This window comes from Carcharodon carcharias, chromosome 1 (assembly GCF_017639515.1).
Source record: "Carcharodon carcharias isolate sCarCar2 chromosome 1, sCarCar2.pri, whole genome shotgun sequence".
NCBI classification, from domain to species: domain Eukaryota; kingdom Metazoa; phylum Chordata; class Chondrichthyes; order Lamniformes; family Lamnidae; genus Carcharodon; species Carcharodon carcharias.
This window is the reverse complement of record NC_054467.1, coordinates 6,825,427-6,969,605: the sequence shown is the minus strand read 5'-3', so window position 1 is coordinate 6,969,605 and position 144,179 is coordinate 6,825,427. Positions and strand designations below refer to the sequence as shown.

At 42.7% G+C, this 144,179-nt stretch overlaps 1 protein-coding gene across 1 annotated transcript; it reads right to left on the bottom strand.

Annotated features, from left to right (window-relative positions):
- Positions 1–40,302: 40,302 nt before the first annotated feature.
- Positions 40,303–140,974, bottom strand: stpg2 (sperm-tail PG-rich repeat containing 2). Its single transcript, XM_041201088.1, has 10 exons — positions 140,851–140,974; positions 127,659–127,771; positions 123,738–123,878; positions 121,258–121,407; positions 96,479–96,594; positions 93,623–93,731; positions 60,043–60,150; positions 49,748–49,907; positions 46,714–46,871; positions 40,303–40,329 (listed from the first exon to the last, which is right to left on the bottom strand). The coding sequence occupies exons 1-10, from the start codon at positions 140,972–140,974 to the stop codon at positions 40,303–40,305; spliced, it is 1,206 nt and encodes a 401-aa protein (XP_041057022.1).
- Between the last annotated feature and the right edge of the window lie 3,205 nt (positions 140,975–144,179).

Below are 144,179 nucleotides of genomic sequence, written 5' to 3'. Positions count from 1 at the left end.
TGGTGGTAGTGAGCTGCCTTCTTGAACCGCTGCAGTCCATTTGGTGTAGGTACACCCACAGTGCTGTTAAGGAGGGAGTTCCAGGATTTTGACCCAGTGACAGTGAAGGAACAACGATATATTTCCAAGTCAGGGTGGTGAGTGGCTTGGAGGGGAACTTCCAGATGGTGATGTTCCCATCTATCTGCTCCCTTGTCCTAGATGGTAGTGGTCATGGGTTTGGAAGGTGCCGTTGAAGGAGCCTTGGTGAATTCTTGCAGTGCATCTAACAGATGATACACACTGCTGCTACTGTAAGTTGGTGGTGAAGAGATTGAATATTTGTGGGTGTGGTGCCAATCAAGTGGGTTGCTTTGTCCTGGATGGTGTTAAGCTTCTTGAGTGTTGTGAGAGCTGCAATCATCCAGGCAAGTGGGGAGTACTCCATCACACTCTTGACTTGTGCCTTGTAGATGGTGGGCAGGCTTTGGGGAGTCAGAAGGTGAATTACTTGTCACAGGATTCCTAGCCTCTGACCTGCTCTTGTAGCAACAGTATTTATATGGTTATTCCAGTTCAGTTTCTGGTCAATGGTAACTCCCAGGATGTTGAGAGTGAGGGATTCAGTGATGGTAATGCCATTGAACGTCAGGGGACGATGGTTAGATTTTCTCTTGTTGGAGATGGTCATTACCTGGCACTTGTGTGGTGTGAAAGTTACTTGCCACTTGTCAGCCCAAGCCTGGATATTGTCCAGGTCTTGCTGCATTTAGACTTGGACTGTTTCAGTATCTGAGGAGTCATGAATGGTGCTGAACATTGTGCAATATTGGAGACTTCAGGTACGTGGGCAACACATTCAATAAAGGTTATGAACATTCCCACTGCTGCCGTGGAAATCACAAGGTTCACGTTTGGCAAGTGCAGTTCAATTCACTTACCGAATGAGGTCAGACTACTAAAAAGATGGGAGCCTGTATCCTAGACGTTCACAGTGCTGAGCTCACACTGATTATGCAGTGAAGAAGCACAGACACAACCTATTGGCACTCATAGAACAAGTTCAATACCCTATACAAGTGACAAACAGCAGGTGTCACATCTGAAAGCAATGATCCAGTTTGACAGATCCATGTAGGTGAATAATATTTAATTCACATTATATATTCTTGCAGTCTGCCACTTTACAACAGATCAGAGAAAGAAAAGTTGTCCAAAGTAAGAACACGCTCGCTATTCTGCAAAGACTAAAGCAACCTGAAATTCTGAATTACTGATATGTCTGATGGAAAATCACAATGTTTAATGATCAAGCTCACTGAGAGGATTGGCCAACAAGACCCTTACACAGTAGTCTCCGTACCTGTGGTCAGCAGCTTGTGACTGGACTTGTTTTGGGAGCTGTACTGTCCTCGTCATTTTCCATGTCTTGCAGTAACTCATCACCAGACTCGGTCATGGGGTCTATGTCCATGGCAATAATGTCCAGCATGTTGCTAAAATTTCACAGACCTTGGGCAAGTTCTACCTCAACAAGAACAACAAACTTATATTGATATATCACTTTCACTGTCGTAGGGCAAGGAGGCAGGGCCTGAATCCACCCCAGCTAGAATAGGGATCGAGCCCTGTACTGTTGGCCCCTATCTGACCCATAGCAGCCATCCAGCCAACTGAGTCCACCGACACCCCAAGGGTTTTGAGTTGCTGTGGCAACGTGTACTTTCACAAGCATGTTGTAGTCTGGAGCGATGGATGGGGATGTTGGAGGCTCCAATTATCTTTCCACCACATGGCTGACCAGGAATCTCTCCCCCTCTTACTGCCTGCCATTGGCGCGTGTTGGAAGGATTTACAAACTGATACTCAACCTATTTGACCACATTACGAATGCATCTTCCTTGACCATCAAGTCCTGGGGACGGGAGCATTAGCAAAGAAGATTTGACACTGAGCCACAGAAGGAGATATGAGGGAAGATGACCAAAAGCTTGGTCAAAGAGGTAGGTTTTACGGAGCATCTTAAAGGAGAGAAAGAGACACAGCTGTTCCTAATTACAGGATAGACTCTCTAAATCTTAATTAAGTACAAAGAAATAAAAAATTAACCCAAGAGAAACAGTCTATGCGATACATCACATCAGTAATATTTTGGTATTACTTTCCCTTCATAAGTATGATAGAACACCTGCAGCGAAGTTTGAATTGCTGGTTTCATTTACCTGAAGTTCCAAACAGTTCAATCCTTGTATTCAAGTAGCAACATTGCATAGAATTTTAGCACAGAAACAGATCATTCGTCACAACTAGTCCATGTTGTTGTTTATATTCCATTCGAACCTCCTCTCACCCTATTTCATATCACCCCATCAGCATATCCTTCTTTTTCTCTTTCTCTTATGTGTTTATCTAACTTCCACTTAAATGCATCTTTGCTTTTCAACTCCACATTCTCGCTACCCTCTGGGTAAAGACGTTTCTTTTGAATTCTCTATAGGTTTTATCAGCGATTTATTTATCATATGGATAAAACGCTTGTGATAAAAAGTAAGGGAAATGAATGTGATCTGGAATTTTCTCTGAGCCAGTCCCAAACCTCACTGTGTTATTATAGCGACACACAGTTATTCCCATATAAATGGAGGTTCTGCTGCACTCTGATGAAGCTGTGGAACAGGACAAGCTCCCAGGAAATTTGGTCATTATTTTTCAATTAAAGAAAAAACACAAAGTCAATAAAGAATTCTACAGAACGAACCCTTCTCTCCATTGAATGAAGAGAAAATTCCACTCAGTCAGCACACGGCAAGCAATGACCAACAATATTGGAACTAAAAGGGAAATTTAACTCCAACAGCAATACTTGGGGATCTGAGAGGGTAGTGCTTGAGGTTACACCATCCAATGGATATGGTGAGCATTGATGGACCATTTTATACTTACTAAGTTGTGATATATAATCAAAACAAATATTTGCATGCAGTAGAAAATGTACTCCAAATATGTGTCTGCGTGTATATTTGTGAATAAAAACAACAACTATATATATAGTCAGTAAGTACTAGGATATGTAATCCAAATATATATGTTTGCAAGAATTGATCTATAATATATAATCCAAATATATATGTTTGCAAGGATTAATATATAATATATAATTCAGATATATGTTTGCAAGAATCAATATATAATATATAATCCAAATATATGTTTGCAAGAATCAATATATAATATATAATTCAGATATATATGTTTGCAAGAATCAATATATAATATATAATCCAAATATATGTTTGCAAGAATCAATATATAATATATAATTCAGATATATATGTTTGCAAGAATCAATATATAATATATAATCCAAATATATATGTTTGCAAGAATCGATATATAATATATAATTCAGATATATATGTTTGCAAGAATCAATATATAATATATAATCCAAATATATATGTTTGCAAGAATCGATATATAATATATAATTCAGATATATATGTTTGCAAGAATCAATATATAATATATAATCCAAATATATATGTTTGCAAGAATTGATATATAATATATAATTCAGATATATATGTTTGCAAGAATCAATATATAATATATAATCCAAATATATATGTTTGCAAGAATCGATATATAATATATAATTCAGATATATATGTTTGCAAGAATCGATATATAATATATAATCCAAATATATATGTTTGCAAGAATCGATATATAATATATAATTCAGATATATATGTTTGCAAGAATCAATATATAATATATAATCCAAATATATATGTTTGCAAGAATCGATATATAATATATAATTCAGATATATATGTTTGCAAGAATCGATATATAATATATAATCCAAATATATATGTTTGCAAGAATTGATATATAATATATAATTCAGATATATATGTTTGTAAGAATCGATATATAATATATAATCCAAATATATATGTTTGCAAGAATCGATATATAATATATAATCCAGATATATATGTTTGCTAGAACCAAGATATAATATATAATCCAGATATATATGTTTGCTAGAACCAAGATATAATATATAATCCAGATATATATGTTTGCTAGAACCAAGATATAATATATAATCCAGATATATATGTTTGCTAGAACCAAGATATAATATATAATCCAGATATATATGTTTGCTAGAACCAAGATATAATATATAATCCAGATATATATGTTTGCTAGAACCAAGATATAATATATAATCCAGATATATATGTTTGCTAGAACCAAGATATAATATATAATCCAGATATATATGTTTGCTAGAACCAAGATATAATATATAATTCAGATATATATGTTTGCTAGAACCAAGATATAATATATAATCCAGATATATATGTTTGCTAGAACCAAGATATAATATATAATCCAGATATATATGTTTGCTAGAACCAAGATATAATATATAATCCAGATATATATGTTTGCTAGAACCAAGATATAATATATAATCCAGATATATATGTTTGCTAGAACCAAGATATAATATATAATCCAGATATATATGTTTGCTAGAACCAAGATATAATATATAATCCAGATATATATGTTTGCTAGAACCAAGATATAATATATAATCCAGATATATATGTTTGCTAGAACCAAGATATAATATATAATCCAGATATATATGTTTGCTAGAACCAAGATATAATATATAATCCAGATATATATGTTTGCTAGAACCAAGATATAATATATAATCCAGATATATATGTTTGCTAGAACCAAGATATAATATATAATCCAGATATATATGTTTGCTAGAACCAAGATATAATATATAATCCAGATATATATGTTTGCTAGAACCAAGATATAATATATAATCCAGATATATATGTTTGCTAGAACCAAGATATAATATATAATCCAGATATATATGTTTGCTAGAACCAAGATATAATATATAATCCAGATATATATGTTTGCTAGAACCAAGATATAATATATAATCCAGATATATATGTTTGCTAGAACCAAGATATAATATATAATCCAGATATATATGTTTGCTAGAACCAAGATATAATATATAATCCAGATATATATGTTTGCTAGAACCAAGATATAATATATAATCCAGATATATATGTTTGCTAGAACCAAGATATAATATATAATCCAGATATATATGTTTGCTAGAACCAAGATATAATATATAATCCAGATATATATGTTTGCTAGAACCGAGATATAATATATAATCCAGATATATATGTTTGCTAGAACCGAGATATAATATATAATCCAGATATATATGTTTGCTAGAACCGAGATATAATATATAATCCAGATATATATGTTTGCTAGAACCGAGATATAATATATAATCCAGATATATATGTTTGCTAGAACCGAGATATAATATATAATCCAGATATATATGTTTGCTAGAACCGAGATATAATATGTAATCCAGATATATATGTTTGCTAGAACCGAGATATAATATGTAATCCAGATATATATGTTTGCTAGAACCGAGATATAATATGTAATCCAGATATATATGTTTGCTAGAACCGAGATATAATATATAATCCAGATATATATGTTTGCTAGAACCGAGATATAATATATAATCCAGATATATATGTTTGCTAGAACCGAGATATAATATGTAATCCAGATATATATGTTTGCTAGAACCGAGATATAATATATAATCCAGATATATATGTTTGCTAGAACCGAGATATAATATGTAATCCAGATATATATGTTTGCTAGAACCGAGATATAATATATAATCCAGATATATATGTTTGCTAGAACCGAGATATAACATGTAATCCAGGTATATATGTTTGCTAGAACCAAGATATAACATGTAATCCAGGTATATATGTTTGCTAGAACCAAGATATAACATGTAATCCAGATATATATGTTTGCTAGAACCAAGATATAACATGTAATCCAGATATATATGTTTGCTAGAACCAAGATATAACATGTAATCCAGGTATATATGTTTGCTAGAACCAAGATATAATATGTAATCCAGGTATATATGTTTGCTAGAACCAAGATATAATATGTAATTCAGATATATATGTTTGCTAGAACCGAGATATAATATGTAATCCAGATATATATGTTTGCTAGAACCAAGATATAATATGTAATCCAGATATATATGTTTGCTAGAACCAAGATATAATATGTAATCCAGATATATATGTTTGCTAGAACCAAGATATAATATGTAATCCAGATATATATGTTTGCTAGAACCGAGATATAATATGTAATCCAGATATATATGTTTGCTAGAACCGAGATATAATATGTAATCCAGATATATATGTTTGCTAGAACCGAGATATAATATATAATCCAGATATATATGTTTGCTAGAACCGAGATATAATATATAATCCAGATATATATGTTTGCTAGAACCGAGATATAATATATAATCCAGATATATATGTTTGCTAGAACCGAGATATAATATATAATCCAGATATATATGTTTGCTAGAACCGAGATATAATATATAATCCAGATATATATGTTTGCTAGAACCGAGATATAATATATAATCCAGATATATATGTTTGCTAGAACCGAGATATAATATATAATCCAGATATATATGTTTGCTAGAACCGAGATATAATATATAATCCAGATATATATGTTTGCTAGAACCGAGATATAATATATAATCCAGATATATATGTTTGCTAGAACCGAGATATAATATATAATCCAGATATATATGTTTGCTAGAACCGAGATATAATATATAATCCAGATATATATGTTTGCTAGAACCGAGATATAATATATAATCCAGATATATATGTTTGCTAGAACCGAGATATAATATATAATCCAGATATATATGTTTGCTAGAACCGAGATATAATATATAATCCAGATATATATGTTTGCTAGAACCGAGATATAATATATAATCCAGATATATATGTTTGCTAGAACCGAGATATAATATATAATCCAGATATATATGTTTGCTAGAACCGAGATATAATATATAATCCAGATATATATGTTTGCTAGAACCGAGATATAATATATAATCCAGATATATATGTTTGCTAGAACCGAGATATAATATATAATCCAGATATATATGTTTGCTAGAACCGAGATATAATATATAATCCAGATATATATGTTTGCTAGAACCGAGATATAATATATAATCCAGATATATATGTTTGCTAGAACCGAGATATAATATATAATCCAGATATATATGTTTGCTAGAACCGAGATATAATATATAATCCAGATATATATGTTTGCTAGAACCGAGATATAATATATAATCCAGATATATATGTTTGCTAGAACCGAGATATAACATGTAATCCAGATACATATGTTTGCTAGAACCGAGATATAACATGTAATCCAGATACATATGTTTGCTAGAACCGAGATATAACATGTAATCCAGATACATATGTTTGCTAGAACCGAGATATAACATGTAATCCAGATACATATGTTTGCTAGAACCGAGATATAACATGTAATCCAGATACATATGTTTGCTAGAACCGAGATATAACATGTAATCCAGATACATATGTTTGCTAGAACCGAGATATAACATGTAATCCAGATACATATGTTTGCTAGAACCGAGATATAACATGTATCCAGATACATATGTTTGCTAGAACCGAGATATAACATGTAATCCAGATACATATGTTTGCTAGAACCGAGATATAACATGTAATCCAGATACATATGTTTGCTAGAACCGAGATATAACATGTAATCCAGATACATATGTTTGCTAGAACCGAGATATAACATGTAATCCAGATACATATGTTTGCTAGAACCGAGATATAACATATAATCCAGATACATATGTTTGCTAGAACCGAGATATAATATATAATCCAGATACATATGTTTGCTAGAACCGAGATATAATATATAATCCAGATACATATGTTTGCTAGAACCGAGATATAATATATAATCCAGATACATATGTTTGCTAGAACCGAGATATAATATGTAATCCAGATACATATGTTTGCTAGAACCGAGATATAATATATAATCCAGATATATATGTTTGCTAGAACCGAGATATAATATGTAATCCAGATATATATGTTTGCTAGAACCGAGATATAATATGTAATCCAGATATATATGTTTGCTAGAACCGAGATATAATATGTAATCCAGATATATATGTTTGCTAGAACCGAGATATAATATATAATCCAGATATATATGTTTGCTAGAACCGAGATATAATATGTAATCCAGATATATATGTTTGCTAGAACCGAGATATAATATGTAATCCAGATATATATGTTTGCTAGAACCGAGATATAATATGTAATCCAGATATATATGTTTGCTAGAACCGAGATATAATATGTAATCCAGATATATATGTTTGCTAGAACCGAGATATAATATGTAATCCAGATATATATGTTTGCTAGAACCGAGATATAATATGTAATCCAGATATATATGTTTGCTAGAACCGAGATATAATATGTAATCCAGATATATATGTTTGCTAGAACCGAGATATAATATGTAATCCAGATATATATGTTTGCTAGAACCGAGATATAATATGTAATCCAGATATATATGTTTGCTAGAACCGAGATATAATATGTAATCCAGATATATATGTTTGCTAGAACCGAGATATAATATGTAATCCAGATATATATGTTTGCTAGAACCGAGATATAATATGTAATCCAGATATATATGTTTGCTAGAACCGAGATATAATATGTAATCCAGATATATATGTTTGCTAGAACCGAGATATAATATATAATCCAGATATATATGTTTGCTAGAACCGAGATATAATATATAATCCAGATATATATGTTTGCTAGAACCGAGATATAATATATAATCCAGATATATATGTTTGCTAGAACCGAGATATAATATATAATCCAGATATATATGTTTGCTAGAACCGAGATATAATATATAATCCAGATATATATGTTTGCTAGAACCGAGATATAATATATAATCCAGATATATATGTTTGCTAGAACCGAGATATAATATATAATCCAGATATATATGTTTGCTAGAACCGAGATATAATATATAATCCAGATATATATGTTTGCTAGAACCGAGATATAATATATAATCCAGATATATATGTTTGCTAGAACCGAGATATAATATATAATCCAGATATATATGTTTGCTAGAACCGAGATATAATATATAATCCAGATATATATGTTTGCTAGAACCGAGATATAATATATAATCCAGATATATATGTTTGCTAGAACCGAGATATAATATATAATCCAGATATATATGTTTGCTAGAACCGAGATATAATATGTAATCAGATATATATGTTTGCTAGAACCGAGATATAATATGTAATCCAGATATATATGTTTGCTAGAACCGAGATATAATATGTAATCCAGATATATATGTTTGCTAGAACCGAGATATAATATGTAATCCAGATATATATGTTTGCTAGAACCGAGATATAATATGTAATCCAGATATATATGTTTGCTAGAACCGAGATATAATATATAATCCAGATATATATGTTTGCTAGAACCGAGATATAATATGTAATCCAGATATATATGTTTGCTAGAACCGAGATATAATATATAATCCAGATATATATGTTTGCTAGAACCGAGATATAATATATAATCCAGATATATATGTTTGCTAGAACCGAGATATAATATGTAATCCAGATATATATGTTTGCTAGAACCGAGATATAATATATAATCCAGATATATATGTTTGCTAGAACCGAGATATAATATGTAATCCAGATATATATGTTTGCTAGAACCGAGATATAATATATAATCCAGATATATATGTTTGCTAGAACCGAGATATAATATGTAATCCAGATATATATGTTTGCTAGAACCGAGATATAATATATAATCCAGATATATATGTTTGCTAGAACCGAGATATAATATATAATCCAGATATATATGTTTGCTAGAACCGAGATATAATATATAATCCAGATATATATGTTTGCTAGAACCGAGATATAATATATAATCAGATATATATGTTTGCTAGAACCGAGATATAATATATAATCCAGATATATATGTTTGCTAGAACCGAGATATAATATATAATCCAGATATATATGTTTGCTAGAACCGAGATATAATATATAATCCAGATATATATGTTTGCTAGAACCGAGATATAATATGTAATCCAGATATATATGTTTGCTAGAACCGAGATATAATATATAATCCAGATATATATGTTTGCTAGAACCGAGATATAATATATAATCCAGATATATATGTTTGCTAGAACCGAGATATAATATGTAATCCAGATATATATGTTTGCTAGAACCGAGATATAATATATAATCCAGATATATATGTTTGCTAGAACCGAGATATAATATGTAATCCAGATATATATGTTTGCTAGAACCGAGATATAATATGTAATCCAGATATATATGTTTGCTAGAACCGAGATATAATATATAATCCAGATATATATGTTTGCTAGAACCGAGATATAATATGTAATCCAGATATATATGTTTGCTAGAACCGAGATATAATATATAATCCAGATATATATGTTTGCTAGAACCGAGATATAATATGTAATCCAGATATATATGTTTGCTAGAACCGAGATATAATATGTAATCCAGATATATATGTTTGCTAGAACCGAGATATAATATATAATCAGATATATATGTTTGCTAGAACCGAGATATAATATGTAATCCAGATATATATGTTTGCTAGAACCGAGATATAATATATAATCCAGATATATATGTTTGCTAGAACCGAGATATAATATATAATCCAGATATATATGTTTGCTAGAACCGAGATATAATATATAATCCAGATATATATGTTTGCTAGAACCGAGATATAATATATAATCCAGATATATATGTTTGCTAGAACCGAGATATAATATATAATTCAGATATATATGTTTGCTAGAACCGAGATATAATATATAATCCAGATATATATGTTTGCTAGAACCGAGATATAATATATAATCCAGATATATATGTTTGCTAGAACCGAGATATAATATATAATCCAGATATATATGTTTGCTAGAACCGAGATATAATATATAATCCAGATATATATGTTTGCTAGAACCGAGATATAATATATAATCAGATATATATGTTTGCTAGAACCGAGATATAATATATAATCCAGATATATATGTTTGCTAGAACCGAGATATAATATATAATCCAGATATATATGTTTGCTAGAACCGAGATATAATATATAATCCAGATATATATGTTTGCTAGAACCGAGATATAATATATAATCCAGATATATATGTTTGCTAGAACCGAGATATAATATGTAATCCAGATATATATGTTTGCTAGAACCGAGATATAATATATAATCCAGATATATATGTTTGCTAGAACCGAGATATAATATATAATCCAGATATATATGTTTGCTAGAACCGAGATATAATATATAATCCAGATATATATGTTTGCTAGAACCGAGATATAATATATAATTCAGATATATATGTTTGCTAGAACCGAGATATAATATATAATTCAGATATATATGTTTGCTAGAACCGAGATATAATATATAATCCAGATATATATGTTTGCTAGAACCGAGATATAATATATAATCCAGATATATATGTTTGCTAGAACCGAGATATAATATATAATCCAGATATATATGTTTGCTAGAACCGAGATATAATATGTAATCCAGATATATATGTTTGCTAGAACCGAGATATAATATGTAATTCAGATATATATGTTTGCTAGAACCGAGATATAATATATAATCCAGATATATATGTTTGCTAGAACCGAGATATAATATATAATCCAGATATATATGTTTGCTAGAACCGAGATATAATATATAATCCAGATATATATGTTTGCTAGAACCGAGATATAATATATAATCCAGATATATATGTTTGCTAGAACCGAGATATAATATGTAATTCAGATATATATGTTTGCTAGAACCGAGATATAATATGTAATCAGATATATATGTTTGCTAGAACCGAGATATAATATATAATCCAGATATATATGTTTGCTAGAACCGAGATATAATATATAATCCAGATATATATGTTTGCTAGAACCGAGATATAATATTAATCCAGATATATATGTTTGCTAGAACCGAGATATAATATATAATCCAGATATATATGTTTGCTAGAACCGAGATATAATATATAATCCAGATATATATGTTTGCTAGAACCGAGATATAATATGTAATCCAGATATATATGTTTGCTAGAACCGAGATATAATATATAATCCAGATATATATGTTTGCTAGAACCGAGATATAATATGTAATCCAGATATATATGTTTGCTAGAACCGAGATATAATATATAATCCAGATATATATGTTTGCTAGAACCGAGATATAATATATAATCCAGATATATATGTTTGCTAGAACCGAGATATAATATGTAATCCAGATATATATGTTTGCTAGAACCGAGATATAATATGTAATCCAGATATATATGTTTGCTAGAACCGAGATATAATATATAATCCAGATATATATGTTTGCTAGAACCGAGATATAATATATAATCCAGATATATATGTTTGCTAGAACCGAGATATAATATATAATCCAGATATATATGTTTGCTAGAACCGAGATATAATATATAATTCCAGATATATATGTTTGCTAGAACCGAGATATAATATATAATCCAGATATATATGTTTGCTAGAACCGAGATATAATATATAATCCAGATATATATGTTTGCTAGAACCGAGATATAATATATAATCCAGATATATATGTTTGCTAGAACCGAGATATAATATATAATCCAGATATATATGTTTGCTAGAACCGAGATATAATATATAATCCAGATATATATGTTTGCTAGAACCGAGATATAATATATAATCCAGATATATATGTTTGCTAGAACCGAGATATAATATATAATCCAGATATATATGTTTGCTAGAACCGAGATATAATATATAATCCAGATATATATGTTTGCTAGAACCGAGATATAATATATAATCCAGATATATATGTTTGCTAGAACCGAGATATAATATATAATCCAGATATATATGTTTGCTAGAACCGAGATATAATATATAATCCAGATATATATGTTTGCTAGAACCGAGATATAATATATAATCCAGATATATATGTTTGCTAGAACCGAGATATAATATATAATCCAGATATATATGTTTGCTAGAACCGAGATATAATATATAATCCAGATATATATGTTTGCTAGAACCGAGATATAATATATAATCCAGATATATATGTTTGCTAGAACCGAGATATAATATATAATCCAGATATATATGTTTGCTAGAACCGAGATATAATATATAATCCAGATATATATGTTTGCTAGAACCGAGATATAATATATAATCCAGATATATATGTTTGCTAGAACCGAGATATAATATATAATCCAGATATATATGTTTGCTAGAACCGAGATATAATATATAATCCAGATATATATGTTTGCTAGAACCGAGATATAATATATAATCCAGATATATATGTTTGCTAGAACCGAGATATAATATATAATCCAGATATATATGTTTGCTAGAACCGAGATATAATATATAATCCAGATATATATGTTTGCTAGAACCGAGATATAATATATAATCCAGATATATATGTTTGCTAGAACCGAGATATAATATATAATCCAGATATATATGTTTGCTAGAACCGAGATATAATATATAATCCAGATATATATGTTTGCTAGAACCGAGATATAATATATAATTCAGATATATATGTTTGCTAGAACCGAGATATAATATATAATTCAGATATATATGTTTGCTAGAACCGAGATATAATATATAATTCAGATATATATGTTTGCTAGAACCGAGATATAATATATAATTCAGATATATATGTTTGCTAGAACCGAGATATAATATATAATTCAGATATATATGTTTGCTAGAACCGAGATATAATATATAATCCAGATATATATGTTTGCTAGAACCGAGATATAATATGTAATCCAGATATATATGTTTGCTAGAACCGAGATATAATATATAATCCAGATATATATGTTTGCTAGAACCAAGATATAATATGTAACCCAATTCTAGGTTCTTATATACTTAGCCATGACATATGCTCCAAATATCTATTTCTGTCCCATTGCGAATATAGGAAAAAACTGATGTTGACAAATATATGTCTCCATCTCTAGTAGCATCCAACATAAGTAAACTAATAACTGAATAAAATCTAAGAATCACTGATATGTAATCCACATTTCTATTAGGCTACCTCTATTGGTTTAACACACAGTATTGACCACGTCCATTTTCACATTTTGGGAATAAGCAAACTGCCCCATACATCAAAAGCAGCCAACCTATATTTTTGTTGTTTTGCACACTGGTCTGAGCCATCTGTCTCACAATGAGCCTTTCAAGTTAAAAGAATCACAGTAGCTATACCTGGGCAATGATCCAGGTCCTTTGGCACCATGACTCCCTGATAGACGCAGCGGACCATTAAGAGGGTGAGGAAGCCTCGCTTCCAGCCATTCGTCAGCGCCAGCCATCAAGCTAAGCCACCCCAAAGTTCTTATCAACCTGATGGTGTTTGCAGGGTGCCTTCTTAGACTGTTCCAGAAAACCGGATTCATAGCTTCAGAATTAATTAGGCAGCTGGTGTGGAAAACGTTGCTCATGGATCAATTAAATTAGCAGCAGAGCCCTCTGCAGGCCAACTGATTTAATTCAACTAAAATTCTGTATCGTATAATAAACGGAGAAGCTGTACACTTGTTGTCAACAGACAAATTAAAATCCTGAAGAAAAGCTTCCCTCTTTGTCTTTTTTACATGGAATTACACAGAAAATTACAGCACAGAAATAGGCCCTTCAGACCAACCGGTCCAAGCCAGTGTTATGCTCCACACAAGCCTCTTCCCACTAGGTTTACTTTATCTTACCCTCTCAGTATGTACTACTATTCCTTACTCCCCTTTGCTTCCCCCTAAATGTATCTGTACTATTCATCTCAACTACTCCGTGTGGTGGCGAGTTCCAAACTCAGAGTAAAGAATTTTTTCCTGGATTCCTCGGTGTCTCAGCAGCCTCTTCATTTTAGAATTATCTTTGTTTTTGAATCCCTCCGTGGCCTTGACCCTCCCTGTCTCTGGAATCTCCTCTGGGCCCACAACTCTGTGAGATATCTGCACTCCTCTACTTCTAGCCTCCCCAATTTTCATTGTTCCACCATTGATGGCCATGCCTTCAGTTGCCTAGGCCCCAAGCCTTGGAATACCCTCCCAAGCCTCTCCACTTCACTTTCCTCCTTTAAGATGCTCCTTAAAACCTACCCTTTTAAATAAGCTTTTGCCCATTTGACCTAATATCTCCTTAGGTAGCTCGGTGCCATACTTTGTTTTATAAGGCTCCTGTGAAGGACATTGGGGCATTTTATTAAAGACACTTTCTAAATATAAGTTGTTGTTGTGGCTGTCTTATATTTTTGCCCCTCTACTTTTGCCACCAGCGGAATACTGACTTTTAACCAGAGCTAAGGATCTTAAACAAAATTTGTTGCTGTCCTGCATCATTGTTCACAGGCAATATAAAGAAGTGTTGCCTCCAGCTTTTTCTCCCCTTTTTTTTATAAATCTTTCTTTCCCTCTGTCTCCGCCCTCTTCAGTTTGTTTCACTCACTCTCCGCAATGGTCCCCACATTGTCAGCAGCGGTTCAGTCATTAGCACTCCTGCCTCAGGGTCAGATGGTTCTGGGCCTAGGCATCAATATAGACTTTAGCACATAACCCAGCCTGACACTTCAGCAAGTTGATGTGATCTGGAACGTACTGCCTGAAAAGGGTGATGTGGAAGGAGATTCAATAGTAACTTTCAAAAGGAAGTTGGATAAATACCAGAAAGGGAAGAATTTACAGGACCATCAGGAAAGAGCCAGGGGCGATTGCGGGAAGTGAGACTAATTGGATAACTCTTTCAAAGAGCTGGCCCAGGCACAATGGGGGCTGAATGACCTACTTCCCTACTGTATCAATCCACAATTCAATAATTCCACACTAGCTACTTTGGAAGCCAAGAAAAAGCTGACAGAGGATTCATTCCTTTTGAAACTAGGATTTATTTTGTAATTGTACCGGTAATACGCTTGTGTTAGATGTCTGAGCTGGAAGTGATGAATGCATGCAAAAAATTTTTTAAAATACTGCCCAACATTATGATTCTTCACTTTTGGAAACTCAAATAGACTCATCTACTCGATCGAGTATCACAGCGCCTAGGTAATGAGGTTAGATGACGATTTAGCAGAATTCCATAGTGCCAACTATTCCAAGAAAGGATGACAGTATAAATGGCTCAGGGTCAGTCACCTACTCTGCAAATTACTAAATGCTTCTATCATTATAATCATCTTTTACATTCAAGTAAAAATATTTCATTAGAAGCTATCTACTCGATTTGCTTTCTGCTGCTTCAACCAGGGTCATTACAACTGTAGCAATTTATTACATGATTAGTTATTTTACATAATATGAAAGATTCAGATGGCATGTTTTGACATCTTTGCGTGAAATGCTGCCTGTCTAAGTGTAACTTGCAATTATTTTATAGGTTGTCTTTTGTCTATTTTATTGCTAATTAATAGCATCCAAAGCCCCGCTGCCTGAATTCTCTCCCATTCACCCATCAACCATATCGTCAAGTTTAAAATTCTCAGGCTCATGTTTAAATCACTCCAGAATTTGGCCCTTACTATCACCCTGTAACCTCTTCCAGCCCTACATTCCCCTTTCCCTGAAGTCTGTGTTCCTTTCCCAGACTCATATGTCCCACTATTGATGCCATGCCTTCAGCTGCCTAGACCCATGCTCTGAAATTTCATCCCTAAACCATGGGACAGCAAGGCTATCTGAATGACCCCCAGGATGTGAGTCATTTGCAAGCCCCAGGTCCAGCTGGTAGTACCTGGAAGGAACCTGTGCTCAGGGTCACGAGTGATGGCCAATGGTGGGTCCTACGGATTCTACAGCAGTGAAGGTGGAGGGGCTAGTACCTTGGAGGACAACAGCGGGCTGGTGCCAGGCAGAGGACGATCCTCTGGGGAGAGGGTTTGTGTTCCCTTCAAACACAGGTGAGGAGGACAAGGGGATACCATCTTATTCTTTCCTTTTCCAAGTCAAATACGGTCAGTACAAACGATTCTTATCAACACACCAGTGTGAATGGGGTTGGCACCACTCGTGTCAACACCTCGTTCAGTACAGACGTTCACGATCTGCAGGTGGACCTGGAACATCAGCATGCGAACATTAACCAGAAGTCCAACAATGAGGTCATCCACTGTTGCTATGATCGTAGAGTTTGGAAGATTATGATTGCTCACACCACTTGACATGGCACCTAGACTGTGCCCTGCGCCTCTTCATCTACTTCCCATCCCTAAAACCCTCTGGCCAAGCTTTTGGTGAACCCCTGCCGTCCTATTACCAAGACCCCCCCCACCCCCACTCCAACGTTATTATCTCCTCCTCTGGTACCCATTTTATTTTTTCAGCTCAATGAAGCAGTTTTGAGTGCTAAGATTTTCTATGTTAAGGTACGAGTTGTTGTAATTGTTCATGGGAAGCTAATAAGATCCTGAAGCTGTGCGGAGGTCAGTGTGGAGTGTTCTGTCAGTGCTGATGGGTCATTAGGCTCCGACACTCTCAGCATGTTGCAGCAAATTAGTTCAGCCATGTCTGCTTACATTCTAATCAATGACGCATTATTAATTAGCAGTAAAATAGACAAAAGACAACTCAGAAAATAATTGTAAGCTATACTTAGACAGGCAGCACTCATGCAAAGATGTTAAAACATGCTATCTGATTATGTCAAATTTCTAGCCATATAATAAATTGCTTTGTTTGTAATGACAGAGCAGAGAGGATAACAGAATGGCCAACAGAGCCACAGAATAACCCAGGCTGTCAGTGACAAGGGAATGGATGAAGTCTCAAGCAGCAGATTGATTAAGCTAGGGTGAGGGCATGGGTGAAGGCAAGTGTGTTACAGAGATGGACATAGACAGTTGCTCTCAGCGAGTCCGGAAGAAAAGATTTATATAGCGCCTTTCACCACCTCAGGACATCTCAAAGCCCCTTACAGCCAATGATGGACTTTCTGAAGCACAGTCACTGCTGTAATGTAGGAAAAACAGCAGCAAATTTGCACACAGCAAGCTCCCACAAACAACATGATAAAGGTCATACAAACATATGAATTAAGAGTAGGCCACTCAGCCCCTCGAGCCTGTTCTGCCAGTCAATAAGATCATGCTGATCTGATTGCAACCTCAACTCCACACTCCCACCTACCCTTGATAACGTTTCACCCCCTTATTAATCATGAATCTATCTACCTCTGCCTTAAAAATATTCAAAGACTCTGCTTCCTTTTCAGGAAAAGGAGTTCCAAAGACTCATGTAAATGTCTTAGAAGCAGTTCAGATAAGATTTACCAGACTAATACCTGGGAATGGGTGGGTTGTCTTATGAGGAAAGGTTGGACTGACTAGGCATGAGTAAAGACTAAGCGCAGAATTTTCTGCCTGTCAGTCGGGTGGGTCCGACCCAATCTCCGGCGGGCAGGGTGCCGATCCCTGCCGGAGAAGCAGGCCTTGCCGCCATTTTGCGTGGGTGGGCCAATTAAGGTCCGCCGGGAAGCGCTTTGCGCTTCCTGTGCGGGTGGGGGGATTCCCCAAAAGCGAGAATGCGCTCTTTCACGCATGCGTGTGATAGAGCGCACACCTCCCTGAGGCTAAGTGCTGCCTCAGGGACATCGCTGACACTTTTTTTTCTATTTTTAATATTTTTTAAATGTCCTAACATGTCCCCCTCACATGAGATGGGACATGTTCATAATTAGCATAATAACTTTATTAAAAATTTTAAAACCCTGCATGAAACCTCATCCCGCCCGTGGATGAGGTTTCATGTTTTATCTGTTTACCACCAAGGCTCCTGGCCTGCCCTCTGACCTTAAGGTTGGATGGGCAGGTACACTAAGTGCTTTAATTGATCTGTCAATGGCCTCAATTGGCCATTGACAGGTCGGCGGGCAGTCACAGCTGATCTTGCTGTGGGCCCGCCTTCCTGAAAATTTAAATGGACCAGGATGACGTCGGGGGTTCCGTCCGACATCATCCCGCATCATTTTATGCATCGGCGAGTGGGCCCCGCCCCCTGCTCGCCAACGGCAAAATTCTACCCTAAGTGAAAAGATTTCGCCTCATTTCTGTCTTAAATGGGCAACCCCTTATTTTTAAACAGTGACCCCTAGTTCTAAATTCTCCCACAAGAGGAAACATCCTCTCCACATCCACCCTGTCAAGAATCCTCAGGATCTTATATGTTTCAGTCAAGTCGCCTCTTACACTCTAAACCCCAGCAGATACAAGTCTAGTCTGTCCAACCTTTCCTCATAAGACAACCCACCCATTCCAGGTATTAGTCTGGTAAACCTTATCTGAACTGCTTCTAACACATTTGCATCCTTCCTTAAATAAGGTGACCAATACTGTACACAGTACTCCAAATGTGATCTCACTAGTGCCCTATACAACTGAAGCATAACCTCCCTACTGTTGTATTCAATTCCCCTCACAATAAATTATAACATTCCATTAGCTTTCCTAATTACTTGCTGTACCTACATTATAGCCTTTTGTTATTCATGCACTAGGACACCCAGATCCCGCTGCACCTCAGAGCTCTGCAATCTCTTACCATTTAGATAATATGCTTCTCTTTTATTCTTCCTGCCAAAATGGACAATTTCACATTTTCCCACATTATTCTTCATTTGCCAGACCTTTGCCCACTCACTTAACCTATCTATGTCTTTTTGTAGCCTCCTTATGTCCTCATCACAACTTACTTTCCTACCTGTCTTTGTGTCATCAGCAAATTTTGTAATCATGCCTTCTGTCCCTTCATCCAAAACATTTATATAAATCGTAAAGAGTTGAGGCCTCAGCACTGATCCACTCATTACATCTTGCCAACCAGATAAAGACCCATTTATGCCTATTCTCTGTTTCCAGTGAGGTAGCCAATCTTCTATCCATGCCAATATGTTATCTGCTACACCATGAGCTTTTATTTTCCAAAATAACCTTTGATGTGGCACCTTATCAAATACCTTCTAAAAATCTAAGTACAGTACATCCACTTGTTCCCCTTTATCCACATATTACTCCTTCAAAGAATTCCAGTAAATTGGTTAAACACAATTTCTCTTTCTCAAAACCATGTTGACTCTGCCTGATTACCGTTATTTAAGTGCCCTGTTGTAACATCTTTAATAATAGCTTCTAACATTTTCCTTATGACAGATGTTAATCTAACTGGCCTATAGTTTCCTGCTTTCTGTCTCCCTCCCTTTTTAAATTAAGAAGTTACATTTGCTATTTTCTAATCTAATAGAACCCTCCCCGAATCTAGGGAACTTTGGAAGATTAAAACAAATACATCAACTATCTCACTCGCCACTTTTTCTAAGACACTATGATGACATCTATTAGGACCTGAGGACTTGTGAACCCTCAGTTCCGACAATTTGCTAAGTACCACTTCCATGGTGATTATAATTTTCCTGAGTTCCTCCCTCCCTTCCAATTCCTGATTTACAGCTATTTCTGGGGTGTTAATAGTATCCTCTATAATGAAGGCCTATGCAAAGTATCTCTTCAATTCATCTGCCATCTCCTTATTTTCCATTATTAATTCCCCAGGCCAATTTTCTATAAGACCAATGCTCAATTTGTTAACATTTTTCTTTTGTAAACATTTATAGAAACTCTTACTATCCATCCTTATATCTCTAGCGAACTTTCTTTTGTACTGTAATTTTTCCCTCCTTATTAATCTTTTTTGTCTTCTTTGCTATTCTTTATAATCTGTCCAATCTTCTGACCTGCCACCCATCTTGGTGGAATGATATGTTTTTTCTTTAAATTTGATTCTATCTTTAACTTTTTTAGTTAACCATGAATGGTTGTGGGCCCTCCCTTTGGAAATATTCTTTCTCATTGATGTATCTATTCTGTGTATTCTGAAATATTCCCTTGAATGCCCACCACTGCATCTCTATTGACCCATCCCTTAGCCTAAATTGCCAGATTACTTTCGCTAGCCCTGCTTTCATGCCCTCATAATTGTCCTTAAGTTTGAAATATTAGTCTTAGACCCACTCTTCTCTCTGTCAAACTGAATGTAAAATTCAATCATATTATGATCACAGCTACTTAGGGATGCCTTCACAATGAGGTCATTAATTAATCCTATCTCATTGCACAATACCAGGTCTAGTATAGCTTGCTCTCTGGTTGGTGCTTGAACATGCTGTTCAAAGAAACTATCCTGAAAATATTCTATGAGTTCCTCATCTAGCAACCTTTGCCCATCTGAACTTTCGAGTCAATTAAAATTCCCCTATGATAATCGCTGTACATTTCTGACAAGCTCCCATTATTTCTTCTTTGATATCCCATCCTACCATGCAGTTAGTTAGGGGGCCTGTACACCACTCACACAAGTGACTTCTTGTCTTTATCATTCCTCATCTGTACCCAAACCACTTCTATATCCTGGTTTCCTGAGCTTAGGTCATCCCTCTCTATAGTGTTAATATCATTTTTAATTAAAAGAGCCACCTCTCCACCTTTTCCTAGCTACCTGTCCTTCCTAAATGTCACATAACCTTCAACATTCAGGTGCCAACCTATGTCATCCTGCAGTCATGTCTCTGTAATGTCTGTTAGATTATACTTGTTTATCTCAATTTGCATTATCAGTTCATCTGTTTTGTTTTGAATGCTGCATACATTCAGATACAGAAGCTTCAGTTTCATCCTTTTATTATTTTTGTAACGTCTAGCTTTATCTGCTTATTTACACTTAGATTTGTACTCTCTGTCCCATTCTGTCATGGTCTGCTTATCATTTCCCACATTAATACTTTCCTCTCTTGCTTTGTCTCTGCTCTTTGGTTTACCACATCTTCCCAAATTTTACAGAATCACAGAATTGTTACAGCGCAGAAGGAGGCCATTCAGACCATCGTGTCTGCACCAGCTCTCCAAATGAGCATCATGACTCAGTGCCATTCTCCCGCTTTTTCCCTGTACCCTTGTACATTGTTTCTATTCAAATGATCATTAACTGCCCTCTTGAATGCTTCAGTTGAACATGCCTCCACATTTCCAGGCTGTGTATTCCAGGTTCGAACCGCTCGCTGTGTGAAAAAGCTTTCTCTCACATCACATTTGCTTCTTTTGCAAATCACTTTAAATCTGTACCCACTCATTCTTGATCCCTTGATGAGCAGGAACAGTTTCTCCCTATCTACTCTATCCAGCCCCCTCACAATTTTGAACCCCTCTATCAAATCTCCTCTTAGCCTTCTCCTCTCCAAGGAGAACAGTTCCAACCTCTCCAATCTCTCTTCATAACACAAATTTCTCATCCCTGGAACCATTCTTGTAAACCTCTTCTGCACTATGTCCAATGTGATCACATAATTCCTGTAGTGTGGCACCCAGAACTCTACACAATATTCCAGCTGAGATCTAACCAGTCTCTTATAAAAGCTCAGCATAACCTCCCTGCTCTTGTAAAAAAAGGTGCCCTTATTAATAAAGCCCAGGATACTGAATGCTTTATTAACTGTTCTCTGCACCTGTCCTGCCACCTTCAATGATCTAATTTTCCCCCACTATTTAGTTTAAAACCCTCTCTACTTCAGTAGTTATGTGGCTCACACAAACACTGGTTCCAGCACAGTTCAGGTGTAGACTGTCCCAAGGTAAAGCTCTCACTTTCCCCAGTACTGGTGCCTGATCCCCATAAACCTGAATCTACTTCTCCCACAGCAATCTTTAAGCCATGCATTCATCTTTTGAATCTTATTTGCCCTATGCCAATTTGCACGTGGCTCAGGTAATAATCTGGAGATTACCTTTGAAGTTCTGTTTCTTAGTTTTGTGCCTAGATCCTCATACTGACTATTCGAAAATCTTTTTTTGTCCTACCTATGTCGCTGGTAGCTACATGGACGACAACCGTTGGATCCTCCCCCTTCCACTCCAAGTTCTGCTCCAGCTCTGAGCAGACATCCCAAACCCTGGCACCAGGCAGGCAACACAGCCCTCTGGATTCTCGCTCTTTGCTGCAGAGAACAGTGTCAAACTCCCTCACTACACTGTCTCTTGCTACCGCTACATTCCTTTTTGGTCCCCCCGCTTGAATGGCTTCCTGTCCCATGGCGCCATGGCCAGCCTGCTCACCAATCTGCAGACCTCGCTTTCATCCATACAGGCAGCAAGCACCTTGTACCTGTTCGACACTTGCAAAGAGTGTGGCTCCTCCGCTACTGTCTGCTCGATCCCTTTACCTGCTTCACTCATGGTCACATCCTCCTGTCCCTCACAGCTACCCAAAACAGATTACCCTATTCTAAGAGACATGACTGTCTCCTGGAACAAAGAGTCCAAATATTTTTTCCCCTCCCTTGTGTTGCACATTGTCTGCTGTTTGGCTTCCAGATCAATACTCCTGGTCCGGAATTCCTCTAGATGCTTACACTTTCTGCTGCCATGTTTGTCCTGGATCGTCTTAGTGTCCAAGGGTACCCACATTCCACAGCTGCAACATAACACCCGTCCTGCCATTGTTTCTTATGTTATTTAGTTAATTTAATTACTTTCTTAATTAACTTAAAATAATTCCTATGTATACTAGAATTTACTGTGCTTATTAAATGCGAGTAACACCTACAACTAACAGTTATACTTTTCTTAATCATACATGCATGTTTTTTTTAGGTATTTATTTAAATTATTTTTTTAAATTTACTTTATTTTAGTTCTTTTAATTATAGATCTACCTTAACTCCAATGTCCTAAGCTAGCTATTAACACACTGTCATTTACAGCAAGCACTTATTGACCAATTGACTTACTGGTTTCCTGTGACGCCATGCTTGGCTTTTTCACTCAGTTTCTTCAACAGTTGAAATGGTCCCAACTGCCACTTTCTCTGCTCCACTCCCAGGTAGGAAAGCCCATGCTCCAATCCCCAGGCTGTATTTATGGTACTCCCAAATCCCAACTGTCTCCGCTCCCAGGTAGGAAAAGACGCGCTCCAAACCCCGGGCTGTATTTATGGCACTCCCGGCTCCATCTGTTCAGCTCCCAGGTAGGAAAGCCTTTCAGATTTAAAGGATGTGGGCTAGGGATCCCACAGCTCAGGAAACCCAACAAGTAAAGAGAGGAAAGTGGAACTGGATTCAGTATAGGTAAGTGCTTTTCCAGCACTGCCTGTAGGTCAGGAGGATCAGGAATGCTTCCCCCACCGAGCTCCCCCACCCCCGACAATTCCTCAAGGTTTTCCTCCCCACAAGCTAATCTCTCCACACCCACAAGCCACAGTTTCTCCCTTCACCCCCTGACCTCCCATGGATCAACCTCCACATCCCCCACTCCAACTTGATTAACTTCTTGCCCAACTTTCACCTGTAATCACAGTATTTATATGACTAGTCCAGTTTAGCTCCTGGTCAATGGTAACCCCCGGGATGTTGATAGTGGGGGATTCAACAATGATAATGCCATTGAATATTAAGGAGAGGTGGTTAGATTCTCTCTTGTTGGAGATGGTCATTACCTGACACTTGTGCGACATAAATGTTACTTGCTACTTACCAGCCCAAGTCTGAATGTTGTCCGGGTCTTGCTGCATATGGGCACAGGCTGGTTCAGTATCTGAGGAGTCATGAACGGTGCTGAACATTGTGCAATCATCAGCAAATGTCCCCAATTCTGTCCTTATGATGGAGGGAAGGTCATTGATGAAGCAACTGAAGATGGTTGGGCCTGGGTTTTAAGGAGCTTACCATAAAACACACCAGTGGTGGAGCAATTAAAATCAAGGATGCACAAGACGCCAGAGTTGGAGGAGCCCAGGGATCTCGAAAGATGCGGGGTTGAAGGAAATTGCAGAGTTGGGGAGGGACAAGGCCATGGGGGAATTTGAAAACAAAGATTACAAATTTAGAATTCGCCCCACATCAACACCCTTGCAGCATACCTAAATAGCAACGATCATTAATCCATCAGAGTGCAAATGATGTACAACCGCCATCAGAAAATAATACACCTCAGTTTTACTCCCATAGCAAATGCATGATACTTTCATTATGAGGCAGCCAAATTTGACACAGTTCATTGCAAAGGAATTAATGATGAATGACTGGATTATTGGAGGTTTGCACAGGGTGCAGCAAGTCTGTTTAACCCTTGTATCTCAGCAAATCACAGATAAAATAACAGGCAAGCTGGGGCCTTCAAGGATAAGTAATCTAGATAGTCAAGAAATACTTTAGATGGTACGGCCTTATTTGGCTCAATATCTCCCGGATTATTTGAGGGAACCTTAAAAAGACCCCTTAGCAACATTTGGTGAAGGGGGGGAATTCTCCTCATGCCTGGATAATACTGGATTAACTGGTCGTTTGTCACACGTTTATGGAATCTCGCTGTGTGCAAAATGACGATTCAATTCCTTTCTAAAATCCGATCCACTCCTAAGGAATTTGAGATTCATCTGGGACACAACAAGGCACAACATAAATATCACTCCCAGTTTTCTTTTTATGACACATACCAATATATATCAAGGATCCTACTTTCATTTCACTGCAGATCCCGCTGCATACCGTGGGCGCCTGCTTCCGTTTGCTGTATAACACGACTGGGGTAGGTGGGTTGATAAACGCGGAATACTAGACAAGTTATCTTCGTTCGCCCTGAAAGGAACCTTTGGTTTGACACATTCGATGCTTTTCAGACCAGGAGGTTCGCCTCTGGGCGTTTGATTGTCCTCTTGATGGTATTAGTTTTTTTATTCGTTCATCCACGGGAGGGATGGGATCAGCAGTGCCAGTCATCCATCCAGGTGACCCCGGGAGTGTCCGGCCTATCCAAATCCCCTCTTCCTGTGACCCCAGCAGCTCCAGCATCACAGGCCGAGGAGGGTGCCACTACCACACAGCAGGTCCCTGAAAGCCAGCAGGTCTCACCTCTAGGTCTCAGCCCACCAGAGGATGCCCGCCAAGGTCATCACAGACAGGGCGTCACTGTCAGCAGGCTGCCTCCACCTTAGCTGTGTATATCTGTGGAGCACCAAGACATAGCGGCAGAGTTAGAAAAGTTAAGAAAATGTAGTTGCGCAGCCTGGGCATGGGTGTTAATCACTTGTGAATAATGTTCACTATTGTCAATAAACTCCCAAGAATGTCTCCCTGCCTATGGCTCCTTGTTATGATGAACAGTGTTCGTGTCACTCAGATGTGAAACCTTGGTTCCTGCACAAGATAAAGGCAGGTGTCTCAGTCCAGGGCCTCTTCCAATGGGCTCTGTGCAGCCTTCAGACCAAAGTGATGGGCCAGCCTCACACTCCCCAGACACATTACTGATGCCTGCACCATGGTGGTGCTGGTCATTGCTGCCAGAATGTCGTGGGCAGGCATCACAGAGCTCCATCATTCTCTCTGTGTGGCTCTCAGCAACTTTGAGGTGGGGCTGGCCCCCATCTCTTCAGCATCTGTGACCAATGATGCTGAAGGGGTCCTGAAGGGCTCAGGTGCTGAAGGCTGACAAATGATCAGATGCTTCTAAAGTTTCATGGCTGCATCTCCATGATATGACCCTGTTCACAAAGCACAAGAGAGTTGCTCTTGGCCAGACCAGTCCAGGCACTGGAACCTCATTTTCAGCATCCCGATGGTTTGCTCCACCAGGTTGCAGCTTGAGACTCACACAGTCGCTCTGTTGCACTCTGACACCGCCACACGGGTGTCATCAGCCATGTCCTCTGTGGGCAGCCCCTGTCCCCGAGGAGCCCTGTAGCTTCAGTGAACCCTAGAATACGTCAGGGATCTGAGACCGACTGAGAATGTAGAAGTCACGCACACCCCCTGGAAAACATGCGCACACCTGCAGGATGCGTTTGTGGTGGTCGCACACCAGCTGCATATTCAGCGATTGGAAGCCCTTGTGGTTTATGTGGTTCACTGTGTGTTGCGATGGAGAGCTGAGCACCACAAGAGTGCAGTCGGTTGCACCCTGCACCTGTGAGAAACCCGAGATTTGGGCGAATCCAATCGCTCTTGCATCCTGGCTGTCCTGGTCCCGGGCGAAAGTTGTGTTGCCTTCGCAAAGATGATATCCGTGACCTCCTGGATGCATTTGTGGGTGGAGGCTTGTGATATCCCACAGAGGTCACCTGTGGAGCCCTGAAAGGAGCCACTGTCATAGATATTGAGCGCTGCTCTCACTTTCATGGCCACTGGCCTTGGATGCCCTCCATGTCCCCTGCCGAATCCTGCAGCAGGTGGCAGGTGTGACTGACCAGTTCCCAAGACATGCTCAGTCTTCGGTAACACTGGTTCTCGGTCATCTGCAGGAATGAAAGGCGATGTCCATAGATCCTGGATGTTGCTAAGCACCAATCAGCAATGACTCACTCTGGCTCTTTGGCGGTGTATACGGAAACCCCAGTCACCCCTTCTTCCTGAGGGTCCTGTTCCTCCCTCTGCATAGCCAGGAGCCTCAACTGCTCTCTCCTCAGATGTCTTCACTCTCTGTAGGCCATCAGGCATACAGCTAATTCACCAGGCTCCATGCTCCTGATGTACTCCTCCTGCAGGGTGAAAGAGAGAGACACATGGGTTAGCATGGGTCTGCTTCCCGGAGAGTGCTGGCCACCACTTGGATGGCCAGAGTTTAGTGCGCTGCCTAGCTGCCCGAAACCCCACCCAACTCCACCCGACCGATTGGCAGCAGCTTTGCCCATTGGACCGCAGGCTATGCTCTCAGCTCAGCTCAGGTGCAGGCATTCTCCTAACCTGCACTGCAAGGCTGTATTGTTAGCTTGAACCATGGGGGAGACTGGTCCAAACCGGGATGCTGACATTGCAAGGGACTCCATCAGTGACAGCTCCATGGTCAGCTTTCGCAAGGAGATTGTACAACGTGCCCAGTCATCTAACTGTTCTGCAGTCCACTAAAATGATCATTAGTTTGCAGTCTGAGCCCGAGGGGTGAAAAAGCTCTGGAGCACTTGGTGGCATTTTGATGCCTCTGCGCTGTTTGAATGGGCAGATAAGCTTGAGGCCCGACTCCAATCATATCAATGGCTGCACCCGAACTGTCTCAGTTGTAGAGGAATAGTCACTTTATTAAAGGTGCCCCTAATGCGTGGCCACTTCCCTCACCCTCCCTACCCCCCCAACCTCAAAGCGCAGCCCACCAAGTGCACACCTTTTATATGCTGTTGTGTAACACGTCGAAGTGCTTTCCCGCCGATGTGGGTGGACAATCCAGCGGTGGGGGGGGGGGGTAGGGTGGTAGGGATAGTTCCGTGGGTGGACGATCCAGCAAGTGGTGGGGGGGGGGGACAGTTCCGGCGGGCAGGCCTAATAATGATATGCAGATGTATTACAGCGAGGTTCCCATTGTCCGATGGCAGGAAACACGCGGACGATTGCAAACTGGTTTGACCCCGTTGTGGAACCGATCGCGCCATATTGTCCGCCCATGCCACCAAACACGCCCTATGCCGGCGGACACAGAAAATCCCGGCCTATGTAAGTGGCCATAAAGCTGCCCAGAGTAAAGCCTAAATACTGGTATTATTCTGAGCGTTTAGTGCCAGCAGTGGTTTATCGGGTGGAGAGGCTGATGCGTGTTTACAAATGTATGGACAGACCAACAGTTTCCAGTTTGCAATTTGAGGAAAGGAAGTCATTCATCAAGTTATGGTGCAATAAATCACTGCTTGAAGTCATTTACATAAAAAGCTGGTATTCATTAAAAAAACGAACTGCACCTATTTAACAAAGAATGTTTGCATTGCTAACCCATATCTCTGCTCAGTATCACAAACCACCAGAGACAATGTGGCAAAAGCCCATTTACAACACTGCAATTTCTCAGCCAGAACACGTACAACATTCTCTCCTTTTCCTGCAATGTTCGCTGATTCAATAAGTTTTTTTTGTTGGGGGGGGTTGGTGGGGTTGGGTGTGGTTGGGGGATGTGGGGAATGAAAAGTCCCAGGTGGGACGCATTTTCTGCTATTTTGTTGTAAATTAATGGATTGCAGAAAAATTGGCTCCCCCATCAACCAGGACCCCCTTAAATCATCATTTTTTTTTGTATGTTGAAGAAAGAAACCTGTCCATTGTCTGGCAAGCTCTTTGTAATTCAGGCACAGACAGCACATTTACTTTGTAGTGGGGAGAATAAATGCAATGTTACTAAAGTTTAACTGCCTCCTGCAATTAATCAGCAAAACAATGCACGGTGAGAGACGCAATACAAACTGGGCACAGTTCCAAATAGACACCGAGGGCTGTACCCTGGAGGGCGCAGAGTACAAAGATGTGGGCCCATGATTAAGCAATGTCACACGTAGTATTACATGGAATATACTGCACAAAAACTGGCCATTTGGCCCAACTAGTCAGTGCTGGTGTTTATACTCCACACAAGTCTCCTCCCATTCCATCACACTCATCTCAGCCTGTCAGCATATCTTTCTATTCCCTTCACTCGCATGTACTCTTCTAGTTTCCCTTTGAAAGCGCCTGAGCTTCCTGCTCCAAGAAATAAATCCTGGTAACAAAGGCAGAAAATGCAGCAAATACTTGGCAGGTCCGGCGATAACTGTGGGGAATAGAAAGCAATGAAGGTGAGCAAGCTAAAAGAGGCAAATGGAAATGGCGTTGGAGAGAAAAGCAGCATTTCTTCAAGGTGGGAATCCCTGGAAGAAAATGGGAATGAATTAAATGCTAACGGAAGAGCAAAAGCACTGCAGATGCTGGAAATACGAAATAATTACAGAAAATGCTGGAAATACTCAGCAGGTCTGGCAATGTCTGTGCATTTCTCGCATTTTCTGTCTTTATTTCAGATTTCCAACATCGGCAGTATTTTGCTGAAATAAATCCCACCTCTAATTGCTTTGTTGATTTGTGGTGCTACTTTTAATGATCTGTTCACATGTATACCAAAATCACTTTAGAAAAGCAATCTATTTCTGATGCCCACTTAACCCCTACAGAGTACAGTTTCTACTAGGTTTTAATTAGCATTCCATGTTTGTGTGGGGTGGGGGGGGGAAAATAGGGAAATCAACACCCTGTAATTGTGATGAAAAACGTTAGGACTGATTTTCTTCCTTAAGAAGCTATTACGAACTCACCAGCTCACCAGCCGCAGGATGTCCCAAAACGCTTTACAGCCAATGAAGTGCTTTTGATGATGGTTGTGTAGGAAACACAGCTTTTTTGCACATAGCAAGTTCCCACAAGATGTCAATTCTAATGTACTTCCCAACAAAAAACCACTCTAACCACTGCAAGATTTGTTTACTGAGCTGTCACTCCACAGGTACAAGGTCATCGAAACTCCCTCTGATATAAGGCTGGCTGTTCTCCAAATTTAGGCTACAACTACATAACCGGTACTTAGTAAAACCACTTTGCACTACTGTAGTGTAAATGCACACTCAAGTACCTTAAAATAATTGAGGCCAGATTTATCTCCTTTGCTTATCTGGTCAAATTTAGGTTTAGTTTATTCACTATGTGTCTACTTTTTAAATTGATTGGTATGTGTAAATGTATTAATGTAAGGATGATGATGGTCCATCGCTGAATCCCCCCTGAACTGCATTAACCATATAAATACTGTAGTCACAAGAGCACGTCAGAGGCTACGAATCCTACAGTGAGTAACTCACCTCCTGACTCCCCAAAGTCTCTCCCCAAGGCACAAGTCAGGAGTGTGATGGAATACTCTCCACTTGCATGGATAAGTGCAGCTCCAACAACACACAAGAAGCTTGACAACATCCAGGACAAAGCAGCCTGCTTGGTTGGCACCCCATCCACAAGCATTCACTCCCTCCACCACTGGCACACTGCAGCAGTAGGGTGTACTATCTACAAGATGCACTGCAGGAATTCACCAAGACCCCTTAGACAGCAGCTTCCAAACTCATGACTGCTACCGTCTAGAAGGACAAGGGCAGCAGCACATGGGAACGCATGGAAGTTCCCCTCCAAGTCACTCGCAATGCTGACTTGGAAACATATCACCGTTCCTTCACTGTCACTGGGTCAAAATCCTGGAACTCCCTCCCTAACAGCACTGTGGGTGTAGCTACATGGACTGCAGGGGTTAAAGAAGGTAGCCTACCACCCCCCTTCTCAAGGACAGTTAGGGATGGGCAATAAATGCTGGCCTAGCCAGTGATGCCCACATCCCATGAATGAATAAAAAAAATCATTCCTCGCCACCAGAGTGTCAGTTCTTTCTGCAATTTTCAAATTTTGTTCTGATGAAAGGTCATCAATCTGAAACATTAACTCTGTTTCTCTCTCCATAGATGCAGCTTGACCTGCTGAGTGTTTCCAAAGTTTTCTGTTTTATTAGCACAGTTTGTAAACTCTGTTTTGTTGCAGCATTACTAAAGGTAGAAAGAGAAATATGGAAAGGGGGAAGTTTTGGAGCGAGTCAGCTTCATATCCAAGTCCCATTGCAGAGTTACGTTTTACGGTGTTAACCATGACTTGGTGAGTAGCACCCTCCCCTGTGAAACAGAAAGTTGGGACTTGAACACAAAATCTAAACTGATACTTCAGTGCAGTTTTAAGGGAGCACTGTCAGAGGAGCTGGCCTGAATTGCAGGGTTGGACCAATTCTGGGCTCTGCAAACCCAATCCGGGAAAGTGCCACTTGGGATTTTCATTCTGTGGCTGGGGGTGGGGGGGGGGGGCGCGGTTTGCACAGGTTTTCCCGGAGTCCTGATGGGCGACCCTGGGAACAGGTGCAGAGGCAGGCTGGGCAGAAGGCTTATAGGTTCGAAGGTTTAAAAACAAAAGTAAAACATAAAACATCCCTCCACACGCTCTCTATGCACCATCCATGCCAACCCACGTTCCACACCCGTCCCCCTGTAATCCCACATACCCTCCATATTAACTCATGCCCCCCCCACGAATCCCCAGGCCCTCATACCTTCCATGCAAATGTATGTCCCTCTTTCCACACTACCCATGGCCCATTATAGCCCCCATGCCAACTTAGTGCCAACTCATCACCCACCTACCATTCGTTTCCCTTACACCCTCCATGCCAACTCACCCAATATCTACCATAGGCAGACCTCAGGACCTACGCTGAGATTAAATGAAATTAAATTCTAAGTGTTTATTACAGACTTTATTTTTATAAAAATAATTCTCATTCATAAAAACCCATACACTACACTTACATTCCTTCAACTATGTAATCTATTATGAAACAAACATTTCATTCCAGTGCTTAATCCCTTATTAAATCAAGTATGTGCATTCATAATCCCACTTCAAAGAGTTTAGAACCACTTGGAGCTGTCAAGATAACTGTGAACTGAGAGGCACCAACAGTGATAACGGAAGGTTGTGAAATCAGTCATGCAGCATTAATCCAGTAATGATAACTCTCAGAATCATGTGAATAGACAGGGTGAAATAGTAAGCACTGATTTTTTAAAAATACTGTAGACAGATTTTTTTTCAAATATTTAAAAGGCAGAAGTTTTCAATGCTTGACAGTTTGACAGATCCTTTTGACAGCTCCTTTCGATAGTTGCTTTTGACAGCTCTGTTGACAGTTCCAATTGTCTTAACAGCTCCAGTGAGTTTCTGCACTTTTTATGCACATTCATGTCTACTTTAACAACCCCAAAGGGCACCTTACTGGTCCCAAAAGGGACGTTATCTGTCCTAAAGGGCACCTGACCTCCCCCATAGTGTACCGGGACCATATCAAAAAGTGTACCTGACCTATACAAGCAACTCTAGAAATTTTAGACCTGCTCCTGCCAGGTCCATTCTGCACATGTCGTGCTTCCCACTCCTGGCCAATGAAAATCAGACAAGACAAGACAGCAGGCAGCTGCTCTTTATTATGGGCACCGGTCTCCATGAACCATAGTTGTGCAATTTAGAACCCACCACCATTCGCCCCCCCCTCCTGGGAAAATGGTGGGGGCCAAGTTCTGGGGAGGAAGGGGGTGCCAGGGGTGCGGGGTGGGCCTTCTGGATTTCAGCTTCTAGAGCCATTTTTGCAATGATGGGGAGGCTCTCTACCACTGTGAAAATTCTAAACGCTATCTTCCAGCTGAGATGTTAAACTGAGGCATGATCTACCCTCTCGGGTGTATATAAAAGATCCCCCTGTCACTAAAGAAGAGCCTGGTGTCCATAAAGTCATTCTAATCAGCTTCGGTATCGAAGTTGTGAACCCAATAATCACTCATTTAGCCAACATTTTGATTGCCAGTGAAGAGATGATTTTCAGCTAGCTTCTGACAATTGTTTCCAAGTGATGCCTTGACTCAGTTGCAACCTATGACAAACTACTTATGGCTCAAAGACATTATTATTTTAATTTTTCTTGATCTTCTTTTTCTTTTAAAAAGCCAAAATGGTTCAACGCCAGCAGAAACCTGAGAGTCATTTTCCTTTCTGCGAAAATTTAAGGTTAGAACCTGTGGTTGAGGTGAGATTTTTGAAATGAACAGACTGAGAAAGCTTTCAAGGTTGAAATGCTTTTACCAATTAACAGTGACGGTGTGTGAAGATCTCTTTACCTGAGGCCCTGTAACAGGGATTCTTTCCATCATCGATGCAAAGGATGAAGTTTTCTGATTCCTATGGAAGTGGTGACTATTTTCCTGAATCTGCACAAGTAAGCAGAGGGATGGAAGCATGTTTAAAAGATTCTTTCTGCACGCATTGTAAAAGTCAGTTATTTTGACACGGTACAATCGTCACATTGGGCTGGATTCTACGGCCCTCCACCAGTGGGTAAAATGCTGCCCACTTCCTTCCCATCCGCACCCGACCTGTCTCCCATTTTACCGGGGAGAAATGGCAGCATTGGATGGCCCTCTCACCCTTGGGCCTACTGAGACCCTTAAGTGGCCATTTAACGACCACTTAAGTGCCACATTCTGCCCCCGCTCCTATTTTACTCGCAGCAAGGTAGGCCTAGGCCAAGAGGGAAACCAGCAGGTTTTACTGGGCAAGGGGGGGGGCCTCTCCCAGCCAACCTGCCAGCCTCTCAAATCCGGCCTCCACCCTTGCCCTCGGTGAGCCCTGCCGGCCAGGCCCTGCTTATTCTCCAGACTTACCTCAAGTCCGGCTTCCACAACCTCCTCTTCTTTGGGGACTGGCTGTAGTCCCAGCAGTGGGCACCAAGCAAACCTGGTGTTGCTGGGACAACAGAACTACTGACCAATCCAATTGCTCTCTAAGTTGGGACTTCCTCCCCAAATGGCCCTTAGCCAATTATCTCCCCATCAAGTGTAATATGGCTGTGGAGGAGCCACTTTTTCACACTGGAAGAACAATCAACATAGATTCAATTGTAGCTTTCAAAAGAGAATTGAATAAATACCCAAAGGAGAAAAAAAAATGGAGGGATAGGGTGAAAGACCAGGGGAGTAGCACTAACTTAATTTCTCTTTGAAAGAGCCAGTGTAGACCTATGAGCCAAATGGCCTCCTTCTGTGCTGTACTAGTCTATGATTCTATTAATCTTCAAATTGGAATTGAGGTAGGAACTTAAACATCCCAAATTGACTACCTTGTCTTCAATTGTTTAATTTCTTCAAGTTCAGTTGGCTTTACTTCACAAACTTTCAGATAGATCGAACCTGAACATAGGGAACACCAATAGTGCTCACAGTCAGGAGGAGGAATCCTCTCCGTCCGGGACTCCGTAATGGGTAAACACCAAAATCAGACTGAAGGCCCAAGTGAGAGAAAAAGGAACTGCTGAGCTGTACAAGTTGCTTTATGTAGCACCTTTCTTGAGCTCAGGTCACCCTCAAGTACATTACAATGAAGGACTTTTTGAAGTGTAGTCACTATTGTAATGCAAGAAACACTGTGGCCAATTGACACACACCAAGATCCCACAAGCAGCAACAACATAAATGAAAGATCATTTTGTTTTTCTAATGATGTTACCTGAGGGATAAATATAAGCCAGGACACCAGAGGGAACTCCCCTGCTCTTCTTTGAATAATGTCATGGGATCATTTACACATTCTGGAAAGAACAGCCAGACCCTTGGTTTAACGTCTTATCAGTAAGACAGTGCCTCAGCCGTGCAACACTCCCTCAGTACTGCATTGGAGCGTCAGCTCAAGTTTCTGGAATGTGGCTTCAACCACAGCCTTCTGACTCAGGGGCGAGAGTAGGGGAAGGCAGGAAAACCAGCCCTTAAAAATTAACAAATTGTTGAGAGTGTACTTGGCACTGTAAGATAGGTACTTAAAGGCAGGAAACAGCTGGTGACAGGGAAATTGATTTCAAGTGAATGAAATGAATGTACTAAACTTGGGATTGTAATGGCAGGGGGAGGTGGGAGGGGGAACATTGTTAATGGTAAAAACTTAACTGCTTCCTCCAAGGAAGGGAACCTGTCACCCGAACCCTGTCTAGTCTACACATGACTCCAGGTTCACACTGTTGGTTGGTAATGTTCCAAATGCTGTGACAATTGAGTGCGTGCTCCAGTTTTGATTAAGAGCAACTGATACTAATTGGGGAAAGGTTAGGGCACAGATATAAGAATCAGTTTCCAGCTTTGGTGGGGTGGGCAGACTATGTGGAAGCGATAAATAGTCTCATTTATGTGATACCGCGTTTTGGGAATAAACCTATGTTGAAGACAGGCTGGTTCCAGCTTCTTCCTTTGCCAGATGTTCAGCACGTTAACATTGTTGACTCATAATGCTCTCTCAAATGGACGGAACACAAGCTACTCAGTTTTGGGACAAGGGGAAATGGGCAAAAAAATGTGATCAGGAATTTTTTTAAAAACCTGACCCCCACCCCAGACAACTCCCAAACCCTCAGTCCCCCTGAATCCCAGATGATTCAGGAGCACAGTAGCCTTACCAAATGTGGCCATGCTGCTTAGTGCCATGCTTAATGCTTTATCCTTCCTCTTGGGGAATAATAGACTTTCATTAAGCTGATTTTGTTAGATTTTGAAAATAAAAACTTTGCTAATAAAGACGGAGGTTGTGCAAGCGTGTGCTATAAGCTGAGGTTACTGATATAGGCAAATCACATTTCCATCATTCCATAATGAGCTCAATAGTCAACACAGTATCCATCCAGTCACATTTATCAATATTATGATGACCAATAACTTTCTCCACTATGGTGCATTAGGACACTTAAGGGTGAATTACGACTTTATTTCCATAAAAAGTGCATTAGCCTAAAGTACCTTGTGTTAAATGTAGATGTCGATCCACAGCAGTAACATTACATCCTCCAGAATTTTTGGAGGGCATTGCACACTATTACCTCTTTGACTACAGTGTACTTTTTCTTCATTGATTAGTTTTCCCACAAGTGTGTCATAGATCAACCACCAGTCAACTGCAACCATTAATTGTCTGTTAAAATATTGTCTCACATCTGTCCTGCCATTGATTCTCCATACCCACAAATCTGTTTTTGTCACTGAATCACTTAAGCCCCCTTTCTTTTTTAAATCAACATTACCTTGTCTTACTTTTGGTTCAACATCTCAATAGTGCAAACTAATATAGATAGGCTCACACTCAATCGTTTCCAGGCTGACGAAGGTCTGTGAGCGAAATAGTTCATTAATTTACTCTGTTAGAAACACTGCAGAACCACTGTCGATACTCAATGGATGAATAATGGAGCTAAAACCAGAATTTCCATCCCCTTCTCGTTGGCCTCCTTTCTGCAGCCCAGGGTGTGAGTTACAGCTACAAGAAGATTATGGGTGATGCCTTCAGTTGTCCAACAGCAAAGAGTGATACGCTAAAACAGGACTCTCACTGGTCACATTATAGCCCAACGTTCTGTGGCATTGGGCAAACAACACTGACAAAAGCTACATTACAAATTGACATGGATTTCTAATCTCTGAAGGCCAAAAAAATGTAGTTTCTTAGCTGCTATTAAATACTAGTCTGTTCGGAGTTATTTCCCCAAATATAAAAGCATCTAATGACTAGTTACAATTGGCACTTCACAGAGTCTTAGCACCAAGAGGCTGTCATAAAATACAAAATAACCAGCAGATGTTAATTCACTCCAAAAATGATGACATACTTGGTTTTTGCAACTTCTTGATAATAAAGGAAAATAAAATGTATGCCCTTCATTTTTCATAACATTCCAATCATCTAGCAGTAACTTGATGTAGCTGAAGAAATTTAATAGCTCCGTTTGACAACTATTGCATTTTAGATGTAACTTTTTGCAGGTAAAAATCCAAGTGAAATCAGTTATCAAGTTAGTAAAAAAACTGACTCCATAAAAAGAAAAATTTGCATTTGCATAATGCCTTTCACAACCTCAGGACTCCCCAAAGCACTTTACAACCAATGAAGTACTTTTGAAGTATAGTCACTATTCTACGGTAGGAAAAGCAGCAGCCAATTCGCAGGAAGCTAACTCCCACGAGCAGCAATGTGATAATGAGCTAAATATGTGTTGCTGAAATTGTGATTAAGGGATAAATATCAGCTAGGGTACCAGGAAGAACTCTTGTACTTTTCTTCAAAAAATCACCATGGAATCTTCTTTGCCTACCTGACAGGACCTCAGTTTGACATTTTATCCAAGAGACTGGACCTCCAATAGTGCAACACTGCCTCAGTTCAATATATGCTGCTTTCAATCCTAAACCAAAATCACTCCAATCTCAGTCACAGAGCTTCAGTGTGCCGACGTTTGTGTGCGCGATCACTCAGAAAATGTGCTCGGGGTCATTGCCAACTCCTTCTCGAAGCATGTGGGAAAATGGGCCTTTCGTTAAACATCCAGAAAACTAAGGTCCTCTACCAACCAGTTCCCACAATATGACACATCCCACCGTTGATCAAGATCAATGGCGAGCTCCCAGAAAATGTGGACCATTTTCCATATCTTGGGAGATTCCTCTCAACAAAGGCAGACATGGACAACAAAATTCATCATCACCTCCAACGTGCCAGCTCAGTCTTTAGTCAACTGAGGAAAAGAGTATTTGAGGACCACGATCTCAAACCCAAGAATAATGTAATGGCTTACTGGGCGGCAGCGATATATGCTTTGGAGAGTTGGACAACCCACAGCTAGTACCTCAAAACACTTTAGAAGTACTACCGGTGGTGTTCACAAGATGTCCAAACCCAGGTGGCAGGAAAGTGAGTACAACACAGCGTCTTCCCCCAAGCCAACATGCCCAGCATTGAGGCATTAATGATTCAAAACCAGCTCCACTGGACAAGAAATGTCATTCATAAGCCTGACACTGGACTCCCAAAGAAACTGTTCTACCCAGAACTCAGTGGCAGAAGGAGGCTCCCAAGAGGACAGTGGAAATGCTTTAGGGGATGTCCTCAAAGCATCCCTGAAGAGTCAAACACCCCCACCAACTCATGAGAGCTTGTGACTGACCAAAATGAAGAAGTTTTATTTGGGCAGGCACCAAACCCATTGAGAGACTTTGTTTGGAACATGAGGAGGCAAAGCTGAGGCATTGGAGACACCAAACAAACCTCCAAACAACTCATCTACCCAACCCTTCAAGCACCATCTGCCTCACATGTGTGGCAGAGACTGAATATCACAAATTGGACTCATCATCCATCTCAGAACCAATCAAACTGGAGTGGAAGCGAGTCACCCTTGATCCAGAGGGCCTGCATAGGAAGAAAGCTCCTTCAGCACAGTGCTAGGGGCATCAGGTCTTAGATTGGGACTTGAAGCCACAATCTCTGACACAGAGGCAGAAGCGCTACCTATCGAACCATGCTGAGAATGCTGCCCTGGAGAATGGTGAACCATCTACTTGGGCCACTGTTGTTATTGTGATGAAGGTGCTTAGTTTTCTTTGGTGATGGAGGAATGGAGTTTAAGGGTTGAACGGTTGCCAGGGCACTACAGCTACTCTCTTTTAGTACAATGCACCAGTTGGTAAATGCAATGTGCAAGCCCAGAAGTAATTTGCTTCGATTTCTGTGTTTGTGGTGAATTAGGTGAATTCCGCTGGGATGATAAGGGTTTTACACTTAACCCCGTGCCCCTGAAGGAAGGTGTACATCTTTCAGGTGTGTTTGCGACACTGGATATTGATCCTGAAACTGGCCCTCATTGCACTTGTTTTATACCAGCAAAATCCAACTTCTACCTCCATGAAGTATGATGTGAAAACTTTAGAGATGGTGCAGAAAAGGTTGATAAGATTGGTTCCATAGGTGAGGGACTTCAGTTACGGGGGTAGATTGGAGAAACTGGGGTCCTTAGAGCAGAGAAATATGGAGGTGATGTTAATGGAGGCGTTCAAAATCACCAGGGGTCTAGACAATATATAAAGACAAACTATTTCCATTGATGAAAGGTCCCCGATTCAGGATGCAGTAATTAGCAAAAGAACCAAGGGTGACATGAAATTAGGGGTTTTTTTTTATACTCAGGGATTGGTTATAATCTGGAATGCACAATCTGAGAGGATGGTGGAGGTAGATTCCACCCTGGCATTCCAAAGGGAATAGGATAAGCACCTGTAGGGAAAGAATTTGCAGGGCCATGGGAAAAGAGGAAAGGTGTGGGACTAGTTAAATTGCTCTTTCAGTGACCCAGCATTGTCAATGTCTTTCATGTATTAAAATGCTCTCTATATAAAGTTAGCTTTGAAAGAATTAATCCGTGGCCTGGGTAATAATTCCACTTTTTAACGTGGGTGCACTTAATGTTCTTTAGTGTTTACACATTGTTCACGCTTTGTATTTTTAATCATCTCTTCAAGAGGGAATTGTGATCCACCTCTCCTAATTCTTCACCAGCACTGTTGCCAAACTGGCGTTAGTTTGATTTTTAAGTTCATTCCATGTACATTGTTCTCCATTAATCCTGCCTTTCATGATTTCTGGTTAAATTGAGGGTGCACAGACTGGGCTGCTTGCTTCACCAAGTGTGCATCTGAATTTCAGGCAAACTCTTTAGCAATAAAGACCTTTAGAGGAAAAGAAAGACTAACATTTATATAGCACCTATCATGACCTCAGCATATCCCAAGGCATTTCACAGCCAATGAAATACTTTTGATGCATAGTCACTGTTATAATTTTGGAATTGCAGAACCAACTTGCGCACAGCAAGCTCCAACCAACAGCAATGTGATCATTATTGGCCAGGACACAAAGGAGAACTCCCCCACTCTTCTTTGAGATACTGCCATGGGATCTTTTATACCCTTCTGAGAGGGTTCATACAAAATACATCACCTTCAACAGCGCAGCACTCCCTCAGTATTTTACTGGGCTGTTTGCTGTAGGAGTTGAGCCCAGAGCCTTCTTATTTAGAGTTGAGAGTGCTACCAGCTGAGTCACAGTCTGAGGTGCAGGGTGATAGGCACTAAACCACGAGCTTCTGGATGTGGGTTTACGCTTGCTTATGTGAGCAGAATGCGGTTTGGAGAGGAAATATGGAGCTACCCCATAGGAAGAAGGGGAGCTGAAAATGGAAAGGATTAGGAGAGTCACTGCTGAGCAGTTTTGAAGTGCTACTGACAGAAACTTGGGAACAAGTAACTTTGTAATTGAAGACCCTGTGACCATGAAAAAACCAAAATGAATGAGGGAGACAATACCTTGAGAAAACGTAACTCAAAATTCACAATTGTCAGAAGATCTATATTAATCTCACAGAGCTATTATTATAAGGATCTTTAATGAAAGAAGGATCTTGCATTTATGTAGCACATTTCACCATCTCAAGACATCCCAAAACGCTTTACAATTAATTAAGTACTCTTTGAATTGTAGCCACTTTTGTAACGTAGGAAACGTAGCAGCGAATTTGCGCATAGCAAGCTCCCATGAACAACAATGAGATAATGGCCAAATGATCTGTTTTAGTTACTGACATTGTTCAAGTGATAAGTGATGGTCAGCACACCAGGGGAAATTGATTATAAAAACAAAAATTGCTGGAAAAACTCAGCAGGTCTGACAGCATCTGTGGAGAGGAAGACAGAGTTAATGTATCGAGTCTGTATGACTCTTCATCAGAACTAAATAAAAATAGAAATATGGTGAAATATAAGCTGTTTAAGGGGGGGGGGGAGGTGGGACAGATGGAGCTGGATAGAGGGCCAGTGATAGGTGGAGGCAAAGGAGAGATTGCCAAAGATGTCATAGACAAAAGGACAAAGTGGAGTTGACAGTGGTGAAATTAGCTAAAGGAAGTGCTAACGGTGACATTAAGAGTAGAAAGCAGGACAAGCAAGTGACAGATAGCCCTAGTGGGGGTGGGGTGGGGAATGGATTGAAATAGGCTAAAAGCTGGAGATAAAACAATGGATGGAAATACATTTAAAAATAATGATAGAAATAGGTGGGAAAAGAAAAATATATTTTTTTAAATATATAAATTATTAGAAAAAAGGGAGATTGGAAAGGAGTTCCGGATGGAGGAGAGAGTTCATGATCTGAAGTTGTTGAACTCAGTGTTAAGTCCAGAAGGCTGTAAAGTGCCTAGTCGGAAGATGAGGTGCTGTTCCTCCAGTTTGTGTTGAGCTTCACTGGAACAATGCAGCAGGCCAAGGACGGACATGTGGGCATGAGACCATGGTGATGTGTTGAAATGGCAAGCGACAGGGAGGTCTGGGTCATGCTTGCGGACAGACCGAAGGTGTTCCGCAAAGCGGTCACCCAGACTGCGTTTGGTCTCTCTAATGTAGAGGAGACTGCATTGGGAGCAGCAAATGCAGTAGACTAAATTGAGGGAAATGCAAGAGAAACGCTGCTTCACTTGAAGGGAGTGTTTGGACCCTTGGACAGTGGGGGGGGTGGGAAGTAAAGGGGTAGGTGTTGCACCCTCTGCGGGTGCATGGGAAGGTGCCATGGGAGGGGGTTGAGGTGTAAGGGGTGATGGAGGAGTGGACCAGGGTGTCCCGGAGGGAACGATCCCTGCAGAAAGCTGCCAGCGGGGTGAAGGGAAGATGTGTTTGGTGGTGGCATCATGCTGGAGTTGGCAGAAATGGCGGAGGATGATCCTTTGAATGCGGAGGCTGGTGGGGTGATAAGTGCAGACAAGGGGGGCCCTATCATGTTTCTGGGATGGAGAGGAAGTTGTGAGGGCGGATGCGCGGGAGATGGGCCGGACACGCTCAATTTCTGGTGATAGACTGTCCACCAGTATCCATTACAAGCCTACCGACTCCCACGGCTACCTCGACTACAGCTCCTCACACCCCGCTTCCTGTAAGGACTCCATCCCATTCCCTCAGTTCCTTCGTCTCCGTCACATCTGTTCTGAAGATGCCACTTTCCAAAACGGTTCTTCTGACATGTCTACCTTCTTTCTTAACCAAGGTTTTCTACCCACAGTGGTTGACAGGGCCTTCAACCGTGTCCGGCCCATCTCCCGCGCAACTCCAGCATGATGCCACTACCAAACACATCTTTCCCTTCACCCCCTTGTTGGCATTCCATAGGGCCCGTTCCCTCTGGAACACCCCGGGTCCACTCCTCCATCACCCCCTACACATCAACCCCTCCCACGGCACCTTCCCATGCAACCGCAGAGGGTACAACACCTACCCCTTTGCTTACCCCCCTCCTCACCCTCAATTTAGTCTACTGCATTCGCTGCTCCCAATGCGGTTTCCTCTATATTGGAGATCAAACGCAGACTGGGTGACCGCTTTGCAGAACACCTTCGGTCTGTCCACAAGCATGACCCAGACCTTCCTGTCACTTACCATTTCAACACTCCACCCTGCTCTCATGCCCACATGTCCGTCCTTGGCCTGCTGCAATGTTCCAGTGAAGTTCAACGCAAACTGGAAGAACAGCACCTCATCTTCCGACTAGGCACTTTACAGCCTTCCGGACTGAATATTGAGTTCAACAACTTCAGACCATGAACTCTCTCCTCCATCCCCACCCCCTTTCTGACCTCCCTTTTTTCTAATAATTTATATATTTTTTAATATATTTTTCTTTGCCCACCTATTTCTATCATTATTTTTAAATGTATTTCCAGCTATTGTTTTATCTCCACCTTTTAGCCTATTTCAATCCATTCCCCCCACCCCACCCCCACTAGGGCTATCTGTACCTTGCTCGTCCTGCTTTCCACTCTTAATGTCACCATTAGCACATCCTTTAGCTAATTTCACCACTGTCAACACCACGTTGTCCTTTTTGTCTATGACATCTTTGGCAATCTCTCCTTTGCCTCCACCTATCACTGGCCCTCTATCCAGCTCCACCCCCCTTAAACAGCTTATATTTCACCACATTTCTATTTTTATTTAGTTCTGATGAAGAGTCATACGGACTCGGTACATTAACTCTGTCTTCCTCTCCACAGGTGCTGTCAAACCTGCTGAGCTTTTCCAGCTATTTTTGTTTTTATTTCAGATTTCCAGCATCCGCAATATTTTGCTTTTAGGCTCAGGAGGAAGTATGACCCACACCTGCTCCTATTTCTTAACCAAGCTGAAACTTTCCAAACAGTGGTGGGGTGGGGTGGTCCTTGCAGATGACAGACAAATAAACTTTAATCCTTAATCTGGGATGGATTTGGCCCCAGGTCTCAGAAGTATAAGAACAGTGCAACAACCCACCCTGTGCCACTGTGTGTTGCATGTTGATTCAGAGTACCTCAGATAAGGAGGACTTTAATCCGTTAACGAGATGATCACCTCATCCAAAGCAATTTTCCAACCCTGAGGTCACTTGAATGCTGCAGCACTGTTCCCTGAAAAGCTTTGCCAGAATGCAAGCACAGTGTCCCTGCAAGCAAGCTTGTGGGGAACAAAATGGCAGGTTCCATTGTGGCCTGATACAACTGCCTCAAAGTCAAAATTATTCCAATGTCAATGGTTTGAAGGGCATTCAAGAGTGGAGTATAGAATCATCAACAAATGTAAATTAGATAATGTTGTGAAGCGGAAGAAGAATGGGAGAGAAGGCAGAATGCTAGCGGACCATTAAGTTAATGGAAAAGGAGGTGGGTGGGGGTGTGAACCATCAACCACAATACAGGCAGAGCAATTCAAAAGGGCTGAGACAATTTTGAAGATAGCTTTTGTGAGAGGCCAAGTGTTGATAACTTGTTTACAAATGCATGCTGTCAGACTTTGCTGAAGGTTTTGAAGATTTCCATGATAAAGTGTTCAGGAGCCAGAATTCAAGAGGGAAGCAATACAAGCAACAAGATCAAGACTGCGGTGTCTCAAGGAGCCCCGAGAAGCCATGAAGAGTGAATAAGTCATCCCATAATGGGAAATCAATTTCTCATAATGTTTTAATTTTTATATATATTTTCCCACCTATTTCTATTATTTTTTTAATTTATTTCCATTCATTGTTTTACCCCCACCTTTCAGCCTATTTCATCTTTTCACCATCCCCTCCCCCAACCCCACCACCACTAGGGTCATCCTGTCACTTGCTCATCCTACTTTCTACTCTTAATGTCACCATTAGTACCTCCTTTAGCCAGTATCACCACCGTCAACACCCCTTAAACCTTATCTTTATGACATCTATCGCAATCTCTCCTTTGCCTTCACCTATTGCTGGCCCGCTATCCAGCTTCATCTGTCCCACCCTCCCCTTAAACAGTTTATATTTCACCACATTTTTACTTCTCTTTCATTCTGAAGAAGAGTCATACAGACTCGAAACGTTAACGACTCACAATAAATGTATGTAGTGAATACTAAATGTATTATAATTGTATTGAAGCACCTCAGAGTGCAACATGATGTATGTCGATAACTCCAATACCATTGCACTGTCTGACTCTGTAACGACCACATTGAAATGACTGTAATGTTCATTGATTGTATTGAAGCACCTCGTGATCCATGTGTAAAAGTTGAATATGATTGCATTTTTTGAAATGTTTTGTAATGTCCTTTCAGGTATTTTATTAGTAAAGTATATTTTTCCAAAAAAAAAACTGTCTTCCTCTCCACAGATGCTGTCAGACCTGCTGAGTTTTTCCAGAAATTTTTGTTTTTATAATCAATTTCTCCTGGTGTGCTGACCATCACTTATCACTTGAACAATGTCAGTAAATAAAACAGTTCATTTGGCCATTATCTCATTGTTGTTCATGGGAGCTTGCTATGCGCAAATTTGCTGCTACATTTCCTACGTTACAAAAGTGGCTACAATTCAAAGAGTACTTAATTAATTGTAAAGCGTTTTGGGATGTCTTGAGGTGGTGAAATGTGTTACATAAATGCAAGATCCTTCTTTCATTAAAGATCCTTATAATAATGGCTCTGTGACATTAGCATAGTTCTTCTGACAACTGTAAATTTTGAGTTACGTTTTCTCAAGGTATTGTCTCCCTCATTCATTTTGGTTTTTTCATGGTCACAGGGTCTTCAATTACAAAGTTACTTGTTCCCAAGTTTCTGTCAGTAGCACTTCAAAACTGCTCAGCAGTGACTCTCCTAATCCTTTCCATTTTCAGCTCCCCTTCTCTCCATGGGGTAGCTCCATATTTCCTCTCCAAACCGCATTCTGCTCACATAAGCAAGCGTAAACCCACATCCAGAAGCCCTGCACCTCAGACTGTGACTCAGCTGGTAGCACTCTCAACTCTAAATAAGAAGGCTCTGGGCTCAACTCCTACAGCATACAACCCAGTAAAATACTGAGGGAGTGCTGCGCTGTTGAAGGTGATGTATTTTGTATGAACCCTCTCAGAAGGATGTAAAAGATCCCATGGCAGTATCTCAAAGAAGAGTGGGGGAGTTCTCCTTTGTGTCCTGGCCAATAATGATCACATTGCTGTTGGTTGGAGCTTGCTGTGCGCAAGTTGGTTCTGCAATTCCAAAATTATAACAGTGACTATACATCAAAAGTATTTCATTGGCTGTGAAATGCCTTGGGATATGCTGAGGTCATGATAGGTGCTATATAAATGTTAGTCTTTCTTTTCCTCTAAAGATCTTTATTGCTAAAGAGTTTGCCTGAAATTCAGATGCACACTTGGTGAAGCAAGCAGCCCAGTCTGTGCACCCTCAATTTAACCAGAAATCATGAAAGGCAGGATTAATGGAGAACAATGTACATGGAATGAACTTAAAAATCAAACTAATGCCAATTTGGCAACAGCGCTGGTGAAGAATTAGGAGAGGTGGATCATAATTCCCTCTTGAAGAGATGATTAAAAATACAAAGTGTGAACAATGTGTAAACACTAAAGAACATTAAGTGCACCCACGTTAAAAAGTGGAATTATTACCCAGGCCACAATTAATTCTTTCAAAGCCAACTTTATGTGGAGAGCATTTTAATACATGAAAGACATTGACAAATTGTGAAAACCAAGTGTTTCAACATGTTATTCTATGGGGAAACAATACCTTATAGTCAGCGGGACCCGGCATGTTTTGTTTCGTGCTGGCCAATTGCAAACGTGGAACTGTTGATCCAAACCCTCCTCTGATTGGGTTGTCAAAGTTGGTTTTCCTTTGGCTTTCTCGAGCCAGAGTGTGGTGAGTGATGTTGTAGGTTCCTGGACCTGTTGAAATCAGAAACACTTTGCAGTCCACGTACTTGAGAAACCCCTGTTTGCAACCCAAGAAATAAAGTTAATCTTCAAGTATCCTTCACCACCCTGGCACCAATTCTCAACTTTTCAAAATTACTTCTTGCGCCCCTGTTGATGGCATTAATTAAGACATTGTCGTCATTACTGATTTAAAACCAATGAGCAACCCATGCCATTTTTGTCTTGTAGTTGAAATAAAAATTTTCATGTAAGTCGTGACTTTTGGCACTTTCAAAGTTTGCCAACTCATCAAAATACAAAAAAGTAAACTATAGTTATGAGGCATAAGACATCGGTTTTCTCACACTATTTCTTGGAGTTGAATTTGGCGAAATATCAACTGATTAGTCTACGGGCTCAAAATAGGAGAGACAACAGGGATTGAAATATATACACATTGCCTTTGAATTCAAAGTGCAAATCATTGAATAATTCAGGTGAAGCTACTTTGAATTAACAGCAGTAGACTGAAAACATAGTCTTCTTACCATGGCCTTCATAGTTCCTTGTTTTTTTGATCAGGCAACAATGAAACTAATCCTAGTATTTAGCTGACAACTCAATATTCCCCTTCCTCAATCAAAGAAATCATGTAAGTGCCTTGAGTGCAGCACTTTGGAAACGAAGAAGGCATTTAACAAAAACAAAATCAATGACTGATAATCATAGGCTCTAATAATCTTTTTATCACTTCTGCTGTCAGAGCTTTTTCTAAAATCCATTTTTATTGTATGACACATCACAGAGAAAAGATGGTGTCAATGAAAGAATGACAGCATAACGTAATGTATCCCTTTCATTTGCAGCAACGACATACCTGGGAAGTTTCCAATGCTTTGGCAATGGTTAAGTATCTTCATTCAAGTGCGACTGACTTCAGTTTTTGTTCTCCAGGTTAGTCAATAAAATGCAATGAGCATTCATCACGGATAGATTTTTAAATAATTTTTTAAAAAGTCATGGCATAAGTTTTCGGAAACTCGGCTCCTGACAAAGACATTTGCTTGACAGGAAATCAGATCAGGGAATCAAGTGCAGAGCCAAATGCGGCCAATTTGCAGTGCTCCCAAGACTCCAACCAGAAAATCAGGAGCATCATAAGTCAGCCATATAGATTCCCCAACCCCAGTTCACCAACCTGCGTTCACACTCAGTGAGATTTCATACCAAGAGTGCCATCTTCAAATGAGTACCTCTTAATCACTGAGCATAAATTGGAGCAGTAGGTTAGTTGATTGTTGGATAATGTACTGTTTAACAATCCAAGGACTGATGATACTTATCCCATTCAAGCTGGCTGACTGAAGTGACAGGCAGCTCTGTTTTCAGGCTTCACATTTCCCAACTTGCTGGCTAGTTGATAGTTGATCCAAAGGATGACAGTGATAGCTGTTACAGTTATTTATCATGAGAAGGGTCCTTAACGAATTACATATGGGAAATGTTTTGCATCCAGTATGCTGGATCTCCCTCTGTTTCCCTGATTGGGATTGCTGAAGGTTCACTTGCCCATGAGATTTGATATCAATGATCACTTAGCTGGCATTCTGAAGGGAACCCCACACAACTGAACCTCAGCAAGGTTTCAAAAGCCAACAAGACAAGGAGCAGCGCAAAATGAGCAGGATTTGGAAAGCCTACACAGTGACTCTTAGATTAGACCAAGGAAACTAATCTACTTTTTTTGTATATAACTTGTCAAGCTGCGAAAGGGAAAGTCGGACCGGAATTTTCTCGGGCATTCTGCCTCTCTGCCACCATAACTTCCCCCAAAATAGAGCAGAAATCCTGTTTGCACCCAGTAACTCCCTACCCCTGTGACCTACTCCAGCCCTACAGCTCTATGGGATATCTGTTTTCTTTCCATTTTGGCCTCTTGCACAAGTGCCACTTCCTTTACTCCATTGACGGCTATGCTTTCAACTATCTAAACCCCACAAGCTCTGGAACTCCAACCCCCTCCCCACTACAAACCTCCCTGCCCGTCCATCCTTCTCTCCACCTTTAAAATGCACCTGAAAATCTACCTCTGACAAAGCTTTTGGTCACTTGCCCCAATATCTCCTTAAGTGCCAGAGTTGCAGCCAAACCCCACATGTTCATACCCACCCCCATCATATGATCAGACTTACCCTGAGCAGCGCCCTAGCATAACTTTTAATAATATATTAAAAGTCTTTTCATTTAAGAAGCACCTTCTGCCAGTCACACCTACTCCCTGCAGCATGTTCCTCCACTAACACTTCATAACATCCTTAGTATAATAAAAAGACATAGCCCCAAAGCATGACTTGCTCATGATCTTCTGATATTACACAGAACAACATACTTGGGAGGGCTTTGAAGGCTGTCACTTAACTCTGTGACCTGCTGATAATCACAAGCCAGCAAACTGGAAGCAGTGGGACATACAAAATTTTTCAGACATCACAAGCACTGAGTTTGCACATTTTCAATGTTATAATTACATCTCTCCTCCAGAGCCCGTGGACACCCATTCTTGCTGAAAACCAAACAAAATAAGAATTTGTAACCATCGTGCAATTCAGTTCTGTGCACAGTAGAGTGGAAACTCAAGCAATCTTCAATATCATCTGAACCCTGTGATTCAACTGTGACCTCCTAATTCCTTCACAAGCATCATTGCTGCACACAAAATCCCCATGGAATCAAATGCTAAATTAGATCAGTTACGTTAAATTATCTGTGTTTTGAAAGCACAATTATCCAAAGGTTTAACTGGTTCCTGGGAGAGTTTTATTTCAACTAACTTATCCTCAAGTCACTGAAGAACGGAGTGATAATCTTATGGAGTGCATTCGTTCTTTCTATATGGAACTACAAACCTGGTTCTTCTGCTGCCCGCCAATCTTCCACAAACCTTGCTGCATTCTGACCAAAAGGGCTTTTGCCTTTTGTTGATATCCTCTTCAAGGACTGTAAAGCAGTCCGTGGATCATCGTACCATCCAGGAGCTGGGGTGATGGATTTCACAGGCAAAAACCTCTGGTGCAACAAAGAAAAAAGACTGATTACAGGTGTTGCAGTCTTCACCATATTAAAAAACATAGGAACATTGGAGCAGGAGTAGGCCATTCAGCCCCTCAAGCTTGCTCTGCCATTCAATAAGATCGTGGCTGATCTTCTACTTCAATGTCATTTTCCCGTGCTATCCCAGATCTCTTGGTGTCAGTAGTATCCAGAAATCTATCGATCTCTGTCTTGAATATACTCAATTACTGAACCTCCACAGCCCTCTGGGGTAGAGAATGCCAAAGATTCACCACCCTTCAAATGAATAAATTGCTCCTCATCTCAGTCCTAAATGACCTAACTCCTTATTCTGAGACTGTGTCCCCTGGTTCTAGACTCCTCAGCCAGGGGAAACATCCTTCCTGCAACTACCCTGTCTAGCCCCTTAAGAATTTTGTAAATTTCAGTGAGATCACCTCTCATTCTTCTAAACTCTAGAGAATACAGGCCCAAATTCCTCACTCTCTCCTCATAGGACAGTGCCGTTATCCCAGGAATTAGTCTGGTACACTTCCTCTATGGAAAGTTTATCCTTCCTTAGGTAAGGAGACCAAAATTGTACACAATACTCCAGGTGTGGTCTAACCAAAGGTTCTATACAAATGAAGCAAGACATCTTTACTCCAGTAGTTTTAAATCCTTTTTGTAATAAAATACAATATACCATTTGCCTTCCTAATTGCTTGCTACACCTCCATGCTAGCTTTAACATAACCTCAAGACCAAACAGGAATAATTGTTATTTGCTGACATACTGAAGGAGGGAAAGTCACGAAAATTGAGAAATTCCCAGCAAAAACCCGTCAACAAAATGGTGACGAAGATGGAGGAGAACACATGATAAGTAATGTAACCATTTAGAAGTCAATTCTGAACAGCAGAGATTGTTTCACAACAGTGCTAGATAATTTCAGGGCCATGACGTTCGAATTCAAGACTGAATGCAAGTTGTTCTTCCCACTGAAGAACGTAGCTTCCAGAAAAATGATGCGGTTAGCTTTAGGCCACATCTGGAGTACTGTGTTCAGTTCTGGGCACTGCATCGCAGGGAGGATAAACTGGCCTTGGAGAAGGTGCAGTGCAGATTCATGAGAATGATATCAGGACTAAAAGGGTTAAATCACGAGGAGAGGTTTCATAGGCTGGACTTGTAATCCCTCGAGTATTGAAGATCAAGGGGTGACATAATTGTGGCGTTTAAGATGATTAAAAGCTTACATACAAACATATGAATTGGGGGCAGGAGTAGGCCATTCAGCCCATTGAGCCTGCTCTGCCATTCATTAAGAATATGGATGATCTGATTGTGGCCTCAACTCCACATTCCCACCCACCCCTGATACCCTATGACTCCCTTGTTGTCCAAGAATCTATCTACCTCTGCCTTAAAAATATTCAATGACCCTGCCTCCACAGCTCTTTGGGGAAGAGTGTTCCACAGACTCACAAGCCTCTCTGAGAGAAAAAAATTGCTCCAAATCTCCATCTTAAATGGGAGATCCCTTATTCTTAAACAGTGGCCCCTAGTTCTAGGCTCTCCCACAAGGGAAACATACTTTCAGCATCCACCCTGTCAAGTCCCCTCAGGATCTTATTTGTTTCAATAACATGCAATTATGTCCTTAAGGAGACTAAAACTGTACACAGTACTCTAGATGTGGTTTTACCAACACCCTGTGCAATTATAGCAAAATATCCCTACTTTTATATTCCATTCTCCTTGCAATTAACATATTCCATTTGCCTTCCTAATCACTTGCTGTACCTGTATATTAACTTTTTTTGATTCATATACCAGGACGCCCAGATCCCTCTGTGCCTTAGTGTTCTGTAATCTCTCTCCATTTAGATAATATGCTGCTTTTCTACTCTATCGGCCAAAATGGACAAGTTCACATTTTCTCACATTATATTCCATCTGCCAAATTTTTGTTACTCACTTAACCTATCAATATCCCTTTGCAAATCCCTTATGTCTTCTTCACAACTTACTTTCCTACCTATCTTTGTGTCATCAGAAAATTTAGCAACTATACCTTTAGTGCCTTCATCCAAATCATTGATATAAATTGTAAATAGCTGAGGCCCAGAACTGATTCCTGTGGCACTCCATACATTACAACTTGACAACCAGAAAATTACCCATTTTTGCCTACCCTCTGTTTCCTGTTTATCCCCGCCATTATCTTCTCCTCCCATGCACCACAGTGAGTGGAATACATAGAGGGATATGGCGGAGAGGAGGAAGAAGGACAGTGACACGCCTATCTCGATGTGACAGTAAAGAGGGAAAGGATGATGGTGAAAGAGATTACATCAAACTGAAGCCTACCCATGAGTTCTCTCAGAGGTCTACTTCTCAGTGCTCTCCCACACCAGCTCCTCCACTTGCACCCACTGCGCCACTCGTTTCTTCACCCCCATGAACCAGCACAGATATTTTTACCCAGGGGTGATTTAGAAAGCGTCAGTGAGGATGTGATTCACAGAGTACAAGAGAGCTGAAGGTGTGGGAGGTAGGAGAAGAAATGCCAGCTACACAGCAGAGAACAAGAGACTGCTGCCTGTGGCTTTGGAGACAAGAACTCACCTGAAACGATGGACATTCAAGAAACATCACAACTCTGTGCAGGCTCGGAGGTCAGTCTCCAGCGATTCATGGCAAGTGACAAATGTTTCAAGTCAACAATTCTCATTTGGAGTGACATTGGGGAATTTTTTCTTCATTGCAGGAACCAATGGAGTGTGTGACAATTTATGTTGTCCCAAGGACTTTGAGTGTATAAAGGTAGGGAATTCTAAGCTGCAACTAGCCCTCACTGTCACGCATTTAAATAAGGTCGCCCAGCAGATAGATCTCCGGAAGAATGAAAAAGAACACGTAGAATCCGGGGTTCGCGGAGCCGATTTGGTGAGGGGTGGGAGTCATCAGTGGCTTCTGACGCCATTATCAGGTTATTTGTCTGAGCAACAAAATGATGGTGAAAATTATCCCCCAGCCCCCACAATAGTATCTAACCTTCATCACTAGACATTGGTGAATCTTGTTGAGGCATCGGGGATCTTGCTTGCCGGCTGGAAAGCCAGCAAGGGAGCCTGTGCTGCCCCTTTCTGTCCAGGCTCACAGGACCACAAACCAATCAGGCAGTTGCAAGGCCAGCAGGCAACCTTCCCTGGAATTAAGACCCTAGGGGCAGAAGTCTCGCCTACCAAGAGCTGCCAGCCAATCAGAGGCTGGCAGCCCTCGTGCTCAGTGGTGCCACTGTGGAGGTGGTGGCTGCTGCAGGAGAAAAACCCAGCAGAGTCCCAGGATCGCAGAGCAAACCTAGGCCACAGGTTAGTAATGTGGGGGGTGGGGGGTGGTGGGGGCCGCGGGGAGAGGGGGCAGGTGATTCTCAGCACGCCCCCCCACCTCCTCTTCCCAATGCCGAGTCCCCCAATTGGGCATTGCGCGCTTTTAATTGAGGGACGCCCCTGGAGGTGACAAGCTGGCCGCACGGTTTTAGCTGCCGTACATGCCGCATGGCAACAAGCCCACCTGTGGTTGGGTTAATACCAGCATCGGCAGGGTGAAGCCCTTAAGTGATCATTAATTAGCCTCAATAGACGGCGAAGCAGGAAGGTCAACCATGGCCCTTGCCACCCAGAACTTAAAACCGGCAGAGGTGGAAGGGTTCCAGTAGGCCAACATCACACCAAATTAAATACCCTTCCCACCTCCAAGCTCACCACAGCGGGAGCAGAAGATTCACCAATAGAGGGTAATTCTGCTGTGCTTCCACATTAGCAGGGAGGACGGTCTGTTACTGACAGGTAGAAACAAGTGTGCAGGTGAAGAATAAATACTACTGCAAACGAGAATATGCCCCATGAGGAGGAACTACATCTTTAACTTGCTGGTGAACTTCCTTTTAACTCCAATCAATCAGTTGGCTGGATTTCATTAATTGGACTGTTAGAGAAGAAATTAAGGAATTACAGTCAGGCCGCAGGACATTCATGTTACTAACTGGGTTGTTAGAAAGACCTAAATGAATCTAAGACTTCAAACAGCCTTCTCTGTCCTGCCAAACATATGCCGGAGCAAAACCAGAACACAGCAAAGACGAGATGCAAAGAACGAGACAACCATTTGCTTCATTTCTAAACCTGCCTTTTTACCTCTGCTCTTCCCACCATCCAAGGACTCAAGCACTGCTTCCAGGTGAAGCAGCAACTTACGTGTTCTCTCAGATTAGCATAGCGTAATCTCTGCTCGTGATGCAGTCTCCTCTACATTGGAGAGACCAAACGCAGACTGGGTGACCTCTGTGTGGAATGCCCTGAGATTCTGGCCGCCCTGTCATTTTAATTCTGCACCCATCTCACTCTGAACCCCCCCTGGCCTCAGTCTCCAACACCGTTCTAATAAAGCTCAATATCAGCTTAAGGAACAACCCTTCATCTTTTGGTTAGGCACTCACAGGCTTCTGGACTCAAAAAGAAAGAACACAGGAAAAAGGGAGAGGCTACTTGGCCCCTCAAACGTGTTCCACCATTCAATGATCTGTGACTAACTGCTCACACTTGTCTTTGCCCTATATACCTTCATTTGTACCTTTGGATTAGAAAAATATATGCAACTCAGATTTAAAATTTACAATTGATCGAGCATCAATTGCTAGTGATTTCAACAATTTCAATTATAACCACGGCTTCCACTTTTCCAGTCGGCAGCCGTTGGTGATGATTCTGCTGTTGTCGTTTTCACCTCCTCTCAACCCTCGTGCCATTATCATCTCCTTTTTGCCTTGCGCCGTCACCCCTTTTGCCATTTAAACCTCTCCTGCCCTCCGCCCTATCACAGGCCTTCCCTTCTGTTCTGTCCTCCCATCCCCCCACCCCCGCCGCCCTTTTCCCTGCCTCTGCACTTGCTTAAAGCTCGCTACATCTCAGACTTCCTTCAGTTCTGATGAAAGGTCATTGACCTGAAATGTTGGGCAGGAATTTTGGTTCAGCGGACACCAGGGAGCAGCCGGAGAACGGGGCCCCAAACCGCGATTTGACGCTGCCCGGCAAATTAACAGCCAGCATGCCAGCCTGAAAGGCGCGCTGAGAGGCTTAGCGCTGCCGGGGTGGGTGGGGGGGTTCGTGAGGAGGGTGAGCGCCGAAGTGCAGTGCTGGGTAGCGCACACAGAAAGCTTCCTGAGGGCAGAGAGCCGCGTCAGGGGGCTGAAGAATTCAGATGCCAAAAATACAAGATTGTAAAAACCGGGGGGAAAAAAAAGGGCCCGCATCAGAATCAAGAACATACAACAGATGAAAGTTCTGTGCAGACATTTTTATTTTTTAAATTAATACCGGAAACCTCATCCCGCCCTTGGGTGGGGTTTCCTCAAAAGGGCAAAGGCCGATTCACCCACCCGCCAACCGTAACGTTAGACAGGCAGCGAAAAATCACGGTTAATACATTAATAGCCTTAATAGAAACAGAATTACCTGGAAAAACTCAGCAGCTCTGGCAGCATCGGCGGAGAAGAAAAGAGTTGACGTTTCGAGTCCTCATGACCCTTCAACAGAGTTCTGTTTTTGTTTTGGATTTCCAGCATCCGCAGTTTTTTTTTGTTTTTATAGCCTTAACAGGCCTCTTATTCGTCGGCTGGGGTGCTGCCGAATCTCACACGCGCCTGCCGAACGAAAGATCACGTGAGCGCGCGACGACTTCGGGACGCTCGCCCGACGTCAACGCGCGCTATTGCACGCTCGAGCGTGTCAGGCGCGCGCCCACACGCCAAGTGGAAAATGTTGCCCATTAACTCTGCTCCTCTCTCCACCTGATGCCCTCTGACCTGCTGAGTATTTCCAGCATTTCCTGTGTGTGCATTTCTTTAAAGTTCTACCAGTTGCCATCTAGAAACAAAATACCACTTTTCGGGTGCACACGCTAAAGAGCTTTATAAGTCACTTAGACATTCAGAATTTTTTAATCATTATCATATCCACAAAAGCACTGCCATAACTCTCCAGCATCTGTGAGAAATCCAGAAACCTCATCAACAGAAGCAAATGATAATATCAATGTTTGATGGAAATATGATTCCGCTCAGTAAAAACAAAGTAAAAAAAAGGATATATATATCACATTGCAGAATTAATTTATAGCACCACATATGACTTGTACTGGGCTTGGAGACTGAACAAAATACCTCACCAGTGAGTTATAGCGGTGAAGCCCATCATAAGTTACCTGTGAAAGGGCACCCAGTAATTGTCTGTCACTGGTGAATTAGTCTCAAACAAAATCTCATGGTGACCCATCAAGGAAATTGAAATTGGAGAATGGACAAACTTTTAGAGACATCACAAGCATCAAGACTGACAATTTTCAAAATGATAGAACATCTTATCTTCCAGGTTACTCAGTCATTAGAGCTCACTTCACTTGAAACAAAACAAGGATTTACAGCCATTATAGAATTAATTTCTGTGCACTGTCACTATTGCAAAAATTGTATTTTTATATATCTAATTTACACTATATGTTTCATTTCTTTTCAGAAGTACCAAACAGTAATTCCTCCCTTTCTCTGTCAGCTCCTCGATCCAGCCCTACAGCCCTCCAGGATCCTACTTTCCTCCAGTTCTGGCCTCTTGAGCATTGCCAATTTTAATTGCTTCAATGCTGGTGGCTGCCCTTCAGCTGCCTGGATGCTAAGCTCTGGAATTCTCTCCCCAAATGACTCCACCTCTCTTTGTTCCTTTAAGACACACTTTAAAACCTACCTCTTTGATCAAGTTTCTACCTAATATCTCCTTAGGTAGCCTGGTGTTGGATTTTGGTTTATAACTTGTGACATTTTACTGCCAAGACAGTGCTCAACAACTTGAGCACCTTTAACATAGTAACAGGCACCTCACAGGAATGTTAATTAGCAGACAAAATTTGACAACGAGCCACTTAAGGTGATATTGGTGTTGTAATATGCTTTTAAGGGATATCAGTATGACATCACTAGAAGGGAAGTGTGTCATGTGATACAGTTTTAGTGTCACTTTTCCTTTGAGCAGAACACACACATACAGCTCTGATGTCTTCAAGTTTTATACCTATCTATAACTGTTCTCATCTGCCTGGTCTTAATAAATGAACTCACAACCTGTTTACCCAATCCCTTATAAGTGATTGGTACCCTGTGTCTTGTACAGTAAATAAGCCCAAGCTATTGTATCATTATAAGAACATGACAATTGGGAAACACCTATCTCTTTGCCCAAGCTTTTCCTCATCTGCCTTAATTATCCTGAGAATGTGCATAGCTGGAGTTACAACTTCCATTTATATAGCGCTTTTAACATAGGAAAACGTTCCAAGCTGCTTCACAGGAGCGATTATCAAACAAAACTTAGCACTGAGCTACATGAGCATGTATCATGACAGGTGATCAAAAGCTTGGTCAAAGAGGTAGGATTAAAGGAGCCTCTTAAAGGAGGGAAGAGAGAGAGAGAGTGAAGAGGTTTATGGAGGGAATTCCAGATCTAAAGGCCCAGGTAGCTAAAGTCATGGCCACCAATGGTGGAGTGAAGGAAATCGGAGATGCTCAAGATGGCACCCCTTAAATGGGAGTCCAGTGATGCAGGTTCTTTTGCTGTGTTGCTAAGGCTTACCTTACCCAACAAGAGGTGTTACACTAGCTGCAGTGTGAAAATGAAAAAATGCACAGCATGCATCAAAGCACCATGGGCACCTCAAAATAGATATTTTAAGCATTGATATTACGCCTGATACTTCATGTTTATCTTCTGTTATCCTCCCCCTCCTGTATAGGAACTCTCTTACATCCCCATTTCCAGGACTGTCAAAATGTTTATGACTGACTGACTGAAACATTATCCTTTACTTTTTCTATTTAACAGTTAAGTACATTGTCAGCTATGGCTCATTGGTAGCATTTTTACCTCTAAGATAGAAGGTCTGGGTTCAAGTCCCACTGCAGGGGCTGGATTTTACACGCCCCCACCTGACATGTTTTCGGCAGGTGGGGTGGCGGGAGTTATGTAAAATAGGTCGGGTGGCTAGCCTACCACCTTCACTCCCACCCTAAGCTGACCCCCATAATACACCAGGTGGGCGGGTGCCATATGTAAATAAATAAGTAAAGATCTATTTGGCTTGCTAGCAAGCCTATTGACCTGAATAATATGTGCCCACACCATAATATGGCTTCGGTGGGAGTGGGCAGGCCATTTTTCATGGCCTACATGAAAAAAGCCAGGGCGCAGCACTTCATTCTAGGGGTGCCCCCTGTGCATCGGAGGGAACTGCCACCCAACCCCCACTCTTTCTGCTCCAACTGTCCTCCAAAACCCAGCACCCACCACCCCCCCTCCCCCCCGCCCCCCACCACCACCCTCTCCACCCTCCCTAGGCTCCAGGACCCCTCCCCACCCTAAAACCCCGAGATGTTCCTTCCTGGGGCAGCCATCCTTCTCTTCATGCTCCTTCTTGCAGTCCCGGCAGTGCCCACCACCGAGCTCTGGCGCCCCTCGGCGCCACTGGATCTGCCGGCCAATCAGATTAGCCAGCAACTCCCGAGGGCGGGACTTTCTCCCAATGAGGGGTAGAAGTCCCACTTTCAACCACTTTAGCCCCACAGCCCATGATGTGTTATGGTTACAGGGCCATGATTGAATGGTGGAGCAGACTCGATGAGCTGAATGGCCTAATTTATGCTCCTATGTCTTATGGTCTAATGGGGCGGGATCCGTCCTAGTGTGTCGGCTTCCGGCCCATTTTCCTACTGGTGTTGGGGGTGGGGGGGTGGGGTGGGTCAGAATGGGGCGGTGAGCAGTAAAATGCAGTCCTAAGACTTGAACGCAAAATCCTGGCTGATACTCCAGTGCAGTATTGATGGAATGTTGCACTATTGGAGGTGCTGCCTTTTGGATCAAACATTAAAGCCTGGCCCCATCTGTTCTCTCAGATGAACATAAAAAAATCCCATGGCACAATTTCAAAGAAGTGCAAAGGAGCTACCCCAAATGTCCTGGCCAATAGCTTATGCCTTAACATCACAAAAACAGATAATCTGGTCATTATCACATTGCTGTTTGTGGGAGCTTGCTGTGCAAGAATTGGCTGCTTTGTTTCTTACATTTCAACAGTGACTGTATTTCAAAAAGTACTTCATTGGCTATAAGGTGTTTTGGGATGTCCAGTCGTCATGAAAGGTGCTATATAAATGCTGGTCTCACTTTCATGGGCTCATCCATCATCCTTCCTTTATATCAATTGCAAACAAAAAAAGCTAGAAACAGGAGAAGGCACTCAGCCCCTCGAACCTGTTCTGACCTTCAATTAGATTATGGCTGGCCTGTAAATTAATTCCCATCTACCTGTCTCGTTTCCATAACCCTTAATACACTTACCTAACAAAATTTACTAACCTCAGACTTGAAATTTTTAATTGACTCCTGGCCTCACTAGCATTTTGGGCAGTGGGGAGAGAAGGTGGGTGCGGTGCCGTGGGGGAGAGAGAGTTCCAGATTTCCACTGCCCTTTGTGTGAGGAAGTGTTTCCTGACATCCCTCCTGAATGACCTGGTTCTCATTTTAACATTCTACCCCCTGCTTCGGGACTCACTGTCAACCTCATCAAATCCTTTACTCGTCTTAAACACCCCAGTTAGATCACCACTTAATCTTCTATGCTAACAGGATTTATATAGCACCTTTCACATCCCTTGTGCATTGTAAAGACTTTCCCAGCCAATGGTTCACTTTCAAGGTATCTTTGCCATTGATGTACAAACAAAGTATGGATTAATGCACAAAACAGCGGAGAAAGGGTTTCTTTGGCTGCAGCTTCACACTGAGTTAGCGTGAAGAAAACCAACAATTCAGCAAACGTGTGCACTTTTTTAAAGAACGTTTTTGGTTTATAGCACTATAAAACGTATTAGCACCTTCTTAATTAATATAAACTAACCTATATGACACATATAACAAGGATAAGTAGCAATCCAAGCTAAGCAGGCGACACGAGGCAATTAAACAAGTTAATAAGCCATGCTCGTGTTAAAGGAATTAATCGCGAGAATGTGGGAAGCGAGCAGCAGTGATGCTTTTTTACCTTGGTCTGAGACAGGAATGGAGGGTGTGAAGGACCCAGTTTATCGAACAGGCTGGTCTTTTCGTCGAACAGGCCTTTTATTTCATATTTCGCAGGCCCAGGGAAGCCCTTAAACAACATTGATGAGAAAGCCAAGTTCAATTCTCGAGTACAACAACAACTTGTACTTTTATAGACAAAAGCCAAATACTGCGGTTACTGGAAATCTGGAACAAAAACATTTTTTATCGTATCTTTAACGTAGTAAAGCACCCCTAAAATGCCTCACAGGAGCGAACATCAAACAAAGTTATTATAACAGGGAACCACACGAGGAGATACTAGGAGCTCGATCAACGAATGAGGTAGGTTTTAAGAAAAGAGGGAGGTAGAGACATGGAGAGGTTTAGGCAGGGCTTTCCAGAACTCAGAGCCCCAAGAGCTGAAAACACAGCCGCTAATGGTGGAGGGACGAAAATCAGGCGCGCACAAGAGGCCAGAATTGGAGCAGTTCAGAGATCCCGGAAGGATATAGAATAAGAACGTTTGAAATCAAGGCATTACCTAACTTTGAATCCACTGTAAGTCAGTGCGCCCAGGGGTAATACATGAACAGGACAAGGAAATCACTTTGCTGATTTCTTCAATGAAAGTGGAATAAGGAAAACAACGATTAGTGCTTTTCATTCAAGTAATTGAAAGGGCATATTTAATGTCAGCATTTTAAGGCACGTCACAGTTTAGGATTTTCTCATTCTGACAGGATTAGATGATGAGAGGTGAGAGGAGGCTAGAATGGAGCATGAATTCCAGCAAAGACTGATTGTGGCCGAACAGCCTGATCCTGTGGTCATTAAGGGCTGAACTTTGCTGACCCTATTGAGGGTGGCAGCAACCACCCCGCCCCCCCGAGAGCTGGCGACCCAATCAGAGGACCCGTCAGTGCAGGAGCCTCAGCCACACTACCAGGAGCAGAGGCCATTGCTGAAGCAGGTAGGGGCTGTGCAGCCCAGTGCAGGTGGGCAAGAAAATGGTTTTAAGAAATTCCACCACTGAGTACTGGAAGGGGGTAGGTAACCTGCCCAATTCCAGTCCCACCATCAGTAAAATTCCCTGGCGGGACATGGTTGGGGAGTCAATCTGCCAGGGTTCCCAGTGATTTTATAGTTCCCCTCGCCTCCCCCACCCCTGCACTTCCATTCCCACCTGCTGGGGGCAGATAAAATTCTGCCCTAAGTAACCATTTAAAAATGTTGTGCTGGCAGATAAATGAAGTTGGATGGGAGAAGGCTCATGTGTAGCATAAACTAGCATAGATCGGCTGGGCCAAATAGACTTTTTCTGTGTTTTAAATCTCCATTTAAAATATATATATATATATATTAAAACAATTGATACAGAAAAACTCTGCAGTATGTGTTCATGGAAAAGAAAGCGGTCAGAAATATGATAAAGGCAAAGTCAGAGAGGTGAAAAAGATGTGTTACAATGAGCATTGGAAGGTCTGGAAAGTTGTAATTTGGGCTGACATCCCTTGGGTGATGATGAGCAGTGGCCCCTGGTGTGACATAATGTATGTCATTTGGGTCATGACAGGTATCATTAAACTACACGGGACATCACCTCACTCAGGTCATTGAGAGAACAATCAATGATGATAAGTGAGGCGTTGTGTTCTTTGGGGCAACATTCACGTGTCAACAATTGACCTGACGGGGTTAACCAAGCATCGTTTTTGACACACTGAATACGTATGGATTACTAAAAGAACACAAGACAGACTGTGTCTTTGTGCACTGTGTACATGTGGCTATTTAGTGCCATTGGTCATATTCATTGACACTCCAGTGTATATCTTACTGAAAACAATGAAGTTTGGGAAATGATAATAAATCCACAGACTGTCCAATTCACAGGGACTGGCTCATGTCATTATCATTCATGAAAGTCACACATCCAACTGAACAAATACCAGCAAACAAATCAGTAACAAAAGGAATGCTTGGGCTCAGCATTAAGGTGAAGAGCACACATACTTGCTTTAGCATCATGAACCCAATCCTTTACTAAAAGAAAAGGATGAGTTCTGTTAATTCTTAAAACACTTTGTAAAGCCAAGCATTTCACTTGTTCTATGGGTCTGTTCCCCAATAGAAAAAGGAGGGAAATTAAAAGGATTTGTAATACAGACTAGGGGAAAGAACAAAATAGTCTTTTTTTTAAATCAAAGATTAGACATAATATATAAATGTGCTACTTACAGAGTGTCTGGAGCAGATTGTTGGCCTCCAGGAACATGTGAGTATAGGAACAGGAGGAGGCCTTCGATCCCCTCGAGTCTGTCCCAACATTCAATGAGCTCATGGCTGATCTGGGACTGAACTCCATATGCTCACATTTGCCCCTTTACACAATAAGTGAGAACTGTCGGGTCTGAAGTCCTCCTATACAATTTGACCTCAGCTTTAAATGCCCATAATCTTTGTCTTAGACAGTCCCTTGGGGCCAAGGATGACCTGCTCCCGCACTAAAAGTGAGTTCTCAGCTGACTGAAGAGTCCAATGCGCGACCTACGGTCTCTGTCACAGGTGGAGCGATGGTAGCCGGTGGTTGGGGGAACGAGTGGGTGGGGTGCCCGGGTTGCCACGCGCTCCTTTCACTGTCGACGCTTGGCTTCAGCTAGCCCTTGGCGATGACTCTCCAGGTGCTTTCCCCTGCCCGCCAGGTTTCATTTAGGGCGACGGTGTCAATGTCGAAATGTCTGAGCTCCTGGTCAACGATGGCAATACGCTGTTCCGGTCTGTCTGTTGGGGGTTGTCCATGAGGGTCTTTACATACCAGGTCGGAACTTCATTTTAAGGGGGTGGAAGATGCCTGTGTGTGAGTTCTTCTAACATGGGGTGGCCTTGCACACCAGCTACCACACGGGCTTGACAGAGCAAGGCCTTTGATCCAGTGGCAAGCGAGTCCGAGATGACTGGAGACCAGGCTCCCCTGTGTGGGCCTAGGACATACAGACACACATACTCCTACTGTCCTCTTTTCTCCTTCCCACAGGACCTCTCTCCCTGGGATTGATAAAGAGCAGTGGAGGCCTCACAATCTCACTGTTGGCCTGTACTGCACCGCTCTGGGCAGTTACCCCCAGGCAGTGATTCCAGCCAAAGAGTTAGCAACATACAGCGGTCAAAAATATTAGCTTGCGGAAGGATGGCAGTTAAGAAAAGGGAAAACAATAATGTATTCTTTTAGAAATATTTACATTTTCTGGCATGTATTAAAGCTACAGCTTAGAAGGCATACAAGCGATACTTTAATTCAAAATCATTCAAAAAGCATGAATAAATACTGAACAATGGGTGTGCATTTACTCATGTCAACACTGGGGCCAATTCCAATTGTAACAGAGTCCAACTTACGCCTTTAATAATTATAATAGAAGGATATGCCAATTGGGTGAGTTGAAGAGGGGAGGGAGGAGGCTCATGTGGAGCATAAACATCAGCATGATCCCTTTGTGCCAAATGGCCTGCTTCTGTGCTGTAAATTCAGTGATTCTATTCAATAATAAACCATAACTGTACATCTATATTACAATACTCCAACCCACAGCAAGACACAGCACAAAAGCTGTGTGCAATTTACACATGATTCCCGTGTTTACCGTTCTAATGTATCTACACTAAAAGTTAATGATTTCAAAAACTTTGGTAGTCCTTACTCAGCACCTCACAAACAAGTCTTTCCTTGCTCTACAAGCTTCAGCCTTCAAAATCTTAGCGTCATCTAATCACTGCTTAATGATTTACCTCATATTCACTTTTTGATGGCACTATGCATTATGGACCCTGTTAGGAAACAAGATACTTACCTTGCTTTTAAATCAGGAGTTTTGAGGCCAGGAACTCCAGTTCCCAGTAGGCCTGGGGCCTCCTACGCGTTGTGCCAGTCGGGAAAGGACCACACATGTGCAGTTAGCATTTATTAACGTTCCTTAGGCTGGCAACCAGCCCTGCACAGAATAAAAAAAGAGAAACAGCGTGAAACTGCAGCTCAGGTGACCTGAACCAGGCTGCCATTGTGCTGAAGGCATCCCAGGGAGCAGGACACGGGGAGGATGACAAGGAAAAGGTCCTAAACCAAGAAGAAGGTCCTGAACCAGGGAGTGGAACAGAAGGAGGTTCCAGAAGAAAGTCCTAGGCAGGGACAGAGACAGGGATCAGAGATAGATTCTCCTGAGTCAAGGTGAACAACAGGAGCAGAGAAAAAGGCTCTAAATTAAAGAAAGAGCCGCAAGGAGCAGACTTAAAGCAAAGTGGGCTTGAGAGAAGCCCTGAAGATCCGAGAGGGCAGCTGAAGGTTGGTGACTCCATGCTGTGGGCCGGAAGGGCAAAGGGTACCACTTGGAGCAGTGGTGTTCTGCTTGGCACGGCCAAAGATGGGAAAGTGTTAGGATCTCTCAAGTCAGGTTTCACTTTGGGATCTGAATTGTCCAGTATAAACATCAGCTGGGATCGTAACAATTCCTGATTTCAAAAATTACTTCATGTGCGTTACATTTATCAGCTTTGTATAGCTCAATTTAATGCTGCAATATTAAATTTTGGTAGGAAGAGTGAGGAGAAACAATTTGTGCTAAATTTTAATGGATGTTGTTGTGTACCTTTAAGTGGGTGTGGTTATATTTTCCTTCTACATCTCGAGAGGGGAAAGAGACAATTTATCATGTGACTAAGACTTGGGCCTGAATTTTGGTAAAGACGGGGCAGGTCTCCAAAATGGCGCCAGAGACCCGATTCCAGAAGTCCCACCCTGAACCTGACATCCATCATTTTCGATGGGGGTGGGAGGGGGTAGTGGGAACAGGGACAGGTTTCAGTTTGCACACCCGTGGTCCACAGATCCAATTTTCACCCCTGTGTTGTCCAAAATGCAACTTGTGAACTTTTAACTTTTCAGGGACATGTCTAAAGCTGCTGGATTTCTTTGGAGATCAAGGGTACACTTTAGGAGAGGAAAGAACACATTAGGAGCGGTAAAGTACCCTTTTGAAAAGGTCCAGGGAAATCTTTGGGAGAGGTAAAAGTGCTCTTTGGGATTGTTAAAAGTAAACATGAATGTGCATAAAATGTGGATAAAATCATTGGAACTGCCAAGCTGATTGGAATGTCAACATGTCAAGGGAACTGTCAAGCTGACAAAGGAACTGGCAAGTGGCAAGTCGTCAAGAGAACTGTAAAGTTGTTAAGCCATTTATATCTTATGACCCTTAAATTAAAAAAAAAACATGCAGCAGTTTTTTAAAAAAACATTGCTTGCTATTTCACTCTATAAGTCTGAGGGTTATAATTATAGGATTTGTGCTGCATGGCTGATTTCACAACCTATCATTATCATAGTGGGATGCTTGCCAGTTCACAGTTTAATTAACAGCTCCAAGTGGTTACGAAGTCTTTGCTGTAGTGCTATGAATACAAATACTTGTTTTCTTGAGGCAGTAAGCACTTGAATGAAATATTTGTTTTTCTCAGGGATTAAATACTTGAATGAAATGTTTTAATAAGGGATTGTATAGTTGAAGGAATGTAAATGTAGTGAATAGGTTTTTATGAATGAGAGTGGATTTTTATTAAAATATAAAGTCTATAATAGACAGAACTTTATTTCATCTCAGTATAGGTTCTCCTGTCTGCCCATGGAGGATACTGGGAGTTCGCATGGAGTGTGTAAGGGAAAAGGGTGGTGGATGAGGGCATGTGTTGGCATAAGTTAGTACTAAGTTGGCATAGGGGCTCTAAAGGGCCAAGGGAGTGGGTAAAGAGGCACAGATTGGTGTAGGGGCTATAGAAGGCCATGGCCTTTAGGCAGAGGGACATAGGTTGGTATGGAGGATATGAGCGGCCATGGAGTGAGTGGGGGAGTTGAGGTAGCATGGGTTGGCAGGGATGGGGCATAGAGATTGAGGGAGGTGAGGGGGTGTGAGGGGTGAGGGCTGGACAGTGTTTTTTGGTTAATTGTTTCTTTAACTGCTGCAACAAAGGCACAGGTCATCAAGACGGGCCTTTCACACAGATCGCCCAGGCAGCCCCTGTGGTTGCCTGCAAACTATTACTGGAGGTGGCGGGCCTGATTTCAGTTATCACTCATCCCCCACACTGCCCAGGACTGTCTGGAATTTCCCTGACTCTGCACTCCTGACTCGGGAGGGAAATTTCAGGCCTAGCTCTCAGTTTGTTCTGAGGAAGTTACCAACTCCAACACATGTACAAGTTCTCCAATTGTGCAATACAGCTACCAACTTTCAAATCCTTAATAAATGAGGGAGTACAGCGTAGATTTGATATGGAATGACACCAGACTTCAAGGGTTAAGTTACAAGGAGAGATTCCATGAATAGGGTTGTATTCCCTAGAATTTAGAAAGTTAAAGAGTGATTTAATCAAAGTTTTCAAGGAAACATTTAGGGTGGATAGAGAGAAATTATTTCATCTGGTTGGGAAATCTCAGACCAGGGGTCGTAGCCTAAAATTAAGGGCCAAAACTTTCAAGGGTGAGATTTAAAAACGCTTCTACACATAAAGGGTGATAGAAGTTTGGAATTCTCTTTACCATTGATGCTGGATCAATTGTTAATTTGAGATCCAAGATTGACTGATTTTTGTTAACCAAAGGTTTTAAGGGTCAAATGGGCTGATAAGTGGCAGATGGAATTTAACCCTGAAAAGTGTGAGGCGATACACTTTGGAAGGAGTAATTTGACAAGTAAGTATTCAATGAACAGCATGACACTAGGAAGTTCTGAGGAACAAAGGGACCATGGTGTGTGTGTCCATAGATCTCTGAAGGCAGAGGGGAACGTTAGTGGGGTGGTGAAAAAGGCATATGGGACACTTGCCTTTATCAATTGAGGCATAGATTACAAAAGTAGGGAGGTCATGTTGGAGTTGTATAGAACCTTGGTGAGGCCACAGCTGGAGTACTGTGTGCAGTTCTGGTCGCCACATTATAGGAAGGATGTGATTGCACTGGAGGGGGTGTAGAGGAGATTCACCAGGATTTGCCTGGGATGAAACATTTAAGTTATGAAGAGAGGTTGGATAGACTTGGGTTCTTTTCGTTGGAGCAGAGAAGACTGAGGGGCGACCTGATCGAGGTGTACAAGATTATGAGGGACATGGACAGGGTGGATAGGGAGCAGCTGTTCCCCTTAGTTGAAGGGTCAGTCACAAGGAGAAATAAGTTCAAGGTGAGGGGCAGGAGGTTTAGGGGGGATGTGAGGAGAAACTTTTTTACCCAGAGGGTGGTGACGGTCTGGAATGCGCTGCCTGGGAGGGTGGTGGAGGCGGGTTGCCTCACATCCTTTAAAAAGTACCTGGATGAGCATTTGGCACGTCATAACATTCAAGGCTATGGGCCAAGTGCTGGGTAAATGGGATTAGGTAGGTAGGTCAGGTGTTTCTCACGTGTCGGTGCAGACTCGATGGGCCGAAGGGCCTCTTCTGCACTGTGTGATTCTGTGATTCCGTGAGGTTATGAAACCCAAACTTACCTTAATGTTGAGAGCAGAGGCCAGGAGCTTCTGCACATGCGCGGACTGGGAGCGGGCTGCACATGCGCGGACTGGGAGCGGGCTGCACGTGCGCGGACTGGGAGCGCACGGCAAATGCGCGGGCTGCACATGCGCGGACGGGGAGCGGGCTGCACGTGCGCGGACAGGGAGTGGGCTGCACATGCGCAGATCAACATTTTTATGCTTTTTTTAGGCTTAGTGCACTAAGGCGCAAAACCCAGGTCAGGTAAGAGGGAGCGGAGCACCGCTGAGAGCAAGCGGACAAGGCAGGGGACAAGGAGAGGTCCCAAAGAGGCGAAAGTGGACATGGAGAGGTCCCAAGAGGAAGTCCCGGGTAAGGGGCAGAGCGAGGGAGACAGAAACAGGTCCCAGCTAAGGGGAAAAAAAGGAACAGAGAAACTGGCTTCAAAATAAAGAAAGGGCTGCAGAACGCAGACTTTAAGAGGGCTCAGGAAATGGTGGTGCAGAGTAATGTTGTTGGACTAATAATCCAGTAACCCGGGCCAATGCTCTGGGGGCCTGAGTTCAAATCCCACCAGAGCAACCGGTGGAATTCGAATCCAGTTTATAAATCTGGAATTAAAAGCTGGTCTCAGTAATGTCAATTGTTTTATCTTTCTGACCTTGTTGATTGTCGTAAAAACCCATCTGGTTCACTAATGCCCTTTAGGGAAGGAAATCTGCTGTCCTTACCTGGTCTGGCCTACACGTGACTCCAGACCCATTGCAACATGATTGATTCTTAACTGCCCTCTGAAATGACCTAGCAAGGCTCAAGGTCAGTTCAAGGGCAATTAGGGATGGAGCAACAAATGTTGGCCTTGCTAGCGACACCCATATCCAATGAAAGTATATTAAAAAAATGACCTGAAGATTCCAGAAGGCAGCGGAAGGTTGGTGAGTCCGTGTTGCAGGCCGCTGGGGTGTGGGTCTCCCTTTGGAGCAGTTGCGTTCTGCTCTGCGTAGCCAAAGAGCTGAAGCTGTGCTGTGAGTTGGTGCTGGAGTGCAGACTCCACATTCCAGAGGAATTAAAGCTCAGAAGTTGAGATTGAAACCCTGTGAGGTGGGCTGTCATTGAGGAATTCCGAGTTGGAGTGGCTTTTGGAGAGAATTCTAAGGTGAGATCTTTAAGGTGAAGACCTGAATTCCTCATGAGAGAAACAGAGTTTTAGTGCGATTGGTTGACTCACCATGTCACTTACGTTTGGATGGGTTGTTGAGAAATCCATGGACTCTGTTTTGGTTGCTTTTGGCATTTATTGCGCAGTGCAATGTGTGCAAACACAGTTGGCTTGTTAATTCATATGTACCACATAGTAACCCTGAAAGTTAGAGTATAAGATAGATACCGTAAATTGTTTTAGCTTTCTGACCTTGTATAGGAAAGTTTATTTTTGTTTGTTCAAAACCAATGGAATATTGTGGCTTTGTTCACTAAGCAAGTGTCTTAAAACTCAAACTTTTGTCTACTTTAAACAAATCATTATTGGTCCCTAACTGGATTCTACCACAACTTGGGGATCTGGCCTAGGATCATAACATGAAGATACATATTTTTGTGTTAACCACTCCATTATGGTGGTTTGATGTTTATCTACTAAATAAACACAGGGAGAAGAAAAACACAACAATGGGGGGAAAGGAACAGAGAGGACTGGAGATATTTGTGCACATATCTTTGAAGGTGACAGGAGAGGTTGATAAGGAAAAAGGACCAGAGAGGAAAAGCTTTTTCGACATAACAAATGGTTAGGATTTGGAAAGTTCTGTATGATCGGTTGGTGGATACAGATTCAATAAACCCCTTCAGCAGGAAATTGGATGGAGAAAAGGTTTGTAGGGATATGGGGAAAGGGCAAGGGATTGGAGTACAAGAATAAGAAAATCTTGCTACAGTTGTACAGGGTTTTGGTGAGACCACATCTGGAATACTGTGCGCAGTTTTAGTCCCCACATTTAAGGACGCAGATACTTGCGTTGGAGGTGGTACAGTGAAGGTTCACGAGATTGGTCCCTGGGATGAGAGGTTTGTCCTGTAATGAGGTGCTGAGTAAACTGAGCTTATATTCTTTAGAGTTTAGAAGAATGAGAGGCGATCTCATTGAATCAGAGGGCAGAATTTTTCACTGAGCGGATGAGTGCGTGTCCGACCCACTTGAGTGTAAAATAGTGTGCGATGACATCAGGCGAGCGTCCCAACCTCATTGCGCACTCGTGCGATATTTCGTTCATCGGGTGCGCGCTGGTACTGGAGCTGCACCCGCCATTAATTAAAAGGCCAGTTAAAGTCATGGGCAAAAATGGGCAAAGGTAGCCAGCCGACAATTTCAAAAACCTCATCCACAGGCGGGATAAAAAGAGTCAGCAACATTGTCAGTGTGAGTAGTGAGGAATTGGGTAGATAGTTTGCTATACAGCAGCTTCATCTCTGTTCAGGGCTTCATTGTTAGCATTTCCAGTCTTCACTTCAGGACTCCATGGTGTTTGCAAGGACCCCAGAGAATCCCGGCCGTGTGTATACTTCCAAGTATCAGACAGCCTTCTGCTATCCTGGTAATGAGGATTGTGGTCTCCACTGGTAGCACCTCCTCTGAGGAGGAGGAAGAGAGGGGCAGAAGGGAGAGGAGGCCAGGTGTCCCAATGCAGCTTCCAGGGAAGAGAGGTGCAGGTCCACTCCATGACTGTCCAGATAGCATATGATCATAGGATGCATATTCTGCAAGTCTGTGCAAGGTCCCCTCCCTGGCAGCTCCCATGACGCTTACATCCTCAGACACTTCCAGGTGCCGAGGCTCTTCAGTGCTCTAGCCCAGCTGGATGGATGGCTGCTGGGTGACATGGGCTATCCCTTGAAAAGGCGGCTTATGATGCTTCTCTGTCACCCAAGAACAGAGGCAGAGCTGCATTACAATAGAAGCCACGCCTCCACAGGGGCAGTGATAGAGAGAGAACCATAGGTCTTCTGAAGATTCGTTTCCGATGTCTAGACTGTTCGGGGTGAGCACTACAATACCCCCCAGAGTGGGCGTCACTGTTCGTGGTCGCATGCTGCACTCTCCACAATCTGGCACTGGGTAGGGGGACCCACTGGAGGAAGAGGATGTTGACGCAGCTCCACAGGCCACAGAGGATGAATCCAGCAGTGTGTCAGGAAAGGAGCACCATGAGGAGAACGCTGAGGGTGTGGAGGCAGACCTCAGTAACCTTCAGGGAAGGAGGGACACCAAGGATCCTCCAATGCTTCTTCAGCTAGGCTGCCAAATAAGCACTACCACCTCAGGCCAGAGCTGCTGCCTCCATCCCTGGTGTCTGAAATGACCCTTTCCTTTGACCCCAAAGTCCACTCAGTGCCTGTGCAATAATGTTTCAAGCCATCCACATCCAGCATTACACACTGGCGTACCCTGCACCACATTAAATAAAAAAGGTGAAGCATACTCAGGCCATTACAACAAAAGAAAACTTATCTCATGTTGACAGTCAAAACAAATTAACAGAACTTTCTTCGGTCTTCAACCCCAGACCAGTAAACATAAACAAAATATTGCATAACAGAAGATCACCCGTGACCAGTCCCTTTTGTGCTCATGGTGCCTTAAACTTAAGTTTGTCAGTGCTACATCTTGGTACTCCCCCCTCACTGGCACCGGCATTGGAGACAGCCTGCTGACCCTGCTGTACTATTGGCCCTGATGACCTTGGAAGTCATCCTCTGGCCAGTGAAGCCTGTGCTCCCCAGTCACCACAACCTCATCAGATGCCACGATCACTGGCATAGGGACAGAGGAGCTGCTGCCATCTTCCAGAATGCCCTGAGAGGAGAGCACAGAGACGACAAGGAGGTTGTGTGCCAATGTGAGGTCGCTCTGGACCTCCCTGCTCACCAATGATGGAGGGGCACCGAGCTCGGATACTGGGTGCCTCATCTATCTCCCACACTGACACTAACTTCCTGATGTCAGTGCCTGTGTGAGGGCTGCAGGTCTGAACACAACCCCAGGAACCCCTGATTCTGTTCCTGTAGCTGCGTCTCCATAAAAATTACCACACTCTCAACGGAGGAGGCAATGCGCTTGGCCATGTAGGTCAACGCAGTGTTACACTCCGCATGGACTCCTCCATAATGGATACCATTGCATGCAGATCCTCATGGATCTCCGCAAGATCCTCCCACACATCTGACTAGACATCCAGCATCTGCCGCCTCATGGACGACACCAGAAGCTCATCATCTGCCTTTGATTCAGCATCATCCTGGTCCCCAGCCATCTTCCAACTGCCGGCGCCATAGGCACTTTCTGCCTCTGCCTACACCTCAAACAAGTGTGAAGTGCCCTCACCGCTGTGCACCAACATTCTAGCCAAAGATCTAATGCCCACCGAGGTGCTGGTATCAGTGCTGGTGCCTGGTTCAGAGAGCGGGTTTGATGCAGGTACATGTGAAGCCTGGCGATCCTCCAGCATCAGGGGTGGCCCTTCAAGGCCCTGCGATTGGGTGCGTGGTGGCGAAGCTAAGGGAGAACAATAAGTCATCACACTGTCACTGTGCATGCCAGGCACCCTGCTGAGACCATGGAGATCTGCATCATGGTGCCCTCGTCTTTCAATGATCAATGGGGAATCCACTTTTGAGGCTCCCATCAATAATGAGACTACATAAGAATGTGTGCACCATCTGAAACTCTCACCTCTGTGCACTGCACTCTTACCTCCGTCTGACACCCCAGCCTCTCCACAGCTGGTTGACTGAGGTACGTGGCACCTCTCTAGCTCCAAGGTGTCCTGTGGAGCTTGGAGTTTGCGAGGCCTCCGCTGGTCCCCAATCTTTCAACGTTGTTATGGCTGCTCTTCTCCTGAAAGGACGGAGGAGCATTGATTAGTCTGCTCTCTACCTGCAGCGCCATTGCAGCCTGGCCAACCCCATCTGAGGAGCACCTTGCAGGGGACATCCGAGTCATTGCCCCTCGAGATACAAGGCACTCAGTCCAAGCAGCCAGGGCTCAGCCCCTTGGCCAGCTCCAGTGTCATTGACAGTTGGCACTCGGACTCCTGCGCTCCTGAGGTCCATGGTTGGGGGAGGGGGTGGGGGCAACCCTTAACACTGAACTCCAACTGCTGTTTAGCCTGAGATCAGTTAACGGTGTGGTCTGAGAATTTAACCTGCGCCATTCAGGTCTTTACAGCTTAGATTTACACTAAATAGCCAATTGATCCATGCCAACACAGTACTCACCCTTGCCAAGCACAGCAGGTCATTAAACCTCTTGCGGCCCTGCACCCATGTGCGCCGCACAACATCGCGGCTGCTGACCAGCTCTGCAGCCTGCTCCCAAGCTCTTTTTGTGAGGTCCAGCGGCCTCCTCCTTCCACCCCTGGGGACAAGGGTGTCCCTCCTGGCAGCCAGCTCCTCCAGGAGGACCTCGGGGCACTCATCAGAAAACCAGGGGGCCGAGTGCCCACCCGACCTGCCCTTCCGCCTGGCGTCTGCAGCCTCATTGGAATCCATCATTTATCATCTGCTGTTGACAATACCGAAGGTGTCTTCATCACTGGCAGCGCTCCAGGGCCGGACTGCACCGGTTTTCAACCTGTCACTGGGTCGCCATTGGGCCCGGCGGCCGACAGGCCCCCTCCCCCGCCCGCCTCTTCCCGACCACTGGGGAGACCCCGTTCACGCTCGGCGAGTCTTGATTGGCCCATTAGCGTGAAATCGTAGTCGGGGTCCGAGCGTGGGCGGCAACACCTTTCCCAGCTGTTCCCGGGCCTGCCGATCGCGTCCACCCACCCGCCAAACTCAAACTTCTGCCGATAGATTCTGAAGGCGCTTGATAGGGTGGAAACTGATGGATTATTTTCATTGGTCAGGGGAATCTAAAACACGAGGACACAGTCTCAGGATAAGGGGGCGATCATTTAGGACTGAGATGAGGAGATATTACTTCACTCAAAGGGTTGTGAATCTTTAGAATGCTCTACCCAAGAGGGGTTGTGGATGGTTCATAGTAGAGTATAGGCTGGTCTTTGATCTCTCAGGGAATCAAGCGATATGGGGAGCGTGCAGAGAGATGGAGTTGAAGCTCACAATCAGTCATGGTCATGTTGAATGGCGGAGCAGGCTCGATGGACCGTGTGGTCTACTCCCACTTCTATTTCTTGTGGTTCCTGAGTAGAACTAACTGCACTGCTCTTCAAAGAGCTGGCATAGAGTTAATGGGCTGAATAGCCTCCTTCCGCACCATTCTATAAATTCGGAATTTAAAAACGCTTGCAAAATAATTGTGCGCTGAAAGATTTTGCTAACAAAATGAAGAGGGTCAAATGAAACTGAAGAGTAATTTTAGAAGTTCTGGCAACAGCCTATTGGGTCAATTGGCTATTTAGTGTAAATCTAAGCTGTAAAGACCTGAATGGCGCAGGTTAAATTCTCAGACCACACCGTTAACTGATCTCAGGCTAAACAGCAGTTGGAGTTCAGCCCTCACGACATATATTCGTGGCATCAGTAAACACAATACACAAGCTAGCAGGAATGTACTCTCTCCATTTTAAAACAAGTTTACCGAGGTAGTACATTAGTCATAAACACTACAACAACAGCTTGTATTTACACATTGCCTTTAGGATAGTAAAACATCCCGAGGCATTTCATGGGAACTTCTGTAGACAAAGTTCAACACCAAGCCACGTCATAGGACCAAAAGTTTGAGGTAGGTTTTAAGGAACATCTTGAGGAGAGAGAGGGATCAGGGCAGAGAAAAAGGATTCATGTGCGATCCAAGGAAAGTAGCCTCAAAAGCACCAACCAATTTCAGAAAAGTGGCCCATGGAAAGGCAGAACAACGGAGTATTACCATCGTAATTACACAGCACTAACAGGACTCAATGAAGCAAAACCATTTCATTTTAACAAATGTTGTTTTTCCACAAGTAATGCGGCTGTTAGAAGCGACTGGGATTTGAACCATTTCTGAAACCCTACCAGCAAAACACTAGGTGGGCTCAAAAAATGCAGCTATTAAGTGTTCAATATTTTCCATGGAATGGGGAATTGATGCTGAGACAGGGTAGCCTCAGGCAAATTCTCAGCATTTTTGCTTGCTCTGCGTGAGCTAACTAGCTGTATGTCCCTAGGCAGGACAACTTTGCCAGGTTCTCAGCCAGGCCTGGAGGGCAGCGCTGCCAATAATGACCCATCTGCTAACCACTAGCAAGCAGCTAGCAATCTCTAATGAAGACAGATGGGGAGTAACCTGGACCGCCAGTCTGCAGGGTACTAATGAAACCATCTAATGGTCACTACCTGCCTCTTTTGACTGATTGATGACCACAGTGTGAACTTGAAGGCAATGCCCATGACATTATGCGGTCATTAGTCATGGGCGGGACAACTGTACCCTTCACACTGTCCTTTTCCATTTCTAAAAAATGCCACATTTACTTTTGTCCTTCGGTCATTTGCAATAACCTTGCTCAGGCTGCTTGCAACTGAACCTTTGCAAAGGTTTCATTCCTCAGAAATACTGATGTCTTAAACAAGTGGAAAAGACTTGGAGAAAGGCTTGGAGGTTACAACAGCAAGAACTAGTTATTTTGTGATGAAACTATTTGATATCCTTATTTGTGCTGCCATAATCCATAGCAATGAAATCATGAAATCATTCAGCAGAGAAGGCCATTCAGCCTACTGTGCTTGTGCTGGCTCTTTGAAAGACCTATCCAAACAGTCCTACTTCCATACTCTTTTACTACAGCCTACAACGTTTTTCCCCTTCATACCCAACTCACTTTTGAAACTCACTACTGAATCTGCTTCTGCTGCCCTATTAAACAGCACATGGCATGTGCATGAATGTATTGAGAAAGTCAAACGGTTAGTTGAGTTTCTCACTGCTTTGACTGGATCTGTATCTACTAAGACCCAACAATGAATTCCAGATCCTAACCACTCATTGCATAAAAAGTATTTCCTCATGTTGACTCTGGTTCTATTGCCAATCACAATAAACCTGTGCCCTCTGGTTCTCTGCCCTTCCGCCATTGGGAGCAGGTTTCTCTTTATTTATTCTAAAACTTCATGATTTTAAACAACTCCTTCAAATCTCCCCTTAACCTGTCTCTACTGTGACAGAAGGCTGCAGGTCCCAGATCCACTCTGGACTTGAACACAATAAGCTATGCTGAGCCTCGAATGCAGCAATGAGGGAGTGCTACACTATCAGAGGTTCCGTCTTTTGGGCGGGACATTACACTGAGCCTCGATTTGCCTTCACAGGTGGATGTACAAGAACATAAAACCATAAGACATAGGAGCAGAAATTAGGCCATTCGGCCCATCGAGTCTGCTCTGCCATTCAATCATGGCTGATAAGTTTCTGAACCTCATTCTCCCGCCTTCGCCCCGTAAACTTTGATCCCCTTACCAATCAAGAACCTATCTATCTCGGTCTTAAATACACTCAGTGACCTGGCCTCCAAACCCTTCTGTGACAATGAATTCCTTAGATTCGCCACTCTCTGGCTAAAGAAGTTTCTCCTCATCTCTGTTCTAAAAGATCTTCCCTTTACTCTGAGACTGTGCCCTCGGGTCCTAGTCTCTCCTACTAATAGAAACATCTTCCCCACGTCCACTCTATCCAGGCCTTTCAGTATTCTGTAAGTTTCAATCAGATCCCCCCCTCATCCTTCTAAACTCCATCAAGTACTATGCTTCTTGAGTCTATCCATATTACTGTGAATCTTCATCCCTGGTCAGGCATCCATAAAGAGGAAGGATTATGTTGGAGTACTTTGCGTACAAGGAATTTACCAACGTTGCTTAGAAATGAAGATGTACAACTACCCTTCATTCCACAAATACAACTCCCGAATCCTCTGCCATTTCTTTTCCCCAAAATATTTTACAATGCTTTAATTGCCAAGCAATTAAGAAGGCAAATGGCACGTTGGCCTTTATTGCAAGGGGATTGGAATACAAGAATAAAGAAATCTTGCTAAGAGTTCTGCAGGGTTTTATTGAGACCACATCTGGAGTACTTTCTCATTGAATGGGGGAGCAGACTCAATGGGCCGAATGGCCTACTACTGCTCCTACGTCTTATGGTCAGTTTTGGTCTCCAGAATTAAGAAAAGATATACTTGCATTGGAGGCAGTTACAGCGAAGTTTCACTAAATTAGTCCCTGGGATGAGGTAGTTGTCCTATGATGACAGGGTGAGCAAATTGGACCTATTTTCTCGAGGATTTAGCAGAATGAGAGGTGATCTCATTGAAACATACAAGATTCTAAAGGGGCTTGATAGGGTGGACACTGAGAGGTTTTTTTCCCACTGGTAAGGCAATCTAGACAAGAGGGCACAATATCAGGATAAGGGCCAATCATTTAGAACTGAGATGAGGAGAAATTTCTTCACTCAAAGGGTTGTGAATCTTTGGAATTCTCTTCCCCAGAGTGTTGTGGATGCTCCATCGTTGAATATACTTAAGGCTGGGACAGACAGATTTTTGGTCTCTCAGGGAATCAAGGGATATGGGGAGCGGGTGGTAAAGTGGAGTTAAAGCCCAAGATCAGCCACGATCATATTGAATGTCAGAGCAGGTTTGATGAGCCATATGGTCTACTCCTGCTCCTACTTCTTGTGTATTTGTGTAATGCAAATTAACAATTTTACATTCAATTGATTTGGGGCAGTGAACAGCAATAATTTTGCTAAAAAGAAAATCTTGTATTTATATAAAGTTTTTCAGAACCTCAGAACGTCCCAAAGCATCTTACAGCCAACGAAGCACTATTTGAAGTGCGTCCACTGTTGTAGGAAACGCAGCAGTCAATTCTCGCACAGCCAGCTCCCACAAACAGCAATATGATTTGTGAGCAGATGATCTGTTTTGGCGATGCTGATTGAGGGATAAATGTCGGCCAGGCCAGGACCATCGGGGAGAACTCTCCCGCTCTTCTTCAAAATGCTTTGACGAAATCGTTTATACCTACCTGAGAGGGTATACGGTGCCTCGATTTAACATCCCATCCGAAAGACGGAACCTCCAACAATACAGCACTCCCTCAGCACTGCACTAGGTGTGTCAGCCTAGATTTTTACGCTCAAGTCTCTGGAGTGTGGCATAAGCCCAGCACCTTCTGGCTGAGGTGCACAAGTGCCAGTCACTAAAGCCACAGCTGAGACTGTTAAACACTGCCTGAAAGGGTGGTAGAGGCAGAAACCCTCATAACATTTAAGAAGTATCTGGATGTGCACTTGCGATGCTGCGGCATAGAAGGCTATGGGCCTAGTGCTGGAAAATGGGATTAGAATAATTGGGTACTTGTTTGACCGGCACAGACTCGATGGGCTGAAGGGCTTTTTTCTGTGCTGTAGACGTCCATGACTCTATGCACTGTGACAATTTAAATCAAATACTGCTGGTGTGGCACTTAAGTGTTCTGAAATCTGGAGACAATTTTGCTGAGATCAACCAGTTTATAATGAAGCTTTGTCATCAGCTTGGGCTTGACAGATAATAGACTACAAGGTTATGATAAAATATCCCGAACCAGGGATAAATGGGAATAAATGCTACAGAATAGATTGAAAAAATTATAAAGTGTCACTAAACTTGCATTTGATCAATAGAAAATGGCCACAGATAAACCCTTTAGTATACTGATGAGGCGGAAGGGTTGTAACAATAAACAGTGGTTTACATAGCAAAACAGAAAGACTGATTTGCCTATTTCAGTTATATGCAGAGCCAGCTTTAGGCACTCTATGAAACCTAAGGCTACACAGATTTTCTGATTTTTGTCAGCCATGGCTCAGTTAGTGAGACTTTCACCTCTGAGACAGAAGGTTGTGGGTTCAAGATCCACTCCAGATGTGAGCACAATAATCTATGCTGACCCTCCAACGAAGTAATGAAGGAGTGCGACACTGTCATGGGTTCCGTCTTTTGGATGGAACGTTAAACTGAGGCTCAATTTGCCTTCTCAGGTGGACATAGAGGATCATATGGCACCTATTTTGAAGAAGACTAGGGGAATTATCCCCAATTTCCAGGACAATAGTCATCCCTGAATCACAATCACAAAAAACAGATTAACTGGTCATTGTTACATTTGTGGGAGTTTGTGGTGTGCAAACAAGCTACCTCACATCCAATGTTGCAACAGTGACTACACTTCAAAAAGAGCTTCAGTGACTGTAACTTCGCAATGTCTGGTGGCCATGAAAGATGCTAGAGAAATGCAAATCTTCCTTTTCTCTTTTTTGTTGAAAGATGAGGAATGCAATGTGGGGTTGGGAGGTTGGTGGGGGTGGGGTTGGAGAGAGAGAGCGAGAGAGAGAGATGAGTGACTGCTGTTGCTAAACACAGAAACCAAATTGCTTGTCCCAAACGCAGCCACAAAAAAAAAATCAGGTATTCTAAATGAAAAGCTGATGATTTGTGATGTTGATGTCAGATACAGATAAGATTCTCCTGTTGTCAACACTGGTCCCAGAAAACAGCTATCATTATTCAGCGCCTGCCAATCAGTGTTCTCACGAAGAATATTTCACTCCTATTAGTCCAGGGAAAATCAGCTAAGTGGCTCAGTTTTTTGCTATGTGTTCATCAACCCCCAGAATCCTAACTAAAAAGGTTAAGTTAGGAGGACAGGTTGCACAGATTAGACTTGTACTGCCTCTTGTATGAAGATTACAGTGTTTAAGATGATTAAAGGGGTTGATAACATAGATAGAGAGAAACTATTTCCTCGGATGGGAGAGCCCAGAACAAGGGCTTAAAATTAGAGCCACGGTATTCAGGGCGATGTCAAAAGCACTTCTTCAAGAAAGAGTAGCGGAAATCTGGAACTCTCTCCTCAAAAACTGTTGAGGCTGAGGGTCAATTGAAAACTTCAAAACTGACATTGACAGGTTTTTGTTAGCCAAGAGCATTAAGAGTCATGGAATTAAGACGGGTGGATGGAGTTAAGATAAAGATCAGCGATGATCTCATTGAATGGTGGAACAAGATCGAGCGGAATAACTATTGTTCCCATGTTCCTAACTGGCCTTGTCCTGTTATTGTGCGTCTCCAGTCTTTAGAGGAAAGCCCACATGGCATTGGGTGGAACGCAATTTTTTTCACACTCCATTTGATATTGTCCCCTGTTGACCTGATTGGAGTGTAAAGTCCAGGTGGGGTGTAAAAATCATTGGGGGTTGTGTGAAAAGCTAGAGTCACAGTCAGTCCCACCAGTTTTCTGTCAGGCAAGTTTGACTAAAATTGCCCTCTTGCTAAGGTTTAGCTAGGGTGAGGGAAGGTCGTCCTGTAAGGAAGCAGTGCATCCACACCGAACGCAGAAAAATGGTGACAGTGCATAAAGAAGCATGCTCTGCCTTTCACATACTCATTCAAGGTTATGACAGCAACAACTATCATTTATATAGAACCTTTAACATGGTTAAAAAAAAACTATCATCCAAAATATAAAAGCAAAATATAGCAGATGCTGGAAATCTGAAATAAAATGCTGGAAAAACTCAGCAGGTCTGGCAGCATCTGTGGAAAGAGAAACAGAGTTAACGTTTTGAGTCCACATGGCTCTTCTTCTGTATATATGGATTATATACTGCTTGAGAGGAGATGGAGCAGGTGGAACGAGATAGAAGGTCAGGGATAGGTGACAGCAAAGGAGAGATTGACAGAGATGTCATGGACACAAGACAAAGGGAGTGTTAAGGTAGTGGTGAAGAGTAGAGACGGTGCTGAGAGTGGCATAAAGGTAAGATAGCAAAAAACTCATCCAAAAAACTTTGAGACTGAGCCAGAAAAGGAAGTATTAGGACAGGTGACCAAATGATTGGTCAAAGTAGGTGTTATTATGTAGCATCTTAAAGGAGGAGCAAGGTCAAGAGGTTTAGGGAGGTATTTCCAGAATGTAGGGCCTAAATAGCAGAATGAACACCAATGGTGGAGCGATGAAGATCAAGGACACACAAGGGACGAGGATTGAAGGAGCGCAGAGATCTTGGGGGGCTGTTGGGCTGGTGGAGGTTACAGAGATAGAGAAGGGATAGGCCTTGCAGTGATTTGAAAATGAGGATGAAAATTTTAAACTGACCTTAACTGATCCAAGTTCTAGACTTAGAACCAAAAATTAAGTTGAATAGTCATCCTGATAAAGAGCATAAAAACATGACAATAAATGAGAGATCCTTTTTACATTGGAAAGTGCCAAATCCCCAATTATATTGGTTTTACTTTTCTGTACAGCAGCTAATCAGGATTTGGGACTGTTACTAATGCACAAATCTAAATATAAGGCAGCCGATTTTGCCCAGGAAAATGGTAGTAATCTCTGGTTTAATTCCTCAGCCACACACTGAATAGTGAGGCCAGGAAGCTTAGGAAACTCAAGGCATGGCTAGATGGGTAGGTTCAGGAAGAGGGTTTCAGTTTTAAGAAGGATTAGCATCAGTTCTGGAGAAGATGAGAGCGATTCCATAAGGACATTACTGTTATTTTTGCAGCACAGGCCCTTCTACTTGTGGGAGTGACAGAGAAGAAGAAATAGAAGAGGTTAAAGAGATAACAAGAATGTAGAAAAAATTATTATTCTAGGAGTTTTATTACACACCAACTGGTTGGGATAGAGAGGTAGTAAATGGGAAAGAAGGGGAACACATTTCCTAAAATATATGCAGTTCTCCTTCCTCAAGTGGTATATTTGTCTATGTACAAGGGGATAGGTATTGGCCAATCTGGTTATAAAAGTGATGAAATAGATCAGGACGATGAGTTAAATGTGGGAGATCACCTCCAGAACAGTGATCGTATTAAGATAAAGTTTAAGGTTTAAGAAAGGATAATTTATTCCTAAAAGCCCTGACTTGTGAGCAAACAAACTTCCATAATCTTTGCAAAGTTGCTGCTGAACTGTATTCCAGCACATAATAAAGTTTGCCCAGGTCCTCCAAAGAGGTATCATCATCTAAATATGAGGATCAAGACTGGGTTATCAAAGAAATTCAAAAGAACATGTTGAAATTATATTGGACAATATTCTCGCCTAGGTTACAATCCCAGTTGATGTTACAACTGGACGAGTGAGATCCCAGAGTGAAACCTGGCTTGATAGATCCTAACTTTGTTTCTTTAAGAAACCGTGGAGGAGAGTTACTGAACAAATTCACAGGAGTCTGCTGACGATCCTTTAACGCAAAAAATAAAACATTTATTAAACAAGAAAAATGAACTATATTACGTCAGACAAAAAGGTTGGAAAGATCTCAATACAAACACAAGAAGATGATTCAAATATTCACTATTCTTTCACTCCAGCTATATCTTACAGTCACAGGTTAATTCAGAGAGATAAAACAATTTATCAAATCTATCTTACGCTCTAATATTCAGGTAAGTATGCAGTACATGTGAATTAACAGGCAAACTGTGGTCGGACACACCACACTCCAAAGTAAATGACAGGTGTGGCTCAAGCAGATTCCATGGATTCCTCAACAACCCACCCAGACGTTCATCACACTCTGAGCCAACTAGTCTCAATAAAACTCTGTCTTTCTCACAAGGGTTTCCAATCTCCACATTTGAAGAGCTCGCCTTGGAATTCTCTCCAAATGTCACTCGCACTGAAACAGCTTCATCAAGAATCCACTTCCAGGGTTTAATCTCGCCTTTTCAGATTCCTTTCCACTGGATCTCTGTGTACAATCAAGCTTCACCTTCCAGACACACTTTCGGATCTTCAGCCATGCCAAGCAGAACAGCACTGCTCCAAAAAAGTAGCTTTGCCCTTATGGTCTGCAGCAGGGAATCACCAACCTTTGGCTGCCTTCTCGGATCTTCTGGACTTCTCTCAAGCCCGCTTTGCTTCAAGTCTGCTGCCCGCAGCTCCCTCTTTAAATCACAGCCCATCTCTCTGCTCCTTCCACTCGACTTTACTTAACAGGATCTGTTTCTAATCTCTGCCTTCGTCCCTTACCCGGGACTATCTTCTGGGACCCCTTTCTGTCCCACTCCATAGTTTGGGCCCCTCTTCTTGGTTTGGAACCTTCTCCCTGTCCTCCTCCCTGTGTCCTGCTCCCTGGGACATCATTGCCCTAACGGTGCTCCAGTTCAGCTCGTCTGACCTGCCGTTTCACTTCTTTGCTTCCTTCTCTTCATGTGCATTTAAGCAGGGCCGGTTCCCGGCCTGAAGGCGTGAAAATGGACAAACTGCATATGTGCAGCCATTTCCCAGCCAGCGCATGCGCAGGAGGCCCAACAGGGATTGTAGTTCCTGGCCTCCCAACTCCCGATCTCCGACGGCCGATTAAGTTAAGTATCAGAGTTTGATACGCCTAGTACAAATTCGGCATAATATTGGCATAACACCTTCAATGGAATGTGTGGCCTAAAATACCTCAGAAAGGAGAAACAAGCACTGACCAGTTATAAATGAATGAAAGGAGAGCACAGTCGGAATGATGTAATTTAAAAAAAGGTTTCGGAAGTGGAACGATGTATCAAGGCACAGAGAAATCTCGGGAGCACGGCCACACAATGGAGAGTTTCCCCCCGATTCCCATTGACATCTGTTTTGTTACGGTTCCTTAGTGCCACATTCAGTCAAATGCCGCTTTGATGTCAGGAGCAGTCAGGCTCACCTCAGCTCTGGAGTTAAGTTCTTTTGTCGATATTTGGACCAAGGCTACATATCTTGCTTGAATGAAGTAGGAATTATGAATCCCAGTTGTGCGTCAAGCTAGGTCCTTCAGCAGTGCTAAAGCAGTCCTCTTTTAAACTAATCTTGTTGCAGGGTGGTCTAGATGCAGGATGGTTTCCTTCTGACAATGCTAACAAACTATTGATTGGACAGAAACTTTGGAAAACATCAAGGCTCAGACCTGGAATTTTGAATTGTGTTGCTTGTTTGCCATTTTAATCTGACATTTTATGTGAAACCAAACTTAATTGAGAAAGAAGTGAAATAAACATTCTCATTCTGAAAAGTTCAAGGAAGCCAAAACCATGGCTAAACAATTTACTGGAGATTTCATTTTTTTAAAAAGATGCTAATATGCCATTTTTTATGCAAAGGATATCACATTAATTCTGTGGGATATTTCTTGTTGTTTTAATAATTAATATTGTAATTCCGAATCTGTACTTGGTGTCATTGTAACAGCTGGGGATTGAAGCAAAACAGTAACACTGAAAAAATAGGTTTGTCATTTTATCTGTAATTAGATTGGCATATCCATGATATTGAAATTGGTTTGTAAATGGAGGAGATGGATTTGGAAGACTTTAGAACAAGCCAAAATAAATTATGTATGACATTAAGCCTGCTATTGCAATAAAGCAATTAACATCATATATTTCAAAAATCAAAGTGACAAAGAATGAACTAATTAAAACCTTTGGGATTGCTTTTGTAACTGAACTCGACTGGAAAAGAAAAGTTAGCATTTCATTGCTCCTGTCTTTCCAGTAATGACAGGTAGAGTGCATGAATTCTTAAAATTAAACTGAGATGCCCATTGCAACACACAGGTAAGTGGTTAACTCATTCATAAACATTCTGGATTAGGATCTGTGGAATTGGCAAACTGTTACATCTATACACATTCAATCACATTCTTCATAAACACTCATTGTATTGAAAGGGCAGCACAGAAACAGACCATTTGACTTTTTTGATGTAGGTGCTTATGTTAGAAATGTGAGTATATTATCACAGGCAGAATTAATTTCTTTTCTTACTGCCCATGTTCAGTGTGTTTTATATGCGAGGGATGTGTGTTTCCTTTTTCTCAGAGTGATTGTCCAAATTTAAATGATTCGAGCAGCAAGCTTTTTGTGAATTTAAAAATAATGAAGGTTATTTATTATCACACATTTGTCTCAGAGGTTTAAAAAATGCAATGGCTCACTCACTTGACTCACCCACACTACCACTCACACAAAGATTAGATACAGCTGAAAGAAAAATAACACAGTTACAACTTCTGATTGTCTCAGTCTCTTTCATTGAAGGCCTGTGGTTTCTGAGAGGAGTTGATGTTTTGGCTGGAGTGAAGGTCTTATAAAGCAGATGATTTTCAGTAAGTTGTGAAGCTTCCTGTAGTCGAATATCAAGGAGATTGGTTCTCAGGTGAACTTGAAGTTGGAACAGGTTAAAGGAAGTTCTTTCCCCACTTTCAAGGTATTACTGTTTATTACCTTGGTAGCTTGGATGACTGTGCAACTAATTCAATGGCAGTCAGATGGAACCCTGTCCAGAACAGCTTCTTGCTGTTTTAAAAGCAGACAACAAATATGGCTAACTTACCATGTGACCTGTTACAAAGTCCAAAGTACTTTTTCAAATAAGGTGGATGTCTAGATCAATTGTATGTCCTGTGTGATGACCTTCACGCCTTGAGAGCTCCAGACAGCTAGTGTCTTTGTATCTGAATGACCCGTTCAATTTGAAATTACTCTTTTGAATTAGTTTCAGGAAAAGGCATTGAGTCAACATCAGTCTGGAAAATTCCTTTTGTTCCCTCTTGAGACAGGTGAGTGTTTCAATGCACAAGAGAAGTCATGAGATCCTCAGGTGGCCATCTTTTTGCAACCTTTCATGGTTTTTAAAAACATAAAGTATTTGACTAAAAGTTCATAACATACTGGGACATGACAATATTTAATTTACAATGAGCAAGGACCTTAGAATATTGTACTCTAGCCTTATTTCACACAGTTTACAGTGTTGATTGCTAAGTGTCTCTTCTTGTATTAGACTTTTTAAAATTTATTCATTCGGAGAATGTAGGTGTCACTGATGAGGCCAGCATTAACTGCCCTTCCATAATTGCCCTTGGGAAGGTGGTGATGAGCTGCCTCCTTGAACCGCTGCAGTCCATGTGGTGTAGGTACACCCACAGTGCTGTTAGGGAGGGAGTTCCAGGATTTTGACACTGCAGTGAAGGAACAGCGATATATTTCCAAGTCAGGATGTGTGTAGCTTGGAGGGGAACTTCCAGGTGGTAGTGGTCATGGGTTTGGAAGGTGCTGTCAAAGGAGCCTTGGTGAATTGCTACAGTGCATCTTACAGATGGGTATACACTCCTGCCTCTGTGTGTAGGTGGTGGAGGGAGTGAATGTCTAAGGTGGCAGATGAGGTGCCAATCAAGGGGGTTGCTTTGTCCTGGATGGTGTTGAGCTTCTTGAAGCTGCACTCATCTAGGCAGGCGGAGAGTATTTCATCACACTCCTGAATTGAGCCTTGTAGATGGTGGACAGACTTTGGGGAGACAAGCATTGAGTTACTCTCTGCAGAATTCCCAACCTTTGACCTGCTCTTGTAGCCACAGCATTCATATGGCTAGTCCGGATCAGTTTCTAGTCAAAATATGCGTTTTTCTATGAATTTCTCATCAGCTTACACATCACCATTTAAAAAAATCATTGGCATATACACCGCGATACTATTGCAATTCATCAATCAGATCCCACCTCCTTAAACTCACGCATGTAAATTATTTTCAAGTACAATGCCTTTATAATAGGAGTGAAACATAGAAGGAAATCATAATCGTTCTTTTATCCAATTGTCATGGTTTAATACTGTGCAGATCTTAAACTGAAACTGCCACCTATTGAAATATTACCATATTATGGTTGACTTACTTTAATTATACTAGAAAACACACAGCTATTTCATGCTGCCAAAGATTACAACCCTGTGCCAGATTGATTAAAGTTCATCAAATGATAGTCAGCAAGATACATATAACACATGGATCACTTTGTCTTATCTTTCTCGGTTCTGTGCTGTGCAGTATGAATTTTATAGCTTCACACCTCCTCTTGGCTTTAATGTTAACCATTTTGACAAGGAGAATAGCATTTTCACAAAACATCAATCCATCATACATCAAAGGCTTGGAGAGAGTGCAAAGGAGATTTGCTACAATGGCGCCAGGGATGAGGGACTTAAATTATGTGGGGCGACTCGAGAAACTGAGTTGTTCTTTTTGGACCAGAGAAGGTTACAGGGAGATTTAATGGAGGCGTTCAAATTCTGAAGGGTTTTGCTTAGGTAAATGATTTCAGTGGCAGGGAGTTTGGTAGCCAGGTGGACACAGATTTGAGAAAATTGGCAAAAGAGCCTGACAGGAGAAGAGGGGACAACTTTTTTCAGTTGTTATAAGCCAGACTGTGCTGCCTGTAAGGGTAGAGGAAGCAGTCTCAACAGTAACTTTAGAAAGTGAATTGTATAAATACTTGAAGGGGAAATAATTGTAGAGCTATGGGAAAGAGCGGAGGAGTGGGACTAATTGATAGCTTTTTCAAAGAGCAGGTACAGGCACAATGAGCCGAATGGTGTCCTGTGCTGTATGACAGTATAAGGTCTAGGTCCGCTTCGGGTTCCATTGGTAAGTCCACTGCCCAATGTGTAATTTAACAACATGGACGCCTGGTCAGGCGTAGAGTGTTAGCGAATGATTAGACCTATAAAATGTTCCAATGATCTGTACACGTCAATCCAACTGTGATATCACCTCCTCGTAACTATGAGCAGAATTTTTACCTCGGTGGGCGAGAGGACCCCAGTCCGCTCGAGCGTGAAATGACGCGTGTTGACGTCGGGCGAGCATCCCGACATCAACGCACAGTCACAGGAATTAGCTGTTAAAAGGCCCGTTAAGGCCACTGAAGAATCAATTAAGTTAAACTTTTCGCTGCCTGTCCAACCTTACGGTTGGCACACAGGCAAAAAGGCCAAGCGGCCTTTGCAATTTTTTTTGGGAAATCTCATCCACGGGCGGGGTGAGGTTTCCAACATCAAACAAAAATAAGTTTTTTTTTAAATTTCACTTATAACATGTCCCGACTCATGTGACAAAGTAACACGAGGGGACGTGTTTCATAACGTTCTTCACGCATTTATTACTTTTCTTAAAAACTCTTCATCTCCCCGAGGCAGCTCTGTGCCTCAGGGAGATTCTCAAGCGTGGACTCGCCCTCGCCCCGCACAGCCCTCCTTCCCCCTTAAGTGGCCCGCCAGCGTGGAATTGCGGTCCGGCCCCGATTGCAGGCGGCGGTCAGCTTCCCGGCTGCACCCCCCACACCCCCCCCGCCGAGTCCGCCCAACAAGGGCTAAATCCTACCCCATTAGGTAAAATAGATCCATACAGCACAGAAAGAGACCATTCAGCCCACTGCGCCTGTGAAAGAGGTTGCCCTTTTCTCACGGCCTTGCAGGTTTTTCTCGATATAAGCCGGGATTTTTCCGGCCCCAACGCGAGTGGGACCCGCCGTGGGTGAGGCGGTGCCCCAGCCAGAAGCCCATTGACTTGCAGCGGGGGGTGGGGGGTGGTGGTGGTGGCGGGGGGGGGGGTGGGGTGGGGCGGGGGCAGATTGTGGCAGCTGGTGGGTGTGGAAAATCCCGCCCATAAATTTTGCAGACGTGTGAACCGGGGAATTTTCTTATATGCTTTGAAATTTCGGAAGGATGTTCAGTACTGACGCAAGTTGCAGTACAGCAACAAGTTGCATTCATATAGCACCTTTAGCTTGGTAAAACATCTCAAGGTACTTTACAGGAACGATAACAAAATGATTTGGAAACCAAGCCATACAATGAGATATCAGGACAGGTAACCAAAAGCTTTATCAAAGAGATAGATTTTAAGGAGCATCTTCAAGGAAGAGAGAGACGCAAAGGCAGAGAGGTTTAGGAAGGAAATTCTAGAGCTTAATGCTGACACAGACCTTTCAATGCAAAATCAGCTTGTGTGTGGATAAAATTAATTTACAAAGTTAAAAGGGGTGGAGGAGGGAGGGTTATCAAGACCCCCTTAACAGGGTGATATCTCATTAGGAGATATTGGACTGAATCTTACGCTGTGGGGAGGGGGTTCCCCGTCCAGACCCTAAAGTTAGTTGTGGGCCCGCATCTACTCGGCCAGCTCGCTCCACAGCCATTCAAAGCCCAGTTGGACCTTTAATTGGCTTGAGGCGGGCCTTCCGCCCCTCCAAGAGCATGTCCCGCCTCCGGAGGCTGCTGGCCAATCAGAGGGCGGACAACTCTCTTGTTCCAGCGGCGTCACCGGGAGTGGTGGCCACTGCCGGGACTGCAGGCGGTCCTGAAGATGCGTGTCAATGGAGCCTGGACTTAAAGGGAAGTCAGAGGCCTCACTGTGTGTGGGGCGGCGGGGGGGGGGGCGGTGGGAGAATCCAGGTGAAGGGGGAGAGGGGGAACCCTGGTGTGGGGGGGCATTACCTTGGGATGGGGAAGGGGGACCTCCAATGAGTACAAGATGCCCAAAGAGGTGGCACCCATCCTTGCCTGGTCGCCAGTGCACCAGGTTTCTTGACACTTGGCACCAGCCTGCCCAGCGGAGGCTGTAGGAGGCCCATAAGTGGCCATTATTTTGGCCACTTAATGGTCCCAATTGGCACATGAACGACTGGGCAACTTGACGGTTCCCCGGCCGCTGCTAAAACCACAGCACAGGTCGGACTAGGACAGGTAGGCATACCGCCATGGCACCTAGTTTTATGCCCCCACCCCATCAGCCAAACCCATACTGGAGGGAATGTAGCGCTCACACCACCTACTATCCCACCCTGGGGGGGAGGAATGTAAAATTCTGACCATCCCGCTTTAACTGTGCTGAATTGTACGGTCCCCCAGTGCCTTACTTCATACTGTTGCGTGACCTATTAAAACCATTTTCAAATGGGCTCTCAGCTCCTGGCGTTACTACTGACCGACTGTTCTTTTTCCTGGCTAAGCCCAACCACAGCTCAATAAATCACTGACACCATCAACTTTTAATTGAATCATTTAAAGTTGGCATTGCTCAGCAGAAAGGAATTGCAATATAGAAAAGAAATCCTCCGTCCAAAAACTCCCACCAACGAAAACACAGAACATTGATATAAACCAGTTCCTATCTGGAAGGTCCTGTGGTGCAGTGGATATGGCCCTAAATCTGAGTCAGAAGCTCTGGGTTCAAGTACCACTCCAGGACTTGATGACCAAGGAAGGTGAGTTCATAACAGGGCCAAACAGGTTGGGTATCAACTTGTAAATCCTTCTAACACACGCCAATGGCAGGCAGTAGGAGTGGGAGAGGTTCCTGATCAGCCATGTGATGGAAAGAAATTGGAACCTCTACCGTCATTACCCACAGCTCCAGGCACTGTGGGTCCCACTAACTTGTGGGATGTTCTGCCCCATGTGTCCAAAGATCTGTGGGCTGAGAATCAGCCTGAAGACCCAGGGCAGAAACTCATGACCCTGAGCGGGACATCATCATTGAATCAAAGGTAAATGAAAAGTTCCACATTCTGGCAGGAAGTCAATGTGCAAATCTTTATCTTCAGTGTTCAAATCACAGAATCCCTTCCATTAGCAGCGCACCTCAGGAATTTTTATAACCAGAGCAAAAAAGTATAGTTTTAAGAAACTTTTAGATAATATTTTCCTATCCACATCTTTTCTCAAATAACTGCAAATACATTTAGTGGGAACTGTGGGAGGTTGACTGGTGACTATGGGAGGTCAGGTGGGGGTGTGGGAGGTTGAATGGTGACTATGGGAGGTCGGGTGGGGGTGTGGGAGGTCAGGTGGGGGTGTGGGAGGTTGAGTGGTGACTATGGGAGGTCGGGTGGGGGTGTGGGAGGTCGGGTGGGGGTGTGGGAGGTCGGGTGGGAGTGTGGGAGGTCGGGTAGGGGTGTGGGAGGTCGGGTAGGGGTGTGGGAGGTCGGGTAGGGGTGTGGGAGGTCGGGTGGGGCGTGTGGGAGGTCGGGTGGGGGTGTGGGAGGTTGAGTGGTGACTATGGGAGATCAGGTGGGGGTGTGGGAGGTCGGGTAGGGGTGTGGGAGGTCGGGTGGGGGTGTGGGAGGTCGGGTGGGGGTGTGGGAGGTCGGGTGGGGGTGTGGGAGGTCGGGTGGGGGTGTGGGAGGTCGGGTGGGGGTGTGGGAGGTCAGGTGGGGCGTGAGGGAGGTCAGGTGGGGCGTGTGGGAGGTCAGGTGGGGGTGTGGGAGGTTGGGTGGTGACTATGGGAGGTCGGGTGGGGGTGTGGGAGGTTGAGTGGTGACTATGGGAGGTCAGGTGGGGGTGTGGGAGGTCGGGTAGGGGTGTGGGAGGTCGGGTGGGGGTGTGGGAGGTCAGGTGGGGCGTGTGGGAGGTCGGGTGGGGGTGTGGGAGGTTGAGTGGTGACTATGGGAGGTCAGGTGGGGGTGTGGGAGGTCGGGTAGGGGTGTGGGAGGTCGGGTAGGGGTGTGGGAGGTCGGGTGGGGGTGTGGGAGGTCGGGTGGGGGTGTGGGAGGTCGGGTGGGGGTGTGGGAGGTCGGGTGGGGGTGTGGGAGGTCGGGTGGGGCGTGTGGGAGGTCGAGTGGGGATGTGGGAGGTCGGTGGTGGTGGGGGGGGGGGGTGGGTAGCAGAGTGGGGATCTGTGAAATTCCTAGTGTGGCCTTCTCACTGCCCTCCTGTCTGCCCCAATCCGTCCACAATTTTACAGGGGGCAGGCGAGACCTATAGGTGCAACCAGAAATAGAAATACAATTGTCCAATCCATTGGGACCACTACTTTTTGCCAGTATGATATATTACAGATGTATGCATGGAAGCGTGGTAGCTGGTAGTGCAACATCCCTCATCCCAATTGAAGCCCTTTAAGGGGCCAATTGTTGGCCGCTTAAGGGCCACTTCCTGCTTGGCCTCAATTTTGAGGCTGGCAGGAGGGGTTTAGAAATGGTGTGGTGGGGTGGGTTGGGAGGGTGGAGGGGGGAAGCCCAGCAGATTACCCTGCTCTCAAGCCTCGGGTGGAAAGGGGGTGGGTGCCTCCCTCAAGGCCCCCCCTTTCCATATCGGGACCCTCCCCGCCTCCAGTCTGCTCCCTGAGAGTGTTCCCTCCCCCATTGGCCCTCTCCACCTTGACCCCCAATGCCCCTGGGCCTCACCTCCCCACCCCGCCATGAGACCTCCTTTATTTACCTCGCCTGGACTCCGTGATATAGTATAGAGTGATGGGCTAATGAATAGGCTAATGAGACCATGATGACATTAGCAATGTAACCGTGACATTAGTAGTCAGATGACCAAGAGGCTCTAAGAGAGCTAGATGCAGCACAGACTTGTCCTGATTATCAAGTGCTTCTATGAGGTCTTGGTAAATAGTTTGTCACAAAAGATTTGAAGTTAAAACATACTTACTATGTCAAGTCTATCCAAAAAGAGCATAACCTCATCAATGTTAGGTAAGCCAAGACAGCATGGTATCAGTGAAACATCTCTAAAACTCGGCAGCAACACTAAAAGACCTCAAGGCAGGGTGGCAGAAGCGGAGGTAAATCCATACCAAAACAGTAGAATCTGGGGGCTGCTTGTAATCCCAGACCTGGCCACTGCTGCTGCTGGCGCTACTGGGACTACAGCGCCCTCCAAGGCAGGACTTCCTCCTGAGTAAGGTTTGAAGATCCATCTCCAGCCAATCAATGCTCCTCAGCATGTTAAATGGTCGTGGGGCTGCCGTGATTGGCGGGGATGTGACCCTCGCTGACTCTTCGGGTGGTGGGATGGGAAACCCAAGCATCTGAAAAATCCTGCCCCTGGTGTTTTGGCCAATATATATATCCCCCAGTCAACATCATTAAGAAACAGGTCAGCTGTTCATTACCACATCGCTCTTCGCAAATTGGTTACTGCTATTCCGATATGGTACAGCAGTTAGTACACTTCAAAAGTACTCCATTGGTCATGAAGTGTCCTGGGACATCCTGAGGTGCTACATAAATGCAATCTTTCTATTGTCCATTCACCTTGGAGTCCAGGATCATTTCACATCCAGATAGCTGTAAATCAGGTCCCACTTGCTGTAAAGATCTTTTGTCAAATGACAGCGTAGACATAGCCCAGTTCTTAGTAAGTACAAGTTGCTCCAGTTCAGGAGCTATCACCAGCTCGAGTACAGTGGGGTGGATGATCTCCTTCTGTGCTACAATTTTGATGAATCTATGATAAGCTTACAAAATGAAAGTTCCCCCAATTCATATTTTTTACTCAGAGGGAGCACACATCTAAATGAGGTCCACAACAGTAACATTCTTCGCAATACAAAAGAGGTTTCTCATTTAATGTTCAGGTTTTACCAGGCACCAGGTGAGACGTGTTTTACATTCTATCTATGTCAAATTAATCCGGGAGAACTCGATGCTGAGATCAAAGGGGGTCAGGCAGGATTGCAATTTTAAGCAAAACCCTCCCATCAGAAAACAGAGGCAATTGGATGTAACATTGGTTTTACACCCCACATGACTTTTACTCTTCCTTGATGTTGAGGGAGATTAGTTTCGACGAGGGTATAAAAATGGGCATTCCTTTTGATACCCACCCACTAGGTTAAAACTTCTCCTGAGCTCTGAATGTCTGGAAAAAGGAATCAGTGTGATGTGAGGAAATTATTTTTCATCCAGAGGGTGGTTGGAGTCTGGAACAAACTGCCTGAGAGGGTGCTGGAGGCAGGTTCAATCAAGGTATTCAAAAGGGAATTGGATTGCTACCTGAAAAGAGAGAATGCGCAGGGTTACGGGGATAAAGCAGGAGAGTGAGACTAGGTAGAATGCTCTTTCAGAGAGCCAGTGCAGAGTCGATGGGCCGAATAGCCTCCTTCTGCACTGTAAAGATTCTGTGATGCTGTGACATGGGACGAGCAATCCCTTGCTCTGAAACTGACATTATCCCCCACCTCAACCAATTCTCAATGGTCCCACTGCACAGCACCTAGATTTATTGCTATTATTACATGTCACAAGGAGACTGGCTTCTACATTTTGACAAAAGAGGCTATTGGAATTTGTGACATGGCTGACATTTGTGAAATAAATGGGCACAGTGATATAACAAATTGTCATTGGTTATTGTGTGACAGACAGAATCATGTAACTGATTCAAGCTATTCCACTGAGGAGTTAACAGTGTAACAGAAGCTGGATAACATTTTTTTAAAAATGAAGAAAGCAACACCAGCTTCTCCAATAATCTTCTTTTACCTTCTTTTCCTCCTCTTGTACAACTGCTTCAAGATATCGAGGAACGTAAGACTCGTATTTTTGATCTTTATTCTTCATGTTCAGGTTTTCATATTGAACACTATGGTCCCTAAAGCACAAAATTGACTCATATTTAGTTAATGTCTTTGCATATATTGTGCTTTTATTTATATTACATAGAAGATTTAGCACAGAAACCGACTATTTGGCCTTACTGGTCCATAATTATGCTTCACACAAGCCTCCTCCCATCCCTCTCAGATAGCCTTCAACTCCTTTCTCCCACTTATTTAGCTTGCTCTCAAATATATCACTACTCACCTCAATTACTCCCCGTGATAGCGAATTCCATATTCTCACCACTCTCTGCATGTTTCTCCTGAATTCCCTAGTGGATTTTATTACTTACTATCTTATATTTAAGATCCCTAGTTCTGGTCTCCCCCACAAGCGGTTACATCTTCTCCACATCTACCCTGACAAACCTATTTATAATTTTGAAAACTTCCATCAGTTCACCCCTCAGGCATTTGTAGAGAAAGGAGCTCCAGTTTGTTTGCAACCTTTCCTGAAAAGTGTAACTGGGTACTTCTGTATCATACGTTGATGTCTTTTTTGTACCTTTTCTGCCATCTCCATGTCTTATTCTTAATAAAGTGGAAACCAGAATTGCTAACAATAATCCAAGTGTGGTCTAGCCAAGGTTCTCTACAAGCTTAACATAACTTCTCTACTACAAAAGCAAAATACTGCAAATGCTGGGAATGTGAAACAAAACCAGAAAATGCTGGAAATGCTCAGCAGGTTGGGCAGCATCTGTGGAGAGAGAAACAAGAGTTAATGTTTCAGGACTGTGTTCTGATGAAAGGTCATTGACCTGAAACGTTAACTCTGTTTCCCTTTCCACAGAGGCTGCCTGACCTGCAGGGTATTCCCAGCACTTTTTGTGTCCCTCCTATCAACATTATTCAATCAAAAAATCAGCCGCAGTGCTTTGGTTCCTTTTATTAGTGGCTTTATTAACCTGCATCATACTTTTAGTGATTTGTACATTTGCCTATAAATTAATGTCCTTAAGTAAACATTTTTACAGGAGTTCCACCATCCACAATTACCTATTAGACTCACTTATTGTCTTCCTTTTAATGCTAATGGATAGTGCAGTGACAGGAATGTTAATATTAAGATCATCACGAACTTGTCAATAGTTCCCTGGAACACTATCAGATGATGTGCAAAATCTGATGGGTCCCTAACGCAGCCTGTGCAGTTGAGTGAAATACTTATATCTTTTTTTAACAGCTAAAATGTACTTAAAAGTTACTATACTCACTTTAGTATTATTGAAAAATGAGACTTGCTATCAAAGCTTTTTGTGGCAATGCCTCCGCCAATCAGAGTCCACTTGCCAACCAATCAGCATTCTCTTCTCATGCAGTATAAATTGTTGTTCCTCCATTACTGTTGATAATTTCTTGCGAGCTTTCCTGATGAGTGCAAGACGAAAAACTTTGACAGCATGTCTCTTTTTTTCAGCAAAACTCAAGTTCTGTACTACCAAATGACTATTTGTATAATAAAGGCAAAATATAGCCGAAAAAAAAGAGATATTTTTTGTTAAAGCTTTTCGCCCGGCACTCTTCAGGACAATTCCCAATGAAATACCAATGTCAGGGGGAACAACATATTTATACTGTATGAGAAGAAAGCACTGATTGGTTGGAAAGTGGATTCTGATTGATAGAGGCATTGCAAGATGAAAAGCCCTGATAAAAAATGTCTCTTTTTAGAACAATATTCAAATTCTGTACTACAAAAGCAAAATACTGCAGATGCTGGAAATCTGAAATAAAAACAGGAAATTCTGGAAAAATCCAGCTGGTTTGGCAACATCTGTAAATGGAGAAACAGAGTTAACATTTCGAGCCCTTCTTCAGAGCTGAGGAGCTCTGTATTTATATACTGACTTTGTGAGGGAACTTTTGCAACACTTGATGCGCTGTCCCTCATGGCTCAGCTGCTGTTTCAACCTATGCCCAACTGAGACACCTCAGTTAAACATTTCATTTGAAAGACAACGCCTCAGACAGTGTAGCATACCTCAGTACTGACACTGGCAGAGTCAGCCAAGATTATGTGATCAGGACTCTGGGGTGTGGGCCTTAAACCTGCAACTTTTTCATACAAAGGCTTGAATGCTTCCTGCTCAACAACAGCAGGTAGGGGGGTTTAGAAGTGGATTTTATGTTCTGTCACCACCAGTTATAACGGGAACAACTGTATGATATACGATGGCTAATATAACAGGGTAGTTCAATTACAGTGTTCATGTATATTACAAGAGTGTGGTACATTACAAAGAATGCATTATTTAATTATTTAAACTCAGTATCATTGCCAAGTACAAACTGTAACTCCAAATCATATAGAGGGATTTAGGAGGCTGAAGTATTTAAGAGGTAATTGAACATTAATGAGGTGTTATTTACTAATCCTTATTCTTGTGCAGTGCAATAAGGTGTAAATTACTGAGTCAGCACAGCTGTTTCTGCCCACGATGACAGTGCATTTAAGATGCTGTAACCAGCAACTTTGAAATTGACATCAGCCCAAATGGCTAATGATTACGAGAGGATCGCTTTCTGGCCAAGAAAGAAAGCTGCCCATTTTAACCTCAGGTGTTTTAAGTGTAGGGAAACTGTACTGTACAACAATCAAAATGTAGTTTAATTGTGCTATAATTCCAATTAAGAGGGATTTCAAGCCTACAGGTAATTGTAATAAATATCCTGCAAATTATAAGCCACGAGCATGACAAATGCCATTTGATAGCTGTGAGAGTAAAATCATACTGACTTCAGGAGATCATACGTCCCTGGTCCAGGGCCCTCAAGAACTTTAAAGTCAGTACGTTTCGACGTCCGGTTACCAAAATGCACCCCCTTATATTGTCGAGTAGGGTACGGCTCATTCTGAAACAAAAGAATTGCAAAATTCTGACTTAATTTCCTTACACCAAGATAAATCTCATTGATGCTAATGATAGATTAGGCATTTTGAAAAGTCTTACGCCAATATTATTTCACAGCCAATATGACAAAAACACTAAAATAAAGGCAAAATACTGCGGATGCTGGAAATCTGAAACGAAAACAAAAAATGCTGGAAAAACTCAGCAGGTCTGACAGGATCTGTGGAGAGAGAGACAGAGATAACGTTTCGAGTCCGGATGATTCTTCTTCAGATCTGAAGGGAAGTAGAGATGTGGTGAAATATATACTTATTAGGTGGGGCGGAACCGGTGAAGCTGGATAGAATGCCAGCGATAGGTGGAGGCAATGGAGAGATGGCAAAAGATGTCATAAACAAAAGGTCAAAGAGTTGTTAATGGTGGTGGTATTGGCTAAAGGAGGTGCTAATGGTGACATTAAGAAAGCAAAATGACATAATGGCCAGACCCGGGTAAGCACTCTGGAAAGTGACAGATGGCCCTAGTGGGGTTGGAGAGGGGAAGAAAGATCAAAAATAGACTAAAAGCTGGGGATAAAACAATGAATGAAAATGGAAATAATTTTTTAAAATGATAATGAAAATAAGTGGGAAAAACTCAATGAAAATTAAAAAAAATAAATAAATGATTAAAAATGAATATGGAAAAAAGGAGGGAGGATGAAAGAGAGGGGAGATGGAGGAGAGATTTCATGGTCTGAAGTTGTTGAAACCAATGTTAGGTCTGGAAGGCTGTAGAGTTCCTAATCGGAAAGTGAGGTGCTGTTCCTCCAGTTTGTGTTGAGCTTCACTGGAACATTGCAGCAAGCCAAGGATGGACATGTGGGCATGAGAGCAGGGTGGAGTGTTGAAATGGCAAGCGACAGGGAGGTCTGGGTCATGGGTCATGCTTGTGGACAGACCAAAGGTGTTCCACAAAGCGGTCACCCAGTCTGTGTTTGGTCTCTCCAATGTAGAGGAGATTGCACTGGGAGCAGTGAATGCAGTAGATCAAATTGAGGGAAGTGTAAGTGAACTTGAAAGGAGTGTTTGGGCCCCTGAACACCTTGGGTCTGTCCGCAAGCATGACAAACCACTGCAGTGCTTTGCCAAACATAATCATGGACTAATCCAATGGAAGGCCATAGTCACTGCTGTCCTCTTAGGGAATGGGACCTGAAGGAGGAGGAGATAGAGAGAAATTATCCTGTCTGGTGGCGGGGCCAAGACCAAGGGGGCAGAACCTTAAAATTGGAGCCAGGTCATTCAAGGGTAATGTTAGGAAGCAGATCTTCACATAAAGGGGAGTGGAAATCTAGAAATTTCTTCCCCAAAATGTCCTTGATGCTGGAACCGAATTGAAAATTTCAAATTTGAGATCTTTGTTAGATAAGGGTGGTACAGAGCGAAGGTGGATAAATGAGGACAAATACAAGATCATCTGGGATTTAACTGAATGGCAGATTGGACAAGGTTCTTAATGGCCTTCTTCTGTCCCTGTAATCCTCACTGGGATTCTGGGTTTTATCTGTGGGAGCATTAAATAGACAAGCAAGGGAGTGCTGCTAACTTTCCAAATAGATGGTGTTTTGTCCACAGCTGTAATATTGTGCACTATCCTGGGCATCCTACTCTAGGAAGGATATTTGGAATTGTGGCAGGGGCACAGAGAAGATTCATTAAGATGAAACTGTAGATGAGAGGTTGTAATTATGATGAAAGGCTGAAAAAAATGTTCTTTCACACCGATAGATACAGATCAGCTCTCATCTCACTCAATGGTGACAGATGGAGCTCCAGAGGCTCAAAGGTCTCCTCCTTTTTCAATCTTCCTAAGCATTTTTTGTGGAATTGCCACCATTAAGAGCACAGAAACCCCCTGCTTCAGACTACAAAGCCAGAATGACTTTTGCACCTCCAAATAGGTGACTAGTTCAGACTTGCCTGGCAAAGTGAAAAAAACACACCGGGAGTATGAACAAATCTCCAGAGGATACCAGGAGTCAAGCAATGTGTTTTTGGCTTCTTGGCTCAAGGGTTATTTATTTATGCCCACCATTCTTCCAGTAACCATTATTGTATCTAATTTCAAACAGAGGCATATTTGTAAGCTTGCTCCTTAGATAACACAATATTAATAAGGGATATATCTTCAAGACCCACTGTCTGCAGCTCAAAGTATTGATTGCCACACTGGAAACTGAAATCGCTGAATTATAAATGATGCAAATTGGCCACTACTTTAGAGACCTTACTGACACTCAGGTAAGAATTCCCCATTTATCACTGGATTAAACGCCTGTTAGAAAAACAAACATGGCATAAGATAATTAATGTTGGCCTAATAATCTTAAATCACCAAATTCTTTCTTGTCTCAGAATGCCATTTCAAGGTCAGCCTGGGCTATAATTACTCATTTAGCTGATAAAATATGATTTAATTGGAGCAAATTCATCTAGGTCCTGCCTCTCGTCTCTGGCAAAAGCTGCAACATAATTTGCGGAAGAATTACTGATCTTGGCCCAGTCTGACAGCCAAATGGATGGGGAAGGTGATCTGAAACTTTTTTTAAAATGATCTTGCACATAAATAAATGCAAAATGGAATACAGAATTAGAGTACCCCCACGCTTTAATTCACCTGTTAATGGGTTTCTCTCTCATTATTTCTCTCAGGTAACTCGGCTGGGTAGGGTGAAAAGGAACCAATATTTCAGGGCCGTCACTATTCTGGTGAAAGGATATTGACAACGAAGTTGACTTTTAGGATAACCTTTGAAGTGAGCTTTTTTAATGCAGTCTGTGAGCTTAAATCCAATTATGAAGTTGCATGATTACAGAAACAGAAAATGCAAAAAAAAACTAACTTTAGCGTTAAGTTCTGAAAATAGAGGTTTATGGTAAATATATGGGCAATGGCTTTACAAATCTACCCACCCATTGTAGACCAGGATATGAAATTACCACATCTAGAGATCCCAGTCACTCTTAGTGGTCTTATCCGTGTGAATTATTAAAAATAGTACGATGGCTTAAAATTAAGGTCAGGCCAAGGTTGTATTCCATAAACATTTAACGTTGCTTCACATTCTTCTTTTTGGAATGAAACAATTTAATATTTTAGACGAAAATTGATAGTTGCAAAGTTTTCACTGTGTTTCTAAAAATCAATACCCTTTTACATCGAGTGGTACCAGGGGGTGAGGGACTTCAGTTACCTGGAGAGTCTGGAAAAACTGGGATTGTTCTCCTTGGAGAAGAGCAGGTCAATGGGAGAATCAGCAGAGGCATTCAAAACCATAAAAAGTGTTGAAAGAGTAAATTAGGAAAAACTGATTGTGTTGGCGGGAAGCTCAGTAAACAGAGAACACAAAAAGAGCCAAAGGTGATGTGAGGAGTTTTTTTTTAAACACAGCTTTTTGTTGCAATTTGGAATTTGCTACTTGACTGACCAGTAGAAGCTGACTCAATGGTAACTTTCAAAAGGAAATTGGATAAATACTTGAAAAGGAAAAATTTGCAGGGCTACGTATGGTGAAAGAGTAGGGGCGTGGGACGAATCGGATAGCTCTTTCAAAGAGCCAGTACTGATGGGATGGGCCAAATGGCCTCCTTCTATGTAAGTCTCATTCAATAATATTCCTAATCATCAGCTCGACATAAATCCTCAGCTAGTAGCACTCTTGTTTACCGAGTCAGAAGGCTGCTGGTTGAAGCCATGGTCCAAGGTTTGTGCACTTAGGATGACACCTCACTGCTGTACTGACAAGGTAAGGCATTGTTGAGCTGCCATTGTTTTGAACGAGACATTCATTGAGGTCCACCTACCTGTTCAGGTGGATGTAAAAGACCCCATAGGACTTTCAAAGGAGGGTGCTACAGTAGGCCAACATTTATAGAATGCAACAGTTCAGAAGGAGGCCATTTGGTCATCGAGTCAGCAACACCTCTTTCAAAGAGCATTCTGGATAGTCCCACTCTTTTGGTCTTTCCACATATCGCTACAATTTTTTTGAAATGTTCATCCAATTTCCTTTTGAAAGCTACTATTCAATCTGTAACCATCGCCCTATTAGGCAGTGCATTCCAAATCCTAACCACACATCGCGTAAAAGGGTTTTTCCTCATATCTCTGAATCTTTTGACAATCACTTAAATCATCCCTCAATAAATACCAAAAACCAAATGCCCACGCTGCAAGCATTTGACATGGTTGGCCACATCCTCCACCTCCTCTAAGGCCTTTCCTCCATTGGCCAGCTCAGTTGCTGTTGCTTTTGATTGGTTCCATTCTCATGTACTGACTGATCAGATACATCTCTAGCAGTGACTCCTCTTCTCTCCCTGTCATTACCCCTGGAGACTCCCATGGATCTAGAAGCCCTCCTCTTTCACCTCCAAATACTGCTCCTTTGCAACATCACCTGCAGAGATTAGGACACCGGCTTCTCTTTTCCATTTCTCTCACCCACCCCCACTGCCTCTGTGGAATCTCTGCTTGTTTATGATCTGGTCTTAACTATGCCACAATATTTTCTGGTTAAACGTTTTTGTAACCTATCCTGAAGCTTCAAACCCCAATGTGCTCTTCACTAAGTCAGTCTGCTTAACTGGACCAGCCATATAAATGCTGTGGCTTCAAGACCAGGTCAGAGACTGGGGATTCTGCAGTGAGTAACTCATCTTGTCCCTCACCAAAGCCTGTCTACCATCTGCATGGCACAAGTCAGGAGTGTGATGGAATACTCTCGACTTGCCTGGATGAGTGCAGCTCTAAAACATTCAAGAAACTTGACACTATCCAGGACAAAGCAGCCCGCCTGCTTGGCACCCCATCCCACCACGTTAAACATTCACTCCCTCCACCACCAAAACACACTTGCAGTAATGTGTAGCATCTACAAGATGCGCTGCAGCAACTCGTCCAGTCTCCTTCGACAGCACCTTCCAAACCCATGACTTCTACTACCTAAAGGACAAGGGCAGTAGACACATGACAGACTCACCACCGCCTGCAAGTTCCACTCCAAGCCACACACCATCCTGACTTGGAAATATATCGCTGTTCCTTCACTGTCGCTGGGTGAAAATCCTGGAACTCCCTCCCTAATAGCACTGTAGGTGTACCTACAGCACATGGACTGCAGCAGTTCAAGGTGGCGGCTCACCATCATCTTCTCAAGGGCAATTAGCAATAAATGCTGGTCTAGCCAGCGATGCAGACATCCCATAAATGAATAAAGAAAAACTTGTAATATTTGGAATCTGTGTCCCCGACCTCAGCCCTCTCTCAGCCACTGAAAACCCATCCATTCCTCTGTCTCTGCCAGGCTCCATTTTAGGTCATATACAAACCACGTCACTATACTCAGAACGTACATAGTGTATTGTCTTTTTAAAAGATCACAGTCTGCAAGATCACTCTCGTGTTCAAGAAAATAAACTGTTAAGCTCAAGGTCTGCATTCTGGGAGGTCTGTTAAGAGTTTACAACTTATAAATGTCAGGCCCAACTAAAAGCAACAAGACTGCTCACTGAGCATAGGGCTGCTCACAGTAACTAGGATTTTTATTTACGGGTGCATGTTTTATTTACGTTTTCTCAAGTGCAACAATGAAGTAGAGGGAGAAACCTATTTCTTTGACATATATATTTGAATGGTTCACTTTCAAGCACGACAGTGAAGGTTAACAAACTCCCAAAACATATGTTTTCCTGAAGGCTACAAATGATGCCCATTAATAACAGACCTTATAAGCCACCCCACTGCAAAGCAGGTCCCTTCCCAAGGGTAGGGAGGGGGGGGGGGGGTTCCTTCATAAATCATGTAACTTCATATCATGCTTAAGCTTCTCTCAAGGTCATTTCATACACACACAACGCACACACATGACAATACCTTTTATAGGGAAGCACATTTTTAAACTATATTCTGATTATTTTCATTACACGGTAAGTTACAGTTCACAACAACAATTTGCATTTAATTGTTGTCTTTAACTGCCCTAGGTGCTTCACAGGAGTGCTTATCAAACACCAAGCCATATAAAGAAATAATAGGACAGGTGGCCAAAAACTTGGTCAAGAGATAGGCTTTAAGAAGTGCCTTTAAAGCAGGATGTTAAAACTCAGCTAGCTGGATGGTGAGGGATGGAACTGCAGTGTAGCTTTATACATCTCTTCTTCTTCAGTTCTCTGCCAAAGGCAGGTCTGACCCACAGTGCTACAACCTCCACCATGAGTAGGGCCCAAATCCATCCTAGCCAGAACAGGAATCAAGCTCCTTGCTGTTGGCACCAATTTGATCCACATCAGCTATCCAGTCAAGGAGTCTGAGTTGCTGTGGCAACATATGTTTTTATATGCATGTTGTAGCCTGGAGCTATGAGTAGTGATGGTAGAGGCTCCAATTTCTTGCCACTCTTTGGCTACCAAGAATCTCTCCTGCTCTTAACCCCTGCCACATATTGGAAGTATTGACCAAGTTGATACGCAACCTGTTTAGCCACATTCTCAATGGCCCTTGGTCCTCGAGTGAGACTTGAACCTGAAGCTTCTCAGCTCAGAGACAGGGATGCTACCCACTGCACCACAGGACCTCCTTCTATACGTTTATAAACTTTTATTACAGAGACATACCCTATCATCCACCTCCAATCCAACTACAAAAGTTTCAGTTTGTTCCTATATATAATCTTTTGAAATAAACCAATTTAATTGTTCCTTTATATAGGAGCCCAGTTCATACCCACAATCTGAATGCAATTAAACAGCCAATTAATATACAAGTGGCAGAGAGGTGTAGGAAGGGAATTCCGGAGCTTAGGGCCCAGGGAGCTGAAGGCACAGCTGCCAATGGTAGAGCTTTGAAAATTAGGAAGTATAAGAAGTCAGAATTCTTTGATGGCAGAAGACAGATCTTGGATGGTTGTAGGGATGGAAGGGATTACAGAGATGAAGAGGGGTGACGCCATGGGATAAACGAGCTTACATTTATAATGCACCTTTCGCAACCTCAGGCACGAACCCGCAAAGCGCTTTATGGCCAATGAAACACTTTAGAAGTGTAGTATTGTTATAACGTAGAAAAGATGGCAGCAAATTTGAGCACCGCAAGGACTCACAGAAACTGCGATGAAATGGAGGGATTTGAAAACAAGGGTGAGAATTTTAAAATCGAGACATTGTCAGGCCGTGTGCCAATGCAGGTCAGCAAGCACAGGTGTAATGGGTGAGTTGGGTAACTGGTCCTTTTAGCGGGTGATTATGAAAACCATGACTGGATTGTAGCAAAAGTACGGGGAAAAAAAAGTAAAAAAGAGAAAATGCTGTAAAAGTTAACATTCCCAATTTTACAAGAATCCCAACAACAGCAAGTTCATTAGGTTGCACAATTTATGGCGCTGCATCATATAGTTAAAAGAAACAGCTGTGGAAAATGACAATGAGTGGAGGTATCCTGTACTGTTTTTCATGCTAGTTTGGAGGTAGAAGTCCATGAAAATTTTAGTCAACCTCAACCAAATAGAGGCCTACAGTGTGCCCGAGCTGTCTGACCACCTTAATGTAACCAGCCAGCAAGTTATATGCAGCAACCCTATGGACAAACATTGCAAGAAGCTCCACAAGGAAAGGAAAATTAAATAAATCACAGAGGAGGGATTGTGGAGGCTGGGGTTGCTGTCCCTGGAGCTGAGAAGGTTAAGAGGAGCTCCAGAGAAGAGTCGTATTGGACTCGAAACATTAACTCTTGTTTCTCTCTCCGCAGATGCTGCCAGACACACTGAGTATTTCCAGGATTTTCTATTTTTATGTCAGATTTCCAGAATCCCCAGTATTTTGCTTTTATTGAAGGTTAAGAGGAGATTTGATAGAGGTGTTCAAAATCATGATCGGTTTTGATAGCGTAAATAAAGAGAAACCGTTTCCAGGGGCAGAAAGGTTAGTAACCAGGGGACACTGATCTGAGGTGATTGGCAAACGAACCAGAGGCAACATAAGGAAACATTTTTTTTTCACAGCGAGTTGTTGTGATCTGGAATGCACTGTAAGAAATAGGGACCTTTAAGAAATGGTGTTTTTTTAGAAGTGTATAGAACTGTAATGGAACTAGCTGCCACAGCATTTAAATCCCTCTCTCTGTGAAAAAAACATAAACAATTCTAAGGGGTCAGGGACCAAGGCAAGGTAGAAATAAAGATCACAGAGACTGAACTCCCTGCATTGAGGCCAATAGATTCTACAAATATTCCTGAACCGATGGCAGCAAACCTTCTGGCACCCTGCCTACCCCAATGGCTTCAAGCCAGGGTGAAGAACAGTGGGGAGAGAGTTGAGCACGCTGATTTCTTGGGTACCTTTCCTGACCTGTATTCAGTGCATCAGAAGAGTTTGAACAGGTGATTGACACTGGGGGAGCTCCCAGCCCCTAGAAATAAAGTATATTAACGAGTGCTCAGAGACAGGGTGGTGGGGGGGGGTGGGGGCAGTCCTTGTCAGGCAGCTGCCTTCTACAGGTGGAGAATGGAACTTTGTGCAATATATGTAAACAACTTGGATGAGGGGACAGATGGTATGGTGGCTAAACTTGCTGATGACACAAAGATAGGTAGGAAAGTAAGTTGTGAAGAGGACATAAGGAGGTTACAAAGGAACATGGATGGGTTAAGTGAGTGGGCAGAGATCTGGCAAATGGAGTACAATGTGGGCAAATGTGAAAATTGTCCATTTTGGCAGGAAGAATAAAAAAGGAAGCTTAGTATCTAAATGGTGAGAGATTGCAGCGTTCTGAGATTCAGAGGGACCTGGGTGTCCTAGTGCATGAATCACAAAAGGTTATTATGCAGGTACAGCAAGTAATTAGAAAAGCTAATAGAATGTTATCGTTTATTGTGAGGGGAATTGAATACAAAAAGTAGGGAGGTTATGTTTCAGTTGTACATGGCATTGGTGAGACAAATCTGGAGTATTGTGTACAATATTGGCCTCCTTATTTAAGGAAGGATGTAAATGCATTAGAAGCAGTTCAGAGAAGGTTTACTAAACTGATACCAGGAATGGGTGGGTTGTCTTTTGAGGAAAAGTTGAACAGGTTAGGCTTGTATCCACTGGAATTTAGAAGAGTAAGGAACAACTTGATTGAGGCCTTTAAGATCCTAGGGGTCTTGACAGAGTGGATATGGAGAGAATGCTTCCTCTTGTGGGAGAATCTGGAACTCAGGGTCAGGGTTCAAAAATAAGGGGCCACTTATTTAAGAAAAAGATGAGGAGAAATCTTTTTCCCAGAGGTTAGAGAGTCTCTGGAACGCTTTTCCTCAAAAGGCAGTGGAAGCAGAGTCTTTGAATACTTTAAAAGCAAAGCTAGATAGATTCTTAATTAACAAGGGGGTGAAAGATTATCTGGGGTGGACAGGAACGGTGAATGGAGGTTACAATGAGATCAGCCATGATTGCGGAACAGGATCGAGGGGCCATGTGGCCTACTCCTGCTCCTAGTTTGTATGTTTGTATGTATGTACGATCGACCAGGAAAGGGCAAGGAAGACAGAAGAGTTCCCTAACACTTCGTCTAGTGAGCAGAATGTTGCTATCACAAGTTGCTGAGATCAACACACTCTATGCCAACTATCCGTTCATCCTCTGGGATCAGTGAACTACTCTCAATTGTCACGGGCCATATATTTTTCTTGTAATGCATCATACCTAAACTATTACTTCTTTATAAACTTAATGAACTACCTTAAAATTACTTATGAGTACTCGACTGCTGATCTCAGGTATCCATGGCTCCCGAGTCCAAAATCTTACAGTATTGAATACGATTCAATAGTAACTTTCAAAAAAAGATTGGACAGATGGTAGAAGTGGAAATGTTTGCAGAGCAATGGGGAAGGGATAGGGGAGTGAGACAAATTGGATAGCTCTTTCAAAGAGCCAGCACAGGCACAATGGGCTGAATGACCTCCTCCCATGCTGTATCTTTTCATAATTCTGTAAGTCCCTGCATGCACGCCAAGCTTGAGAAGCCAGCCCTGTCATATATGAAAAAATGTAATCACCTTAATTGGAAGCAATAATAACCATTCGCTTTTAATGATATTGAAACAAAATCAGAAAGTACTTTTCATTTAATTGGAAGTGCATCACAACACAACATTCCTGGATTTGAATCAGATTCTTGTCACCAAAAGATGACTGCAAGAAACTTTAGAGATGGAGAATGGACTGTGACTGTCTACCGGGTCCATTTTGAAGTTATCCAAAATCAATTTCTCTCGCTTCGATACATTAGTATTATTACGGAGTGTCATCATCTATTAAAATGTAATTCGTATATTACAAACAATCCTTTGGGGGAGTTTAATTTGCAGCCCCGTTTTGATTCAGTCAAGTTAAATTCCCTGGTTTCACTTAAAACTTTAAGTGGGGTGGGAGGAGGCTTGTGTAGAAAATGAACACTAACATAGACCTGATGGGCCAAATGGCTCGTTTCTATTCCGATTAATAGAAATTACAGAACAGAACCAGGCCACATGGCCCAGCTGGTCCACACTGGTGTTTATGTTCCATACAAGTCTTCTCCCAGCCAACTTCATCTCACCCTATCAGCACCTCCGTCTATTCCTTGCTCCGTCACATGCCCATCCAGCTTCCCCTTCCCCTTAAACCCGTCCATGCTATTTGCCTCAACTGCTCCTTGTGGTGGCAAGTTCTACATTGTCACCAATCTCTGGGTAATGCAATAGTTTTTCTATCCTGCTAAGTCTCCATTTATAATTAATACATTTATAATTAATACAATAATATAATAAATTAATACCATTAATTTTCTCAGGTAAAGCAAGGTGTGTGAGTCAGTTGCCTCAACAATTTGGCTACACATGGCCTGCAGAGATAATCTGCTCTGATTCCAGTGGATTGTTTATCAAGTCGCTGGCATAGAAAGGACAGCTAGTCTCTACAGTCCACTTGAGCACGGCTGTCATGTCCCATACAAGTTAGGCCACTCTTGGATCATTTTGCAAAGTCCTGCTCTCTGTGTTACTGAAAGGACCTCGAGGCACTGGAGAAAGCGCAAAAAATAAAACAGTTTTATAAAAAAAGAGGGACACCAGCACTGAGAGGGTACAACAATCAGGAAAGGCTGACGGCTAGACTGGGGACCCTTGTCCCAGACTGAGGCCAGAATTACTCCCACGTCAGCCGCACACGTGTGCCCGACCCGAACGAGCATAGAACGAGGCGCGATGACATCAGGCAAGCGTCCCGCCATCATCGCTCACTCGTGGGTATTTCAGTCGGTGGGCGTGCGCGGGAGTCAACAGCGCACCCGCCGACAATTAAAAGGCCTATTATGGCCATTAAAGTATCAATTGAATTCAATTTTTTGTTGCCCGTCCAACCTTATGGCTGGCAGGCGGGCAGGCAAAAAAAAGCCAAGCGGCCTTTGGATTTTTTAGGAAACCTCATCCACGGGGCAATTAAAAAGTAATTTAAAATTTTAACATTTCACTCATAACATGTCCCTGCTCATGTGACAGAGCCGCATGAGGGGACAGGTTTTTTAACATTTTAAACTTCTTTACTTTTAATTTTTTAAATCTTCATCTCCCAGTCCCAGAGCTTTTCCTGCATGTACCCCTGCACATGCGCTAATTTGCGCACTGGCCCTCCTCCCACCTACACAGGCAGCGCTGCAGCGCAGGTCTCATGCTGGGCAGGCAGTCAGCTTCTCGACTGCTCCCGCTCACCCACGCCGAGCCCGCCTGGCGATGGCAAAATCCTGCCCTGAGCATTGACCAGATGGAGGTACTTAAGATTAGGAAGGGGTTTTGGTGACATCTGAAATGGAACTTCTTTATCCGGACAGTGGTGAGAATGTGGAACCAGCTACCCGAGTTGCTAAACTAGTGGGACAGACAGCCATGGATTTTAACTTTCATGGGCAGTGGGCAGTGGGTCAGGCAGCAGGTAGTTGAGAATGAGCTGCCTGTTGACACCTTTTTCAATTAAACCTTTCCAGCACTAATTGCTGCTAATGTAAAACTAATTTTTGCTTATTCACATTCCAAGAGCAGAGCTGTCAAGAGTGTGCCTATCGTAAATTTAGGCATTTGGATTGCAATCTCCCACTGTGCCCACATGACCTCCATGTCTGATTTTAAGTGCCAGGTTCACAGTGTAAACGTGTAAGAGGTGTCCCACAATGTCATTCTTTATGTAGCTTTAAAGAAAAAGAGATATTTGCCGAGGTTGTTCGAGTGGGGAGTACTCTGTCTCTGGGTTCACGTCCCATTCCAGAGAGGTGTCCCCTAAGCGAACACTCCCAGTGCAGTGCTGAGGGAATGCTGCAGTGTTGGAGGTGTCGTCTTTCAGACGGGATGTTAAACCTTAAGGCCCTATCTGCCCTCATAGGTGGATGTAAAAGAGCCTAAAGTGGAATTCAAAGAGCAGCAGAGGAGTGAGTTCTCCATAGTTTCCCAGTCAATAATACATCCCTCCTCAATTAAAAACGCAGACTATCTGGTTGTTGCTGTTTGTGGGAGTTTACTGTGTAAGTTGGCTGCCCTGTTTCCTACATTGCAGCAGTGACTACACTTCAAAAGTGTACTTCATCAGCTGCAAAGCACTTTGGAAACATCCTGAAGTCATGAAGGGCACTATTAATCCAGGTAACGAGAGAAACTTGTGCTGAGAAATGCACTGGGTAACGAGGACTCCTGTGTATACAGTACTGTAACATTTGGATTCAGAATGCCTGCAGTAAGCAATCAATAAGAGTTACTGCTGCTTTAATCTGCTTTACAGAAAACTGGGCATAGCTTGATATCTAATCTAAATCCCATATTGCCATCATTCAGTGCACAGAATACCACACTAGCTCACTCTAAACATCTCTACTGCCATCTGCTGATGTATAGACGTAATGCACCGTTCTTTCACCCAACTTTACTCTTCATGAATAGAGATATGGAACACAAAAGCAAAGAAGTTATAAAAAGCAGGTTCGGCTTCAGCATGAGTAGCGTGTCCAATTCTGGGCACAGCACTTTAGGAAGGATGCAAGGGAGTGCAGAAAGCTTTTTGAGGATGGTTCCAGGAAGGAGGGCCTTCAGTTATGTGGATAAATTGGAGAAACTGGTATTGATCTCCTTGGAGAAGGTTGGGAGGAGATTTGATAGAGGTGTTCAAAATCATGAGGGGTCTGGACAGTGTAGATAAGAGAGAAGCTGTTCCCCTTGGTGGAAGGATGGAGAAACAGAGGACACTGATTTAAGGTGATTGGCAAAAGAACCAAAGGCAACATGAGGATAAGCTCCTTTAAGCGGCGAATGGTTACAATCTGGAATGCGCTGCCTGAAAGAGAGCTACCCACTTTCCCCGTGGCCCTCAACTAACTTCCAAATACAGCAGCCATTTCCCCCTCAAGATACTTAGCAATTTATTATTCAAAACCCAGATTCCACTGTGAGAGGAGCAGCTGGTAGAGGGGCTAGTGAAATCTAAGAATTTTGCTCTGGGTAAACAGTCAAAAGGCTGTTTCTGCTCCTGGGCAAAGAGGGACTGAGCCTGAAGACAGGATTTTTAGCTCGTCTGTTGGCGAGAACAGAGGCGGGCAGGCACAGAAATTCACGCCGTCGGCTGGCATGCCAGTTTGCTGGCACCATCGCATCTACAGGTCATTCTCCTGAAAGCAGGATGGGAGTTGGCAGGGCTGTCTGCCTACAAGCCCAATTAAAGGGTGATAACTGGTCACAATTGGGGCTTATTGTTAGAGGCCGACTGGAATTTTCCAGTCAACCTGAGGGGCCCCTGAGGCCTCGGGGGAGGGGGGGGGTGGGGAGGCACCCTTCTGGAGGCGGGGGGGGGAGGGGGGTGGTGGCGGAATCACTGCCAGGTGGCTATTTCCCACACAGTGCATTTGACCCCCACATCAGGGGTCCTGACCCAAAGAGCATAATCCTGCCTTGAGAGATTCTACCAAGGAGGAAGAATCAAAATCACAGAATTGTTACGGCGCATAAAGAGGCCATTCAGCCCGTCGTGTCTGCACCAGCTCTCCAAATGAACATTATGACCCAATGCCATTGCCCTGCCTTTTCCCCGTGCCCCTGCACATCATTTCTACTTAAATAATCATCTATTGGCCTCTTGAATGCCTCAATTGAAACTGGCCCCTCCACACTTCCAGGCCGTGCATTCCAAACCCAAATCACTCACTGTGTGAAAAAGTTTCTTCTCACAGGGCATTTGCTTCTTTTGCAAAACACTTTAAATCTGTGCCCTCTTGCTCTCGATCCTTTAACAAGCGGGAACAGTTTCTCTCTATCTACTCTGTCCAGCCCCCTCATCATACCTGTTCAGACCTATTCTAACTTTCTTCCAATTACAATCCACCAGAAAAACTCAATTACATTGCAGAAAAAAGGGACTCTCAGAAATATTGCCACCATGACACTCTCCATGGCTCACAAAGAGATTTTGTTTATATTGTGAATTCTCATTGTAGATTATCATTTGATTTTTGGAATAATATGGCAAAATAATAACCTGCACAAACCAGCAATTTAATTTACATGACACTAATGTACGGGTGTCAGAGCCTTCAAAAGTGTTGGACTCTTCTCAAGAAACCAGCAATCCACTGCAGTCTACTACCAGACTTAATCACAGAATCACAGTGCAGAAGAGGCCCTTCGGCCCATCGAGTCGGTACCTTTGTGTGAGAAACACCTAACCTACCTACGTAATCCCATTTACCAGCACTTGACCCATAGCCTTGAATGTTATGGCGTGCCAAGTGCTCATCCAGGTACTTCTTAAAGGATGTGAGGCAACCCACCTCCACCACCCTCCCAGGCAGTGCATTCCAGACCGTCACCACCCTCTGGGTAAAAAAGTTTTTCCTCACATCCCCCCTAAACCTCCTGCCCCTCACCTTGAACTTATGTCCCCCTTGTGATTGATCCTTCAACTAAGGGGAACAGCTGCTCCCTATCCACCCTGTCCATGCCCCTCATAATCTTGTACACCTCGATCAGGTCGCCCCTCAGTCTTCTCTGCTCCAACGAAGACAACCCAAGTCTATCCAACCTCTCTTCATAACTTAAATGTTTCATCCCAGGCAACATCCTGGTGAATCTCCAATGCACCCCCTCCAGTGCAATCACATCCTTCCTATAATGTGGCGACCAGAACGGCACACAGTACTCCAGCTGTGGCCTCACCAAGGTTCTATACAACTCCAACATGATCTCGCTACTTTTGTAATCTATGCCTCGATTGATAAAGGCAAGTGTCCCATATGCCTTTTTCACCACCCCCACTAACATGCCCCTCTGCCTTCAGAGATCTATGGACACACACACCAAGGTCCCTTTATTCCTCAGAACTTCCTAGTGTCATGCCGTTCATTGAATACTTCCTTGTCAAATTCCTCCTTCCAAAGTGTATCACCTCACACTTTTCAGGGTTAAATTCCAGCTGCCATATATCTGCCCATTTGACCATCCTGTCTATATCTTCCTGTAGCCCAAGACACTCAACCTCACTGTTAACCGCCCAGCCAATCTTTGTGTCATCCACAAACTTACTAATCCTACCCCCCACATAGTCATCTATGTCTTTTATATAAATAACAAGTAATAGGGGACCGAACATAGATCCCTGTGGTACGCCACTGGACACTGGCTTCCAGTCACTAAAGCATCCTTCTGTCATCACCCTCTGCCTCCTACAACTAAGCCAATTTTGAATCCATCTTATCAAATTACCCTGTATCCCATGTGCCTGTGCCTTCTTTAAAAGTCTCCCATGTGGGACCTTGTCAAAGACTTTGCTGAAATCCATATAAACTACATCAACTACACTACCCTCATCTACACACCTGGTCACCTCCTCAAAAAATTCACTCAAATTTGTTAGTCATGACCTCCCTCTGACACAGCCATGCTGACTATCCCTGATCAAACCTTGCCTCTCCAAGTGGAGATAGATACTCTCCTTCAGAAATTTCTCCAATAGTTTCCCTACCACTGACATGAGACTCACTGGCCTGTAGTTCCCTGGCTTATCTCTACAATCCTTCTGAAATAATGGAACCACATTAGCTATTCTCCAGTCCTCTGGCACCTCCCCAGTGGACAGAGAGAAATTAAAAATTTGGGTCAGAGCCCCTGCAATCTCCTCCCTTGCCTCCCTCAGCAGTCTGGGACACAAATCATCTGGACCTGGAGATTTGTCCACTTTTAAGCCTGCCAACACCTCCAATACCTTGTCACTCCCTATATCAATTTGCTTAAGAACCTCGCAGTCTCTCTCCCTGAGTTTGATACCTTCATCCTCATTCTCTTGGGTGAAGACGGATGTGAAGTATTCATTCAACACTCTAGCGATGTCCTCTGGCTCCACCCATAGATTGCCCCCTTGGTCCCTTATGGGCCCTTCTCTTTCCCTGGTTATCCTTTTCCCATTGATATACTAACAGAATATCTTGGGATTTTCCCTACTTTTACCAGCTAGAGCTTTCTCATATCCCCTCTTTGCTCTCCTAATTGCTTTCTTAAGCTCCACCCTGCACTGTCTGTACTTCACAAATGCCTCCGCTGATTTGCTTCCCTTGTACCTGCTAAAAGCTTCTCTTTTCCTTCTCATCGTAACCTGAATATCTCTGGTCATCCATGGTTCTCTGGGCTTGTTACTCCTTCCTATCACCCTAGAGGGAACATGTTGAGCCTGTACCCTCCCCATTTCCTTTTTGAACACCCCCCACTGTTCCTCTGTAGATTTCCCCACAAGTAGCTGTTCCCCATCTACCTTGAACTGATCCTGCCTTATTTTACTAAAATTCACTCTCCCCCAATCCAAAACATTTTTTTGCAACTTGTCAATTTCTTTGTCCGTAACAAACTTAAACTGTACCATGTTGTGGTCACTATCGCTAAAATGCTCCCCCACCACCACCTCAGCCACCTGTCCGGCTTCATTCCCCAGAATTAGGTCCAGCAATGCACCGTCCCTTGTTGGACCCTCTACATATTGACCTAAAATGTTCTCCTGTACACATTTCAAGAATCCACTCCATCCAAGCCCTTAACACTATGTCTATCCCAATTATTGTTGGGAAAGTTGAAATCGCCTAATATAATTACCCTATTGTTATTACACACCTCCACAAATTGTGCTCATAATTGCTTCTCAGTTTCCTGGGGGTCTATAATAAACACCTAATAATGTGGTTGCCCCTTTTTTATTCCTAAACTCTACTCACAAAGCTTCATTCGATGCCCCCTCCAAGATATCATCTCTCCTTACTGCAGTAACTGACTCCTTAACTAATAATGCAATGCCTCCTCCTCTTTTACCCACTCCCCTGTCTTGCCTGAAGATTCTATATCCTGGAATGTTGAGCTGCCAATCCTGCCTTTCCCTCAACCATGTCTCAGTGATGGCTACTATATCACAATTCCACATGTCAATCCTCACCCTTAATTCATCCATTTTACTTGTAATACTCCTGGCATTAAAGCTGAGACCATCCAGCCTTGCCTTACTCCCTTGAAGCTTATCGCAGCTGTACTCCCTGACTTTATTGTTTTACTATATTATGATGTGTCCATATTCTGCTATCATTCTGTGTCCCATCCCCCTGCCGAATTAGTTTAAACTCCTCCCAACAGCACTAGCAAGAGGGTCCCAGTAGTGATGGCTACTATATCACAATTCCACATGTCAATCCTCACCCTTAATTCATCCATTTTACTTGTAATACTCCTGGCATTAAAGCTGAGACCATCCAGCCTTGCCTTACTCCCTTGAAGCTTATTGCAGCTGTACTCCCTGACTTTATTGTTTTACTATATTATGATGTGTCCATATTCTGCTATCATTCTGTGTCCCATCCCCCTGCCGAATTAGTTTAAACTCCTCCCAACAGCACTAGCAAACCCGCCCGCAAGGATGTTAGTCTCCCCCTGGTTCAGATGTAGACCATCCCGCTTGTAGAGGTCCCACCTTCCCCAGCAACGGTCCCAGTGATCCAGGAATCTAAAACCCTCCCTCCTGCACCAACTCTTAAGCCACGTATTCATGTGTGCTCTTCTCCTATTTCTGAGCTCGCCAGCACATGGCACTGGGAGTAATCTGGAGATTACAACCCGAGAGGTCTTGCTTTTTGGTCTACTGCCTAACTTCTTGAATTCTTGATGCAAGACCTCATCCCTCTTTCTACCTATGTCATTGGTACCAACATGTACCATGACCTCTGCCTTATCACCTTCCTCCTTTAGCCTGCAGCTGTTCAGTGACATCCCGGACCCTGGCACCAGGGAGGCAACATACCATCCTGGAATCATGCTGACAGCCACAGTAGTGCCTATCTGTTCCCCTGACTATAGAGTCCCCTATTACTTTTGCTCTTTCTCCCTTCCTCCCCTCCTGTTCAGACAGGCTGCTTGTGGTGCCAGAAGCTTGGCTCTGTCCGCATTCCCTGGAGGAACCAGCTCCCTCGTCAGCCTCCAAAATGGAATACCGATTTGCGAGCGGGATCCCAGGGGACCCCTGAACTACCTGTTTCTCTTGGACCGCCTGGTGGTCACCCATTCTCTTCCTTCCTCAAGTCCCTTCATCTGCGGTGTGACCACCTCTCTAAACATGCTATCCACAATAAAAGAGAGGAGAAAGTGACTTGAACTGACAGTTATTGAACCATGAGATGCTTCACCATGAGTGGCTGTTGTGGTAGAGACGAATAGAATTAGATAAGAACAACAGGAAATGTGATAAGTATTTGAATAGGGAAATAAGCAAGGATTTGGGGAGGAATGGGGTATAGGAGAGGGAGAGACAGAATGAGCTGAATGGGGTATAGGAGAGGGAGAGACAGAATGAGCTGAATGGGGTATAGGAGAGGGAGAGACAGAATGAACCGAATAGACTCCCCCTGTTCTGTGGTTTCTATTATGCGATTAAAACTTTTTATTGAGTCCAGGGAGTTGTTTAGAAACATTGGGCCTGAAGTGAGTTTAGGAAGTGCCCTAAACACCAAGACTTCAATGCGTAGCACTCTTGCCTCCTGTGTCAGAGGTTGTGGCTTCAAGTTCTATTCCCGAGATTTTAAGCATAAGGATCACTGAGGGAATGCTGCACTGTCAGAGATGCCGTCTTTCCAATGAGACGTCAAACTGAGGCCCCTGTCTGCCCTCTCAGGTGGATGTAACAGATCCCATGACACTATTCCAAAGAAGAGCGGGAGAGATTTTTGTTATTCATTTATGGGATGTGGGTGTCACTGGCTAGGCCAGCATTTATTGCCCATCCCTAATTGCCCTTGAGAAGGTGGGGGTGAGCTGCCTTCTTGAACCGCTGCAGTCCATATGGTATAGGTACACCCCCAGTGCTGTTAGGGAGGGAGTTCCAGGATTTTTATCCAGTGACAGTGAAGGAACGGCCAATATATTTCCAAGTCAGGACGGTGAATGACTTGGAGGGGGACTTCCAGGTGGTGATGTTTCCACCAGTTCCCCCATAGTGTCCTGATCAATATTTACTCTGAAACCAATATCACTGGAACTGCGAAGTATTTTTTGAAATGAACCCACTATTGTAATTTAGGAAATTTGGCAGTCAGTTTGTGCACAGCAAGATCCCACAACAGCAATACGTTAGGTTTTTTTTTAAAAGTGATGTTGTTTGTGGGATAAATACTGACCCAGGAACTGGGGGAGAACTCCCCTCCTCTTCTTTCAAATACCGCCACGGGATCTTTTACGTTCACCTGACCTTTATCCCCATGAAGTGTGTCAAGTTCTTCCAGCCTTTACTGCCACAGTGGCCAAGTTTCCACTTTCCAAAATGGCATTACGGTATACATTACATACAAGAGCACCTTCATCCTCTTAGACGCAAACGAGCATTGCCAGGATCCATCATGTGCAGCCTAAATCCTGTTCAATGCAGTTTAACCTTTTATCTCAAATAAAATCAAATCCTTTATAAATCGAATTCTTCAAACTGTACTGTCACTCTGGGGCCACTTAAGATCAAACTGCCTTTATCCTTTCCCATCAATTTGCAAAATTTGTTCTGACAAAGGCAACTGCACAGGCAAAGGAGTTGTCCAAGGCAAAACAAAAGTTCACTTTTTTTCCAGACGCTGTACACACTATAACATTTCTATTGCTGAAAAAAGAGACATGTCGAAACTTTTCGCCTTGCACTCATCAGGACGCTTCGCAAGAATAAGTTTCAAAAGCAATGCTTGGCAGTTAATTGTCAGTCGCATTCACCACGGCAACAGCTCTACCAATCAGAGTCTACTTGCCAACCAATCAGCACTCTCTTCACACCAGTATAAAGTGTTGTTTTCCCCTTATATTTGTATTCTTGTGAAGTGTCCTGATGGGTGCAAGAAGAAAACTTTTGACAGGTCTCTTTTTTTCAGCAATACTCAGGTTCTATACTATCAAATGGCTCTAACATTTTGCGCTCATTCAGATGTGTTTATTCTCATGTCAATGCCCCCCACCCCGGCAGCAGTTGTCTTCTGCAAATGGAAAGTTGCCCCCTGTATTCTCCATGTCTGACTCAGGAGGTTCATGGATTCAAATCCCAGCCATTCCAGGTACCTGAGCACAAATTCCAGGCTGTCACTCCCAGGGAGCGCTGCACCATTGAAGCTGCCACCTTTCGGGTGCAACATTAAGACAATCTGCTCGCCACTATTTTGAGGATGAGCAGGGGAGTTCACCCCAGTTTCCTGGGGCCAATATTTATTCCCCAGTCAACATCATTAAAGACAGGTTATCTGGTCGTTATAACATTGCTTTTTGTGGGAGCTTGCTGTGCGCAAAATGACTGCCACAGTTCCTATATTTCAACAATGACTTTCACTTCAAAAGACCGTCAATGGCTGTTAAGTGCTTTGGGACATCCTGAGGTTATGAAAGGTGCCATATAAATGCAAATGCTTTCCTTCCCTTGCATCAACCCTGTTCACACGCTGCTTCACAATTAATTGTCTTTAAAGACAAGAAAGTGACAAATGGTTAAGTATTTCTACACACAGAATATTCTTTAACCACTTGACTAGAATTGGATCGAGAACTCTCCAGTCTTCGTAAGTTTGCAACTTGAGTCACACATGCAAATATGTTGCTTGAAAAATTGAGTCTTACATCATTCTGTTATTGTGCTGAATGTTCAAAATACATAAATATTTTGTGCATTCACTGTCAATTCCAATACTTCAGCGTACCAGTAAAACGTGCTGAGAAAGAGATTTCAGAGCACGACTCCGCTAAGCCAATATTGTTTGAAAATCTTGTCAATTAAGATCCTTTAGGAGACAAAGTCTTAAAGAAGCTAGCCCTTTCAGGAGAACTAGACTGATCACACCATGCATGGCGCACAATAAATTAGGAGTTCAATCCTCTTCTAGAGTCTTAAGCAGTCACAATTCAATTTCACAGAGGAGCCTGAAATATATGCTGGGCCTCTGATTTGTATAATCATTGATCCTAACATCGGTTCCAGGTGTATGTTCATGGCATCCTAACTGATATGTCCTGCAATGCACTTCTGGTGCATATTGAATGTGCACATGCCATATTGGGCCCGGAGCAATCTCGTGGCCATGGTCTAATTTATTGTGCACCATGAATGGTGCGCCGTGCAGTCTAGTTCTCCTGAGACCACATCTGGAGTACTGTGTACAGGTTAGGTCTCCTTACTTAAGGAAGGATATGATTGCATTAGAAGCAGTTCAGGGAAGGTTCACTGGCCTGATTCCTAGGATGAATGGATTGTCTTATGAGGCCTGGTTTGGCAGCTTGGACCTATACCCATTAGAGTTCAGAAGGATGAGAGGTGATATTATTGAAACATATAAGATCCTGAGAGGGGCTTGACAGTGGATGCTGAGAGGATGTTTTCTCTTGTGTGGGAATCTAGAACCAGGGCGCACAGTTTAAAATTGAGTGGTCTCCCATTTAAGACTGAAGTAAGCAGAATTGTTTTCTCCCAGAGGGTCGTTAGTCTGTGGAATTCTCTTCCTCAGAAAGCAGTGGAGGCTGAGTCATTGAATTTATTCAAAGATGAGTTAGATTTTTTTGATAGACAAGGGAGTCAAGGGTTACGAGAGGGCTGACAGGAAAGTGGAGTTGAGGCCACAATCAGCTCAGCCTTGGTGGAGCGTGCTGGAGGGGCCAAATGGTCTCCTCCTGCAACTAATTCTTGTGTTTTGTGATGTGCCATTCGGTGCTGCAGATAAGGTAATGTGGTTTACAGAAACGGGCTATTTCATTTGTAGGGATTAGAGATGGGGGTGGGAGAAATTAAGTGCATTTGGGAAGTAAGTTGCGTGAGTATTGGCAAGGGAAGCGTTGAGAATTTGTGGTATATTTTCTAATCAAGCCATGGTACTGAAGGATAGTGAGTTGCTGGTGGGTGATTGAGGTAATTGGTTCAGAGTATTGAGGTGGCAATGAGTTGGGGCATGCAGAGTGGGAATGATGACTGGTGTGGAGCAAAAAAGATAGTTGTGGATGCAAATTGGAAAAAAAGATTATTTTTTTCTTTCATGGGATGTGGATATTCCATCACAAATTTCCCTTAAACTGCATAAACAGAGGGCAATTCAGGGTCACATGTAGGCCAGACCAGATAAAAATAGCAGATTTCCTTCCCTCAAAGGCATTAGTGAACTAAACAGTTTTTTAAAACAATAATTGAAGATAGTTATTATGGTGTAGATTTATATTCCCTATTTATTAACTGGATTTAAATTCCACCATTGGTGGTGGGATTTGAACCCATATAGAGCCTAGGCTACTGGATTGCTATAAAAACAAAAAAACTGCAGATGCTGGAAATCCAAAACAAAAACAGGATTAGCTGGAAAAACTCAGCAGGTCTGGCAGCATTGGCGGAGAAGAAAAGAGTTGACGTTTCGAGTTCTCATGACCCTTCGACCCTTGGTCGAAGGGTCATGAGGACTCGAAACGTCAACTCTTTTCTCCGCCGATGCTGCCAGACCTGCTGAGTTTTTCCAGGTAATTCTGTCTACTGGATTGCTAGACTAGTGATGTTACCACTAGTTTCATAATAGGATTAAGTTGGGAGTCTAAAGGATAGCTAATTAGCATTTCTACCTTGATACAAGGTGATTAGTGTTACCATAGAGATGGGTTTGGAGCAGGGAAGAGTCCATAGGAAGCCATTAAAAGATCAGATTACAGGTTCTCCTAAAAATATCAATGAACTTCACCCAGGCTCAGTCTGCAAGAGGGGGAGAATGCTGAGAGTTAGAGGCAGCAAGTCTCTATAGTGCATCACGCAAGAATGTGGGTGGGAGCTCGTGCTCGGTTTGAAGAGACCAGGGTTGTGAGGGTTTAAACACAGATGGAAGATTTGCCTAGCTTTGGCTAGAGGAAAGGGTCTCCAGGGTAACTCACCCTAGAAAGTCAGTTCGGGAACTAGACGTTATCTGGCTGGAAAAGGAAAAAAGAACTAAGAAGTAATTTGGACTGGTTCCTGGAGAATGAAGTGGCCACTTGAGGGAAGAATAACTGCAGAGGGAAGTTTTTGGTCATTTTAAATGTTAAATGGGTTTTAGTTTAGAGTATAAGTTGGCTACTGAAATAGTGTTTAGTCAATGCTGCTTTCAGTTTGCACGTTACAGTAAAAGTCTTAAAACCTTGCTGTTCAATTCCTTTCAGTTGGCCAATGGGAATTCAAATATCTTTTTAAAAGTTATTGATGTCCACAGGGATCATAACAGTACCAGAGGTAAAAGATTTGAGGGAGAGGGACCCAAGGAGGACTGGAACAAAGAATGTTCCACACATATCCCACAAGAAAGTGGACATTGTCAGGACCCATGGCAACACCTATTGTTTGGAGGAAGTGAGAAGAGTAAAAGGAGAAATTGTTCAATATGAGAACAAGTTCAGCCAGGTAGAGGAGGGTGGTGGATGGGATTTGATTGGGCCTCCATTCAAGGATGGGGGTAGAAAGGAGGTGGCTGAGACCCTTTTGAACTGTGAGGAAAGGAAGAGATTAATCATGAAGCAAGGAGGAGCAATGCCTCTGGCTTTCCTGGGCTGGATGAATTATGGCAGTTAGGGTCAATAGGGGCATGTTCTAAAACAGCAGAGCCTCCAACTCACTGTCAGCCAGCATGTGGGAGATTCATTTGCATTTAATCAATTTTATAACGTGAGTATTGCTGAGAAGAAACATGCTGTTGAAGCTTTCTGTCTTGCGCTCATCAGGACAGGTACAAGAATGCCAAATTTCAAAGGAACAACAATTTATACTGCATGAGAAAAGGGTGCTGATTGGACAGCTAGACACTTGATAGTGTAGAACTTGAGTATGGCTAAAAAAAAGTGACTATTTTTATACCTGAGGCAGAGGTACAACAAAGACCAAATTTGTGATATCAACAATATATTTGGCTCACAGGTGAGTTAAGAACAGGTAAGTTGTCCAATCAGCTCCCTTTCTCATGCATATAAATAGTTGCTCCCTTGGAAATTTGGCATTCTTGTGTCTGTCCTGATGAGTGCAAGATGAAAAGCTTTGACAACATGTCTCTTTTTATCAGCAATACTCAAATTACATGACAATTGAATGATACCGTTGCTTACATATTGCGGATTGTAATATGCAGGACCGAGTATCCCAGCTCTGGAAGGAGGTAAGTGCCTAGACAGAGCTCCATCTTCAGCTTCTTCATAGCCATAGGACTGATTCGATGAAGGGATTGATGGGGCACTGGCTGAAGGGATTGGGACTACCTGCAAGGAAAGAGGAGAAGATTATCACACTTAGCTCTGAATTACCACAAACCCCAGCAGTGCCTGCGAGGTTGAAGGCCTCCCAAATAGCACCCTTAGGGAATATAGCTTCACCGCTTGCCCCCTTTCTCATATACTGTCTAAATGCTGTGCAGAGGAAATGCGTTCAGTGCGGTGCAGGGATGAAGATGTGCATTAAGTTGGGTAACCGTTCTACTGCCGGTATAATAGGCAAGTTAAAAAAAAAAGCAAAAGAAAGATTTGCGTTCACACAATGCCTTTCACTATCTCAGGATGCCCAAAGCGACTAAAATTGGGGATGCACTACAGCCAAGAATTGTAGTAGCAGTAGCTATATCAGAAGATATAGGGCTGGAAGAAGTCAGAGGGATAGGGAGGGGCAAGGCCTTGGAGAGATGTGAAAAAAAAGGGATGAAAATTTTACTGGGAGCCAGTGTCAGAGACTGCGCGAAGGGGTAATGGGTGAGCAGAGCTCGGTGCAATTTAAAATACACGGCAGCAGACTTTTGGATGAGCTCAAGTTTACAGAGAGTGCAAGGTGCAAAGCCAACTAGGAGAGCACTGAAACAGTTGCGCAGGTTGGCTCTACTCCACGTGTGTCCCATTGCAAACAGTAAAAATCCCAGGCCTGCTGAGAGGTAAGAGGCAAAAACAAAGCTTGGTCGGCGAGGCCCATTTTATCCATCTCAATCAAGCCAAGTGCTGCATCCAGGGACAGATCTGTCGTCCATTAGTGCACCTGGCTGTATGGTTAATTCTCAATGTTTCTCTGCCATACTGTGGACCAATGTTAGATACAGAGTCTGCTAGAGGGTTGACTACAGGATTATAATTATTGCAGAAGCAATAATTGGCTATAAGGAAATTGACGAGCACAAGCCTGAGCTCTTGCCAGGCAGGCAGCAGACCCTTATCAAATACTAGGTTGTCTCTGATTTACATTGTGGCTCAAGACCCACTCCAGGATTAGAACACACAATCCAGACTGACACTTCCTCTGACTTCCTGTCTTTTTGGATGGGACATTGAGCTGGAGTTCCACGTGGCTCTTCAGGTTGGCTTTAGGGATTCTATCTACTTTTTTTTCCCAAAAACAGCGCAACACTCAAGTGGGATTTGAACCCACAGCCTTCTATCTCAGAGCACTAACTGCTGACCCATAGCTGAAACCTCAGGTAGCTCCAATTGGGGTTGGGGAATCAGCGGACCAGCTCCCCGGCCAATTTCTCAGGAGTGCCCAGCCCAGATCCGGGGCTGGTATCAAGGTACTCCCTGCCGTTTTTTCCCAAAGTTTGTTTGCTTTATTGCTGTATGCAGCAACATCACCTTGTAAATTATGGTGTAACTCCCATCAGTCAAGCTGGGAGCACTGTAAGTGTCAATCGTGAGTTCAGCTTGTTGTAATTTGCAGAGACTTTAAATAGATTCTACTGCAAAATAAAACGGTCTTCACCCTAAAACGTATGTCAGCCGTAGCTTACTTGGTAGCATTTGTGCCGCTGTCCAAAGGTTGTGGGTTCAAGTCCCGCTCCTGGACTTAAATACAGAAATTGGGGCTGGTGATGTAGTGAGGGAGCGCTGCACTGTTAGAAGATGCTATCAATCAGATGGGATGTTATGCCACGGCCCATCTTGGGTGTGTGTAAAAGAACCTGAGGCACTTTTTTGAAGAAGAGCAGGGGAGCTCTCCCCAGCGTCCTGGGGCCAATGCTCATCTCCCACTCAACATCAATAAAGCTGACCATCTGGTCATTATCACATTGCTGTTTGTGAGACCTTGCTGTGTCAAACTGGCTGCTGCGTTTCCTACACTACAATACTGAGCGCTTTTCAAAAAGCACTTCATTGTCTGTAAAGCACTTTGGGACATCCTGAGATCATAGAAAGATGTTATATAAATGCAAGTCTTTCATCAAAATAGACTCCATTTGTTGTAAATCCCCCATCAATCCTGCCTGGAAACCCATCTGCTGTAACTCATCTGAGTTTTGCTTGCTGTAGTTCATAGACACTTTGTTTGAACAACTCTATTGAATAAATGAACTGCCGTAATATAAACCCTGTTCACTGAAAATCCTGCCATAACCCTGTTCCGCCTTCAATTCATTGACTGCCACAGTGGTGCCAATATACTGGGTTTTTTGAAACAAATGTCTACAATTACATTTTGATATTTAGGCTAATATACCACACATTCATCATCAACACGGCTTCAATGATGTTGCCAGTGTGGCTGCTGAATAAGGATCATGACTGCGACCTAGAGAAAGCACAGCCAGTGCTACTGCATAGAACACATTGGAGCTCACCGTTGAGCTCTGTGGTTTAAAGGTTTTAGTCGCTTTTTCTATGGGGCGCACATCGTAGGTACCCGGTCCTGGTAGGTCTGCTCCAACTGTTTTGAAACGAGCCTCCTTGTTCCTCATGCTCTGCCCTCCTTTGATGTGCTCCTGAAATTCACAACACAGAATTGGTGTTTTGTGTTAGGACTTTACTCAAGTTAATGAGGACAAATGCTACAGTGCATGGTTTGTTGGCAATTTAAGGCCCATGGGTTCAGTTTCAGTTTCAATTTACTGAGAGATACAATTCATGAACAGAGCTATCGGAGGAGGCCGTTCAGCCCATCAAACCTGTTCTGCCATTCAAATAGATCAAGACTGATTTGTATCATAACTCCATCTAGGTTCCACAGTCCTTCGTACACTTGCCTAACCAAAGTCTATCTGTCTCAGTTTTGAAATTATCAATTGGCCCCCAGCTTCGAAGGCTTTAGAGTGAGTGAGTTCCAGATTTCCACCACCCTCTGTGTGAAGAAGTGCTTCCTGCCATCACCCCCTGAACAGCCTGACTCTAATTTTAAGGTTTTGCTCCTTAAGCCAGCTCTGCCATTCAATAAGCTCATGACTGATCTGATTGTGACCTTAACTCAACTTCCCTGCCCCTTGACAATCAAAAATCTGTCTTCTCGCACCAGAGTAAATAGTTTCTCTCCATTAACCCTATCAAATCCTTTAATTGTCTCAGCCACCTCAATTAATATTCAATAATCAAGAGAATGTAAACCTAATCTATTCGGCCTATCCTCATAAGTTAACTCTTTTTAGCTCTGGAGTCATTCTGGCTCAGTAAGTTAAGATCACTTTTTCAAAATTTGGCATTGAAAATAGTTTGAAAAATAACTTTCCAATTGGTATTATACAGCAAAAGAGACGCAGACCCAAGGTTTTTCTCATGTTGCGCTTGGGTATAAATAATCACCTGAATACAGTGCCCAGATGAAACTTGGGCCAAGAAGCTTGCACATCCAGAGCAGAAACTGCCCAGTTTTCCATCACTAACTTACACAGGCACATACCCGACCCTTCTGATCCAGGCTGCCTCCAGGCGATTTTGCATGCCCCAAAGTTCAAACCCTCCTTCCCAATAACTTGCGGGCACCTCACAGTCATTATTAAAATATGCAGAGATTCCCATTTAGGAGTTATTCACAAGTCAGGCAAAAGAGACCAAAAAATACAATTTAAAAATTCTAAAAAAAAAAATCTCTGGGTCCACCCAGATTCAAACAGGACCAAGCAACAAGAAAGAGACGAGATGAAGAGAAGTTGTTTTATGCAGTGAGTTATGATCTGGAATCGCTGCCTGAGAGGACGGTGGAAACAAATTCAATAATAACTTACTGCACGCTTGAAGGGGAAAGGTTTTCAGGGCTATGGGGAAAAGAGTGGAGGTTGGTGGTGGGACGAATTGGATTGTTCTTTCTAAGACCTGGCACTAGCACGATGGGCTGAATGGCCTCTTTCAGTGCTGTATCATTCTTTGACTGTATGGTTCTAAAGGATAGAGCTGAGTTGCTTGGGTTTTGTGGAACAATTTCTGGACCTCAAGCGTCTGCCAATGGCTCAGGGAAGGAGTCCCATTTGGCCCACAATGCTGTAGATTTGCATACTCCTGATTTCCAAGAAATATGAAGGAAATTATCAGGAAAGTAAAAATAGAATGAATTACTTTTCGGAGATGGTGTGTGAAGATCAAAGCCTAACTGTTTTATAATGACAAACCGTGTAACGAAGAAGAAAACTGATAATAAATCTTAAAGTCCATGTGGTGGATTCTTTTTGTTGGATAGTTGAAACATCCAAACAATCCAACGGGTCTCGCTCGGAGTATACAGCAGAAACATTCATTATTACCACCACCATCAACACTTGATTTGATTTATCTGCATATTAAGCCTTATTTTTTTTAAATGAATTGCTAAAGGGGAGATTTGCACTGCTTAGTGTGATTTTTGAGAACAGTAATTTGTTTGATGTTTATGTTCTTAAGGCGTAAATTTTTAGGGATATGTGAATAAATTATACACAAGTGTCTACTCCACTGTGCCCCATCACAGAGTTAGATGAATCGATCCTGCTTTGAATTTTAAAAGCTGTTCAGTCAGATTGAAAATAACCATCATATAGTGGCTCTGATCATTGAAATCCCCAAATTAATTGCTCCACAATTGGTGGCTGTGTCTTCAACTGCCTGGTGCCCTAAGCTCTGGAGTTCCCTCCCTAAATCTCTCCAATTTTCTACCTCTCTTTCCTTAAGACTCTCCCTGAAACCAACCTGCTTGACCAAGCTTTTGGCTATCTGCCCCAATATCACTTTTAGTGGTTCTGTGTCTAACTTGGCATTATAATGCTCCTGTGAAGACCTTTGGGGTGTTTTATTACATTAAAGGTGCTTTATAAATATAGCTTGTTATTATTAGGTAGAAGTTGCATAGAATATACAATACAGAAACGAGGCAGATCAGCCCAACCAGTCCACGTCCCCATTTATACTCCAATTGAGCCCGCTTCCTTCCTCATCTAACTCTATCAGCATTACCCTCAATTCTCCCTCATGTGTTCATCCAGCTTCCCCTTTCCCATCTATGCTCCTCCTCCAGGTAACGGGGCATTAGCAACCATGGACTGCCATTGGAATGGCCCATGATTATGCTTGGCAGGGTACCGCGGTGGTTTGCCATGGCTGACCAGGAAACTCTCTCACTCTTACCACCTACCATCAGGCATATTGGAAGGATTTCAAGGCTGATAATCAACCTGAATTTCCACATTATGAATGCCTAACGTCAGCTGTCAAATCCAGAAGTAGGATTTGAACCCAGAGCTTCTGGCCCAGAAGCAGGGACGCTACCCACTGCATCACAAGACCTCCCCACTTCCACGTTATTCACCTCAATTACTCCCTGTGGTAGTGAGTTCCACGTTTGCATCATTCTCTGGGCAAAGAAGTTTGTTTAGAAAGAAATAATCAACTGTTTTAAAAGCAGAAGGTTATTACACTCTTTAGTATTTCAGTTTGATAGTTTATACGTTTTTAAAAATTTGTTCTTCAGGTATACTTGACATCGGTGGGACAGTATTTTTTGGCCATCCATAGTTAACCTGAGAGCTTTAAGAGATCGCCATGTACGGACGGGAGTCTCATTTAAGTTGGCAGGTTCCCTTCCCTGAATGTCAACCAGTTGGGCCACTATGACAACCTGGTTGCTTTCAAGGTCACTTACTAAGTGCTAGCCCATAATTTACCAGAATTTATTGAACTCAGTCATCGTAACTTGCTCAGTGAGGTGGGCTTTGAATGCACGAGCGCGGTACAATAATTACATTGGCTATTGATGCCCATTTGCTTCAGTTGAATTCTCGAATATGGCTAATTTTATTCAAGTAAAGCAAAAAAAACAAAAATTATAAAAACATGATCTAACGTGAACATCTGAATATTTCCAAGAAAAATATGCCCTCATACACAAGCAATGAGAGTTTATCAGTGAAATATGCAATTTATTATCCTTTGCATCTCTATAAATATATTCATTAGTGAATATTTTGGCAGAGACTCTTAATATTAATAATCTGATTAATGACTTGTTACCACCCAAATTCATTAAATACATGGATATATATGCTTGGCCTGTCTCTAGAAATTTTTATGCAAGTTATGTTAATTGTAGAAATATGCAGGATTCATAATGAGATGTCCTGTCAAATGAATGGTAATCTGCAATGACAGGTATAAAGGAACTGTACGTCTTTCATGGACAAGAAAGGGCAACTTATGAATGTACAAATAATAAGATTTATTGTGTAATTATTTAGAATTATTTGTTCTCCTGACAAAGTGAGCTTACATTTATGTGCTACATTGAGCTGGTAATAAGTCTATCTTACCTGCACTGGAGCAATGTCATAATGCTGTGGGCCCGGAGACAGAAGAGCACCCGGAACATTGAATATAGAATCATGGTCACGGTTTGCCAAAGACATAAAGGGAGCGTATCCATCTGCAGGAAGGAACTCGTGTTACTGGGATTTTTATATTTAACCAATAAACAAACTTTTTAGGAATCTATATTAAAAAGTTATGCAAAGCCTCGGGGGTTAATAAATCACCTCATGGTTCCTCCTCAAAATCTCGCAAAATTCTCAAAAAATAATGTTGATTAGCCATGTATAGCTGCCCATCAACGGATGGGACCTGGTGGAGAGTTGCAGGTATATGGGAATGGACGTGTGAAGGGCTTTAAAAGGTAAATTCAGTGATTTGCACTCCCGGTAGGGAGCTGTGCTTGATAGAAGTAAAGTTCATTGAATTTGGGCTGCAATAAAATGAACTTGCCTTAATGCGATTCCCTTAACATTGGACTATGTCCTAAGGTGCATCACAGAGGCAGTAAGAAAAGAAATGGGCATCAGGCCAAAGAGGAAACCATTTGGAGAACCAAAACTAGAAGGTTGATGAAAGAAGTGGGTTTAAAGGTCTTAAAGTTGTTATCTGTGACTCACTTGGTAGCATTCTTATCTCTGATACAGAAGGCATTGGGCTTAATCCCACTCCAGAGCAGAAAAATCTAGACTGGCTCTCTGGTGCCAGTGCTGAGGGAGTGCTGCACTGTCAGAGGTACCATCTTTTGGATGAAATGTAAAACCAAGACCCAGACTCCTCTTTCAGGTGGACATAAAAAACCCAATGGCGCTATTTTGAAAAGAGCACAAGAGTTCTCCCCAGTGCCCTGCCCTCAATGAACCCAACCAAAACAGGTTATCTGCTCATTGTTGTTTATAGGATCTTGTGTGCAACTTGGCTGCAATGGCCATCCATAGTTACATTACAACAGGAACTATTCAAAAGTACTTAACTGGCTGTAAAATCCAGAGATTAATGTGAAAAGCAGGTCTTCCTTTCTTTTCAAAGACCGGAGGGAGGTGGTGAGGCAAAGATTTTAAAGAGAAAAATCACAAAACTTGGGGCCAAGACAGATGAAAGCACAGCTGCTAAGGATGGGGCAAAGGCAGCGTGAGATGCACAAGAGGCCAGAGTTAGAAGATGGAAGATCTGGTGGGAGTGTTATTAGACAAAATTTAACACCAAGCCATATAAGGTACCAGATTAACCCACGGCAAAGTGATGCAGAATTCTACAAAGGTAGCAGAGCAGCACAGGGTTTTATCCAAATATTAATTTCCATGGCCCAAGGACCATGATTTTGCAGCAATACCAGTAGCTGAGAAGTGGAGAGTCATTATGAGTATGTTCAATCAGCAACAATGACCAGCAGAATACTCTAGTCTGCAGCCAGTAAGACCAATTGTTCAGTAGGTCCATTCATTCAAAAAAAAGCATTACAGAAATTGCGAGTACCCCTTAAAATCTGTTTAAACACAAAAGCAACAGTCCAACAGGAGGTCACTTTCCAAACATTTTCGAAAAAGCAAAATTCCTGGAGTTTTAAATGGCAAGGTCACTGAAAGGAAGGTAGAAATAGGTAGAAAGGAATAGGAGGTTATGTAGATAGGGTGAGATGAAGTAGGATGAGATAAGGCTTGCATGGAGCATAAACACTAGGAACCTGCTGGGTTGAATGGCCTGTTTCTCTGCTGTTAATACTTTGTAATAATCAAACCTACCCCTTCCCCGGAAAGACCTCATTTTTAATATGTAATTTTATTAAGAAGATACATCGATGAGTCGGTCTTGCGAGAAGACTGGACTGAGAGATAGTGGAGGAGGAAAGGGATTTCTGTTTATTCTGTAGTCAGTGTCTAAAAATGAAGAGGGTTCAGTTAAATGAGTGAGCATGCACGAGTAGCTCTGCTGCAGTGTTTATTGTGGTGGTCCAGCCATTGTTGTGGTGAATGGTACTCCACACGCCTTGTATTCCTGAATGCTTGTTTCACACTTTGTAAACTCTTGGAAACTGCTCTGCACTATCTCTTTGTTTCTAGACCCAATCCTGGGGCAAAAATCTCTGCTGTCTAACAGTGGCTTTGTAAGGACTTGCTGCTTAGTTGCAAATTAACACCCAAAAGAGAAGAGTACATTAAATAAGTAGCTATGCAGCAAATTTATTTTTACGGTGCTGCTTCATGCCCTCATCTAGACCTGGAAAAATTTATCAATTTTGCTTCCAATTTCCACCCCTCTATCATCTTCACATGGTCGATCTCCAACACTTCCTTTTCCTTCCTTGGCCTCGCTGTCTCCATTTCTGGTGATAGACTGTCCACCAATATTCACTGCATGCCCACCGACTCCCACAGCTACCTCGACCACAGCTCCTCACACCCCGCTTCCTCTAAGGACTCCATCCCATTCTCTCAGTTCCTTCGCCTCCGTCGCATCTCTTCCAATGATGCCACTTTCAAAAACAGCGCTTCTGACACGTCTTCCTTCTCCCTTAACTGAGGTCTCCCACCCACTGTGGTTGACAGGGCCCTCAACTGTGTCCGACCCATCTCCCACCTTCACACCTTCCCCTCCCTCCCAGAACCATGATAGGATCCCCCTTGTCGTCACTTATCACCCCACCAGCTTCCTCATGCAAAGGATCATCCTCCACCATTTCTGCCAATTCCAGCGTGATCCCACCAGCAAACACATCTTCACCTCACCGCCGCACCCCCCCCCCTCCACACATACACACACACAACACCCCCCCCACCCACCAACCCCCCACCCCCTCTGTCAGCAGTCCGTAGGAATTGTTCCTTCCGGGACACCCTGGTCCGCTCCTCCGTCACCCCCAAAACCACATCCCCTTCCCACGGCACCTTCCCATGCAATCTCAAAAGGTGCAACACTTGCCCCTTTCCCTCCTCCCTCCTCACCATCTAGGGGCCCAAACACTCCTTTCAGGTGAAGCAGCATTTCACTTGTGCCTCCTTCAATTTAGTCTACTGCATTCGCTGCTCCCAATGCAGTTTCCTCTACATTGGGGAAACCAAATGCAGACTGGGTGACCACTTTGCGGAACACCTGCGGTCTGTCTGCAAGCATGACCCAGACCTCCCTGTCGCTTGCCATTTCAACGCTCCACCCTGCTCTCTTGCCCACATGTTTGTCCTTGGCCTGCTGCATTGTTCCAGTGAAGCCCAACGCAAACTGGATGAACAGCACTTCATCTTCCGACTAGGCACTTTACTGCCTTCCGGACTTAACACTGAGTTCAACAACTTCAGATCATGAACTCTCTCTTCTACGTTCACCCCTTTTTTAATTCCCTTTTTTAAACATTTATTTTTATTTTTTATCCATTTATTTCATTTTTGTTCATTTATTCATTGTTTTATCACCTTTTTTTAATCCCTTTTCCATCCCAAACACCGCCTCTTCCCCCCATCCACCCCTACAAGGGCCATCTGTTACTCGTTCCATGTTGTTCTTCCAGAGTGCTGACCCTTGTTCTGCTATTCACACATTCTATTTTCTTACCTTTATGCCACTATCAGCACCTCCTTTAGCCCTTACCACTACCATTAACACTCCCTTTGACTTTTTGTTCATGACATCTTTGTCAATCTCTCCTTAGCCCCCACCTATCACAGGCCTTCTATCCAGCTTCACCTGCTCCACCTCCGTTAAACAGTATACATTTCATCACATTTCTACTCCTCTTTAGCTCTGAAGAAGGGTCATATAGACTCGAAAAGTTAATTCTCTCTCTCTCCACAGGTGTTGACAGACCTGCTGAGTTTCTCCAGCATTTTCTGTTTTTATTTCAGATTTCCAGCATCCACAGTATTTTGCTATTTTTCCTTTCTTTCTACCACTTGTGCTTATCTAACTTCCCCTTAAATGCATATATACTATTCACCTTAACAATTCCTTGTGGGAGAGAATTCCACATTCTCACCACTCTCTTTCCTGAAATTCCTTTTGGTTTTATTAGTGACTATCTTAGATTTATGGCCCCTAGTACCGGTCTTCGCTGCAAGTGCAAGCATCTTCTCTGAGTCTACCTATAAAACCTTTCATAATCTTAATGATGGCCATCAGCTCACCTCTCAGCCTTCCCTTTACTAGAGAAAAGAGCCCGAGTCTGTTCAATCATTCCTGATGGTCATTAATTCTCAGTTCTTAGACCTGGGGTGTAAATTCTGCAATACCAGTTTAGCCAGCAGGTGGGGCTCTAGATATAGCTCCAGCTCGAGTCCTCGATTGTACCCCGAGTGTTACAACAGAATGAAACAGCCAGTGCTGCCTGGCTTTTCGCTGGTTATGCACAGTAGGAAGATGCTTATCAATTACTGCTGTTCTCTCCTAAATAGTTTGGTGCTATAGAAAATAGCAGAGACCACAGAAATTTCTTTAAGGGCAGAAGAAGGCAGACATCTCAAGCAGAGGAATTTCAAGGCTTGAGGGGGCACATGAAAGTGAGGGAAGTGGTGGTGTCAGGGTAAGGTTACTGGACTAGCCAAACGGAGGCTGTAGTGATTATGGTTTTGTTTAGCATGTGATGCACCTTTAAGAATAATATTTGTAAGGAAGATCACATGATCTGTGGTAACCAAAAGGAGAGTGGCACGAGCTACCTCAGCTGTCAGTGTAGAGATAGGTTAGAGTTGAAAGCAGACGCGTAGTTGCTGCTGAGTATATTGTAAGTAAACTTAATGTTTCCACCCAAGAAGTGCTTGCTGATCAATTCTACCAACAACAGTAGCAACTCGGCCACCCTACAACAAACTGGCAACGAGGATAAAACAGGATTTTTTTTTTTAATTCATTCATGGGATGTATTCATGGGATGTGGGTGTTGCTGGCTAGGCCAGCATTTATTACCCATCCCTAGTTACCCCCAAGTCCAGAGGGCATTTAAGAGTCAACCACATTCCTGTGGGTCTGGAGTCACATGTAGGCCAGACCAGGTAAGGAAGGCAGATTTCCTTCCCTAAAGGACATTAGTGAATGAGATGGGTTTTTATGACAATTGGCAATGGTTTCATGGTCATCATTTGACTTTTAATTCCAGATTTTTATTGAATTCAAATTCCACCATCAGGTCCCCAGAGCACTACCCTGGGTCTACAGGATTACTAGTCCAGCAACAATACCACTAAGCCATCGCCTTCCCAGAACAGAAGAAATCAAGACAAAAAAGAAATCAGCACTGTACCTCGCCCAGTGATTGTAAGTAGGAAGTTTCGTTAGAATTGAAGTCATCCCCTCTCAAAGTGCCACAATTTGGGAGAATTGATCCTTTTGAACCAACCACAGATGATTAGTCTCATTACATTGAACACTTCCACGTTCTTCTTTCAAGCGAATGAGATTATGGGGAAAGAGAAGAGGTGAACGATCCTCAAGTACTTGTGGAAGCAAAACCTATGGTTTGATTTGAAGTTTTACAGCACCCAGTGCCCAAGATTCGAAGAATTTTGATGAATTGGTGGACCTCATGAAGGGTCATTTTCAACCTAAGCCCTCATTCACGATGCAGAGGCTCAGGTTTAATTCGCAAGATAGAGCCCCGGCTGAGACAATTACATGCTACCTGGCAAATTTGAAGCAGCTAACGGAACATTGTGAGTTCGGTACAACTCTAAATGACAAGCTTAGAGATTGTTTAGCATGTGATGTGAATGAGGACACTATTCAAAAAAGATAATTGTCCGAAACGAATTTGGATTTCAAGAAGGTGCTCACGATAGCGCTGGCCATGGAAAGCGCAGTAAGAGGTTCAAAAGCAATACAGGGTGTGCAAAATGGCACCATCCTCCACATGAGGCAGGAAACCCCAGCCGAAAAGGGCACGAACATGCAAGGCTCTGCCGAGAAGCAGGAAACAGCCCCCAGTAGCCAAGGAATAAAGAAAAGTAACTTAGCAGCAAAAAGAATAATTTTAATAGAGGTGGAAACAAGCAGTCTTTTAGAGATTGGCAGTTTAAAGTCGAATGCTACTATTGTCATACAAATGGACATATGATGAGGCAGTGCAAGGAAAGATTCAGGCAGGCTTGTAAACAAAAGAAGAAGCCCAATGAAATCTACAATATAGAAGAACCTGAAACAAAAAATTCAGACACTTAGTCATTGTTTAATCTGAAAGTTGGAAAGACAGAACCAATATTTGTCACAGTGAAAGTTAAATGGCAAACCTGTTAGAATGGAAGTGGACACTACAGTAATTGGTAAACATACCTTCAGATATTTGAGTAATGGTGAACATCAGTTAAATTTGGAGTGAACAGCAGCCAAGCTAAAAACATATACAGATGAAAACATCCAAGTAAAAGGCATAAGTAGAGTAACTGTTCATTATGGAAGCCAATCGGTAAAGCTACCAGTATTAGTATAGAGAGGCAGAGGAACAAGCCTTCTAGGGTGAAATTGGCTAAGAGAAATCAACCTTGATTGGCCACTGAGATTCCAAAAGGAAGCTGGAAACATTCCTGTTTTGGAAAAGGAGTGTGTAAGGACTCACCAACCTTAAGAAATCCAGGTTGTCTTAAGCCAAAACCTGGAAGAACAGCAGAAGAAACTTGAAGAGACCCTGCTTGATGACAGAGTTTGAGACGAGGTGAGCAACCTTTGCAGGGAAAAAGAAAACCTGTTGAAAGACCTTCACACATGACAAGATTCCCTCAGGTCGGAGTTTGTACAATCGTCTGGAAAAGTATGAAGAGAAACAGAAAGAATTCAGCACCTCCATGAATAAACTGAAGAATGAGTTGGCAGAGAAGATACAGCAATGTTCCATTTTCCAGGAGGCAGCAAACAAATACAAAAAAGAGATGGAAGAGCTGAAGAATCAGCTAAATGAAGCCAAAGAGGCTTTGGAAGCAAAAGTCGCAGAATTTTCCAAGAAGCAGACAGATAATGAACTCTTGGGAGATTCAGCCACTGATCTCAGGCAAGTTGAGCTTGCATCTGAGAGAGGTATGGCCAACAGTGAAGTCAAAAAGGAGGCCGAGATTAAAGTCTGTGCTAGAAAGAAGAAGGTACATAGAAAGAAGATACAGAAATACTAAAAAGGCTTTAATTCTGGCAGCATACGGATACACTTTCGGACATAGGCCCGGCAATCAAATCACAAATGTAAATATCCTTAGCTTTTTGCCTTTAGAAGAAAATGATGAGCACGTCCCAGTTCTTGTTTTACTGCTAAATTTCTTAGATTCCTCACCGGTATGTGCTTGACAGATCAGAGACTGGACAAGTCGGGACCCAGTCCTATCTCAAGTATGAGAACAAGTGCTACAGGATTGGTCACAGGAGCCCATACCTGATGCAATGAAACCATACTTCAACAGAAGACATGAAATAACCAGCTAGGATGGTATCTTATTGTGGGGAGCACGAGTGATAGTTCCTTCAAATGGAAGGGAGCCACTTTTAATTGAACTACACAGTTCACATCTAGGGATTTCCCGAATGAAGACCATTGCTTGCAGCTATCTATGGTGGCCTGGGATGGATGGTGAAATAGAGAGTTTAGTAAAGCACTGTTTGCAATATCAACAACTGCAAAAGTTTCCAGCGACAGCTCCATTACACTGAATGGTCAGTTAGACTCTGGGTGCGGTTACACATTGAAAACATTGCACCTTTGCTGGGAACAATGTTTCTGCTCATTGTCGATGCCCATTCAAAATGGTTGCACATATATGAGGTGAAGTCACCAACCGTCAGCTGCTACAATTGAGAAACTATGTCAAAGTTTTGCCATTCACGGGCTACCAGGCATTTACAAGTGCTGAGTTTCAACGGTTTATCAGCCTCAACAGTATCGCTCATGTGAAATCTGTACCGTACCACCCTTCCTCATATGGACAGATCGAAAGGGCAGTTCAAACATTCAATCCAGGCATGAAAACTAATTGGAGATTCCTTGGCAACCAAACTAGCTCACTTTCTTTTTCATTACAGGATTACCCCTTACACAACAACAACAGGTGTCACACCTGCGGAGTTATTGTTGAAACACTGTCTCAGGATGAGATTGAGCGTAATAATGACAAATTTAGAGGGGAAGGTGGAAAGGAGTCAAGGAAGCCAGAAAACTAGACATAACTGGCATAGTCCTGAGAGGAAATTTACTGTGGGAGAGCCGGTATATGTGAAGAACTTTGGAGAAGGACCAAAGTGGTTACCGGGTGAAATACGTGCAATGGCTGGACCTCTATCTTACAACGCGGAGATGAAAGGATGGATCATCTGGAAACATGCGGACCATTGAAGGAAGAGAGAGATAAATCACCAAGATTTGGTTCCGCCAGTGACCATGACTGGGTCTGCGTTTCCTGTTGAGGATACTCAACCCAGGACTGACATGTCTGATGTTCCTGTAAGAGTTGAGGATACAGAACTGCAAGTGCCCACCGAAGCACCTGATGTTCAGGCAACTCCGGAAAAGTAGGTTCCTGACAAAGCATCTGAAGTTGTGGAGCTGTGACATTCTACACGGACCAGGAAACCACCTGAAAGACTGAACTTGTAAATTCCTTACCCAGTGTAAATATTATGTTGTCTTGAAAAATATGTACTTGTAAATATAATACATATAGCTGAGTTAAAGGGGGAGGAATGTAGTAATTATGGTTTTATTTAGTGTGTAATGTACCTCTAAGAATAATATTTGTAAGGAAGATCACATGATCTGTAGTAACCAATAGGAGAGTAGAGCAGGCTACCTCAGCAGTCAGTGTAGAGATAGGGTTGGAGTTGAAAGCACACGTGTAGTTTCTGCTGAGTATATTGTAAATAAATATAATGTTTCCATCCAAGAAGTATCTGCTGATCAACTCCATCAACTATATAGCAACTCAGCCACCCTTACAACAGAAGCCTAGGTCCTAGGGACATGGATTCAAATCCCACCACCGCATTTGGTGGAATTTAAATTCAATTAATGAATAAAATTGAAAGCTAATGCCATCTCATAAAACATTATTGCCCTTTAGGGAAGGGAATTGTCTGGCCTACACATGAGACCCACTCTTAGCTGCCCTCTGAAATGGTCTAGCAAGTCACTCAGCTCAAGGGCAATGAACGCTGGCCTTGCCAGTGATGCCTAGATCCCATGAAAGCATTTTATAAAATACAGTGAAATTAACTTTGGAACACAAAGATTTGATACTGACATGATGCTCCTTCCGAGTAGTAAAATGGATCTTCCTCACATCCCTGTCCACAGCCCCACCATTGCTGTCTGTGCCTTCAGCTGACTAGACCCGAGGCTTTGGAAGTCCCTCTCTCTTCACCTTTAGGACACTTCTTACAACCTACGTCTTTGACCAAGCTTTTGATCACCTGCCTTAATATCTCCTTATGTGGACTGGAGTCAAATTTTGTTTGATAAATCGCTCCTGTGAAATGCCCTGGGATGTTTACCTATGCTAGAGGCGCTAATTAAGTGCAAGTTGATACTGTTGAAAGGAAGTGACAGAGAAGTGATCCTTTAGAGATTTTTTTAAATAGTAAATGATGTAGAAACAGTGCATCCGAAATGCTAAAGTGTGAGACCAGAATAAGGAGACACAATCGAATTGGTAACAAGCAAGTTTAGAACTGATGCATTCAACACAAAGGCTAGACCTCTGCCTAGGATTCTAGAGACAAAATCCATGGAATTATTTAAAAAAACAATTGCATGTCATGGGCTATAGGGCGGATGGGCTAAATGGGACTCATCTGTATCTATTGTGTGATTTTCTGAGCTAAACTTAAACCTCGATCCAAAAAATTAAAAGGATTGTGATAACACAATGCGCCACACAATCCCCTAATAATATTGCTCAGAGTAAAAATTCAGCTGAGCCTGTTTCTGGGGCACAAACTCAACACTACACAATTATTGAGGGTCCAAAGCAAAAACCAATTGTTGTCGGTCCCTTGAGCCTCCTCTGCCAGCTCACTGTTGGTCACACTGCCATAAGCAGCTCTCTCCAAGGACAATCCAATTTAGGGTCACTTGCCTGGTTGGCAGCAGTCGCCTAATAAGGCCCAGGTCGGGGCGGGGGGGCGTTCCTGGGCAATGGAGGATGGAGTGTACTATGGAGTGGGATGCAAATCACAACACCTGTGGAGTTTTTGAGACAATTGTTTGATTTTAACTGAGACCATAGGGGCTGCCAGAGGAAGCTCTGTGCGCTCCTGGGGAACTTATTCCTCCATCAAGTCCTCAACAATTGTTAGGCTCCTAACTAACGTATTAGAAGATGCAACCCAACCCAACACCACAAATTTAGCAGAGGGAAAACGCCTGTTCAGACTGAATGCAAATTGTCATGATTTACACCAGAAAAAGGACCCAACACATATCAGGCGAAAGCCATGTCTCAATTAGTGGCGCCCTCATCCCTGAGTCAGAGAGTTGTGTCCAAGCCAAAATTTTGAGCCCAACAGCCAGGAAGACACCTGAGGTTGCAGCATTGAGGAAGTGATGCATTGTCAGAGGCACTGCTTTCCAGGTGAGACACTAAACTGAGACCTTGTCTGCCCTCACAGGTGGACATAAAAGATCCCATGCCACTATTGAGAGAGCAGGGAAGTTCTCTCCAGTGTTCTGGTCAATATTTATACCTCAATCAACATAACTAAAATAGATTATCTAGTCATTAACTTCATTGCTGTTTGTGGGAGCTTGCTGTGCACAAATTCACTGCTGTGTTTCCTTCATTACAACAGTAACCATACTTCAAATGTACTAGAAGAGTCATACGGACTCAAAATGTTAATTCTGTTTCTCTCCCCATGGATGCTGCCAGACCTGTTGAGATTTTCCAGCACTTTGTTTTTATTTCATAGTATTTCAGGGGCTGTAAAGTGCTTTGGAACTTCCTGAGATCATGAAAGGCGTTATATTAGTGCAATATCTTTATTCCTTTCATTTTCAAGATTTCCCATTGTTCTCTCTATTACATTACAAACTCCTGCACGCAATTGGCTGAACAGGATTTACAAGAATTACGCCATTATTATCTGCTAAGTTTTAATTGAAAACAGTTAATTCAGCTACTGGCCCAGATTAGGAACTGATCTGGCTAAAATAGATTAATAATTAATAAAGTCAAATTGCCAGAGACAAATGTTATCAGACCTATATGGGTGTTAATGATCCCTTGTTGGCAGCATCCATACAAACAAGAGGAGGTCATTCAGGCCCTTGATGTTGCTCTGCTATTCAGTTCACTCATGGATGATCTGTATCTTAACTCCAGCTACCCACTTTCCTTTCATATTCCTTCATAGCCTTACTTAACAAAAATCTATCAATCTTTGTTTTGACATTTTCAATTGATCCAAGCCTCAACAGCTTTTTGGGGGAGAGAATTCCAGATTTTCTTCTACCCCTTGTGTGAAGACATGACTCTTGAATGGCCTGGCTATAATGTTAAGATTCTACCACCTTGTTCTGGACACCCCCCCATTCCCCCTCCACCGGAGGAAATAGATTTTCTCTATCAACCCTATTGAAAGCTTTAATCATCTCAGCCACCTCAATTTGATGACCCCTTAATCTTCATTACTCGAGTTTTATATATTGAGAAAAATAATAGTGAACGAAAGTTCTCAATGGGAATATGCTGGGTGACGTGGATAGAGAGACAGAATCATAGAGATAGAAATATATAATTAAGCAAAAAGTATGATTACAGGTAGAGATAAAGCTTTTTCTAAATCAGGACACAGAGTAAAGAGGTAATGATAAATTTGAAATTTTCATCCGTGTTTTCAAATGCCTCCATGGCCTCGCCCCCTCCCTATCTTTGAGAATTCTGCACTCCACCAATTCTGGCCACTTGAGCATCCCCAATTTTCATCGCTACACCATTAGTGGCTGTGCCTTCCGCTAACTGGGCCCTAAGCTCTCCCTAAATCACTCTGCTTCTTTAAGGCATTCCTTGAAACCTCCTCTTTGACCAAGCTCCTGGTCACCCATTCTAATATCTCAAGTGAATCGATAGAACATTTTGTTTGACAATTGCTCCTATGAAGGATCTTGGGGTGTTTTACTGTGCTATATAAGGCAAGTTGTATTGGAAGGACATTGGTAGGATACAGTCAGGGTTTACAGTCTTTAGCTTTGAGTGCCCTAGGACATTAAAGCAAGTGTGTGATAGTGATTCAGCAGGATTCCAGCAATGGGGAATGCAGTGATTTGAGTTACTGACAATATTTCTACTGAAGCAAAGAAGTCTAAGAGGAGCTTTAGGGTTTTTCCAAATATAAAGGGTTTTGATGGTGAATGGAGAAAGACTATTCTCTTTGGCTGAAGAGAACTGAAAATTCAATTTAAGATTGTCACTAAGAGAGTGACCTGAGAAGGTAGAAGACATTTCTTTACAGAAAACAGGGTATGAAATGTTTTGACACCAGGGAGCTGTTGGGATACAGGCAATTGCATCTTCAGGGTAAAATTAAATAAATGATTCAAGCACAGGAGAATATTAGTCGATAAGGAGAGAATGAAGCAGTGTGATTAGTTTTAGATTGCTCTGGTAAACAGGGGCTGGCACGAGACACGATGGGCCGAATGCAAACATTTAAAGTTCTTGATCAGCAAAAATGTAAGGTAACTATACAGCACTCTGCGTCTCTGTTGTTGCTTCGTGCAGGGATTTAAAGACCTGTTACCATCTGATACAACAACAGAGCAACTACCGTACACTCGCTGGACTGGAATACCAAAAATACTCCCTCGAATTCACCCTTTTCAACTTGAGCGCCGCATTTCACAAATGCAGTATGTTATATTCTAAAAATGAAACAAAAAAAAAGAACGAGAGCTGAGGCCAGACAGCCGGTCAGTCAGCATCTGTAAACAAAGTCGTTAACTCTTGGATATATAATTTTTCATCAACACAAAGGCACCCAGCACATTAACCTCTGCTTGTGTATTTCCAGCATTTTCTATTTTCATTTCCAATGGTAACAAATGTTCTTCTTGCATTTTGCAAAGTACTCGGCATGTTTTCTGCCTTGAAGCACAACTCCCCATTACTCATGTTTGTGCAGTAGTTAATAAACATGCCCCGCTTGCCAGTTTTCACCAGTGATACCGAAGAGAGAGAGAGAGAGAGAGTAAATCTCGACTAGGAGACCGCACTAAAACACTGCTCTCTGTGTTGCCCGGGTCCTCACCTCCTTCTTTACAAATGCAGCAGTGCTTGTTGCTGCTGGCATTGTAGGAAGCTGGTCCCACGTTGGGCCCGGTGCTACCCTGAGCCGTGGCGAAGATTGTATCCCTCGGAGCTCGGTCATACATTTGTGCAGAGACACAGGACGAGGCAATCGTGGGGTGGTGGGGGGGAGAAGAGGGCAAATTCCCAATTCCGAACTCAGGAGGAGACAGGATAGCTTCCCTCACGTCAGCAAGGTGTAATGTTACTGAAAGCCGCTGCTGGGAGAAACGATCAACAGTGAAACTTCCTTCATTCGAAAAATAATCGATGAAACTTCACAGGGCGGATCAGACTGCGTGAGAAGGTTTTAAAGTATTTTTGCACATAATATTTTCTTCCACTTTTTTCTGTGTCTTGTTCCCAGGGTTTTACCAGTTGATTGGGCGACTGCAGAAGAAAGTTCCTTACGTCGGACGTGTTCCTTAATTCTCTCACTTACTTCGGCTCTGAGCATCCAAGTGTCACGATATGTGTCTGAGTGTACATTTAACTGTGTCGTTCTGTGTCTAAATGTATCTGAGTATGCATTAACGGTATCTCTGTGTCAAAACATATGTGTGTATTTAACTGTATCTCTCCCTGTCTGTATCTAAATGTATGTGTTTAATTGTATCTCTGTCCGTATCTCAATGTATCTATATTTAAATGTATCTCTGTGTCTGTCCCTCAGTGTATCTGTCTGTCTGTGTGTCTTGTTGCTGTTGTATTCCGCACCCCCCACCCCCGCCACGGTTTCTCATTGTGAGATTGTATCCGTTTCACTGTGTAGCCGCTACCATGGAGACCGTCTCCATGCGTCTCCAGGTGTCCTCCTCCCCCCACCGCAGGTCTCTGGTGCGCTCACTGCTTCCTTCAATGAGTTGACCCTGCAGTAGTTTGGTTGTGTCAATTAAATCAGCAATCGGAATCATGTCTGTCGTATCTAACGCACCCCAGCCCTGGCCCACCCTGATTCTTAAAGGTTTAGTTCCAAATTAGTATAAAACTCAAGGGGAGAAACTTAACATTTGTAATCCCACCCCCCGTATCATGCTGTCCAGCGGCTACATGGATCTTAGCTGTTGTTCCACCCTCAATCTCTCTCTCTCATAAAAAGATCCCGGTCCCATAAAAGTATACACGCAGGACACTTTGTGCTGAGACGGTGCCACAAGTGGAATTGTGCTCCCTGCCTCAGTAGTTTTGATGAGCACAATATTTTTTTTATTTGTTCACGGGATGTGGTCATCGCTGGCTAGGCCAGTGCTTATTGCCCATCCCTAATTGCCCTTGAGAAGGTGGTGGTGAGCTGCCTTCTTGAACCGCTGCAGTCCATGTGGTGTAGGTACACCCACAGTGCTGTTAGGGAGGGAGTTCCAGGATTTTGATCCAATCACAGTGAAGGAACGGCGATATATTTCCACCCACCTTCCTGGCTTGGAAATACATCACCATTTCTTCACTGTCACTAGGTCAAAATACTGGCACTCCCTAACTGCACAGTGGGTGTACCTACACCACGTGGATTTATGGCCAATGAATTGCTTTCTGAAATGAAATCACTGTGGTGATAGAGGAAGGGCGGCAGCCAACTTGCGCATAGCAAGATCCCACAAAGAGGAAGTAAAATAAATGACCAGGTCATCTGTTCTGGTTGACCTTTAAGGGATGGACAATGGCCAGGCCAACGAATCAGTACTGGGGGATCGTTTACATTCACCTGACGAGACTTTTTTTTAATACCTTATCCGAAAGTTGGCATCTACAACAGTGCAGCACTCCCTCAGTACTACATTGAAGCATCAGCTTAGACCTTGTGCTCGGGTCTATAGAGTTGGAGGAAGTCAGAGGCAAGGGTACAACCAGTGAGCCAAGTCTGGCAGCTTATTTATAGTCCCAATCCCTTTCCAATCTATGATGTTTATTTCCTTGATTTATTTCACACTCAATAGAATCATAGGCTTTCCTATTAGTGAGTCGGTGGAACTAAATATGATAATATTTATTACCTGTTACACAAAGACCAGGACCTGTGAATGTGTTTTAAAGCAAAGACGTATAGATGTTAAGTACAGTATCTAGAAATCTTGTTACCTGGAGTCACTTGCAAAGGGGAGATTTAAATGAACATTTTCTTTTATGATCAGCAAAGATAATTCCAGTTGCTTTGTGATGTCATTGCATCATAGAATTACATAGAATGTACAGCATAAAACAGGCATTTCCAAACAACTGCTTTATGCTAGCCACCTCTTCATCTCATCCTATCAACATATCCTTCTATTATTTTCTCCCTCACGCACATATCCAGCTTGCCCTTAAATGTATCTGTGCTACTCCCCTCATGTGGTAGCAGATTCCACATTCTTAACACTCCTTTATTCAGGAAATTTCCCCTAAAATCTCCATTGGATTTATGTTTAAGGCTGTAAAGTGCTGTGAGATCCCCAAAGGCCATGAAAGACATAAAATAAAATAATTGCCTTTATCTTACATGAATCATTAGGATGGCACTGGTGTGGCCCAGTCACCAGGACAAGACTGCACTACACTACAAGCAGGGTCACCAACTCTGGTCAAAAAAAAAAGGACACTCCGCTGTGGTGGTGGCAAACGTGTGGGATTGGGGGAGGGTGGGTGTTGCTGGCGAGACCTTCAGAGCAGGGGGTTCTGCAGGCACACAACACACCCCTGGTCTAATGCTGCTGCCTGCTGGATGCACCCCACCAGCACCCCCCCAACCCGAGCACCTGCAGGACAGCCCCCAACACAAGTCGCAAACCTGTCACGCCCAACATGTGAGAAAAAGAGGCCTGCCAAGTTACCAGAAATCCGGGACAAAAATGCATCCCAGAAAGGCCTGACTGGGCACATGGGCTGAGAAACCAATTTGCCGGATGGTCTAGAAAATCGGGAATGGTTGGTCAGCCCGACTACAGGTATTTTAATTCTTTTCTTCAAGAGGAGCACACCCATGTTAAAACACCAATAAGTCAATTAAACTGAAGAATGCTCACAATTTGGTGGCAGAGTGGTAATGTCACTGGACTAGTAATCTAGAGGCCCAGGCTAATGGGCTGGGGACTGGCATTCAAATCCCACCACGGTAGTTGGTGGAATTAAATTCAATTAATAAAATCTGGAATATAAGGCTACCCACGGTAACTGTAACCATGAAAATATCATTGATTGTCCAAAAGAAAACTCATCTGGTTCACTCATGCCTCTTTAGGGAAGCAAATCTGCCATCCTTACCTGGTCTGGTGTACAGGTGACTCCAGACCCACAGCAACATAGTTGACGCTTAAC

Excerpts from the sequence above, each read along its gene's own strand:
- stpg2 (XM_041201088.1), bottom strand. The coding sequence starts at position 140,974 with ATGTATGACCGAGCTCCGAGGGATACAATCTTCGCCACGGCTCAGGGT. Across the intron at positions 127,772-140,850 it reads CTGCATTTGTAAAGAAGGAG|ATGGATACGCTCCCTTTATG; the intron begins GTGAGGACCCGG and ends TCCTTCCTGCAG. Across the intron at positions 40,330-46,713 it reads CGGGTCCCGCTGACTATAAG|GTCTTTATTGCTAAAGAGTT; the intron begins GTATTGTTTCCC and ends TTTCCTCTAAAG.